Below are 144,179 nucleotides of genomic sequence, written 5' to 3'. Positions count from 1 at the left end.
AAACAATATATTACTGTACAATAAAACAAATATCTCTTCTATTATGAACATACAATAATTGTAGTTTCAACATGAAATGAGCTGTTAAATATATGTTTTCATTGTAAATATTAGTTAGATACAAAATAAAAACGTTTGTACTTTGATCTATTATACTGGATACTGAATGCAAAATATTAATGTAAGTAGAAAACATATCTATATATGTTGGAATAATAACCAACATTTTAGGAAATGAATTATACATGAAAGTCTGTTGATAAATTCTGTCTGTTTAAAAATGCTTTGACAGATTATACAGATAAGTCATCACAAAGTGAAACATCACAAATTTTTAACGAGTACATGTAACTGTTTATAAAAATATATCAATATTGAATTTAGTGTTAGAAGAATAATGATTATAAATTCTTGGTACTTTTGTTGATATCTTTTTTGGATTACACGTACTAAGTGCAATCTGATAATGGAATATACAAAAAAATGCAAAATCTGTCCTTTGAAAGACCTGGAACGGTAAGATCAACAGATCACAATATTTAAAACGTGTATCAAATGGAAACTGATCAGTTAAAAAATCTTATGTTAAATATATATATATATATATATATATATATATATATATATATATATATATATATATATATATATATAAATTTAACTATGAAAAACTTATTCAAAAACTTTGCAATTTTTGCTACATGTATTTGTTGACAAATAAATTTCACTTTATATATTTCAAAATGCCTTTCCTGAAAATGAAGTGTACATGGAAAACATGAGAACTTTGATTTGATGTTTTATCATTAGATGTTGAGTTTCAGCCAAAATAAACAAGGCATCATGGTAAAACAATGTTCAATTGCTACATGTAAAAATCAGGATCAGGTCTGTGGTGTCCTTTACATGGTAAGAGCTGATGAACAGTAAAACTTACACAAGAAATGAATCACAGTACAAACCATGCCACCACCCGCACTACTTGGAAAGAGAGTAGTTGTATCAAGTTTGAAAACATTTCTTCCATCATTAAGACATCGAATGATCAGCACCTGAGACGAGAATAAAACTGTATCATGTCCGATTTATACTACGTTATTCCTATGCACTGCATGCAGTAGAGTTGGTACCATAAGTACCATACCAATCCATAATCGATATGAACAGAGATCACTTCTTGTCGCCATATGTTCTCAACTTCTCAAAGAACAGTGGTTGGTTTGAAATAGTCCCCTAAGGTGTGGAAAGTGTCGAAGTAGCAAACTCTCAGTTGAAACGTCACGAAAAGGCTGGAAAATTCAACATGTCCACGGCCGGCCATACACTGTACATAACGGACATCCACTGATCGAAGTTTAACTTACATAAACTCTAAGTCTCTAACGCAGGCAACGTCCTTCAATCATTAAAATTGTTCTCCTAAACCTCTTCTGTGTTCCCTTCATCATCGACTGAGAGAAGTAATCGACGATTTCTCCCAAAAACCGTGGCTTAATGGAGTGAATGATTATCCAGACTCACATATTCCAACACTGGAATTCAAAATGGCAACCTTGGCAAAATTGGCCAATCAGAAGTCTTGTTTTACAACACGTGATGTTGTAAGGTCAAAGTTTGAATACATGATGATCTGTTTGACCTGTGACCTCCTGGCTGCTGCCGCTGCCTTTTCAAACATTAGTTTTGCGAGAATGGGAGAGTATATTACTTTTATGCCAACTTTTATACACTATAAATCAGTCAGTGTACCTCTATGGCCTTCCGACATGTATGATTATGCAAGTAACTATCGTGAGTAGTCAGATTTTAAGCCAATTACCTTTCTAAATGTGTTTGCATGTATCAACGTAGGACAGTAAAACTTTCTGATCGACACATGACTGAGGCAATGGCCTTATTTAGTGCTCGGTGCTATACGGCAACACAGAAATACCTTGAACAGGGCCCATGGGCTAATTTGCAGCTATTCAGTGGTATGACTTGTAAACCAAACAAAAAAATTGTAGTTTCTTTTCCTGAAATTCGTCACAGCTTTTTGAAACTTATCATTTAAAAACATTAATGTCCAGAGAAATAACCTTCATGCATTGATGTTTTTCAGTACATTTATTTCATATTCCAAGGTAATGGTTTGATAAATTTGTGCATTCCACAAATTCACCTATCTAATTTTTTTTTCAAAAAATAGTATTTCTCAAATCATTAATCCTTTGACTTTTCTTTTTTTTAAGGATTATGTGGTACTTACAGTACATACCACCTATAACTTACTTCGATTTTGTTTATTTATTGAGTGATTATGATATTTGGTATCCTGTTGTCTTCATCGTTGGACACTTGTTAAATTCTGCCTGAAAATATTCTTTATGATTTGTTGAAGAGAATTTTGCAATATTACAATTTAACCAAAATAAAAATTTAAAACATGGTCATCAAGAAAATTTGTCATTCTAGGACGATGGTCGCATTGATAACGATGGTCAGAAATATAATCAGTCATCAAATAACATGGTTGACCATGGTTGCCGACAATCATGAACAGATCAGCGATGATAGACCGTGGTCAACTGTGATAGACGAAGGTATTTGACTGCTTACTGTGGTCTCATATCATAGCCAACCAAGGTAGTTCATGGTCAAACATCAAAAACCATCAAATACCCTGTTGATCATGGTACATCACGGTTGACATTTCGCTGGGGGATTAAGCAACATCCTTAGGCGACTGCCACTACGTGTACTACAGAATAAACCACCGTTTAATTGTGAGTAGTTCATAGTTCATAGTCCACAGTTCGATGTTTAATCAAGTCACACGTACAGTTCCACATTTGTATGCCCAACTTTGCTAACATAGTCGCATGCAGAGTTTGTACTGTAGATCGAGCATCGGTAAAGTCCCAATAACTTGTAGGTGTTACTAACACCTCATGTGCTTGAGACTACTTCTTTGTAGCAAGCATGCGAGGCACAGAATCCAGCTTTCGCTGTCTTTATGTAGACCTGGTACGAGCCACTCCGCCATCGTCCTAGGGTCTTTATTAGCCAATCTGGTAGGCCAGCCTCAGCGGCAGTTGTGGCAGCACCACTTCTAAAGCTATGTGTGGTATATAGCTCCGCACTTTTAATCCCTGCATGCACGAGCAGCTTTCTCAGGTAGTGTGTCAGCCTTTGACGCGTGAGCCACGTGCCATCAGCAAATTGGAAGAACGGCACTTCTGTATTCGTAAGGCAATGTGATCGTCGATATTTTGCAAAGGCGTTGACCGCACAAACAGATGTCCCGGTTGGCGCAATGCGGAGTACGTACCCACGTCGATACGGGTCAGTCTTAGAGGATTTCAGTCTCATTTCTAGTACACTGCTCAACACTATGTCTTGAACAAGCAGCGTTGTTGCTGGGTCGAACTGCAGTGGCCCAGCAGCAGTGAATTCACTCACTCTCAAGAATCCGAAGAAGGCGAGGGTGAAGCTTGCCCATAACATGACCTTGTCGTGATCACACAGGCCTTCCCATGATCGTAGGCTCTCCTTTAGGTGGCGAAGTACGTTGATTGTGATTGGCAGACGCGGCCGGCGCACATCACCGATACTCCTTCGAATCCCTTCTAGCGTGCACTGCAGCAATGCATGGGTGGTGACATCGTCTTCATAGCCTAGCTCGACGTGCTTGCATGTGCATTGCCCCCGCAAGGTACACCTTGATAGTCTTATATGCGAAGCCCTGGTCTGCAAGATTGGTGACAAATAGGATTGCCACCCTAACCACGATGGGCGTTGCGCGTAGTCTGTATGATGAGCAGAAGTTGGCATAGTGTGTCTGGCCTACCTGGTATGTGCGTCACGTGTTTTCAGCAACACTATTGTAAATGTAGGCCGTGAGCAGCGTCATGAATTGCCACATATCAGATGCAAAGGTCGCAAGTGCTTGGCATGGGTTGTGCTTGTGCCTCGGGTGGTAGCGTTGTGAATCTCGGCATCTGTGAACGAGAAAGTGAGTCAGCAATTGAGTTATCAGTTCCGTTAATGTGGGCTATCAAGACATGGAAGTTACCTTTGGCTGCCTGATAAAAGATGCCTCTGACCAGGTGCATGCGTCAGATTCGGGCATCTGGCTGAGCCTTTTTTCCAAATATGCACTACTGTTTGGTTGTCACAGTGAAAGAGGATACGGCGGCTGTGCCACGAATGCCCCAAAATTGAACAGGCCACTAGTATTGGGTACATCTCTTTCCAGGCGATTGAGGCAGTGAGTGAGGTGGGCCAGGTGACGGTATAAACCAGTGGCCCTTATGGTAGCCACCACAGCCAATGGTACCGGAGGCATCGGTGAATAGATCCAGGTCGCGGGATAAGGTCCAGTTTGGCTCCAGGAATGAGACAGTACCATTCCACATTGGCAAGAAGTCGCACCACCACTTCGCGTCGAGGCGGAATTCACTGGACAAGGTGATGGTGGAATTGAGTGCTTGAACTGTCACACTGAGGTCTAATATACGACGGATGAATATGCGGCCAGCTGGAATGCATTTGCACGCGAAGCTGAGGGTGCCAATGAGGGAGAGTAGCTCTCGTTTTTGTGCATGTTTGCCGCTGTATAGCCAGGTCGGGAGAATATAGAGGAGGTCTTGTAATTTGTCATTGGGAAGCCGCAATGTCATGGAGATGGTGTCAATGATGATACCGAGGAAAGTTATTACCGGGGATGGCCCTTCAATCTTCTCTGGTGCGATGCGGATGGCTAGGTCATCACAGGTATTGAGCATTGTGTCCAGTAGATGATGGCATTGTCCGGAGTGTGGTGGGCCGGCCCCAAGGTAGTCATCCAAGTAGTGCAACAAGTCCTTCATCCCTGCCCTAGATTGAATGATCCAAAGCAGGGCTTCGGCAAAGCGGTTGAAGAGGAATGGAGCAGAGCGTAAGCTGAAGGGTAACTCATCATGTCATCTAGCAGCCAGGTGATATATTCCTAATCTGATTCCTAATCATGTGATGCACAGTGTTGTGTTAATTGATACATGTACAACAATCTAGCACTACCAGTCTGCCTTTATTGTGGCTTTGAATAATTTTAGATCGATTTGTCAGCTGTGAATTTGAGGACCCGGAGGTAAAAGTATAGATTAAAGTATCGAGACTTAGGTATGTTACACTTGTTTGTTGTTGTTTCAAAATATGTGCTCTAATTAATTATCACAATTGCTGGCTCAAAGCCAACAGGAATTGTGAATTCCTCTGGTCATTGAAACATTCAAGGGAAACATGCCCTGGCGAAATGTCAACTGTGGTGTACCATGGTCAACAAGGTATTTGATGGTTTTTGATGTTTGACCATGAACTACCATGGTCGGCTATGATATGAGACCACAGTAGGCATTCCAATACTATGGTCTACCACAGTTAACCACGGTCTATCATGTCTGACCTGTTTATGGATATCAGCTACCATGGTTGACCATGGTATTTGATGACTGATTGTATTTATGACCATGGTTATCGATGGTCAACTATGGTTGACCATGATATTTGATGACTCATGAGTTTAATATTGATGCCCAATTTTCTTGATGATCATATTGATAATAGGCTGTATGTATATACACTCCTATATTTACATAGTTGAGTCTCTTCACATCATTCACAGTTGTTAGAGAGAGTTAATGTCATTGCCCAGGAAGCTTAGACCAATTTGCTGTATTCTTGTTCATGTCAGAAGACTGTGGACAAATATCGAGCTGAATTTCTTGGAATTATTGACATGGAGGGCATGAAAACACTGCTACAATGGCAGGAAGTTAAGACTATCTCAGTCTCACTCAATGTTTACCTCAAAACATGATATCAACATAGGCAAGGTCATAGGTCCATTGTCATTTGACCTTTGACCCTTTACCATGCTGTCACATGTCATAAAGCAATGCATTTGATTGGCTCATTTGAAGCAGCCATCTTCAAAATTCACTGCAAACAGATTGTCTGTCCAGTGAACAACTGGAAAAGTAGCTGTGCTTTTAACATCAATTTTGGGAGAAATTTTGGGGTTTTTGCTCATCGAACATTCAGGGAAACACTCAGAAGATGTTGGAGGATGATCTTTGATAGAATCTGAAGGGCTTGGCTGTTATTGCAGTGGACACTATAATGGAGGCTAAGTTTGCTGATCCTTAAACGAGTCTGTCAAGTTATAATGACACCAGTCAGGGATCACTGGTGTTTTGCAGAGTTTTGGTGAGGTTTATACCAAGATTTTTTCCGCTCTGACAATTTTCCACCCAGGGTTTTATTTCAAAACCCATCTAATAGCATTGGTCGGTGATCATGGTTGACCAAGGTATATAACATGGTCAACCACGTTCGATGCCCATGGTCAACCATGGTTAACCATGGTTAACTACCTTGGTTTACCGTGGTTGACCGTGGTTGGTGACCATTGACAACCATGGTAATTTGTGCCATTTAACAAACATGGTCGACCATGAACTACCAAGGTTGAACATGGTCATATGACCATGAACTAACATGGTAGTCCATGTTAGACCACCGACACTTTTGTCTGATTTTACTGGAACATTTTCACTTACAATCATGATTGTGATTACCTCGTCAAAGAACAGAATCAAACTGAAGTAGGAAAGCAAATTATGATGTGACAAATATCAGCAATTTTCTCTCAGAGTAATGATGGCGAAGCTCAGGTGCAAAGGTCAGTGTGACCTAAAATGACCTCTCTGAAACAACAAGAACAGAAGAAAGAATTGGAAGTTGAAGTGGAAAGTGTCATAGACAAAATTGTTGATCCTTTTTGTCAGATGATTGCATTCATCATAATTCGATTCATAATAATGTGATTGACTCCTCTACACTCTGGTAGACATGCTTTGCAAAACTATGTGGATGGTCAATATGAAAGACATCTATGGTCAGAAATCATTAAGTTACAAACTTTTCTTGCTTTGATTTTGATACAACATACCTTGCAAAGATTAATTTCAATGACACTCCCATTGAACAGAATACACCACATATGTTACTTGTACTCTGGCCTGGTAAATATAAGCTGAGTATGGTCGAAAAGATGTCTTTCAATAAGCTTAAACTGACTAGACCCTAAAAATTTGAATGTTAAAGTTTTATTAACCTTTAAAATGATTTGAATAATGTAATCCCAGGAATCTATTGTTTAATCTCAAGTTGAAACCTGTTTATGGGTGATTTCAGTAGAATGTCAGTGGTTCCGTAAAAAATATTTTGACCTTAAGAGAAACTCACAGAAGTCATCCCAAGGAACACTAGGAACATGCAAAATATGAAGGCTACAGGCTTAAAGTGCTTACAATTAAGCAGATTTGGAAAGAAAATTAGATTTCTACAAATGAGAGAAAACATTCTAAAAACCTACAGAAAGCAAATTTTATGTCCATTTGATTTTCTCGCTCTGGATAAGGTGTACTAGCTATCTATTTGCCAAAATCAATATTATAGTTTTACAATTGTATCAATAACAGCATCCCCATAAACACAATTGAAACTCAACACTTTCGGGTTGAATAAACAATCTACTCATATCATTCTCAACGAAGTGAACTAAACTCAATTTAAAATCCCCATGAAATAAAAAATGCATGCTCTGTAGACCTTTACCAGCAAATCTAGTTTTTCAATGAAATTTTACATGTAAAATATCAAGTAAAAAAAGCAGATCAATAAGGAAGATGATTGCAGCCTGCAAGGCATGATGGGAGTTCATTTTAGTCTTAATATTAACATAAATTGACCAAATGTTATGATTCAATCAATAACTCCAGGGAAATGGTCAAGAAAAACCTAAAAATGGCAAGGTTACCCATTTTCACCTGGCTAAAATAATGGCTGTAACTTTAGAACTTCTATAACATGTTATATTTTAGCTTCCATTGCCATACCTACCGAACTAGATATATTATAGCTATCCAGCATATAGGTATCACTTATGAGTTGTACCAGGTGAATTATTACTCGGTAAATTTGTCACTTTTAGATAGTTTCTTTTTAACCTAAAAGTCATTGTAGATGACAGTCCCATTTGTTATTTGGCGCCTGATGCAATGAGAACGTACCGCTACCTATGTATGGTGTGCATATGGAATGGTGCGAGTCAAAGTGTAATGTTCTGTTAACTTAGCTGTGGCCCAGTAGAAGGATAGGCATTTGAGGTGGTTGAAATGGGACACGTTCAATGACATAACATGTGATAAACGTCTTTGTAAATTAAACTGTTAAAACAATGTGAAATCCACATCTGTACCAAACTTCATCCGTACAGTTTCATCAACTTTGCTTCAGTATTTCTCACCACATTACCTTAATTACAAAAATTCATACACTCTATGCAAATTAGCAATTAATTGGCACAGTATTGACATATGTTTTGTGTACTATTAGTCATTTGGTATATCAACATCTTCACCAAATTTCATCATTTTTGACTCGGTATTTCTTGATATATCACCTTAATTATGAAGGAGCAATTAATTGCTGTCATATTGTGTCTATGCAATATATAGTTAGCTTTATCAACATCTGTACCCAGTTTCTTCAACTTTGAGTCAGTATTTCTTGACATATCACCTTAATTATGAAAACTCATGTGCAAATGAATAATTAATTGGTACAATACTGCCATATTTATTTGTGCACCATTAGGCTTCTTTGTGACCAATATCTGTACATCTCTCTGGAAACAGAACTCTTTTTTCAAAAATCATAAATTATGCAAATGTGCACTTATTATGCCCCAAATGATGCACATGCATATGTATGTCATAGTGTATTATCCTTGTGAAAAGTTTGAAAGGAATAGGCTGAGGCATGTCTTACTGGTAGATATCTGCGTGAACGTGTGTGCATGCACGGATTGACACATGGACAAAACCAAACCATAGAAAGTAGAGAAACTAGTGTCTATGAACAAACCTATTAAAGTCCCCATGACTAACAAGCATGCATAACTTTGTAGTGACTGGGTAAAACGATTGGAATTTTATTCATTAATACTTCTAAATTATGTCAGATGATAAAAAAATTATCCAACAGGCAACGTTGTCTGAGTTGAATGTTTGGAATAAATTTTGAGTTAATTGTTAAGGAAACATTTTTTCCCATACGTTTGTATATGAGATTGCGCGATTTATATGTCACAAGTAGGTTACACAAATCCAACTTGACTGACAAAATGATCTCTGATGAAATTGGCGATGATTAGCTTGAAAATTAACACATCATTTCACTTCTGTTTCTCAATTGAGCTTTCTCATAAAAGAATGACCTGGATGGTCAGCAAACATAAAGAGCACCATGAGTCATTCATTTTACATGTCTATTTGCAAAGAGGAAGGCTTTGCAAATGATAGTAAATCATTGCCGTGATTGTTGAAGTCAACTGATAATAAAATTGTGAGAAGTAATGCTAGCTAAATAACAATATTTTATGACAACACTATATTCTTTACATGGCATTTGACCTCAGCACTCAAAAGGTCACAACTAGTGCTGTGTACCACATACATATTCCCTACATTTAAATGCCAGCTGTCATGTTGTTTACACTAATATACGCCTTATACTGGCAGAGGCTAAATGATTTTCTAACCACTTGAAGTGAACACAAAGTCCTAAGTGCAGGTTTTGGTTTCGCTGGTGACATGAATACATGGAACACGGCAACCAACACATTGTAAGAGATGTTTCTGGAAAAACGACAATGAAAATTAGCTGATATACCATCTGGTCTTCAATGATTTCATAGAACATTCTTAATGCTGACCATTTGGACCATTAATAATTTTTGCAATTTCATTTATAAATTGAAATTATCACTGAAAATATACCGGAAAAACAAATGGCTTAATTTTATCATCTTTTGCACTTAACTAACATTTTTATGACTGATTTGGTTATATCTGATGAGCAATTTTAGATAAGGATTTGTTTTGAATAAAATGAGAAATTATCCTCCAAAATGTGCGCAAAATAACCTGTCAGTGAATAAAGTAATCCCAAAGGCATCTGTAGCAAAGTCACATTTCAAACCTATATCAGACAAATAGTTTCAGACAATAGGTTGATGACCATAATGGAGGTGGAGTAAATTCTAAAACAAACACTACAAATATGGACTGTCTGGAGATGAAATAAGGGTTGCATATGTCTCATTACTGATAATGTGTAGTAGTCAGGTAATGGTTCTACTCCGGAATAAAAAGGATGCGATGCGTTCTACAGACTCAGTACGCCAAAATAATCACGTGATGCCGGTACAAACAAACCCACATGTGTACTAACGCGTATGGAAATACACGTACGTCTATGCGCGTTTGCGCACATGGCTTTGTTTGTACCGTGGTCGATTCGAATTCCGGGTTTGGCCTATTCACCTTTAGCAAAGTCACATTTCAAACGTATCAGACAAGTATTACTGACTGTAGTCCACTGTGATGACATGTTTCAGTTATTTTTTGTAAAATGTTGACCTTTTCTGTAAAGTCTTTACATTGTAAAATGTCAACCTTAGCAAAGTTAGGTGTGTAAAATTGCCTCCATAGACCAACCTATGCAATAACTGTTAGTTATCGCAAAGAAATGACATGGAGACAGGGCTTGGCCGAAACCCAGGGGCGATGGAACATCCGGGCGTCGTGGCGGCCTTTCCTGTGAAGCCAGTCGCAGATTTGAATGACCTCAAGGGAGGGCAACGTGTTACCCAGGATTCACCTACTGCCACAGCGAGGATGCACGGCGTCGTTGCGGCCTGGAAGATGACACGGAACCCTTGCGGGATCATGCCATGCATCGGGCAATGTGGTACCATGGTCTCTCCGGATCCACGACAGCAGCGCCATGGAACTTTATTGAAATTTGATCATCCAAATAACATCCAGATAGAAATTTGACAAACTGTAATATGTCTGTATGTGGGTTGCTAATGCCACAGCTTGCTTTCATTTTTTTTTGTGGTGGGTGGGAGGGGATTTGTGATGTGTAACGTTATCGTTGCAGGAGCTGAAGTGGTGGCAAATGGCTTTGGCCAAGGGGGTATGCATGGATAGCTGATGGTCAGTGATGCGAGCAGATAACGGGTTGGACGTCATGCAACTTATCATGCATGGCATTCATATTTGATAGTGAGGGTGGACAAGAAGCAGCTGTGATTCAAGAGGCAAGAGTTTATTGTGTGTTCAGCGAAAGTGCGAGGCGTGGTTGTAAGGCAAAGGTAAAATGGCCTGTGTCTCCCTGCCTTCCCCGCATTGATTATAGCAAGCCATACTCATCCAGCAACGCAAAGAAACGACACAGAGACAGGGCTAGGCCGAACCCCAGGGGCGATGGAACATCCGGGCGTTGTTGCAACCTTTCCCGTGAAGCCAGTTGCAGATTTGAATGACCTCAAGGGAGGGCAACGTGTTACCCAGGATTCACCTACTGCCACGGCGGGGATGCATGGCGTCATGGCGGCCTGGAAGATGACACAGACCCTTTCCGGGATCATGCCATGCATCGGGCAACGTGGTACCATGGTCCCTCCGGATCTGCGACAGCAGCCCCCAAATTAAAGCCAACCCTCAGATCTGGGAGTCGTACAACAGGTTAAGCAACATCCTAGATAGGCGACTGCCACTACCTGTCCTACAGAATAAACCACCGTTTGATTGTGAGTAGTTCATAGTTCATAGTCCACAGTTTGATGTTTAATCAAGTCACGCGTACAGTTCCACATATTGTATGCCCAACTATAGTCATGCAGAGTTTGTACTGTAGATCGAGCATCGGTAAAGTCCCAATAACTAGTAGGTGTTTCTAACACCTCATGTCCTAGAGACTTTTGATTCTGTTAGGAGAAAAGGAGTATTTCTTAAAATGCAGAGGTTGGGAATAACTGGTGGTTTCTATGATGTTGTAAAATCTATGTATGATAACACTCAGTACAAAATGAAACTACCAAGAGATATTTTTCTGATGGGTTTCTTCCTACGTGTGGTGTTAAACAAGGTTGTAACCTTTCACCAACTTTATTCAATATTTTTCTGAATGATCTCCAAGGTATTTTGGTGATATGTCTGATTAAGAAATTGGAGACCTGGAAATGAGTTGTATTTTGTATGCTGATGACTTAATACTTATGTCAAAATCTGCAGAAGGTTTACAGAATTGTCTGAATAAGTTACTTTCTTATAGTAAATTATGGGGTCTCACAGTTAATGTAGATAAGACAAAAACAATGGTATTTAACAAGAGTAATCGTTTCATAAACAATGTGCAATTTTATTTTGAAAACAATTTGATTGAAACAGTGTAACATTTTACATATGTTGGTGTTCTTATTACACCAAATGGAAAATTCAAACAAAACCAGAATAATCTTAAAAACAAAGCAATGAAAGCTTTATTCAGCATAAAAAGGTCAATTTTATGTGCAAGAATGTTAAATCCTAGACTTTGCTTAAAACTTTTTGACACATTGATTGTTCCAATTCTTTCATATGCTTCTGAAATTTGGGCAACAGAAATCACTAGTACTGATAATTGTCTTGAAAGTCTTTGTATGTCGTTTTAAAGATCTAGGAGTCAGTAAACGTACCCCTTCGGAAGGCATAAGAGCTGAGTTGGGTAGACTACCATTGAAGATCTCACTTTATATGTCTGTTATAAGATATTGGTGTAGACTGAACAGTTTGCCTTCAAATCACATTCTTAAAAAGGCACTCACAGAAAACAGAAAACTTCAATCTCCTTGGGTGAAATTTATTAATCGCAATTTGGGGGATTGTAATCATATGCATGTTTTCAGTTCATTGGGAGTGAAATCATATTGTCAACTGAAGAAGAAGATAAAATAAAATCTTACAAGTGAATATTTGGGTTCATGGAGGAGAAATCTGTTTGATATTGTAAGAAAAAATGGAAATGGTAACAAATTACATACATATAGAATTTTCAAAACTGAGTTTGTCTTCGAAAATTACTTAGATTACTTGTTTGACTTTACACTCCGTAAACATTTGTCCAAATTCAGATTGAGTGACCTTAACTTGGGTTTTGAAATGGGAAGAAAAAGTAAACCTAGATTACCTTTGAGTGAAAGAATCTGTCAGAGATGTGATTATAATGAAATTGATGATGAGTTTCATTTATTATTTTCATGTAAAAATCATATTTCAGAAAGAATTTTATTGGGACAAAGTAGTGGTACAGATTTTTGTAAATGTTATAGTCTCTTAGAAAAAGAAGAAGTTGTTAAAAAGTTAATGGAACAAAATGTTCTTGATCTAGCTGTATTTCTAAAGAATACAAATGTATGCTGAACCCTCCAGCAGCTCCGGGCTGAAAAATGTCCTGGTAACTTTTGTTCATTTGTTGTTCAGACTTTTACTGTTTGCTTAAAGAGCACATGTTTATACTGAGCTCAAGCAGCTCCAATGAATGTAATTATTGCATGTTTTTGTATTACAGAGATGAATGGTTGTTTTTTCTTTCTCTGTATTGTTCACTTACATTTGTAACACATCTTGATGTACCATACCATACTCTCTGTTAGTATGTGTTGAGTAAATAAAGATTGATTGATTGATTGATAGAGACTACTTCCTTGTAGCAAGCATGCGAGGCACAGAGTCCAGAGTCTCTTTCGCTGTCTTTATGTAGACCTGGTACGCGCCACTCCGCCATCATCCTAGGGTCTTTATTAGCCAATCTGGTAGGCCAGCCTCAGCGGCAGTTGTGGCAGCACCACTTCTAAAGCTATGTGTGGTATATAGCTCTGCACTTTTAATCCCTGAATGCACGAGCAGCTTTCTCAGGTAGTGTGTCAGCCTTTGACGTGTGAGCCACGTGCCATCAGCAAATTGGAAGAACGGCACTTCTGTATTCGTAAGGCAATGTGATCGTCGATATTTTGCAAAGGCGTTGACCGCACAAACAGATGTCCCGGTTGGCGCAATGCGGAGTATGTACCCACGTCGATACGGGTCAGTCTTAGAGGATTTCAGTCTCACTTCTAATACACTGCTCAACACTATGTCTTGAACAAGCAGCGTTGTTGCTGGGTCGAACTGCAGTGGCCAAACCGCAGTGAATTCACTCACTCTCAAGAATCCGAAGAAGGCGAGGGTGAAGCTTGCCCATAACATGACCTTGTCGTGATCACACAGGCCTTCCCACGATCGTAGGCTCTCCTTTAGGTGGCATAGTATGTTGATTGTGATTGGCAGACGCGGCCGGCGCACATCACTGATACTCCTCCAAATCCCTTCTAGCGTGCGCAGCAGCAATGCATGGGTGGTGACATTGTCTTCATAGCCTAGCTCGACATGCTTGTGCATTGCCCCCGCAAGGTACACCTTGATAGTCTTATATGCGAGGCCCGGTCTGCAAGATTGGTGACAAATAGGATTGCCACCCTAACCGTGATGGGCATTGCGCGTAGTCCGTATGATGAGCAGAAGTTGGCGTAGCATGTCTGGCCTACCTGGTATGTGCGTTGTCACGCCCCGGCGAAAGTGTCCGTGGTCTAACATGGACTACCGTGTTAGTTCATGGTCATATGACCATGGTCAACCTTGGTAGTTCATGGTCGACCATGTTTGTTAAATGGCACAAATTACCATGGTTGTCCAAGGTCACCAACCGTGGTCAACCACGGTAAACCAAGGTAGTTAAACATGGTTAACCATGGTTGACCATGGGCATCAAACGTGGTTGACCATGCTATTAATCTTGGTCAACCATGATTACCGTCAAATGGTAATGATGGTTTTTGAATCAAAAACTTGGGTCGAAAATTGTCAGAACTGAAAAAATCTTGGTATAAACCTCACCAAAACTCTGCAAAACACCAGTGATCCCTGACTGGTGTCATTATAACTTGACAGACTCGCTTAAGGATCAGCAAACTTAGCCTCCATTAGAGTGTCCACTGCAATAACAGGCAAGCCCTTCAGATTCTATCAAAGATCATCCTCAAACATCTTCTGAGTGTTTCCCTGAATGTTCGATGAGCAAACCCCGGCGAAAGTGTCAGTGGTCTAACATGGACTACCATGTCAATTCATGGTCATATGACCATGGTCAACCTTGGTAGTTCATGGTCGACCATGTTTGTTAAATGGCACAAATTACCATGGTTGTCCATGGCCACCAACCATGGTCAACCACGGTAAACCAAGGTAATTAACCATGGTTAACCATGATTGACCATGGCCATCAAACATGGTTGACCATGTTATTAACCTTGGTCAACCATGATCACCGACCAATGGTATTTGATGGTTTTTGAATCAAAACCTTGGGTTGAAAATTGTCAGAGCGGAAAAAATCTTGGTATAAACCTCACCAAAACTCTGCAAAACACCAGTGTTCCCTGACTGGTGTCATTATAACATGACAGACTCGCTTGAGGATCAGCAAACTTAGCCTCCATTATAGTGTCCACTGCAATAACAGCCAAGCCCTTCAGATTCTATCAAAGATCATCGTCCAACATCTTCTGAGTGTTTCCCTGAATGTTCGATGAGCAAAAATATCCAAAATTTCTCCCAAAATCGATGTAAAAAACACGGCCACTTTTCCAGTTGTTCACTGAACAGACAATCCATTTGAAGTGAATTTTTAAGATGGCTGCTTCAAATGAGCCAATCAAATGCATTGCTTTATGACATGTGACAGCATGGTAAAGGGTCAAAGGTCCAATGACAATGGACCTATGACCTTGCCTATGTTGATATCATGTTTCAAGGCAAACATTGAGTGAGTCTGGGAGAGTCTTAACTTATTGCCATTGCAGCAGTGCTTTCATGCCTTCCATGTCAATAATTCCTAGAAATTCAGCTCGATATTTGTCCACAGTCTTTTGACATGAACAAGAATACAGCAAATTGGTCTAAGCTTCCCGGGGTATGACATTAATTCTCTCTAACAACTGTGAATGATGTCAAGAGACTCAACTATGAAAATATAAGAGTGTATTACATACAGCCTATTATAAATGTGATCATCAAGAAAATTTGGCATCAAAATTAAACTACCATGAGTCATCAAATATCATGGTCAACCATAATTGACCATCGGTAACCACGGTCATAAATACAATCAGTCATCAAATACCATGGTCAACCATGGTAGCCAATATCCATAAACAGGTCAGCCATGATAGACCATGGTTAACGGTGGTAGACCATAGTATTGGAATGCTGACTGTGGTCTCATATCATGGCCAACCATGGTAGTTCATGGTCAAACATCAAAAACCATCAAATACCTTGTTGACCATGGTACACCACAGTTGACATTTCGCCGGCGAAATAGTCCAAACTTTCTCCCAAAATCGATGTTAAAAACACAGCTACTTTTCCAGTTGTTCACTGAACAGACAATCCATTTGAAGTGAATTTTTAAGATGGCTGCTTCAAATGAGCCAATCAAATGCATTGCTTTGTGACATGTGGCATCTTGGATAAGGGTCAAAGGTCCAATGATAATGGAGCTATGACCTTGCCTATGTTGATAATATGTTTCGAGGCAAACATTGAGTGAGACTGAGATAGTCTTAACTTCCTGCCATTGCAGCAGTGCTTTCATGCCCTCCATGTCAATAATTCCAAGAAATTCAGCTCGATATTTGTCCACAGTCTTCTGACATGAACAAGAATACAGCAAATTGGTCTAAGCTTCCTGGGCAACGACATTAATTCTCTCTTACAACTATGAATGATGTCAAGAGACTCAACTATGTAAATATAGGAGTGTATATACATACAGCCTATTATCAATATGATCATCAAGAAAATTGGGCATCAAAATTAAACTACCATGAGTCATCAAATATCATGGTCAACCATAGTTGACCATCGGTAATCACGGTCATAAATACAATCAGTCATCAAATACCATGGTCAACCATGGTAGCCAATATCCATAAACAGGTCAGCCATGATAGACCGTGGTTAACTGTGTCAGACCATAGTATTAGAATGCCTACTGTGGTCTCATATCATGGCCAACCATGGTAGTTCATGGTCAAACGTCAAAAACCATCAAATACCTTGTTGACCATGGTACACCACAGTTGACATTTCGCCGGGGTTTGTTTTAGCAACACTGTTGTAAATGTAGGCCGTGGCCAGCGTCATCAATTGCCGCATATCAGGTGCGATGGTTGAAGGTGCTGCGGTACCGGCGTTGCGCAAATGGGTTAACGTTATCATGAATATGCATTAGGGCTCATGAATATTAATAAAACAACATTGCCCACACATGAGATAACAACAGAAAATCTCTAAAATCATATCACAAAGTTCCTAACTTGAACATCATCGAGCCAACGAAGTGACAAAGGACACACTAGTGTTCACAACAAAAGATAGCCCATAAGCACTGTGTGGAACTTCGAACACATAGAATAGGCCGATCATCGCGTACAAACGAAATCCATACATCAGCCATCCTGAGGCCAAAGTCCACGGCATGAGGAACGGGGTGAAAAGGGTTAATGAACAGAGTCGGACACAAAACGATCCAAACATCAGTATTCTTGCTTCCCTGCAAGAAGAATGCAGAGATCAACAACATAGATACAATATAAAATTAAGGAAGAGATGTGCTTATGTCATGGAGATACATTTGGTACCTCCATGTTTATATAAGCCACTAAGGAACGAACTTGTAGGAAACGTGGGGGTCAAAAGGTCACGATGGTCTGAGACAAACTTCCACGTCTCACCTTGACTATAACAACCAATTTGTTAATTTTCTCACTAACAACCTTACCGGATACAGACAGAAAACACATAAAAGCACAAGAAAGACAAAAGGGATGATGTGTGCAGCCACTTTCAGCTTAAAATTACAAATGTTTCAGTAACAGGCGACGGGGTCATGACCTTTTGGATTGCTTGCGAGATGGCCCGATCGCGCACAAAGCGACCAGATTTCTTTCGAAAATTCCAACTTGTAGATCGCAATTTTTTCCTGAACTTTTGCTATCCCCAAACTAAGGCTTAAAATATCTTTACAACAATACCTTAAACATGTATGATTTGGTAGCGTTTCTTTAAAAAATCACCGAAACTCAACCAAGAATTGACTTTTCCTACAAATCGTACGTATTTGGCGCAAATTTGAGGCGATTAACTCAGCAATTTCTCTTTGTAAAGGATGTTGATCGATTGTCCTGAACCCATTCTATTATCATACGCCCAAAAAACATAGTTTAAATGTGGTTTACAAGTTGGAATATGCCGATAAATAATATACGCGATTTTGGCGCGAAAATGTCAATATAAAAATCACGTGACACCTTTTATGCAAATTTAAGTGACATAAACTGAAAGAGCTATCAAAACTACGTATGTGTACCAAATTTCATCAAAATATGACCAGTAGTTTTTGAGAAATAAAATTCAGCTCGAAATTCAGTCTGGACCCCTGCTGGACCCCTGCCTTAACTCACTTGCGTGGTTGTGCTTGTGCCTCGGGTAGTAGCATTGTGAATCTTAGCATCTGTGAACAAGAAAGTGAGTCAGCAATCGAGTTATCAGTTCCGTTAATGTGGGCTATCAAGACATGGAAGTTACCTTTGGCTGCCTGATAAAAGATGCCTCTGACCAGGTGCATGATCTTCGGGCATCTGGCTGAGCCTTTTTTTTCCAAATATGCACTACTGTTTGGTTGTGAAAGAGGATACGGTGGCCGTGCCACGAATGCCCCAAAATTGAACAGGCCACTAGTATTGGGTATATCTCTTTCCAGGCGATTGAGGCAGTGAGTGAGGTGGGCCAGGTGACGGTGAACCAGTGGCCCTTATGGTAGCCATCACAGCCAATGGTACCGGAGGCATCGGTGAATAGATCCAGGTCACAGGATAAGGTCCAGTTTGGCTCCAGGAATGAGGCAGTACCATTCAACGTTGGCAAGAAGTCGCACCACCACTTCGCGTCGAGGCAGAATTCACTGGACAAGGTGATGGTGGAATTGAGTGCTTGAGCTGTTACACTGAGGTCTAACATACGACGGAGGAATATGTGGCCAGCTGAAATGCATTTGCACGCGAAGCTGAGGGTGCCAATGAGGGAGAATAGCTCTCGTTTTTGTGCATGTTTGCCGCTGTAGCCAGGTCGGGAGAATATAGAGGAGGTCTTGTAATTTGTCATTGGGAAGCCGCAATGTCATGGAGATGGTGTCAATGATGATACCGAGGAAAGTTATTACCAGGGATGGCCCTTTTATCTTCCCTGGTGCGATGGGGATGGCTAGGTCATCACAGGTATTGAGCATTGTGTCCAGTAGATGATGGCATTGTCCAGAGTGTGATGGGCCGGCCCCAAGGTAGTCATCCAGGTAGTGCAACAAGTCCTTCGTCCCTGCCCTAGATTGAATGATCCAAAGAAGGTCTTCGGCAAAGCGGTTGAAGAGGAATGGAGCAGAGCGTAAGCCGAATGGTAACACGCGATCAAAGAAGTATAGTCCTTGCCATTTGAAACCAAGGAGGTGCCAGTCTACCTTTTGAACGGGGCATAGGCGAAATGCATTTTTAATGTCCACCTTGGTAAGCAAAGTGCCCTTGCTATGTGCACCATGGCGACTGCGTCGTCGACACGGGAGTAGGTGAGGGTGTAGTCATCCTTGTTTATGTTTTGGTTGACAGAGTCATTTCCCGGCCGTGATAGGTCCATGATGATTCAATGGCCCCCAGAATTTTTGGGGCGCAACCCGAGGGAGTTGATGATGAAGTTCGGTAGTGGTGGTGTGCGGAATGGGCCAATTGAGTGGCCTGATTGAATTTCCTTTCGTATGGCTTTGGTAACAACCTCAGGGTCTCTCATGGCCGAGTTTGCGTTGCAGGTGTAGCGTGGGCCATTGGTCCCGGTGAAGCCGACGTTGGCGCCGTAGGTGAGGTCATGGAGTAGGGTGGCAGAGTTCGGGTGGCCTTCAAGGTTGATTGGTGTTGTTGGCTGTAACGTTTCGAGTATCGCCGGACTGGCGATCGATTCCCTCAAAAGGGCTGGGGTGGCTGCTGACCTGTGACCAGGTTGTGTTGTTGAGCGTTGTGGTCAGATGAGGCGCACACTGTGCATTTGTGTATTCTCCCATAGGGACATGGGGTCTTGCAAGTCCCACGGTTGAAGGAACAACATACCTGTTGCTGTTGTTGTTGAGTGGATTCAGGCTGTTTCTTGGCATTGGTATTGTCCCAGTAGTAAGGGTTCGTGGTGCTGTTCAGACGTCTGTTGCACTCGGTCTTGACTTGAACTCGTTGCCCACATCCGAAGCATGTGGGGATCAGTAGATGTGGGTGTTGTTGGAAGTGGAAGAAGTGCAGCTCTGGATCCGGCTTGCCCCAGTTCACCTGGTCAGGGTAGCGTGCTGCATTCAGGCGGAATGCTTTGTCGTAGTTTAGCCAGGCCTCAGGTTTATATGCAGCTGCCTGTGCTGCTATGAAACGGTGGTAGTTAGCCAGGGGTATAGCTAGGTGCGGATAATAGAATGATCTATACATTAAAGGGCCATTATTTGTAACTTTTGACCATTTTTTACCTCGGAAAATTCCATGTTGGAGGCTCATATTTGTTGCAAAATGTTGTCTTACGAAGAAATAAACATGATTAGTGATGTTATAGCCACATAAAACTGCTAATTTTTGTTCAAACGTGTTGCCCTTCCGAGCTCGTTTGTTGACGTCTGGCATGCTCAGCGTGCTGGGGAGAACGCAGATAATATGTTGACGCCGCGATCACGCCAGATGTACAAGTTCACGTTTATTGTGGGATCAAAACAACATTGCGTCGTGGATTGCCAGACATCTGGCTACGCAACATGCTCAAACAATGGACTACGACGTAAGTACCGGGCATAAGCAATGAATATTTATTTTGAAATCGCTGTGAATGGCTCGCGCAGGTGCAGAAGAATGCCTACGTTGCAATCCGCGTGTCAACAGAGTTTGTATTTCTGTCCGGACAAAAATTGAAAATTTCGTTGTAAAATCACATGTTATTTAGTTGTAGGGCACGTAATGTTTCCGAATAATATGCGATTCTCTGTTATTTGACAGGCTATTCAACATGAGCCAGTGATCATTTCGATCAAAACTAACGGAAAAATTGCAAGAAGATACAACTAATGGAACTTTAAGAAGGTACTGTAACAGTGAGACCAGATCTCAAAGTTGTCAATGTTCTTTTGTTTGACTTCGGTGGTGAACGTAGCTATACCCGTGTTGTCAGGATCAAAGGCTATTTGTGTTTTTGTGGCCCTTGAGGCGCTTGGGGCAAGGGCATCGGGATATAGCTCACTGAGGTCGATGAACTTACCGATGTTCGCCAGATTGTTCAGAGTCGTTTGCTCAACGTATGGTAGAGGGAGGTCGGCTGGCGGTGTAGCTGCTGATGCGTTAGCCGGTGTTCCCGAATGAGGGGGTGGACGCCGCATTGTTTCTGTGGAACTAGGAAGCTGGGTCCGCTGCAACATGGGTGCAGCCATGTTGGCTGTTATGTTGTTATGAGGCGCGCCTCCTATGGTGGGTTGATCCAGGAAGCAATGTACGCCATCAGCGGTGACCAGGTCAGTTGTGTGGGTCGCTGTAATGGCTGGTTGTTGTTGTGTTACAGCATACACCTGCTGTTGGTGAGTCTGCGAGTGGGCCGGTCGGGCTGCCCGCTCCACACTTAGTCTTGATGATCGAAACAGGCAATAGAGGTCCAGTATCTGTGTGAGCGGAAGTGATAGGGTGGCTTGAAGGGTGATGCGCCGTCAGGCCAGCAGCACTGGTTGTTTGGACTTGCAGGTCACGTCGGATCGATTCGACGGCTGTGGCGATTCCGGCCTCAATGAGTTTGGAGATGTGGTCTGTCGCTCCCTGCATTGGTACTGTATTGGGGTTCGAAGTGGTAGGGCGCAGGTCATCGGTTTGAGCCTGTGTTCTCCGTACCAAGTAGGGATCAAGGTGCTTCGGAGTCCTCTTCGGTCACGATGAAGATCGGCGGGCAGCTTGCCCGGTCTTTTTCTTTGTTTTACCCATGGTCGGGATGCGGGAAGGATTTGTGATGTGTACGTTATCGTTGCAGGAGCTGAAGTGGCGGCAAATGGTTTTGGCGGAGGGGGGTATGCATGGATAGCTCATGGTCAGTGATGCGAGCAGATAACGAGTTGGCCGTCATCCAAGGCATGCATGGCATTCATATTTGATAGTGAGGGTGGACAAGAAGCAGCTGTGATTTGAGAGGCAAGGGTTCATTGTGTGTTAAGCGAAAGTGCGAGGCGTGGTTATGAGGCAAAGGTAGAATGGCCTGCGTCTCCGTGCCCTTCCCCGCGTTAACCATGATTATGGCAAGCCATAATCATCCAACTTATGTCCTGTAGGTTATGTGTCTGTACAATATTAGATTGTGTGATATTATACTGAAATGTGTTGTTTTACATTTGTTTACTATAAACTGAGGTGTAGAAAACATTACTGGCTTTAAAATGAAATCAAAACATTGTTCCTGAACTGCCAACTGTACAAACAATGATGCCAACATACCGTATTTTCTAACAATTTGTCATGAACTTTGAAGCTTATTGGCCAACTGTTACTGTAACAGAGAGTGACTTTAATGGGGATACTCAATACCATTCTGTAGTAACACACTTTGTCATTTTAAACATATTTTCAGGATAAGACGCATCACAATACAATCTGGAATATTACCAAGAGACAAAATGGACGAGTCTGCAGCACTGTTTGTAACATCATGGAAGAACAATTCATACAGCCCAGCAAATTGGAAACTAATTACAGACATCTGTGAAAACACACTGAAGAAGAAGTCTAAGTTGTCAACAATTCATTGCACTGTCCTTGATGTTGAACTGAGTGAAGAACAGAGGGAAGATGCAACACGATATGGAGTAACTTTGATTCCATCTACAAGGCCAAAATGGTCTAAGCCAGATGAAGATCCGCCTGTAATCAACTGGCTTCTCAACCACTATAACTACTATCCAGGACTTGCAAAGTTACAAGATATCACACATGTAGTCGGGATGTATGCAAAGACACACAATGCTGCATCTGCAATACATGAAAGTCTCTTCCAAAAAGCCAACCTTCATCTGGTGCCTTCTAAACCTGCAGCATTATTTGTTGGAGATTCCTGGAATGAAGATGAGTTTGGTCTGACAGGATTCCACAGAACTCTTGTCCAGGATTTCTGTGAAAGGAAGGCCAAGGCAGGAGAAGATCTGAAAGCCTACTCTACTGTACTTGATGTCAAAATCAGTGATGACCAGAATAAAGATGCTGAGAGTTGTGGTGTTACCTTGATTCCAGCACAGAGAAAAGAGAAAGCTGATCACAGAGATGATCCTCCAAAGTTAGAATGGTTGTTGAATCATGAAATCTACTACCCAGACCTGCAGAAATTAGAAAATGTCCAGTATGTTGTTGGTTATGCTCCAAAGACAGGACGTGCTGCTGCTGATATCAGGAGAAAACTCTTTCCAGGTGCAAAGCTAGTTTTCATCAATCATGCTTGCCCAGAACGTAACTATCTGCAAGCTGAAGAGTACAGTCTGTCTGAATTTGAAGAAAAGATGCTGCAAATGGCAAGTGAGGCAGATATACTGTTTTCCATAGGACCTTACATCTTTGATTATTTCCAGAATGCATACAGGGCAGAATTTGAGGGTAGAGACCTGTCCGACATTCCACATGAGGAGATTCTTCCAAAACCAAACAGGTGTTTCTTTGTGAAAGATCCAAAGTTAAGGCCAGTCACACGACACCACATACTCACATATGGTCAGATGGATACACAGATGGCCATAGAAGGGTGCAAGTCTATTGCAGCTTCCATTGGTACAGCGGCCAATCATCGAAAAGCACATTGCAGCAGCCACCCAGACTGGAAGATACAAGGAGTTTGTAAAAAAGCTGGCAGGACTGAACGGAAGATTTTAGCTGATGCATCAAAAAGTCCATATGTGTACCCGAAACTCCAGCCAGGGCACTCGGCAAAATCCCTACTAACATCTCTACAACAGTCTCATCTGTGTCTGCCTTCACCATGCTATTGGGATTACAGTTTTCATGGTTTGGAAGCGATGGCTTTTGGTTTGCCTACTTCAGTCGATGAGGATTCTCATTTAGGTCACTTTGTTATAAAACACTTAGAAATGCACATTGATTACTGTGTTGTCAGCACTGGTAAAGGAAAACTCTCAGAGAAAATATCACAACATCTACAAGAGACACCTCTCGCTTTCAAGAAGGCAAAGGCTCTGAAAACTGCTCTGACAAAGTGTGAAGCTATCACTGAAAATTTTGCCAAATTTGCGTCATTATTTAAAGGACCAATAAAGAAAGAAACTGAAGATGACGGTATGTATTTATGTTTCAAATTACAAATTGTCCAAACAGCTGCAAATCTAATACCATGCAGGAAAGCTGTTGCTATCATTACTAGTAACCCAGCTGATTGAGAGAAAGTTGTTTCAACCATTTTCTCCTCTACTATACCATGTCTTTGAAGAGCCACATATCATGTTCTTCACAAAGTATTGTCACTTGGAACGTCTTTATGGTTCAACTCTAGTTTTGAATAAAATACAGCAAATCAGCCGAACTTTATAATGTCAAACTAGCAACTTTTGGAAACCTGAGTGCATGATGAAATTCATTATCATATTACCCATGCCCATATTGCTACATCCTAGTGACGTTCAACGTAAAATATCAGCCGTGATATTTCACGGTAAACGTCGAGATATGCACGATGAACGTCATCAGTTTTAGAGTTTTCCCGAACTACATTAGCAGTTTGTTGGTAAACAACGTAAACAACAAAATGGCTGCCGCTCCCCGCCTGCGAAGCGATGTTGCCGACGTAAAAACTTGAAGGGCTTCAAGGAACACGGGTATTTCTGGTTGCAAAATACGGATATATCACGTTGAGTCGTGAAATGTTTTCCCATGGTATTTTTTTGGCCAAGTTCTAGCAAACATTCTGCCGTTCGCACGGCGCCGGCACTGTGCACGGTCTCCACCAAACAGTTAGTGAGCGCGTGGCGTGACACCGATGTCGCGCGTGCGACTACTGTTGACATGGCAACTCTCAGGGTAAACTAACAAGATGGCGTCCCCTCTCCGCGCGAGCTCCGTGCCGTACGACGATCGAAATCAGAATAGATTTAAAGCTGAGCAATTTTTGATCGGTTACAGTTGTAATAGCATATGCGCACCTTAAAATGTTCCTTCTGTATGACGATTTTTGTATCCCGGTGTCTTTCTTCTTGGGTTTCATTGAGATATGGACGACTTGCAGCGATGTTGGCCTGATGTTGACATTTTCGTCGTATACTTTATGAATGAAGCCTGTTCACATAAACATTCTGATATTTATGCGCAAGGCGTAGTAAAGTAAAGCCTCAAAATTAAAGGTTTTTCGTTCTATTAGTAAAAATTCCCTAAAATTATGGGCATGGGTATATGATAAATCGGTTATTACCCAATATCGCCTGTTCCTTGTGTCGTATCAGCATTCGTGTCATTTGTGCTGCATCAGACACTCGACTTCGTCTCCTGTCTGACGCAGCACAAATGACACTCATGCTGATACGACACAGGAACAGGCGATATTGGGTAATAACCTCTAAATATCACATTGATGTCACAAGTAAAAGTAACCACAACATATCAATTTTGCGGTTTATGGGATATCTACCACTTATGAAAATGACAAAGCTATGGTGAAAAGTCAGGTAAACCATGAAGGACAATATGGGACAGACATAAATTTTGACTGTGCTTGTGAATGAATTTAATAAAATAAGCAGTTGAAAATGATATGATAGAGTTTGCATTAATGTAAAGCATAATTAGAGTACTGTATTGTTGACATTTTCCCTTGTTTAATCTTATACTTCATCAGCTGATGTAAGTTACAATGGAAAATCAAGCATGCAATCAACAAAGCAAGTTCCGGAATCATTGAATGGTACAATGTCAACATTAGCTGTGACTGCAGATGACAGTATTGGAAGCCAAGGGATCGAAGAAACACATGGTGATGTGAAGGATGAGGAAGATACAGAGTCTGGCCAAGTAAAGACCACGCCGCCTGAGAAGGAAAATGAAAAACCAAATACTAAAGAGGCAAAGGTCGGAAATTGTAACAAGGAACATCAAGGTAATTTTATGGGCACATCCAAGATAATACCCAATAGTAGCTGAGCATTGCTGTGCAAACAGGAGAGACTGTTAATCACACAATGCCGTAATTTATAATGAGTACTGTAGTTGCAGCTTTAGCCTAGGGGACCCTGAAATCTGGTCGTTCTTGTTGCTGTTTGTATTGTTGTTTATGTTTATATAAGTGTTGCTGTTGTTGATGTTGTTGACCAATAAATTCAACGAACAGAACTCTTGTTGTTGTTTCAAAAGTAATGTAGATGTTATAGGAAGCACTTCTACACGGACATTATTGTTATTTGACCCAACACAACTCTCTCATAATGTATACTCGATATGAAGGTGTACGTTGGCAGACTTACATCGAATCAAGTAATGATAGTGTCCTTTTAACGTTTCCTATAACATCTACGTTAGGTTTGAAACAACAATAACACAATAGTTATGTTTGTTGAATTTTATTGGTCAACAACAACAACAACATGACTAATATAAACATAAACAACCATACAAACAGCAACAACAACAACCAGATTTCCAGGACCCGTATGGCTTTAGTAAACCTAAATAACATTCTCCCTATTGTCACACCTACATGAGATGTGAAATACAGAGGTACATGTACATTTTTAGGTAATTTCAGTTGTGAGTTCTATTCATTTATTGTAGTAGTAATCATAAATTATAGATTAATAAAGTTCCAGGCACACTTGATCCAGTGATTACCTTTTAATGTTGTACAAATTCTACAATTTTATGACAGTGAACACATACCAGTATGGTAGCATTGCAATTTTCTTAACAGATTTGCACCAGTGGATCGATATTGATGTTAGTACATGTAATTCAATGTGTACCTTGATTTCTGGCACTCTACATGACCACGAAATGAACACCCAAAGTCAATGATTAGAGGTATGATGTCAATCATGGACATGTTTTGCAGACTGTTTCCATAACATCACATCTTTTGTCCATTACAAATGCTTCAGATAAGAAAAAATCAAAACATAAATTATCATCCCATAACATTGAAGATTCAGTTATACATCTTTAAGACGACTAGCAGCAGTTAAAATTGAGGAATTCCTGGCATTGGTCATCAGTAAAAATTATTCACATTGAACCTTTAATTCAAGACACAAATGACAAATAATTTATCATGTTCATTTATCAACAACACTGTTTTTTCTGATTATTTCCGCTATCTTTACATCAGATTTCCAAGTTAAAGTAGCCTTAGATGAGGAGATGCTTCAAAAACGTCTCAGACAATCAGAAGAACAAACCCAAGCCGTCTCTGTACAACCACAACAGAATGGTCATGAGGTGAAGACTGCATGGAGAGAATGTGAACAAGGACTGAAACGCAGAGTGCAAGCTGTGCTGGCAGATGAAGACAGCTGCAATGAAGTAAAGAAAGTCTGCAAGGAGAAAGTTGGTCTGGACCCAAATACTCTAACAGCAGAATCCCTGGGAATCTTGCTGAAGATTTTAACACTTTATTATCTCTACAGAGTAAAGCAGACTTGTAGATCTAGGAATCTGGCCAAAGCACTGGAACCACTGCTGATTACAGATGAAATGAGAAAGATTGCTGACACAGTTGGTATAACACTGCAGTTGAAAGCTATGTATGACATGGCAAAGTTTGAAGAAATTGAACTTTTCTTCATCAACCGTAAGTTCAATTCAGAATTTTGCTCATGAATCATCACACACAGTGTTTGCTTGGCAACATGTGCCAGTTTATGTTTAATGTTTTTAACACTACTGGTAGTGTACGTTTGTAAAAGTACCATGGACCAAAACAGGTCTCTTGTTCACTGCCTGTGACTAAATTTTCTTCCTTTCAGGTGATGGTGGAGGAGTTCAACCAGTTACATTCCATGATGACACAGAAGACAATGGTGGGCATTGTAACTTCGATTCAGAGGTAAAAGAAAGAATATCATGTCTTAGAACTTAAATGAACTGTATACAAATAAAATATTGTGCTTTTATCCTGACCTGTTGAAACAATTGCAGTGTTAAGCTAAATTACTGTATAAGATTTGGCAGCTGTATATAAGCATCATTTCAATTGTCATGGCTGAGTGTTCATCTTAACAATACAGGGTTTAAAGCCTTCAATGTTCATTCAATGACTCTTGCTGAAGGTGCTCATACTAAGTCAAAGCCACTTCAAAAGATCAGAAACACACATTCATAATAAAATAGAAATACACCTTCTAGTGGTCAGTACAGCACATTGGTACACAAGATGTGTATAAATTCTCTCCAATTTCTCTCACTGTAGCTAAAGCTCGTCTGGTGACAGTGCAGTACTGTGACATTTCTTCTTCAAGGCACCCAAATCAATTATAATTAACTACAATTGATTAAATTATTTATTTATTCAGCTTTGACATGAATTTAAGTCAGGATGAGTCGCACAGGTGACTGACATCTATAAAAAAGCAACTCTCCACAAAAGAACAAATTTTACAAGTTACACATACAAAAATAAAAACAGAAAAGACAAATGATTTAAGATAAATTCAAAAATATAACAATTTCAAAACTATACAAAAAAATTCAAAAAAAACCCCAAGACAGAGAAATTAACAGAGACTACAACTTTTTCAGTGGCACTTTCCCACCCAAGTACAAGTGTTATCAGGATAAAATTTATTGTTTAACAGACCTGTGTTATGTTTTAATAATATAGACTTGTATGACCTAACACTTGTTGAAGATTTGCCATGAAAGGGCATTACACCACATGAGTAAACAGCTCTATTAAAAAACGAATGACAAAAACATTCAGTTTTAAGAGCTGGCATCTTCATGGAAATATCATCAGGGGATTTGAATGTGACAAACTGGCTTAAACTTAAATCATACATACCAATAAAAAATTTAGCTTAAAAGACACAGTCATTTAATTCTCTCAAGTAGCTCAACAGCAGCAAATTCAATTTAATCAATGAGCTTTTAATATCCAGTTGTAAAATACATTTTGATGTACATGCTAATGTGAAGGCTCTTGAAGCAACAAGAACATAATCACAGCTGCCTTCATATTACTGTTTCATTGATTAAATTTTTCTTAAGCACCCAGTCACAATATATATCAGCAGTATTGATATTTAGTATATATTGCAACATTGTATTATGCTATTAAAACGTAAATAGCAAAATTTTAGAGTGATTCATAGGACATTGTCCAAAGATTATTATGGCAAACTTAATCAGACTGAGTGTGGACTTAGCTTTTTGCATTAACTTTCTCTGATTTGTTTGTCAGGGTGAAAAACCTAGTTTGTCACAGCAAGAGAGTGATCCAATTGTTGAACCATCCCAGACCAACCTTGAACAAAGTGAGTATTCAAAATTGCCTTAACCTAAACATTATACAAGAGTTCAAACCTTTGACATAGCTAGCTCCTAAAAACTCAAATCACTTTGCACAAGATAATGTATACTTTTGATATCAACTCAAATTGTCATACAAACTATTAAACATCCTAACATCAGGACTTTCATACTAGTATAGTTTGGACTAGCCATGAATACTAGTATGCAGCATTACAGAGGTGGACTCATTTGAGGAAACAGGTCATACCCCTGCAGACCAATGATGGCCTGTCTAATCCTGCATACTCATATGAACTTCATGAAAAATATCTAGTATCTTACAACACTTGGTTTGTTTTACAGGAGAATCATATAGGCTAAGTAAGAGTATAATTAACAGAAAAAGTTGTTGCTGTTTGAGGTTGATTCCAAACTTGAAACCAATTCATCCACTGAGACTGGTGTACATTAAAGCCAGTGGTGGTACCTGCAGCTAGTAGCAGATCATCATGAATTAATCACCAATCCATCATCACAAAATTGTTTTACTCTTGAATCTTGTGTAGTATGTGCTGTTATGAACCCAGGCACAATATTTCTATCTGTGTTCTCTGAACTCTCTTCAGATTAACTGGATATAGAAATCCTATATATACAGTCTAGGTGAAATAGACAGTTCATTAGTTTTCCAAGCTGATGTAATGGAAAAGAAGTTTTTATATACTACCAACAGTATATCTTGTATTACAGGTTTAGAAGAAACGCTCACACAACATGGTGATCCAACTCTGTCCATCACAGCAGCCTATTCATCACTAAGTTTACAGGCTAGAAGTTTACTGCCAATAAAACAAAGCAAATATCAACTCACAGATTCTGACATCAGATATTTGGCACTGGCAAAGTCCAAAGTTCAGTCTTTACAAAGCCAGCTTGACAAGGCTTTCACAGATAAGTCAATACTGGAAGGCAGGTTAACTGATGCACTAAATGAAAAATCACAATTCAAAATGCAATATGATAAATATCTGCAGAAATATCAAAATGCTGAAAAAGTAGTCTCTACACAGCTCAGTGAAATCAACACACTAACAGCTCAGCTCAAACAAAAAGACAATGTAATAACTGGACTGAGGACACAACTAGAACAAGTATCTGGTGCACAATCTGATATTGAACTGCTGAAGAAACTTGCTGAAGAGAGACAACTTGGTGAAACAATTGTCATCTCTGAAATGGATGACATCGGTGAGTTAAACTACCTGAATCAGAACAAATAAATGTTTGTTTGTTTGTTTGTTTGTTTGTTTGTTTGTTTGTTTGTTTGTTGGTTTTGTGGTTTATTTATGTATATGTAAGAAGTGCAGTCGTAAATACAATCAGAATGGACAATTCAGGAGATTTTAATTCTGAAAATTAAAAATCAGTATTGCCATTTCATCCTTCTCTCAAGTTTCATGTCAATCAGGAGTTTCTTGACATTTCCATGACTAAATTATGTCCTTTTACCTATAAATGCAATATTTAAACTTTTCTTGAATAAAAGAGAATATTTTTTCCTCAGTCGAGTGTCAAATTGGCTTGAAGATCACACTGATTATCATTCAAATACTTATTGTCATTGAGTGCAGCTAAGAGCCAGTCATGGCATTAAGCAAGATTGGAACGGATGGTTACTCATTCTTGTATTCACTAATTGCCACTGAAATTTAATCAACCCCACTTTAGACCCTGGTTTACAGTAAAAATTAATACCCCTATTTAAACCAAATGGCTGTAAACCCACTCTATTGAGCAGCACATATACATACAGTATCGGCAAGAAATTAAATGTATGTGCCCGGCTAACACTGATTCGCGGAACGGAATGAGCGGAACGGAACGGAACGGAATAGCCACACCAAAAAGAAAAATAGTTTCTCTTAATTAGAGTCCTTTTTTCGGAGCGGAACAGCATGGAATTTCGGATCTAAAACAGAAATTTGGATTTAAACAAAATATCATTTTTCAACCCTTAAAGTAATGCATCTGTTTTTCGAAATTTCTCTTGCCGTGATGAAAATCGTGAATAAGACTACTAATGAGAACTTCATTCCATAGAAACACACTTCGGGAAGTGTGGTAGAGCAAGTACAATAAATCAAACATCACACATATAATCAGGCAAGACTGCTTCCGCGACTGCTGCTGGGAATGAATAAGACTACTGGACTGAAGCTATAATTCAAATCTGAAACTACACCTGAATCCAAACCTCACCCTGGATATCGCATCTGCTGGAGGATGCTATGGCTACCAGGAGGTGGCGGTCTCGGTATGAAATATCCACCTCGATGGCATGGCGCCAGATTACATTTGGCACGGAGGTGAAAAACAAGGGAGGTGGTGACGGTCTAACTTCTAAAATTGATACATAGTAACTGCATTGCTGACTGTGTGTTCATTGGCGCTGATGCAACCCCTGACTAGCGTGATGGGAGTCTCACAAACAGCAAGGCAGGGCGCGGAGTGGCAGGGCCAGGTACACCTGCAGCAATTTATAAGTTTTACTGACAGTGCGTCAAGGTGAGTTCCTGGATTAATTTATCTAAACTGTCCAAACTTACGAAAGTTGTAAAGACATTCAGATCCTGTACTCTAAATCTGCTTGCTTTTCGAAAAAATATACAGATGCTCGTGTGGCGGTGACAGCTTAAAACATTGCGATCGTACGTAACAAAACAGAGTGCACAATTACATGTTGGCCATAGACATGCCCTCTTTTGGGTTGACCACCCCTCCATACTATGGTAGTGCCCTCTATAAGGTGTGATTCTCGGGGTTAGATTTAAATTTAGATGTAGCTTCAAATTGAAGTTACAGCCTCGTTTCCTGTGGCATTTGACATAATTTTCATTTTGAAAACTTTAAAAATTAAGTTGCCTTACTTGAAGAGTTGAATAAATGATATATTTTCTTTAAATCAAAATATCTGTCTTAATTCCATTCTTTCCGCTCAAAAATCCAGTGGGCGAAAAAAATGGACTCTAATTAAGAGAAGCTAATTTTTTATTTGGTGTGGCCATTCCGTTCCGCTCTTTCCGTTCCGCAAAATAGTGTAAGCCTATGTGCCCCCCTTCTCCCTTGGTCCTACCCAGTGCAATCATAGACAGTAGAGGGGCTTCTTCCTCTACTGTCTATACTCAGTGCAATTTGGACCAGTGTTCTCCCCAGTGCAATTAAACATAGTGGGATGAGTTTAACATAATAATTCAATTGTTAATGCAAATTATTTTTTAGCTCTTATGTTCTCAGAAATCCTGGGGAGAACTCTGTATGCACTTTTTAATGTATCTGTACATGTATGTTACTAAAAAATTAAATCTCATTGTCTTTCTTCAAATTCATAATAAATTTCTGTCAATCCCTTCAAAATATTCATTAAATTCAGAGTGACTTTGAAAACAGTTTAATTTGTATTTCATAATGGATTGTTTTGCCAAGAAACACCCTTTCAGTGTGCACAGGTGACAGCTAACACAGCACATCAATTTTCATGAGGACATAATTGCATTGACATCATCTTAAAGAATAGAAAGGATTTCCAGTCTTCATAGAGATGAATGGGCCAATTATCACTTTTCACAAAAGCTATCATGAGTTTTTCATTTATTTTTGTCTGTGATGAAATCAAAGTTTTCACTTGACACTCATGCAGTTTTGTGCTTTGACTTGTTCAGGTTGTTTAAGTAATGCAAATGTAAGCATGACAGCTAACATGTCAGAATGGAAGGTACCTGCTATCAAGACTAATCAGATGCAAAAACAATCCTATGATGAATTATATCTCACACTGCTTGGGGCTTGAAATTTTAATTTTAGAATGGTTGTCCATATAGATGAACAAAATATATTTTGGTGGACCACATTGGTCAGTTCAAAATGTATTTCCAGGTTACAAAATTCTAAACAGCCAGCCCTTTAAAGCTTGTGAACGTTGTAGCGTACTGAGTTATTACACTTTTGATAATATTTGTTGTCAACAAAGAGTAATTTTGCTTGATGCTGGACACTTTAAGTTGTCACGGTGAGGATAATATGAGTCCAAAATGATTTGAACAGATAATCGACTGGCAAAAAATTGATGTCTGAGAAAAATAATCGCAATCATACCAATCTTTAATCCAATGACAGTAGGTCAGAATTCGTAAGACAATAGTTGTAAACATAGACACAAAACAGCACAGAACATACAGTAAATAGACGGTACACTAACAAAGTCATATTCATGAAAGAAAGATATATGGACCTCTGGCCAGAAGACCAAGAAGTGATGTCAGGTGTTTCAAAAATAGTAAGCGCACCCTGTCCCACATGTGGCACCCGCCATATATCAATCTATAAGTCAGATAGGTAGTGGTCACTAACTAAGGCCCAATGTCACCGATGCCATCAGTGATCATTTGTCGAAGAGAGATATTGTATTTATCCACCAGCTTGCGATACCTGCCAAAAAAGCGTTTAAATGTAGAGACAAGTCTTGCTCTGGTGTAACCTTGATTTAACAGTGTAAGAGAGATGGCCATGTCTCTCTACAAACTCACCATATGAACTGCATGCTCTAGCATATCGAATAAGCTGGGAAATGTATACCCCATAAGCTGGTGAGAGTGGAATATTACTTATGAGGTGTGGAAAATTGATGATACTAACGTTGAAATCATCTCTCTTGTCATATAGCCTAGTAGAAAGGTGACCATTAGAGTCAAATTCAAGTAAAATGTCCAGATATGAAGCAGAAAAGGCCGTTTCTGTAGTTTCTTTACTCTCCAATTCTGGAGGATAAATCATAGCGAGATATTTACTGAATTCAGAGTTATTAATTGAAATAACATCGTCTATGTATCTATATGTTAGATTGAAAGTTCGAGCTACATAGACCTTTTTCTGTTTGATTAGGTTCTGGATAAATTGTGCCTCGTATGAGAACAGAAATAAGTCTGCAAGCAAGGGAGCACAGTTAGTGCCCATAGGAATTCCTATACACTGTTGGAAAATGTGTCCTCCAAATTCTACAAATATCACAATAAAAATTACCCAGTTCAATAACAGTGATAAAGAGACTTAATATTTTGATATTTTTGAAAGATATGTAATATTTCTGTGATGGTTTCCAACTCTCACACAGTTAACAACAGTGGTTTAGGGTGGGCCATTGTGTTTTCATTTGGTAAACCAAAATGTCCAGTGACAACTGTGACATTTAAAAGATTACATTAACTCTCTACTATTGATAGAATTATATCGTTTATAATATTTAGAAGTGACTGATATTTCAGCAGATAATGAGTACACCAAACCTAAAATCACTGAGATTGAGAAAGAAGAAGCATCGCAACCTAAGATGACTGGTACGGAGGGAAGAGGGATGGAGTCGACAGCCACATCAACACAACCTGAGATGACTGGCAGTGATGGAAGTGAGATGGAGACAGCCACATCAACACAACCTGAGATGACTGGCAGTGATGGAAGTGAGATGGAGACAGCCACATCAACACAACCTATTAAGATGAAAGGCAAGGATGGAAGTGAGATGGAGACAGCCACATCAACACAACCTGAAATGACTGGCATGGTGGGACGTGGAATAATGACAGAAGCTGTCACCACAGTAACAGAGCATCAGACAGGTAACAAAAGTTTACCGCTACTTTATATGATGTTTGCAATGTACAGATTGGCATATCAATAAGGATAGAGAAAATATTGTAGTCGCAACTTCCCATGATAATAAACATTGTTGTGCAAGTTAATTTTTAACCTTGATTTAGCAAAGCACAATGTAAGCAACTTAATTTTTGACTGATATAGTCATGAACACTGTCTTTATGGTACATGGGAGGAAATATTTCTGAGAATTTATTTTAAAGGAATTAATTATGATAATAGATCATAGTTGGATTGAGGAAGGAAAATAGATCATTCATCCATATCATGGGTCCTAAGTAGAATGGACAAGGGATTTTTCGGTGGCAGAACACAAGAGAAAGCACTAGAGTGTAGGATGTTCTCACACTCCCTCCTATGGAATGAATGAACATACAGGGTATACATTCATGGAATGAGAGCTCATTGGTCATTACTTGTCTTCATGCTTGTGGCATTCATATTAATTGATGAATAGGATGTCACAATCAGACAAGTTATTTCAAAATGAGTTTTTATGAATTCTTCACGAATGAAATATATATTGAAGTAAACCAACAGACTTATGTTAATATGGTTATTTTAATATTTATTATTATTATGTTATAAATGGCACAACTGTGAGAATAAAACTTACACTTTTGATGTGGATGACTTTAAACTACATTTTTCGACAGGTAATGATAAAACCAGAATTTTGCAAGTATTGGAGGAACATAAGAAAACTATTTGTACACACAAATCAGATGAGATTGAATGCTTTGTACTGTGCTGGGAACTTCTGTCTGATATATGAGCTAGACAGATGTTGAAAAATCTTGTGAAACACGAAAATCTCAACTCATTGTGGTGGGATTCTAGTAGTCCAAAAAAAGTTTACTCATCACTGGTAGTTTTTTTTGTCCATCCCCAGGGAAGAGAGATTCCAGTGGTATTTTTGGCAAGTTCTTCAAACGTCTTACTGGTCGCAAGGACAAAACTGATGGTAGTAAAGTGATGTCCATTGGTAAAAAGGAACTGAGTGGTTCAGTTACTGCTGGTAGTAAAGAGTTGTTTAGTAGTAGTGGTCCAGTGTTGTCTGTGATGTCTGGTGGTACATCGACATGGCCTGGTAGTAAAGAGGAACAAAGTGGGTCATATAGTGATGGCAGTGGCAAGGGAAGTGATTCAGAGTCCATGGAGAGGATGGTTGGTGGTGGAGCACTTTCTAGTACAGAGGCACTATGTGGATCAGATGTTGACAGGGATGATGAGACCAGTAATTCGGAGTCCATGGAGGAGATGGTTGGTGGTAGAGCAACTACAAGTTCAGCTGGTCAGTATATTACCATAGAGTGGTATAATTGAGCAATAGAGCACACCCAGCGACGGTATACCATGAGAATTTGACCAGTTCATGACATAAAATGCACGAGCGATAGCCAGTGCATATATGAATTGAACTGGTCAAAATAGAGTGGTATACCGTTGCTGGGTGTTATTTATTGCTATTTTATCATAACAGTATATTGAAATTCTGGCGTGGAATGTCAAAAACGAAATTTTGCTTATAAAGCTGGGAGCTTGCGCATATGCCAGCCGTGGTATATTGCCAATATACATGTACCATAGTTCTTTTCGCGTCTCGACCAATCAGATCACTGTATTTGCTCCATCAATATACTGGTATGATATAATTACAAATACGTGCACCATTTTTGGCTTAAGAAGCAATATCTTGATCAGATCTAAAACAATATTTTTTCAGACCGTAAGATAAAGATACAGTATCTTGTACACAGGATTTGCTTAATTTAATGGCATAGAATTATAATTGTCCATGGCTGGGCACATGAGTCTAACAAAACCTACCATGACTTCTTTATTCATTTATATTGCAAGGCAGTAGGTTGTTTCAAGTTACATGTACACACAAATGAAAATTACAAAGCAGTTTCCAAAATCCTGCAAGACTGACATGTAGCATATCTTTAAAGGGACAAAATCGGCCAATTTCTACACATTTATCGACGGCAATAATTCGCAGTCAAATCAATAGCCAACCCAAATAGTGACCATAGATGGCTTCAAGGAGATATAAAACTGCCCGCTTGCTCTTTATGGCAATGTTCAATGTTTGTTTCGGTGTCCACGTGATTGGAATTACTAACCGCCATTTTTTAACCTCATCACATAAGAATTACTGTGCATGCACACTACTTCACATCATCAGTTGGAAGAGTGCGTGTTAATGGCCTGTAACCTTCATACAAACTTTAGCACAATGCATAACGATGAGCACACGCAAAAACAAATTACAGTTAAATAGTGAAAATTAAAAGGGCATTTTCTTGATACTTTAACTATCAAATGACAGGGACTGTGAAACAGAAATAAAACCATAGACCCAATCCCCGGCGAAATGTCAACTGTGGTGTACCATGGTAAACAAGGTATTTGATGGTTTTTGATGTTTGACCATGAACTACCATGGTCGACTATGATATGAGACCACAGTAGGCATTTCAATACTATGGTCTACCACAGTTAACCACGGTCTATCATGGCTGACCTGTTTATGGATATCAGCTACCATGGTTGACCATGGTATTTGATGACTGATTGTATTTATGACCATGGTTATCGATGGTCAACTATGGTTGACCATGATATTTGATGACTCATGAGTTTAATATTGATGCCCAATTTTCTTGATGATCATATTGATAATAGGCTGTATGTATATACACTCCTATAATTTACATAGTTGAGTCTCTTGACATCATTCACAGTTATTAGAGAGAATTAATGTCATTGCCCGGGAAGCTTAGACCAATTTGCTGTATTCTTGTTCATGTCAGAAGACTGTGGACAAATATCCAGGTGAATTTCTTGGAATTATTGACATGGAGGGCATGAGAGCATTGCTACAATGGCAGGAAGTTAAGACTATCTGAGTCTCACTCAATGTTTGCCTCGAAACATGATATCAACATAGGCAAGGTCATAGGTCCATTGTCATTGGACCTTTGACCCTTTACCATGCTGTCACATGTCATAAAGCAATGCATTTGATTGGCTCATTTGAAGCAGCCATCTTCAAAATTCACTTCAAACAGATTGTCTGTTCAGTGAACAACTGGAAAAGTAGCTGTGCTTTTCACATCGATTTTGGGAGAAATTTTGGGGTTTTTTGCTCATTGAACATTCAGGGAAACACTCAGAAGATGTTGGAGGATGATCTTTGATAAAATCTGAAGGGCTTGGCTGTTATTGCAGTGGACTCTATAATGGAGGCTAAGTTTGCTGATCCTTAAGCGAGTCTGTCAAGTTATATTGACACCAATCAGGGATCACTGTTGTTTTGCAGAGTTAAGGTGAGGTTTATACAAAGATTTATTCTGTTCTGACAATTTTCCACCCTGGGTTTTGTTTCAAAAACCATCAAATACCATTGGTCGGTGATCATGGTTGACCAAGATTAATAACATGGTCAACCACGTTTGATACCCATGGTCAACCATGGTTAACCATGGTTAACTACCTTGGTTTACCGTGGTTGACCATGGTTGGTGACCATGGACAACCATGGTAATTTGTGCCATTTAACAAACATGGTCGACCATGAACTACCAAGGTTGAACATGGTCATATGACCATGAACTAACATGGTAGTCCATGTTAGACCACCGACACTTTCGCCGGGGATGGTTCTATGATAAAACTAAAACCATGTAAGATTGCTATGGTGACACTGATAGTGAAACAGTTACAGAGTCATACATTTTCTTTGCATTTTATGGTGAGCAAATCGTGATAAACCTACGTCTCCGCAGATTTTTATTTTGGGCATTTTTCTGCCATAGTGTTTTTTTTTCCAAACATGACATGATCCAGATGATCACTTGTTGAACTTTGAAACATCGCAACCAGAGATGTGACATCGCCGAGTACTATTGATCGATACTGCTCATAATTGTTTGTTAGGGGAGAACCATTTGATTTTTTGGGGGGGTATGGAGGAAATGGGTATGGGAGCAAATTTTTTTTTCCTGTCACAGTGACAGCAATTTTTTTTTCTACTGTCAGAGCTGCATCAATTTTTTTTTTCAAATGGAGTAGCAATGCAAATTTTTTTTTCTTTGTCATCAAGTTTGTGATGCGTTGTATATAAGGGAGCCGTCGTTATTTACGGCCTGAAACTCAGAAATTTCAAGTGACACCCCCCCCCCCCCGTCAACCATGATGAATTTGAGTAACTCCCCTCTCTAACTCTGAAATTTTGACTGATCCCCCCACTTAGAAAAGTTAAATACAAATACATGTATTTGTAAAATTTACAAAATACAGCAATTTAACAGTAAAGACCTTTGAAATCCTGATGTACTCTGCTAGACTATTATCAGTTATCTCATGATGGTTCAAAAAAGGTGAACCCATCAAAATGAAATTGCAAGTCACAATAAAATAAAGATATAAAAGCTCACGCAGTATCTAACCATATAGTATATTGTTTAATTTGGATGGGTATTATGACAAGGTTTTCACTAGGATATCTGACCGGGCAGAATTTGAAAGTACAGGGGGAGAACACGTGAGAGGCTTAGGGGGAAAGTGTCACAGGGGCTTTCCCCTATCTTGCATGGAAAGTTTAAGATATTGATGTGTGCAATGGTGCAGTCTGGTGCGATCTGAGAGGTGTTTTTTAATTTTTTTTACTAAGTGAAACTGTTAGAACACCCCAAGGGGGAGAGCACGAGAGGGGGTTTCCCCCTCTCGTATTGGAAATTTTGGGAAATTGATGTGTTTAATGGTGCAATCTGAGAGGAGTTTCAGGTTATTTTGCATTTGGTAAAACTGTTTGAAAATGACATTGAACACTGCAATATTTTTTTACATTTTATGCATGATCAGTGTTTGTGTCACAATATTCAACAACCAAACAATGACAATACAATTTGTGAAAAACAGTTCTGTTTGCCAGAGACTGAAGACAAATGAATATACAGGAACGGAAAATTTGTGACCTTCTTGTGTCATTTCTCCAGCTGCCAGCTTCTAATGAAAAGCATGAATATGGTATGTTTAACTGTCAAAATGGTCATTGAACTGAGGTAAATGAAAACATGTCTCTGTGATAATAAAGGATGAATTCACAACAGTTCAGTTTTGTCCTAGATCCTGTGAAAATTTTGAGAAATTGATGTGCGCCACGGTGCAGTGTAGTGCAATCCGATAGGTATTTTAAATTTGTCTTTTACCAGTAACACTGTTAGAAGAGCCGGGGGGGGGGAGAGCACGAGAGGGGGTACCCCCCTCTCGCATTGAAAATTTTGAGAAATGGATGTGTGCAATGGTGCAATCTGAGATGTGTTTCAATTTATTTCGCCAAAATATATTGAGTAACCCGTCCCCCTTCTTCCTCTCCACATTTTGAGTAACGCCCCCTTAAGTTTTCAATTTTTTTAGTGACCCTCTCCCTTGTATTTCATTTCATTTGTTGTTCCTCAATTTTTCATTGTCAACTTGTACATCTTCCTAATATATTTATATTGAGAGAATACTATTGATTTTAACACTAGTTTATTGACTCCTGTCTTCTGTTTTAAAATTTTCACAATTTACAGAAGTCAAAAAGTCCCCTTTAGATAGTGCCTATGCCATTGAGATATTGCAACAGAAATCCTGAAATATGATTTCTTGGGTCAGGAAAGGGAAGGAAAACATTGAGTGCACTGAGGTGTAAGTAGACCTATGTAGTCCATGCTCATATCATAAGTGCTGGGAAAAAAACATAAGAATTGCTTGTGGTAAAAACATTTGCGCCGCCTATGGCGGCGCGCCGGCAAAGAATACATGAGAATAGGGTTTCCAAATTTTGCTAATTTCTGGTGCATTGTGACAATTTTTTTTTTCACTTCTGTCAGTTATGACAATTTTTTTTTTCTCAGGCCATGGCAGGATCAATTTTTTTTTTCTTCTATCTCACCTGGCGACAATTTTTTTTTTCTCAAAATCCTCCATACCCCCCCCCAGAAATCAAATGGTTCTCCCCTTACTTCTTGACACACAAAATCTCTGAGAATGTTATTGAACGGGGTATTTCTCTGTGCCTCACTACTGTTGTTACAGTTGATCGGTATTTGGAACCACAAGTGAGTACAAGGATGGCATGATGGTGACTTCAAATGACAGCAGTCACCCTTGTCTTCCGTTGGCAGTCACTTGCATCACATGGCAGTCACTTGCATCACATGGCAGTCATTGCAGCGTTTGCTGGGTATCTGCTAAAGTGCGGGCTGCGGGTTGCGGGCTGCGGGTTGCGGGCTGCGGGCTGCGGGTTTTTAGAATTATGGCTAGATTTCTAATATATGTAATATGGCATTTAGTATATAAGAAATAAAACCTTTAGAAGGTGTCTATTATCAATAATCATGATCAGGTCTATCGTACAGTATCCCTTTTCCTGCCAAGTCCATATTTTCAACATCAGGTCAAGATGGTTAAAATTAATGAAACACAACATATTCCATATTGTGTATTTTAACATAATACTGTACATTTGAAGGCTGTTGAAAACAATATGCTGTAAAATTGATTTTTGGACTAAAGATGCTATAACAGACCATACCAAGTGGGTGAAAATACGTCATGTTTCTGAAAAAAAATCAAAATCTGCTAAACTAAAAGCGGCGATTCCGAGGACCAATTTATTTGTTCCGAGCTGCCTGGCCATCACAAATAATTTGGGATCTGAAATCACTTTTCTTTCTTGCCATGGATGTGAGTGAGAAATAATACCAGACTGACAAAAAAACTTCGCGCCTCGGAAATGTCGCCACTTATCGCGGAATGAAAATTGTTACATTTCTAGTATCAGGCCATAGGAAGTAAATTCTTTGTAATGCATCTATTCACAATTCGGTTCTAGGGCAGCACATACAGAAAATTAAACAATGCCTACTTAAATGCAATGTGTAAGGAAAGATTTGACTTCAAAAAGCGTAGAAGTGTTGTGTATATAAATTCCGTGTATTTTTCATGAAATCTTTAAAAAGAAAAAGACGTACGACAATGGACTTAGCTTACTTTGCCGTTTCGGTTCAACCGAGGTCACGACCACAGAGAACGACATTCCGCTAACATTTTACGCGAGAATTTCAGCGGGAAAAACACGTCGGTGCGTTGACTTATTTTCAGGAATCGATCTAATAGGAATATTTTTGGATGAGTTTGTGTTCTGCAGCTCTCAATAATTGTGTATCTCCTAATATCATGAACATATTCTATGACTTGCACCTGCAGCATGATAGTCGCTCCATATGCATTTGATCCAGCGTGACTATGAAAAGTTTCCTAGGACTATTATCGTGTTCACCACAATAAAATAATTTTAAACGGCATTGAAAACGATTCTGAAAATTGTGCTTTTATCGGCGGTTGAACTAATCTGAAGTGTGAGAAGGCATGGCATTCTATGAAAAAGTAACAAATTATTAGGCGTGTCGAGTTTCAACGAACCGAAGTTCATCTCCCAGTTCATCTGTGCTGTCAACGATCCGAAACTTACTTTTAAACTATCCGTCCCAATCATTACATAAAAAGTTAATATAGCGAGTTGTTGTGAAATCTGTCTTAAAGCTTGTGTTCATATTATTACTCATCCGTGTTCAGTCATATCATTTCGAAAGCTTCGATCGGCAGTGCGCTGTGCAACGGCGAATGTTGGATGGGAAATGGACTATTCTGACGTTGGTGGTGCTTTACCAGATGTAAGCTAAAATAACGGCATTATTCAAGAAGTTCACGGCTTTTATTCCATAAACAAATACATCTAGATACTATTTTAGCATTTATTCTATCTACTAGCGAAAATGATACCAAAAATCACACATTTTTTCATGCCCGCAACCCGCAGCCCGCAACCCGCAGCCCGCAACCCGCAAAATAGCGCATCCGCGTTTGCTGCACTGACTGATAGTGGTTTGCCCGAAGTCGAAGACCGCCAAACAAACACAAACAGCCACTTACAGGAAATTGGCCTTAATTGCTGTGAATACAGTAAAATTAATGCTACGAACACAAATTTACATATTGTTTGGACCTTTATCTGTACAATTTTGTGTTCACTGGTACAGCTGAAAACAGAAGACTGATTCCCCTAGACATGCACCCAACTAAGCTACTGGAAGCCTATAGCTGGTAATACACAGCCCTGCCATGCAGAGCTTAGTAACTACTGCAAAACAATTTTGTATGGACGAAGCCCAGGATGAAACATATACCCGGAAGTGAATCAGATTTCTTGTGGGCAAAGCTCTTTTTCTCACCGGTTTCATTTAGATGTGATAGGAAAATGGCAAAATGATAGATTCAGCGATTGTGAATGGTAGGGGGCTAGACTCGATTGGTATGATACTATTTTCTAGTCCCTACCCAATTTACTAATGCTTAATGTGTCTGTATTTTTCTTTTTCTTTTCTGTTCTATTGGGAAATAAAATATCCTCAAAATAGTAGAAGTACATGTACATGTACCGGTATGTCTTGCCATATTGAAACAGTATCGTACTGCGTATTCAAGCACTCATGGGGCATAGACAGCATTCAGTACTGGCGTTCACTCCAAGATGTACGCATCAGTCGCCAAAGTATATCGATTCAATCTTACGATCACCGGGACAGCCTGCTGAAGTTTATTCTAGACTTTCAATTTACTCTGTTTTGATATTCCTATACCCGCAGTCCATGGGCAAGCCTAGAGGTACATGTACAAACAAAATGAAAACAAATCCACCATTTAGGCAATAGGTCACAGTGAGAGAGACTGAGAATAGGTACTGTCGTTGCAGCTTGCAGGCATTTGAAATGCCTTTTTGAAAAATGTTCTCTTTTGCAGCAAAGAACAGTATATTGAAGAACAGGATTGGTTGTCAAGTTCTGTACATGCAAAGCTGACTGTCAAAATGATGTAACTTAATTCAGCTTACAGCATCGATGGTAGGGGAATCCCGAACACAGTGTTATCCATCTGGAGCCATATGATTATATGCATCATGTGCACTGTGTGTGTTTTTTCACACGCGGATGCTCATAGCGGTGAACAGCCAAATTGATGGTCATGACCATTTATTATTTCTTGTGATGGTTTTATTTATCGTGTTTAAAACCGGGGTCGAATATATGCATGGTCATCCATTCATTTACTATCTACATGTCAAACACTACACATAGAGTCTCGTATCGAACAAAAGTCATGAAAAATGGCCGACTTTGTCCCCTTAAGTACTGATCTAGCTGCTACGAATTAATCATATGCAGAGGTTGTCGTGTGATTTTCTTAAGTCTGTTTTTGTGTTTCCCCCAAAAAGTGTGTAAAACTCCTTTATCAAGGCATCAAGTAAAAATTTGACAAAATGCCTTGGATTTAAAGTAATATTCACACGTCTTCTTCTATTTTACTAGATAGCTATAGATATACACACCACTGACAAAATCCAAGTTATATCAAGCATTACAAGAATATGATGAAAAGGATATCAATGTTTGTTTACAGCAGATAATAATTAATATTGACAAGAAATAAGTTCACATGACCAATTCCAGTTTGAGAAGACACTGATCTCAAGTGCATCACTGCATAAAATGAGAAATTCTTCTTCTGCAAGCTATATATTGTCAGTCTGTTGAAAATAAAATTTGCATTTTCATAAGGTAATTCAGCCATTCCGCATAATATCCAGCTTCAAATATGCAGTCTGACACCATCACATTACTTGAAACTGTTCTGTAACAAGGAAAACAGGAATCATTGATGATAAATAATAATCTTTGCGGCCCTGATACGGCTTTTGCGGCCCGAGGTCGTACGGCGGAAGGGGCCGAGCGTGCGAGGGCCCGTACACCGTACGACCAAGGGCCGCAAAAGCCGTATCAGGGCCGTAAAGGTTTTATCATATACCTTATGGAATGATTAATATGTAGTTTGCATAATATTCAACATTGTTTAGGAGATAAAAATGCGTGCGATATCAGAAATTCATCGCAATTTGTGTCAGTTTTTCATAAATACGATGGCCGCTTCCCGTCGCGGATTGACATACATAATGACGTCATTTGTTTACCTGCAGAATTCTAGGACGCGCAAAGCAATATGCGTACTATTACGTGACCAACAGAGAGCAAGGCTGAAATCGAGGTGTAAAATGGACAAAAGCGTGTTGTCAGTTTCTTGTAATTTACACTGAACAGGCACGCACTTAGTATACACAGGATTTCACTAGAATTTAGAAATAAAAGCCGATGTCACCGGCGCGGCTCCGCTGTCGCCACGCGCAACTACGATCTCAGCGAGCAGACGTTTTCCACATCTCGCGCTGGCTTTGTGTACGAATGGAACGTTTGCGGATAGCAACGTGCGTAGTAACCAGAAACGAGATAGTTCAGAAATGCACGCGATTGCCCATATTTGGGCACCGGGCCGGGGCGTGATACGTAAAAAAAATGCACGGATCTGAGGGCGCTTTCTCCCATAGCTTTACACAGGCAAGTGAATGTAGGTATATGATAAGTTTAATATTTACATTTTAAAGCAACAGTTATCTGCTAAAATAAATCATTTCAAGGTAACTGGCAACACTGGTACCAGTAGGTATTACTCCTGCTGTAGTTGAAAACAGCAAATACAACTGTCATTCAAAAGGAAGGAATTTGAATCAGACTGTAGAAATATGAATTTATTTATTCTTCAACAATATGTATTATTAATGCAAGACATTTTTCTATGATTACTGGTCAAGAGCATTTGGATAAATTTGTTGATGGCATTACGTACAGTCTGACAGTACGAAATGAGTACACAATATCGGTATATAGAAACAATATTACTAACTTTTTGGAATTATAGAATTTATAGTCTTAAGGTTCTGTTTTGAAGACTAGCATTGCATAATTGTAGCAATATATTTTTAATAACAAACATAACTGTATTTTGTTATTTCATGTAACCATCAATCAATTTGCTGATGAAAGAATGTACTTGCTGATAAACGTGTATCTTTCACTCAGATTTCACTCAGAGTGAACCAATGAAGATATAAGAACAAATAAGAATTTTTAAACTAATATCTACAAACGTGCTGCTATGGCAACAAACCTTTTTCCCATCAAACAATTCAGGACATTTCCCCAACCGTTCAAAACATGACATGATATAAAAAAATAAAATTAATAGAGCACAAAAAACTGTGGTGTGACTGAAATCTTTAGAATGAACTATTATAAGTGGGCAATTGTTTAGTCACCATGGCGATAGGCATTAGAATTAATCTAAAATCAATCATAAATACATTACACATTTCGGTCACAAGTTTTACTTTTTGATACAATGTGTCAATAACTGTTCTCAGTTTCAAGGTACAGGAAATACTGCAGGTTTTCATTCTTTATACTTATCCTGCCTTCATCTATGACCTTTGACCTTTCAGGGCATTGGTCAAAGAATATACTAGTATGATGAACTAATGTTGCAAAAGGTATTGCCATGGCAACATGAAGTTCTTAAATAAAAAGATAACAGAATGGCAAAAAACTACAGTGGAATGAGAACGTTATAAGTATTTCATAAAAGTAATCGTAAATGCCAGTAATATTATTCTTAAATTTATTATGAGAACGGGATTGACTTTTAATGTCAATGGCATAATAGCAGAAACATAATTTTTCACCAAAGATTATTTTTCCATTATTTGTCATTGGTAGAATCAGTAATTTAGCTTGTGGAACAATGGGCTTGCATTATCTTAAATGAATTTTGAAAGAATTTTTGATGTAGCTGAACAAACAGAACAGATATACACAGATGAGAATTTTTGAACCAAATTCTACAAATGTGTTGCTATGCTAACATGACTTTCACTAAATTAACCATATTGAGAAAGTAGTATATAGTGATACAACAATAGCAAGTGTAAATAACAACACACCTAAAAGCTGGGATGTTTAAAACATTGGAAAGTTCTAGTTATGACAAAAATTTGTATTTATTGTGTTGCCATGGTAAAAAGGCATTAAAACTAAAAACTCTTATGATAGTTACATCTAAAAGCTTGGCTGTATAATTATCGTGATAATGCAATTTAATTTGTGTCAATATTTGTTCAAAGTTTTAAGGTATTTGAATTACTGTACAGTCAGATTGTCAACACAGATCTGTTGCTTGTTCTGTTTATCTTGCTTTGACCTTTGACCTTTCAGGACAAAACACAGAAGATCTAGTGACAATTTTTGAACCAAAATTTATAAAAAGTGTTGTATGGCAGCATGATGGTTATAAAATCAAGTACACCAGACAATTCCACTTCATTACAACAATACGTTAATAATCAAATATGATCAATAAACTACATATCAAACGTTGTGTTGTTGATTAAATTTGCAAATGACTACCTTTGACAGAACATTAACTTATTTTGTTGCCATAGTAAAATAATATACACACTAATAAAATGAGGATAATAAATAAACTAAAACGTTTGGGTGAATGATTGACTTTGTACCTTAGTTTAATGTGAATCCATATATGCTTTCAGCTTTAGGATATATCTATCAACTCTAGTGCAGCCTATTGTCACTGAAATTCTATTTCAGCTCTAGTTATCCTGACTTGACCTTTGACCTTTCAGGACATTGGTCAAGAAGAACTCTGAAGGGTCATCAACGACAGATGTTCCAAAGTGTGAGAGGTCTGGCATTCCACAATGATAAACTTTTGGTGTGTGACAGAGACAACAATATTGTACACATACTGAACCAAGATTACACGTGTGAAAAGCAGTTGGGCAGTTTCGGTGGTCACTTTGCAAAGCCATTCAAGCCATGGACCATAGCTGTCTCTCAGGACAACCTCTACTTCATCCTTGATTACAGTAATGTGCAAATAGTTGTTTGTGATCAAAGTAATAAGGTTATCAGAATAATTACCTTACCCACAGACTCAAGTCCCTTGTGCATAGCTCTTGTGAAGGGGTTTGTTATTGTTACAGATATCAAAGGTCACCGTGTCCTGAAGTACAGCCAGGATGGACACTACATTTCAGAGTTTGGTGGTGGAGGTAATCACCAGACACGATTTAACTGGCCTGGCTTTGTTGCTGTCAACAGTGGGGATGTCATAATGGTGTCTGACAATGAAAATCATTGCATCAAGTGTTTTGACACTGACTTGAATTACTTGTACAAATACAGTCACCGCGGTAAAGGCGATGGTGCGCTGTGTTCCCCATACAGCATTGCCGTTGATAGTGCTGATCATGTTTATGTTTGTGATCACGGCAATGCTAGGATTTCAATGTGGAGTGGAGATGGAACCTGGAGATGTCATCTATTCCAAGGTGAAGTGAGCTACCCCTGGTTCATGGCAGTGACCGCTGACGGTGATAGAATTGCTGTTAGAGGATGGAAGAACGATGAAATTATAGTATTTTCTAAGTAGACAGAAATACCAAGATGATGTGTAAAGTCTAAATTTCATCAAAATATTGAAATTTGTTCAGTTTTGATACGCTAATTTAATCATCACTCGAGCGTCACGAAAAGATCAATTGGCACTGTTTACATCACCCTCCAAACTAATAATCAGTTATTTCTTGCATTTAGAACCAATAATTTTGGGACAAAATATTTGAAGTTGTGGCAACTTCTCTAGAGTTTGAACATGATGAAATTTAATAATTTCAGAAGCATTTTAAGCGAAAAAATCGAGGAACTTTGGTGAGAAGTGTATGACAATCGATGGTGATTTGTCAACATCACAACACATGAGTCATGTCAACAAATCAATATAGGGGTTATTTTCTGCATTTCCAAACAGAATTTTACACTGAAATATTTAACATAGCTGTCACTTCATGTCTTTGATACAAATATACCAAAAGTGAGTTGTTTACGAGAATTTGTGATGAAATATTTGAGTCAATTTGTCAATAGGTGCGTTAATCTGCAATGCAAGCTTACTGCTTACAAAACTGATCCCTTCACATCTTCACTCATAGAGAATGGTGAATCAACAGTTGTGTGTGTGCAATAATGTTTTAAAAAATTACCTGCACATCTTCTGTTATCGCTTGTTATGTATGGTTTCAAGTTTACCAATTGATGAACTAAAACAAGTCATCGTTGATGACACAGTCCCCACTTGTTAATGGGTACTTTTATCACAAGTCCTCGGAGAAGATAAGGTCCTCTTCATTAATTAGGTCTGTGATTAAAAATACTGCGATACAGATGAGGCTTAATGGCCCAGAATGAGTTCCATGGTGGTGAAACATATAGCAATGTAAGCCACCATCCTAATTACAAAAGCTCATTAAATGAGTCAATTAGTAACTAATTGACTGGATGTTGTCAAACATCGTTGCATCCTATCACAAAACTGACAGATTATCACTGTACCATATTTTATAAAGTTTGATGCAGTTCTTCTGTTCACTCTCCCTATAAACAAAAATTCATCATGTAAATGCAATTAGGGAGTGTTCAGAATTTAATTCCAGGGGGAGCCTGGAGGACTTTCTATTTTCCTTGTGATTTTTTTCCATGCCCCCCCCCCCCCCCCGTTAAATTATGGTGAAAATCCATGGCCCCCTCATATTTCCCGGTTTTTTCCATGCCCCCCAATATTACACACACACACACCCACACACACACACACACACACACACATATATATATTATATATCAGAGTTCGCGTTTACGAAAAAACAGTGCGTATTTACGCATTGAAATTGACTTTCTACGCATTTTTTTATTGTTATGCGTTTTCTATACGCAAAGGAAAACAGTAAAAATGTTCTCGAAAGCACTCCCTGCGACTAAGCTTAGGCGACAACCAGACGAGATGAGTGCCCGTTTGACATTAAATTTGTTGCAACATTTCTGTCAATGACTCATTTTGTGTGGAAAGTTTCAGATTCTCTGGGCGTGGTCTGAAAAATCGGCATCATAGCAGGTGCAGCCAACGGAATTATTCATTGAAAAAGCTATTCAAGGAGCAATTTTTGAGGGCAGGGGAAATTTTAATTTTGCTTTGGCAGGGGACATATTTTTAGGTGTCAGGGGAACAAATTTTAGGTTTTTTGTCGGGCAGGGCAGATATCGGTTGATTGTCCCGGGGACAGGGCTTGGCGAAAAACGAGGAGAGAGGGGAAGCTACTTTTAAAATGGGGACAGGGGAAGTTTAGCCGTGGTGTTTCTGGTAGAAGGCCATTGCAGTATGTGTCTGTATGGGAATGTTCATTTTCAGGGGAATTTTTTTAAAAGGGCAGGGGGAAATCGACAGGTTTTTCATCTCAGGGTAGGGTAGCTTCATGTGTGCAGGAGAAATGGAATGACAAATTTTTATATTAATATTAAGAGGAATTTTTTCGAGGGCAGGGGAAATCGTTAATTTTTTTCGCAACAGGGCAGGGGAGCTTCAAAAATTGACAGTGGGGAGGGGAAACAGGCAAAAATAAGTGGGGAGTGGGTAAAAAGTAAGTTTGAGTGCGGGCGGGTAAGTCGAAAAATTTCCAGTGGGAAGGCAAATTATGAACAGCTTATTAATTACCCTCATGACTTAAAATTAGTCAGTTCACATTACTCGTCATGCACAATATATCTTGTCGTAGTAAAGACCCCTTTAAAAGTGCATTGTTCGTTGGCTGCACCTGTCATAGCTCAAAGGCACGTTATTATGTCAGCTGTGCCTATGAATTACGTTGCTAATTTCCAGGCGTGCGATAGTTTCTGAAACTTATAACACAAAGTGAGTGATTGACAGAAATGTTGCAACAAATTAAATGCCAACTGTGCACTCTCATCAAGTCTCACTGTTCCCAAATTTGATCAAAGCACACATGCAGCATGGCGTCAAAGCAAACAACTCTATTTTCTTTCAACTTTACTCCATGAGTCAGTGAAAAAAATGATTCAGAGGGTCAATCGAAAGACACTACCGGGCAACCCAACATGGAGAACAGGTAGAAGCGCTGTGAAATTGAACCCATGTCGGAATCCACGGCGTATTGTCCTGTTATGGCCAATACAACAACAGGGGATCTGTGCCACAGTGAAACCGTTTGCCGTAATGATGATGCACCAGTTACCAAAAATCCCGTCCACAACCACACGCAGGCTACCAAGAGCAGTGGAAGACTGAATATCCATGGTTACGTTTTGATTTAATCAACAACAAGACACTGCTGTACTGCCAATTATGTGAAAAAAATGAAAAGCGGAATGCATTTACCCGTGGTTCGGCCGATGTACAGAAATCCGCTGTTAAAAGGCATATCAAGGCTGGATAAGCTGCAATAACTCTAACTTTGGGTTGCTCGATATGTTTTGACGGTCGCATATATACCTTCGCTGTTACATTTCAGCATGTTTGAAACACAGCCGGGTTGTTCAAGTTGTTCGTTAAACTGTTTCCATTAAAATAATCTTACATCGTTCAATCCGAATATGTAGTAGGTTTATTGAATGGCACATTGTATTTTGCAGTCAGTTTTGTCATCAATCGAGTGCGGAAGTGAAATTACGCAAGCAAATACAGCCATTACGCAATTTTAGTAGACTAATGCATATGCTGTTCGCGAGGAGAAAAAAATTTCCGCGAACACTAATATATATAATAATCGCAATCATACCAATCCATACTCCGAAAACATTGGGTCAGAATTCTTAAGACAATAGCTGTAAACATAGACACAAAACAGCACAAAACAGACAGTAAATAGACGGTACACAAACAAAGTTATATTCATGAAAGAAAGATATATGGACCTCTGGCCAGAAGACCAAGAAGTGATATATATATATATATATATATATATATATATATATATATATATATATATATATATATATATATATATATATATATATATATGGACTGTAAGTGGCACATTATAGGGAAGGCTAGTAATGAACAAATCAGGTTGTAAATTTCTGGAGAAAAGTTAATTATGAAACATGAATACTTCTTTCGTTTTGTCCACTATAAATGATCCGTTTTATAGACCTTTCCTTGATTATTTTGACGATAACTTTGTCCCAGGTGTTGTTATATCAGTGGACTATATAAAACATGTTGGTTGTAAATGTTGCTAATTTGTTTTTAACATTACATACTCGTAGCAAGTACTCGGAGGAAGAAATTATATACTAATGATATACAAAGAAGGGTGTGTTCACTGACTAGACAAGTTGTCTCACTGTTTTCAGAAGTACTCTCCCATTGGAAAAGAATTTAAAAACTTAGAAAATGTTTGACTGTGGCAGGTACAGACTTTTAAGGTGGGGGACTACCCAATACCAAGAATATTGTCATATTCTAGAAATCACTTATGTTGTAGCCCAATCTACTTTTTGAGATAGTTTACATTCAATTATTCATTATCCCGTGATTTTGAGTTCTACACATGACTTTATTGCAAATTTGACCTGTTCAAAGAAAACAATAGCCGTGGTGGATAAAAATATTGTTATTTCATTACAATCTTGATTTTTAAGTATCGTCTACATGTAGCATTTCCGATATAAACATCATGTATGAAGTTACTCATCCAATAACAAAGATGCTGCCTTATTTAATGTAATAAAACTTGTAATAAAATGCTGAGTCAACACTTTTGCATCGGTGATTTTTTAAAGAAAAACAAAATTATGATTTTCTTTAAAAATCAAGCACAGTGACATGGTATTTTATATATACTTTTCAATAAAGCACCTTTCAGTGGATCATTTGTGAAAGTTTTATGAAATTGACAATATTCGTAGTATGTTTTCTGACATTTCTACATGCATGCAATCCTATGAAATGACTCATTTTGCATAGCCCTGGGATAGTCTTCTACCTTATGCCAAGAAAATCACTATTTGCATCAAACCTATAATTATTTATCTTATTGCAAGGCAAAACCAATCATTTTATACTTTCATTCTGGGGTACTATGGTTGCCAAAAAACAAAGTGGCTGACAATGAAAGCAACAATCCTAAGGAATATTTCAGAACCTTTGTTGAACAGAACATCTTATTCATAACATGAATTCATATAATGTCTATGTTATATTTCTGCTAGTTCAATTCAGAATTCAATGTTCATAAATGCAGATAACTCTGGATACATCAAAGTTTACATTGGCAGCAGTACATTTTTATCAGAGTTGACAGAGCAAGCATATTTCACATTTTTTTACAAACTTTAAAATAGTCATGATGTACATGTTTGAAAATGATTGAAACAAAACATGTTAATTCGTTTTTTGGCCTTTTCTGCCAGCCGTCACTGAGAAATCCTTGATCATACAAATCACAACGTATGTGAGTCTAAAGTACTAGTATCATTACGCAATTTGTGAGCCTTAGATTCTAAAAGGCAATTCGATTCATACACAGTTAAATCACTTCTTGACTATAGCAAATTTCTTGTGTACACAGGATGCAATGACCAATATTTCAACAATCTGGCACCATAATGTTGATGCACATGATCTTCTGGATGCACATACAGAATTATTGGAAAATCACTACCTTGATGTTCAGGCTTCTTCACGTTCCTTCTGCCATGATTTGCCTGATTGCCTACACACGTGATCACATAACAAGTGGGATCATTGCGCACCCTGTCTTCAACTGGTGACGTTCTGATTCTGAGATCGAAGTTTTTAAGTTCAAGATTCAAGATAGAAATAAAATAATTTCTAAAGCCTTTTAAAATCTAAATTATATTCTATTTATCAGTATATTACATCAATCTTTGAAAGTTGTGAAATTTGAATTCCGAATCTGCGTCTGAAGTTATAGGATCTGAGATCTGAGATCTGAATCTGAAGATCTGAGGATCTGAATCTGGGGATCTGGAAAGTCGATTCTACCGTTGATACATGTATGAGTTATGGCTCTGAACATGAAAACATTGTAACTAAATGGTCGCCAAGCAGCTAAATTGAATGGTATCATGAAATAAATCCACGTACATATGTGGTAGGTCAATGTCCTTGTACTGACTTTGAATAAAATCGGTCAAGACGTGCCTGAGTTATGGCCCAGGGCATGAAAAATTGTAACAATATGGCCACCATGTGGCCATATTGTATCATATCATGAAACAAATCGACATACATCTGTATGACATAAGTCAATGTCCTTGTCCGAACTTTGAAAAAAATCGGTTGATACAAGTCTTAGTTATGTTCTGGACATGAAAAAATCGTAACAAAATGGCTGCCAAGCAGCCATATTGAATTATATCGTGAAATAAATCCACGTACATATATATTACATAGGTCAATGTCCTTGTACCAACTTTGAATGACATGCCTTAGTTATAGATCAGGACATGAAAAATTGTAACGAAATGGCCACCATGTGGCCATATTTCATCATATCGCGAAACAAATTGATGTGCATATGTAATGACATAGGTCCTTGTACCAACTTACAATAAAATCAGTTAAGATTTGCGTGAGTTATGGCTGCGTACATGAAAAAATCGTAAAAAATGGCTACCGTGCGACCATATTGGCTGGTATAACAAATCAAATGGATGTGCATATGTATGACATAAGGAGTAATCCTTGTACAAAGTTTGAATGAAATCACTCTAGGCATCTCTGAGATATCTGCATGAGCAGACGCACCAACGCATGCACACACGCATGCACGGACATGACCAAACCTATAAGTCCCCGGACAGTGTCTCTTGGGACTAATTAAGCCTACTTTAGTCATTATATCCAATGCCCCTACAGACAGGATGACCCGACGCCATCGCGATGAACTGTGACAGTGGTTTTGTGGAGGGCGCTATCACACAGCTGCATGCACCTGAGATATGATGAGTGTACATGGACTCTCGTAATGAGAAATAAGGACGCTTTTGATGTCAGCTTCCCACGGTTGTTTAATTCATATGTTGATATTTGTAGTGACAAGGACATTTTTTCTGTATCATTTATCGTTTTTGTGTTTTCAACATTTATCATGCTAATAAATTCCGGTACAGGAACCATAAAAAGTCAACTCAAAAACATTGTTTTCTGTGACGTGACACCAAGAGGGTCTGTCGAGATCTTCACTTCATATTTTTCCCTGACTGCTTTTTGTCATTAAAAGAGGAGGGCAAAATTTGGTTAATGTACAAAGTAGTTCTAAAAGTTAACCTGTGACGAAATGTTCAGGCTAGGGTAGTTCAGAATACATACATCTACTATGCATTAAATTTAATTTTCTCTGTAAAATGTAAAATTACTTTTGAGATACGCAGGTCAGTATCGTAGGTGTATATAGATTTCATTTGTGACAATAAACGAAGATCATTCTAATTTTTATTTTTTGTCTAACTCTCAAGTCTTTGTATAGGCTTCAAGCACTGAGTAGTTACGTGTTAGGTGGATCATGAGAGTGCGCGTATAGAGAACGCCCTCAGACATAGCTTTGATATCGCAGTGGCGGCTATCGAACGCGATCGGGTCAAGGGTCACCGCCAGTACTGTGATGGTGACCCTTGACCCGAGCGCATTCGATAGCCACCATTTGCCCCGCTGTGATATCACAGATACCTCAGACACAGTCCTTCTACTTTGATTAGAGGGAAATGCCCAGTAGCTGGGGAATTCAGTGCCTGCGCAGTTATTGTACAATAAATTTCTGGATATTTAGTTTTCATTTTGGTTTTGTACTTATGACATAAACCCCAAGGAAAAAATATATTAGCATAGAAATCAACCATGCCAAAAGCTTCCGAATGGTTGACGAATGGTTACTGATCTTCTGCTGCGCCAAACATTTCTCTGTTCCGTACAGTCCTTTTTACCACTCTTACAGCGTAACGTTGTTTTAAACTTCAGTAAAGATTTCCTCATTGGCGTCCTGTTTGATCAAATTTGATACTGACCCGTGTAATATTTTTACATTTTCTAATAAAGTGATGTATATGGAAAATTTCCTCGTCTTGTTTTGTTATTAAATTTGAGATGATCTGGACAGTGGAGAGATCGTAAAAGGCATTGATGTTAATATTACAGTAAGGAACAATGTATTCATGCTGTGTTTTTTCATAAACCTTTGGACAAGACTTGAATCAAGCAATAAATTGTTCTAATAGTCAATTTTGAGGATGAAACCCGACCTTTAAAACAATGTCTGGACTTTTAACATCTGCTTGAGCTGTTTTGTCCTTTTGACCTCACACAAAATTGCTGCAACATTTTGAGTGAGTGCTTTGAAACTCCAGGTTCTGCAAGAGTCTACCACATAGAGCAGACACTAATATAGAATACAACACTGATGAATTACGCACCAGAGATCGTAGAGTCTAGAATGGTGGGGGACCTGACAAATTATAAACTCTGTGGCCTGATGTTTGTTTTGTACATAATCAGATACAACTCATTCACATATGTGTTCACTTTGATTGTTTATCGGCACCTGCAGCCACAAAACTGTACCTTTTGATTTGCTGCAGAATTAATGTTTGAAGGTGATAATTTATAATTAAGAATGTCTATTAGATCAAGATCTTATCAGATTTAGGTTTGCATCTCGATCGTTGATCAGAAACATTGATGTTATTTGTGGTTCGAGGAGATATCGCAGTTCAATCACATGACTAAATAGTGTACTAAAGAATGTGTATGCATACAATAACATGTTCACATGATCATTCTATAACAATTTACCTGGTTGCACAAACAACACTACAAATATTGTCAAATTTTTATGTGTGAAGGAGCTGTAATTATGTAATAACAACAATAAAAAACTGAATTAAAATACTTTATTTATTTCTCATTTTAAAAATAAAGGAAAAAAATAATGATGTATTATTTTAGAATGAAAATAATTTTCTTCAAATATAAGTTCCTGAATAAAACCATGATTGAATCTGAAAATGTTGAACTGATGAACAGATAACATTGAAATAATGCAATGGATTAAAATGAAACAGGAATTCATATTAACAAGTTTTAAGTCACCTCAGAGTATAACTAAAGTCCGTTGCTTTTCATTGTCCGTATTTGCCAGCCATCTAAAGAGGACATATAAAATTTCTCCAAAGACTAAATGTGAGCAAAGAAACATAAATATCCACATCTGTTTGATGTGGATATAATATATATAAAGTCAGTGCTTGTAAGTTGTATAAGGTATGACTACAGGAAGGTAGCTCATCGAATTTGTACATGTATCCAGGATAGGTGGCTAAACTTGCTGCTTTCATTATCTGGTCTAAATTCAAACTGTTTCTGTGATGGTATGCCAGACACGTTAAAACACAGTACATGAACGGTGTGCCTCAGTGAGTGACTTTGATTTCTGTGACAGCTCTGTAGTTACAACGTTCTTAGATTGACCCATGGTGACCAGACTCCACCATGGAATTTTTTGGATCTGCTCTGGGATCATCAGGTGGAAACCATGGCAACTCAGCTGTAGGATTGTACTCATCAAATCTTGTTAGTAATTCTTTCAAAATATCTGGAAACAGGAAAGATAAGATGAACGAAAGCACTTCATTACCGAATGTTCCTGACGGATAAAGAAATTCTAACTGGTATAATAAATTACCCATGAATCATTTTCTTGATTAAAGGGATGGTGTCATCGAACTCTGCTCAAAGGTTGCCAGGAACCCCTATGACCAATATAAACACTGCATCTAGGCATAGACCCTCGAGAAAAGAGGAGGGTCTATGATCTATATGGTACGCTGTGATCGATGAAAGTTAAAATGTGTTTGTTAACAATGAATATTGTAAAATTTAAATGTTTCAGCTAGATTTCATGCATAAAATACATAGTTTGTAAACAAGAAAGTAACACACGCACAATTCCGATGACACCCTTCCTTTAAAGTTACACTGTAAATGTACTGATCTCCCATCACTTAATAAAGACAAAAGATATGTTCATCTTTTGTAAAGTAGAGTTTCTTTGTTCTACTCCAAATCCACAGTGGATAAAGGGACTGTGCCCAATCATATTTAACAAACTTATATTTTCAAATTGTCAACACGGGTTGTAATTTTACAATGTCTGATGTTTATGATGAACATTAAATTCTACGTACTACTAGAACTCATCTGTCAAACAAGCGACCTAGCAGCCGATATAGCTCCACTGTGTTATGTAGAGAACAACTATTTTGACACGTGTAGATGAAGAAGGTGGAAATCTTTGATAGCTTATTTCTGTGGCCGGACGAAAAATGGCACAAATAGCTGCAAAAATTTACAATTGAAGATTTCATCATAATTTGAACAAATCCACAGTGGATAAAGGGACTGTGCCCAATCATATTTAACAAACTTATATTTTCAAATTGTCAACACGGGTTGTAATTTTACAATGTCTGATGTTTATGATGAACATTAAATTCTACGTACTACTAGAACTCATCTGTCAAACAAGCGACCTAGCAGCCGATATAGCTCCACTGTGTTATGTAGAGAACAACTATTTTGACACGTGTAGATGAAGAAGGTGGAAATCTTTGATAGCTTATTTCTGTGGCCGGACGAAAAATGGCACAAATAGCTGCAAAAATTTACAATTGAAGATTTCATCATAATTTGAACAAATCCACAGTGGATAAAGGGACTGTGCCCAATCATATTTAACAAACTTATATTTTCAAATTGTCAACACGGGTTGTAATTTTACAATGTCTGATGTTTATGATGAACATTAAATTCTACGTACTACTAGAACTCATCTGTCAAACAAGCGACCTAGCAGCCGATATAGCTCCACTGTGTTATGTAGAGAACAACTATTTTGACACGTGTAGATGAAGAAGGTGGAAATCTTTGATAGCTTATTTCTGTGGCCGGACGAAAAATGGCACAAATAGCTGCAAAAATTAACAATTGAAGATTTCATCATAATTTGAACCTATCACATTACGATCATTTCTAAGAACATGTCAACCAAGCCATCTGACAAGTTTTTTTGAGAATCAAATTTTCTGACCAAATATGGCAAAAATTGCCCCGAAAAAATAGAATTGCAGATTTCATCATAATTTCAATAAATCATATTTCAGGTATCTGAGAGGTCGGAAATCGACAATCTGTGCCCCCAATCTGCGCTAACGCATTTCAATCTACACTGTTGATCTGCGCTCCCATTCTGCGCTATCAATCTGCGCTCCCATTCTGCACTCTCGATCCATGAATGTTTTGATTTTAGTCATTATGGTGGCATTTATGACACTGCCGAGATATAGCTGCCCGCCAGATAATAAGACATGGCATGGTTAAGTGTTGAAATAAATTGTATTTTTTACAGCATACCGACACTTGTACACCATATACCGAGTGTAAGGAAGACTGGTTATTGCGTAACTTACGATCGAATGCATTTCCGAATCAAGCGTAACATACAGTGATAGTTTTAATGGATCCTAGGGCTATGAAGAAGACATTCGATGAATTTTCTTCCTCATACAAAAAGGTTGACAAATGATCAAGTAAATGTAGTAACCGCAATGTCAAGTACGCTTACAATTATGGTAGACCTTGCTATAAGTCGACGACGACCTATGACGACAGCCCAACAATGCACAGCACAGGAAGAGGCAGGGCTTGCTACCGGCACTGCAGCAACCTTGCGACACTGACTGAAGCAGTTTGTAGGATGGCATACGGAATCGCTAGTGGATACAAACTTTTGGTTTGGGGTACCGTCACCATTTACAGATATTGAGCATTTCTGTTCATGTTCAGAGAAACGTTTTAGCCCGATAATTCTGATGTTAGCCTGTCCGCAATGTCCTTGATGATGATTGGCAAGTTACGTCCAGTGACGTGAAGCTAGCTGAATACACGCGTGTGCGGCCGATGACCTGTCGATGATGTGACACAATGGCTGTCTATGTACTAATCAGGGAGGTAGGTTGGGAGTAAACTTGGCAAAGTAATTCACAGTAACTGTACACAAAATCGCGAAAATCGTAAAGGGAAATGTAAATCATGTCTTTCTGTTTCACATACAATGCAATACAATACAATACCTGGCCTGTCACTATGAATATTGTTTCTCTGACCGAGTGCTGACGTTGTGAGTTTGACTCCGATTGAGGATTTAATGAATTTCTCAAATAAAGATGACATCACTGATCTGAGAGATGTGATGTCAAAGAAACTGATACTATGACGGTGACGATTAAGTAAGCTAATGCCATAACACATCACAGAAGACAAGTAAAAACAATGATAAATTTTCTCGAGATGTTTTCGATTTTTCAAGATTTGCATTTGATAACAGGAAGGCGATTTAGTCCTATCATGCAAGAAGTGAATGCCCTTGAACTTGGAATACTCTGATTTGTACCAGTTATTTCAACTTCAGTGGTTGGTTCGAGCTGTAAATATTTTTTTCAATTGTCCACAAGGACAACCCATGACTAAAACTGCATAACTTTTGTGGCACTTTCAATGCTGCTCCCTTGTTTTCATGTATGATTGTAGATGGCATTGATCAACAAATTATGACAACTGTTCTAGCTTTATGCGAGGAGGTTAGAAACGACAATGTACTCCCTTGTCACCGCGTCAACCTGTCCTGATATAATCAAGGCGAGGTGGGGTTATCATCGGTTATGTCTGCAAAGATACAGTGCGTTTCACCTAGGTACCGCAACTCAGCGTATGAGACGGACACAATCCACGTACAAAACAAACGATTAGCCTAGGTATTACGACACATTTGAAAGCCACCGACTCATTGATTAATTACAGTAAACCAGCATGGGACCGCCTCTCTGTCTGGACTGAGAGATACACTTGATCTACAATGTGTGGCTTTTTAGTCAGTTTCTGTTGTAAAAACCTTCACTTCTTGAACTCTTAGCTGAAATTGTAAAAGAAACAGTTACATAATCGCAATCATACCAATCCATAATCGAATAACACTAGGTCAAAATTTGTAAGACAATAGTTGTAAACATAGACACAAAACATTGTAGATCAAGACTAGTCAACTGTTTATCTCTCAGTCCAGACAGCGGCAGCCCCATGCTGGTTTACTGTAATTAATCAACGAGTCGGTGGCTTCCAAATATGTACGCGATACCCAAGCTAATCGTGTGTCTTGTACGTGGATATATTACATATAAATGGACAATATGTGGAACTCGCGGTAGAGAAAGTCATGACCACAGTGCACACGACGTAACGAGGCAACCATACAAGGACGCCGTGTAATTTGTCTTCGCTACCGCTGGTAGTACGGCGAGAGTGCCCAGTAAAATCTTTTACACCCTTGGTGTTTTAATTTTCAAATTGAGCCCGTTTGCGAAGTGAAACGTACATACAAGAAAAGAGATAATAGTCTTTGTCAAGAAGGATTTTATAAAAGAGAGATTCGTATATCTGATCCCCTTTTTCAATAGTACTAGCAATGGAGCAAAATAGTCAGTTACTACATGTATTAGAAACCCGATGGGAAAATCGGGCAACAGCCCAGACGTCGCATGGTCACTATGGGTTCTACTCAGAACAGAAGGTACAGCAGGCGATGTTTCACCATCTCTACAAAATGGAATCATTTATGTAATGCTTAACTTTGACCTGCAAAACCTCGAATAGCTACATTTTACCAACCACGAAACTAGTTCAGTCACGTAAATTTGTATATTTCGATACATATATGAATGCTTTCACAAGGCAACTCATCAAAAATAAAGGTCGCGGTTCTGGTTAAAGGATGTTCACGAGAAGACTACGTCGACTAACGTCTATCCCAACATTTTTTGACGTTTTTATTTGGCTAGGAACGCTTGTTGCTCTGAAGATCAGTAGCCTAAAACTGATAGAGATAGTCCCTAATTTAGTTCTTTAGCTTGCTGGGTCTGTAAAAGCATCTGGTCATCATTGCACATCGCATTGACATCAGCGTGCGAAATTAACGCTGGTCCGCTGGTCCGAGACCAACAGAATTCCCGACGGACCAGCAGTTTTTCCAGACCACTGGTCCTTCGGACCGGCGCAAAATTCTCATAATTTTGAAAACCGAATTTGTTTGCCTATGTATCCAACTATTTGTCGGTCCGAACCCCTTTTGCATCTGTGTTTTTCCAAGTTTTGCTACTGCAATACGCAACAAATTACAAACTCTTCGGACAGACAACGACAGCCGCGACAGCTTAAAGCTTTTTTAAATAACGCACGTAATTGGCCGATTTCAAGGGAAGGCTGTTATTTTGACCAATCACAATTCTTGATACTGTCAAAGTTTGTTAGAAAGGTCATAGGTCTTGCAAGTCTGCTGTCACACGTGCGCAACCTGACTACAGTGACTACGCTGTTGCGGATCGCCCTACCTATATGTGGCAACTTTTTTAAAGATGTGAGCCCCAAAGAAGAATACAAAATCAAACGACAAGGAGAAGCTACAGGCACGAAGGAAATATGAGGCCAAAGAAAAAAATTGTGCTGTTCCGATTACCCGACCTACCCTATTTTTTGCCTGTCGACCCTAAAAATTTTAGAGCTACGTAAACACGGAAGCAAAAATGAGAAAGAAAAAACCCGTAAAATAACGTGTTCGTTACGTGGCATTTGAGTTTTTCTTGAACGAGGATTTCTCTTATGTTTTTATTCCTTTTATATGTATTATACGTTTTTCTGGAAATGTTGTGGCCAGTGTTTGATCGCCCCGAACGCCTGAAAATTGCATATTTGAAAATAAAAAATGTTTTGGAAAAAAAATCCCTGCCGTCCTACCTACCCTATTTTTGAAAACCATTTTATCGGAACAGCAGAATTACTTTTTTTGCCTCATCAGAAAGACGAAAACCGCGATCTTTTCACCATGCATGGCAGAATGAGTTCGGCGACTGGTTGTTATTTGATAGAGTCAAAGATGCATGCCATTCCGACGAGAATACGGCGATCTCTCTACCCATAAGGTAGCCGCATATCTTGTAAGTCTGCTTGCTCAACTTATTCTAAGGGTCTGTTTGTGGTTGGCACTAACAACGTTAGACACTCGAATTTAGCCTCACACAGTCAGTCAGAGGTTTATAAAATCGCCGTGGAACACGCTAAGAACCGCAATGCGCCAAAGCTGAGGTAAAACTGCAAAAAATGGACAGTGCGGTCTTCACAAGACTCTGCTATCTCAGTATCTGTTCCGTAATGCCTATGTCATATGTATGAATGACCGTCCATGAAAAGACTGCCTAGATGGCTTCACTCGCCGATAAAAGAGGAGTTGCTGACAGATGCTGTGACAGTCACTGCATCTACATCTAATCAGGAACAGAAAACTTTGCAAATGGAGGCAGGTGCTGCAAATGCAGTTGCTACTGAGTGTGCTGATCAGGACACTGATGTAGAATTAGAATATGAATCTGACTTTGAATTTAAAGACTAGCTACTCTGAGAATGATGATGCCCGTGATCTGTTTGAAATTATGGTGTAAATGAAAACTGAAGACTTGTTCCCATGTAGAAGAGATATGAGATGAAAACTGAAAGACTTTTACACTGTTACGCTAAGAACTTTTACACTTTGTATCACGGTCCCTCTGTCATAACTTTTGACACTGTCCCTCCACAAACTGTGGAAAGACGATGCTTCGTAGTACCATGGAGCTAAAAAAGAAGAGGTATACTTCATGGTAATTTAGAATTGTCGTATTTCGTCATGTTTCCTTGTCAAACAAAGCCGCATATGCAGCAGTATATGCTTAATCCACCGAAACCTAGAACCATATCTTACACCACCACGACGTCATGCTCAGCGGCATAGACAGTAGAAAATAGGATATAGCGACATTGCACTTTTATGTGATATCGGATATTTTCAGGAAATTAGGATTGTTAAGTCAGATATGAGAAGAGGAGAAATCACCGATATATCGGATCTTTACCCGTGATTTGACAAGTCTTTAGTATTGTCTAGTATTGTAAATAAAATCAGACTGACGACTGATTCTCGCCAATGAACGGCGAGTCTTGATGATTCTCGCCAGTGAATTTCAATTCTCACTGTACTTGGTGAGAATTTCCATTCTCACCGGTGAGAATTTGTTCTTACACTTGATTCTCGCCGAGGAGTGCATTTCTCACCAATCTCCAGTGGAGATTAAAATTTTCTCACCGACAGCGGTGAGAATAAGAACAGATTCTCACTGATTGCGAGAAAGCGTCATTTTCTCGCTCTAGTCTCGCAATTTTTCCCTATAGTGTTTGTCCAAAGAAAACTGTGTTCTTTTATGAAAACTGTCAGCAACTTAACAATTGAAAATAACCTGAATGTTTTGCCGAAATTGGTCAAAACCAACAACCATGTGCACCTGCCATGACATCCATAACAATATTTAAGCCAAACAAACTTGTAAGTTTATTGACCCCGGCTGTACACACCTCAATAATAACACTGTTTGATTTTGAATGTTGCTCTAGTGAGCCGTCATTATTCCGAGGGTCGGGGGAGGGGTCGAAGGAATCTGAGGGAGATCACTAAAAAAATTGAAAGCTACAAGGGCAGTTGCTCAAAATGTGGAGCGAAAGTGAAATAAACTGAAAGACCCCACAGACTCGACCATCATTGCCCACATCAGTTTTTCGACATTTCGATACCAGAGGGGGGACACCCCTTCTGTGCTCTCCCCCTTTGGGTGTTCGAACAGTTTTACTTAGTAAAAAAAAATCGTAAAAACACCTCTCAGATTGCACCAGACTGCACTATTGCACACATCACTTTCTCAACATTTTCCATGCGCGAGTAGGGACATGCCCCTCTCACATTCTGTAGTTGTGACTTTGAAATTCATTTTGTTGGTTTCACTTTTTTCAACCAACATGAGATAACCGATAATAATCTAGCAGGGCACATTAGCATTTTAAAGGTCTTTAATATTGCTGAATTTTTGTAAATTTTACAAATACATGAACATGTATTGATATTTAACTTTTCTAAGTGTGTGTGTTGGGGGGTCAGTAAAGCTTTCTGTGTTAGAAAGGGAGGTTACTCGAATTCATCATGGTTTGCGGGGCGGGGTGTACTCGAAATTTTGGAGTTTCCGATGAATCAATGACAGCTCCCTCAAAATACCCTTTCTTTGAAGAGTTAAGCTATGAGTACGATTTCGACTAGAAATTCCTTATAATTGGTTAGTTTTGTTACGGTTACTCTACCGTGTGATTGTTGTATAAATGGCTGGATATTTTCAACCTTTGCGGCATATTCCCGTCATTGCGGAAAGACTTTCAGTATCCTCTCTCTCCCGAGGTTCAAAATTTGCTTATAGGCGCGATGTTTGCAACGATAAGACAATTGTTTGTTTGATTGTTTTTTATCACGTTTTCGTACTCGAACTTTGTTAATTTGTTCAATATCATTCTATGTGCTTCCCTTACCCAGGAAGATAGTCCGTATAAAAAAGGATCACTTACTCTGGAGTTTTCAGACCTGCAGCCTTGCTTGTGAGCGTCAGTTGAAAATTGTCAAAGAGTTGTAGGCAAATCATTCAATGCTCCAATCGAAGTGCACAGTGAGGCGATGGGAGACCATCCAAGGAGGCAGTCATCGGAACTACGCTCAAAGGTCGCTCGGGACCCCTAGGACTGATGTCAATACTTTTGATGAAAGTTAAAATATGTTTGTCATGATGTACATCGTAAATGTTTCAGCTGTGTTGACATGATGCATCAATATATAGTGCATGAAATACATTGTTTGTAAACAAGAAAGTCGCACATGCGCAGTTCCAGCGACCGCCTCCCTTCAAGGAACGAAATCGATCTTTGGCTAATATGGTGGCTTGCTAACAGACAGTAATGAAAGCTCCAGGTGTGTTCTCTGGTCAGCACAAGGAAGATCTGCAAACTGATCTTAGGAAGATAAAGTTTCAGACAATGTTTTAAGGTGTGGCGTTTAAAAGAGGTGTTTGTCATTGTTCATCAGTTAAACCACTTTTCTTAAGTACCTTGTGTTTTCGAAAGTCGCTCACAAGCATCAACAATTGAAACGCCTTCAGGAATTCTGCCAAGTTTAACGAATGTATGTCACGAATTTCTTTAGGACCAGAAAAGAAGTATGTTATTAAAGTTGAGAAAGGTAGTTTATAGGAATGACACATGTTGTAGCTGTAATGAGAGCGTTGATATGCCGATGATTTCGCGTTTTCTCAATTGTGGGAACAGTTTGGATGATAATACAGCAAATGCTATTTTAGCAATATTTGAGAGATTATTGTTGCACTTTTGAACGTGGACAAAAAGGGGACAACGTTTGTAACAAATCACAGTCTATCTTTTGTGGGTGGTTTATAGGGGGTAGTTCATTCCTCCATATATTAAATTCAATATCTTATTACATAAAAGTTCACACATCTAACGGATCTTGCCACCGATAATATCAAAAAAATGAAACACCAATTATTTAGTTGTAATGTTATTTTATCGAGTTTTACGAGCTTGTTTTGTTGTTTAGGTCTTTACCACAATATACAGCTTGTTAACGATCTGATAAATAGCTTTATTTTCTTTAATGTGATATTAATGTAGGATGTTGCATAACAATTAGGTTAAGATAGTATAAAGTAGAGATTTTACTCTAAAAGTCCAACAACTTTAGTTCAACCATCAGCGGGCATTTCTGCAGGATGGAGCGTTGTCAGAGACATAACGATGAATTCTATACTAGTCTATACTTTGGATTATCTCGGGTACCCGACTACAACGGACGGTGCAGTAACACCTTACTGTTTGTCTGCCCATCCAATATTAAGCTTGTTTCTTGGCTTCAGTTCTCGTAAAGCACCCTTCCCTGGCGCTCAATAATTCGACCTCACGTTTTCACTGGCTCTCGTTCTATTTTTACGAAGCGTGACCCAATCACCTTTACGAAGCACTCGGCTTTTAAAATTGAACAAAGATATTCTTCATGCCTAACTTTCGATTAAAATTAAAAAGTCGGGTTTCTGCCGTTCGCTTCATGTTATACAGGTGGCATTTTACGGAAAGTTGGTGTATTTTCATGATATGTTTGGCAACGACACTTTGTTTGGTTTGCAGTATCAGCTTTCTATTTGTGCGGTGGTGGCAACTTAAGGCCGGCTGGGTACCACGTACCTGTACCACAAGTGTCAAAACACCTTTTATAACAGAAGTTTGGGAGAAACATAGACCAAAATGCACCCCTTAATTTAATAGAAGGAGAGATAATATCAGTATACAGTTACTAGCCATGTCAATGTTGTGTAGAGCAATGGCGGTTTTCTAACATATCAGTGTACTGTAGTCTATATGGTTGTTGGCCGTACCAGCTTACCTTCATTACAGTCTGAAGCAACATGATTACTTTTAGAGCTCGGGACGAGTATGCGTGGTGAGGTCATTATTTGATTAAATATAATTTTCACATTAGCACGTGCATGGATGTACATCTAAGACAATAATTTACCAAATTTCAAAGGGGTATTCAAATCCTTTCACGAACAAACTTTTTAAAAATGTAACTTCTGTTGATGTCCGTGCTGTTACAGAAAAACCATCCCCGTTTTCAAGGTTTTTGGAACACGCATAGGTACTCATTTTTCTTGAGAGAGTGCCATCACTGGGCAATTTCGGATGTAAACGGTGAAGTGTAGTGTCTGATAAACATTTTAGACACTACACGTTTTGAGTTGCAGTGTCCGAAAACAATTTTCAAATAATATGAGTAGACTCTTGATGAATGTTTCATACATAAACTTCTTGGAATACACGCAAGCCAATCAAATCAGTTGACTCATATTCATGACAAAGGCCTATTATAACACGTCTACGAACATAAGTGCAGATTTAGTCTGCTGTGTGTCAGATGATAAACAGTGCCCTCAGTGAAGAAAACGAAAGGCAGTGCAATCCATTACACAAAAATATCTTTCTCTGGTAAAGTTGACTGGTCTGTGCCATGTGCCACTTGCTTGTTTACAAACAATGTATTTCTTCAACAACGTTTTGTGTATCCCAGCAGTATATCATGTATGTTCAATTTAGCGTGAAACCAATTTCTTGCTTGCTATCGTCTCCAACATAGAGTTGTTGGCTGTATAGGACATTACCAGTATTTGAGCCCTGAGTGGAGAGCTTATGACTTTGGCCCCATAATATTCACAATAAATGTAATGGAGCCAAGGTATAAAAATGCATCAGCTCTTGATTTTCTGTAAACTAAAGTTGGACTAAACGGTTACGTTTCTTCAAGCACTCTTAAAGCAGTTTCCAAAATTTGAACAATAACTATTTTCTCAAATGATAAAAAATTGACAAAAGTGTCCACAAAGTGTGAATTTGTTGCAAATTAAGTTCTATCATTCTTTCTCGGTCAAACGGTCGACGTCTCCGCTCCTCCAGTTATACTAGTAGTGTATTGCATACACTTCCAAATCGCGACATTTTCATGTCACATGACATATTAATGCATGAAGATGACCACATTTTTCACTCACGGATATATATCAACGGAATGATAGTAAATCCATTTCTAGGTTACACCCGGGGATTAATCCGTTTCTAGGTAACATCCGGGGCTTAACGCTGTCAATCATTTAGGTTTTGATAACCTATTTCTCCACAAGTCACGACAGCTCGACAGTCAGCGTTAGCAAGAATGATGGCGTATCTAGAACAGGGGCATGAGGTACTGCAAAGTGGGTAGGCAGTCATTTCCCAGGATACAACAAGACGTGATTAAGCCGATCACAAAGAATCCAACATTGGCCTCTTACAACTAGGCTTTGAAACTGTCTCGAGGGGTAACGTCTTTTCCCAGCATTTTCCATTTCTTTCTTTCCCTAAACCCGGCCCACTTTCTTCTTCGAAAATGCGTTCATTAAAGCCCCAGTATTTGTAACTTTTGACCTTTTTTTATGTTCGAAATTACATGTTATTCTCTTACATCCATCGTGAAATGTTGTTCAGTAAAGAAATAAGCCAAATCTGTGCTCCTGTAGTGACATACAAACGCTAAATATTACCCGATCGAGTTGGATTGCCGCGCGAGTTTGTTGACAACTTGTAGGCTGTGCACGTGACCGAGAACGCCGATACTGATGACATCATCGAGCCTACAACATTGCTGGGGCCTTGCCATGCCACGTACGCCACACTCACACTGCATGGGCAATCGCCCATGGTCGCCGGCTGAATGGCCTGCGAATGATTTTATTTCGTTCTTCTCTGTTCAAATACGTACTGCTACTGTGTTTCAGAGGATACAGAACTTTGGCAGAGGAGGCTGACATTCTATTCTGGTACCGTGTGCGTTATATACGGATTATTCAAACTGCAGTCGGCAGTGCACCGATGAACACCCTGCAGTTGGTCACTCAGAACTCCGGGTACCGATGTAAAATCAAGACGACACTATATACACTTTGCTCACCTCTGCAGGCAAATAGCTATCAAAGTTGAGTAACTTGAAGTAATAAATTTCAGCTGATTCATGCTTTAGCGGCAAGGTGATTGCGAAATCGAAGCAACACAGTTTTGATGTATGGTAGGCTGTCGAATGCAGTGAACGCGATGGCCTTTGGCAGCAAGTAAGGGAACGGTCAGTATTTACGACCTGGGGGTCAAAGTTATAAGGGGGTGCTCAAAATGTTTTTCTTTGTCTTACTCTGTTCTCAATGGCATAATGATGAGTTGACAATATGTTTTACTCTGATACATATTAAATAAAAAGAAAGTAAATACTTTCCCAGAACAAATAAATATCAACTAGATGAAGCAAGGCAAAAAACTACAAGTACCTGCTACTAGTAGCAATACTTATTAAGAAAGAGAAGATATTGACGATGAGAATGATATCGTTGTTCATGTACTCAATGGCACCAGCGACAGTAAAGATGAGGATCGACAGTGGTGATGATCATGTCACACAGTAGTTTTCTGCAGTCGCTACCAGAGGTGGAAGGAGAGGCCGGTGATGGAGAAATGTTCTCGACAGATATCACTATAAGTGCACAGGATCTAGGGCAAAACTGAACTGTTGTGAATCCATCCTTTATATTATCATAGGAATGTATATTTCAATTGACTTGAGTTCAACAACCATTTGGACATTTAACCATACCATAATGACATGCTACCCATCCAAATTTAACAATACTATATGGTCGGAGACTACTTATTGGGTGAGCTTTTATATCTACATATTGTTACATGGGCTCAGGTAAGCAAAAATTTCTGTTAGAGAGGGGGTTACTCAAAGTCATCATGGTTGGCTGGGGTGTGACTCAAAATTTCAAAGTTTCTAATGTAATTCCTCCGACCCCCAGGTCGTAAATAATGACGGCTCCCTAAACAGCTGTGAACGCCTGAGTGAGAACGATCGGGACCAGTATACGCATGGCTGTAAAAAACAATGGAGCAACTGCTAAGAAATTTACAGACTCTTAGCTCTTGATGCATCAGTTTCTCAGCTTTTATACTGGTAAAAAGGCATTCTGAATACAGCGGTAAATTTCCTCCCAAACGCGAAAGGATAACACGCGGGCATTCTGCAATGGACGCTGTCAACTTTACCTTGCTGCAGGCCCCACACCAATCTCGGCCCGGCCCCGCTGCACTTGTACAGTCTACTACCTCCATGTAGTACAGTCTTACAGGACTAGTAGCCGGCCAAACACAAACAAAAAACAACGCCGCAGTGTAAAGTCCGTAGGTCAGAACCATTGATCATAAATTTTCAGAACCAGTGATGTTTAAAAGTTTTGTATTGATCACTTCATGTAGGTTTATGTGAATGACTTTCTCATCGAGCTGCGTCTAATATAATTGTCCCGGGCATTGTCCATGCAAATTTGGGGCCTGCCTTAGCTCCCTCCGATCGTCTGTAGACTACAGCCAAAATCACAGTCCTAAGCAAATTGTACAGTTGTGAAAGTCAGATATATGTACCATGAATTTTATACAAAAATATGTAAACAACAGAATCGAACCAAGCGGTTAGTTTGCTGTCGGGCCGGGTGGGCAGGGGACGACTTTGCAGTGAGGCCGGGATCTCTCTCGTGTTCGAATTTCTACCATGCCTTGAGCTGAATCGCATCGCAGCTAGCCGATAATTGTACTACTGCAGTCCTTGTGAGGATTAGATACCCGTTACGATCGATATCATTTGGAAATACTTTTAAATTTAATAAGTAAGACTTTTGTACTGCATTCAAGATAAAATTTTTCCTTTCTGAGCGTTTTCAATTACGCCGTACGGCAACGATATGCGAAGTTGATAGGCTGTGTTGCCTGCAGCTTAGCCGGCCTGGCCGTACACAAAACTTCGTTTGAGTAGACGGAGCAGAATCAGTCCCGTCATTTATTTTCAACGAAATTTTTATTATACTCCATACTGAAGAAACGACTAGTTCAATGATTACGATGGTGAAGTGTTGAATTTTTATTCATATATGTTTTTCTCTCTCAATTCATTCAGCAAACTTGATCTCCGTACTGTCGGTCACAACGTGCAGTGCCTTGCATGAAGCTTACAATCGACTGCCTCCGCGCTCCGTCGTTAGTTTAGCTGTTCAAGACGTTTGTTTGCATGGGTCATTATAGACGGAACAATCTGTAAACACTTACATATTTATATCTTTCCGGTATTTCACCCAACTTTCGCGCGTTTTTAGCTGAGTCTCCAGTTTCGATGGACCAGACCTTTTCGAAGAGCGTGTAGTACGTTTCTACGGACGCCACTGTAAACTTGCGTAGATGTGGTTGAGCATGCGCGTGGTGTGATTACGTTTCGTTTCGTGTGTCAACAAAGCTGACTTCTGGTCCGGACAAGAAGTCATTTTTCACTCCTTTTACTGTTAATCGTGAGGCGGGCTGGGCATGCAAACCATGCGAGTCAGTATTAATTATGGTCTACTTTCACATACTGAGGATGTCATTTTAATCAAAAATATGAAAAAATTGTTAAAAGTTACAAATACTGGGGCTATCACGATATTAATGGGGTGCGTAATGTGCTGGGCAAACGAGCTGCAAACGCGTCAAATTCTCTTCCACAAACAATCAAACGTCTGGTCATAAAAACTTCACTGAACAGTGACTATCATCTGTATGTCACGACACAAGTTTTATTGCAAAAGTCACTGTGACGATTTTATGACGAAATCAAGTGCGTTATTTACACATGTCAGTAAGAAGACTAATGCTAAATAACGCCAGGCAAACAGACGTTTTGGCCGACCTATATTAAGTCAGGACCTATGGCTGTCCAGCAGAGAAAGTCCAATTTTCTACTGAGTTTAAAATTATCTTGAATTTTATCATCTTCAGTACATGTACACATGTGAAAAGTTCAAAAGGAAAATTGAAAATTAACTTGATCAGCTGGAAAAGGAAAATGACTGCTTAATTCCTGTATTTGATTTCCTGGACCAGTCTGTCTTCAAATACACCCATTACCCATCTCGTGAATGCGTTGTACGATTACTTCACAATGTAACTACTCCTGATTACAGAAATACTGTACAGCAATGGTTATAGTAACTTGTACAGCCCTGATATTACCTGGTTTAATGCTGTAACATTTCTTGTATGTCCCAGTCACCGGGCCAGTAAGAGTGAACGCTATTTTCTGAGCCAGCCACTGAGAGAGAGAGAGAGAGAGAGAGAGAGAGAGAGAGAGAGAGAGAGAGAGAGAGAGAGAGAGAGAGAGAGAGAGAGAGAGAGAGAGAGAGAGAGAGAGACAGACAGACAGACAGACAGACAGACAGACAGACAGACAGAGACAGAGACAGACAGACAGACAGACAGACAGACAGAGCCAGACATACAAACACAGAGACAAACAGACAGAGACACAGAGACAGACAGAGACATAGGCAGAGAAACCGAAAGAGACAACCGGATAGACAGGCAGAAGAAACAGACATTAAGCACACAGAAGAATAGAGAAATAGGCCGGGTAAACTCGCATATAGACGGATAGTATAGACCAGAAGACAAACAGTCCAAGTGCATATAGATAGTGTAAGACAAATAAGCCATTATCTCGGGTACCCCACAGGGTGTTGTCTAAATGTCCGTCCCCAGGGGTGGGTAGGTGTTTCGTTGTATTGCTAAGAAAGATATATTCTACCAACCTTTGGTGTTTTGGTCTTAAACTTAGCACTGCCCTTGACAATCTTGCGTTAACGTTTTATCAACATGCTGTATCTATTATCTGATGAGTTTGAGTGCCTAATTGGCCAAAGTAAGCAAGGGTAAATTACTAAGCTGTGGACGCTGTCACCAGATTATCACCGGATTAAATTTGACAAAGTCAACAACGAACGCGCCAGTAAGGTATAACTGTTATACCTTACTGGCGCGTTCGTTGTTGACTTTGTCAAATTTAATCCGGTGATAATCTGGTGACAGCGTCCACAGCTTAGTAATTTACCCTTGCTTACTTTGGCCAATTAGGCATTCAAACTCATCAGATAATAGATACAGCATGTTGATAAAACGTTAACGCAAGATTGTCAAGGGCAGTGCTAAGTTTAAGACCAAAACACCAAAGGTTGGTAGAATATATCTTTATTAGCAATACAACGAAACACCTACCCACCCCTGGGGACGGACATTTAGACAACACCCTGTGGGTACCCGAGATATATACTTACATACATGAGCACAGGCGAACAATACCCTTAGAGAGATCTACAAATGTTCAATTGAAATTTGTAGATAGATTCCAAACACAAGTCGTCGACATAATTAATAAATCCATAAAATTACTTCAGACACTTTCGAGAGGTAGACTGAATCAAACTAACAACGTTTTCGTGAACTGTACCCTACCTACATTATCTGGAAGGACATGTATTAGGCCTGTTAAGAAACCGGGAGAATTATTAGTTAAACGCTATTGATAGACACAAGGTCCCTCCGAAGGCCATATTACGACAATAGTGATAAAAACGTGCGAATTCTGGGATTACCCGTCCTTGACAGTTTGTCAAGTATCTTTCAACATGTCAAACAATATAAGTATTATCTCATATCAAAAATGGCTGATTTTGTCCCTTTAAGCTAGCTAGCCACTGCTTGATTGCTTCAGACGTAAGCTTAAACATATTCACAAGTAAATCGATCGAAATTTTGAGAGATGTATGATATAGGCCCTAACGATGCATGTACTTGTGTTTGTAACTTGTTTACGCTCGGTCTTACAGTCTATCTTTCACACGATTTATTATACAAGATCAAACCACAGACAAGCTTTCTCCTTGCCTGTGATCTAGCCTAATGCTTTCCTTTTCTTTCTCAGAATGTAAAGTCGACAACTGTGCAAAATGCTTTGGTCGGACTTTCTGCACTCGGTGTCAATCTCCATACTACCTCTCAGAAGGCGATTGTGTTGAAACCTGCCCGGATGATATGTACCCAGATGAAAAAACAAGCGAATGCAAACGTACAGGTAACCCTTATGCCAGCATTGGCAATTTTAATGACTTGTTTGGTTTGATTCCGCATCTTTAATGCAGGACATCCATGCATTATCGTTTTCTCTGACACTCGCATCCTTCGCTTTCTTGTAATCTGCTTTACGCCATATGAAAGTTCATCTTTTAAATTTGAAATAAAAGAACAAATTATATTTTTCTGCAAATCGGAACTTGCATACAAAAGAGCTCAGGGATCTCAAATTAATGACTTGATTTGTTAAGGTAGAATGCGCCTCGAAAACAGATATCGGGACTCTCTAACTTTTACAATTCTCTTCCGATCTACCACTTGTTGGGGTTCATTTTATAGCTTTTTGTGTAAGAAATATTTTCAACGTCTTAGTTTTTTCGAAAGTCGAAAATTTTATTTTTCTCCATAGAGTTAACATAGGGATGGCGTCAATTTTAAATTTCAAAAATATAGGTAAATCTTTGGTAATCTGTTTCCCCAGTACCAAAATGTGCACGGTGACACCCGATTTTTATCCTTGATTTTGAAAGATAATGGTTGAAGTATTCCTATAGGAAAGTTTGAGCAAAATTTTCAGTCTTTCCCTGTTCGAGGTGCATACTACCTTAAACTTTTATTGTAAATCTTTGTGTCGTCTGCAAAATTAAGCTTACAGTCTACATGCAATGAGTATCTTGACACGTTGTATTGTTGACTATGATGTTTGATCTTGCCCGACTTTTAAAATTCCAGGCAGAAATAAAGATCGATACTTTTTGAAAGTTATGGCTCGCTCGCATTCTTTTAAAGGCTCGCCACAAATTTTAGAGTAAGATAATATAATGTGTCGAATAACGAACCTGGAGCTGCTATCTATTTGAACGTTCCCTAGATTATTGTGACATTCAAGCAGAAATTTTCGGCCAGTATACCGCACTCCCAATCCACGGTGTCAATTCAATTCAATTCAAATTACTTTATTGTCCATTAATGAAAACACGCACATCCACAAATGGAAAATTTTCTTGCGACACCACAAATCTCCTGACTTACAATAAAAGCACACACACATATATACACAGTCTTGGGGAAAAAACAATAAATTACGTATAAAATTCTGAGTTTAAAACTGCCACAGCTGAAAGTATAAAAGACTTTTTAATTTTGTACAAGTTTTTACGCGCAAAAGGTACCTTAAGTCGTCGACCTGACGGGAGGATTTTAAATTCAGTGCTGAGTGGGTGTGTTTGATCCTGATGGATCTGAATGGCTTTCCTCTCGAGTCAAAGATTGGTAATATATTACTGAAAGTTGCCGTTGTTTTATACCAACAATCTTTCCTGCCAGATTGACAACTTGTGTTAATCTCATTTTGTCCTTAACTGAGAGGTTCCCGTACCAGGATACAATATTAAACGTTAAAATGCTCTCAACAAGCGAACGATACACAGTTACTAAAATATTCTTGCTGACATTAAAGCCTCTCAGTTTCCTGAGGAGGAATAAGCGCTGCTGTGCTTTTTTACAAATAAATTCAATGTCAACCACGTATTTCGCTCCGAAGCACGTTTAATCAATAGTGCCTGTCACTCAACTACGTAGATACTTTATTTTTATTTATTTATTTATTTATTTCGAGAGCAGCTCATCCACCAAAAATGTACAGAAAAAAGGGGGCACAAACTTTAAAAAAACTAATACAAATGGAAATGAAAATATCAGACAGAGAAAACTTAAAGATACCATACGATTTGTGATGAATCCGTTCTGCTGTACTCTGTACGGTAATACACTGAAAATTTCGCGCTTAGCTCTCAGAGTGAACCTGTGTGAAAGCATCAAATTTTGAGAACTCTTTAACTTTCTCATTACCAACGCTTGGTTTGGATGTTCACCCTCCTACACTGAAATTTTTACCATACTTATACCTATAAGACATGTTGAAACGACATATCAACGCTTCCACAGTACAGTAGAATGTCTTTATTTTTTAACGTTTTGAAATTTTACCATCGTTTTCCGGTAACCTCAGACAACTACGTAGTTGTCTGAGAGGTAAGAAGATCACTAAAGTGGACAATAACTTTATTGTTTGACTTATAATATGTACAATGATGAAGAACCAGTTCGATTCCCAAATTCAAAGACTAGTAGTCCAGTAGCCAATCTCGCCATCCCTTAGTATTTCCCGTTACTCTCGATAATCCAGCGAGATCAGGAAACAAATCAGGCGAGAGTATATAATGACATCATTAAATCCAAACACGTTACCTCCACCAGACAAAAAATGTAAATACTAAATTTATATTCTTGTGCCGAATCTAAATGCTGCCGATGGTCCCATACTACCTCACGGTCGTAATTTAGAAAAATACATTCTTAACAGAGGTTTGACTACTCTCTTTCAAAATGAAATGAAATGGCATCTTGCGGCAAAATATTTCTACACTAGGTGTTCCCGAAATGGTCCACATTATATTGACCGATAGCTTGTTGAAAAGGTCCGAAACAATTGGTCCCAGAAAGATTAGAGGTTGATCGAGACTCTGCGTTAGCAAATTATGATTTACTTATTTCTTATTTGAATTTCAGATTAACGTTTGAGATTTCAAAAAATGCAAAAAGTAACCCCGAATACTCCAAGTTACATTTGTGGTCCGGAGTTGAAATACGTTCATTCTTCACGTCAAGGAAACAAAAATTCTAAAACCATAGAATGTGTCCGTACACATGTATCTATTTTCAAAACAATTGGCTGATGATTTTCTAAAAAGTTTTTTTTTAAGTTTCCATGGAAATCTTACTATGAAAATTTAAATTATCACAATTTAATTCCTCTTCACTGATAATTGATACTTGCGTGAATTGAAATCTCTGATTTTGTCAACAAAAATACTTTCAAATTGTCAAACATACCATGTGATACTACCCACCGACCAAATTGTCTTAATTTCGCATATTTTACGGTTAAAATATGGGATTATCAGCCTATTGACGGAGTTATACACATATAATTAAATCTTTATCAATTTCTAAACAGAACAATTTTACTGAGGAGAAATCATTGTGCATTGCGTAATTCTGTTAAATTAATTATGAACTATTCAAATTTGAGGACGTCTTCTAATGACATTCAGGATTTCGCTCTCACCGCCAGCGTAGCCAAGTTACAGTTGACGAGCAGGTCGTAGAGTGCGTTCCGCTGTTGCCATGCTCGATGACGTAGCTAGTGACTCGACCACCCTTAACTGAGTGCTCTCTGATCTTTCAGCTCTCATCTTTGCAATTGATCATTTTCTAATGATTCACGATATCGCAGGACTTTGGTATTAAGTCTATCGCTGTTTGCTCCACTCTCCTCCACCTCTCATCGTCCAAATGTGCAAGACTTGAGGTGATTTTCCACTTTTTCGTAAATTTATGACAAAGTCACTGAGAAGATGCAAAAAAATTAACGTTTGTGATGACTGCGCATGCATACGACATCAAAGAATGTAATGCAAAGCAATATGTGCTTGCAAAATTTATATCGTGCTTCGGCTTAAATTTGAGGACGTCAGATTTTTATTGCGGATAAATCTCAAATGTTAGACCTCCTTGGTGACAGGAGATGGATGTACCTATGTTAGGTACTCTTTTCTCACAAATTTTCTCTTTTTTCGTCTCAATCTTAAATCAGTAGCCGGGTTATGCGTTATTGGAGTAACAGACAGCTGAAAAAAATGACCGAAAGACAATAATTGAATTTTAAGCTGATCTGACCTGACCTCTTCGTGCTGAGCTATTATCGGCAGTAGTGTACATGTGTTTTATGTCATAGATTGCGGACATTGACCCTGAGGTTAGGGTCTATGGCAACGCCAAGTCACTTCTGATAGTCTTTAAGTTATAAAGTCCAGATGCAACAAACTGGTCGGCTTGGTCAATTTTACAAAATCATCCTAAAACATGTTTCTTTAGCTGATATAATCATTTTACATATTTTTCACCTTGACCTGAATAATAATGCCCACTGCCCCCCCCCCCGTATCAATTTTTTTGTCCCTTTTCCCCATAACAGTCACGGTTCAACTTCCCCGCTGCATGCCCTCGCAAACAGTGACAGCTCCCCTCTACCTATTAGATGTACATACGTGTATCATTTAAACCTTGCAACATTGCTCCCCTCTTATCCACAATCCCTTCCCATGAAGTTCTATGAACCACAGCATTCCCCTCCCCCTCCCTATTTTCTGGTACCAACAACCAGGAACTTTCTCCCTCCCCACGGTTAAATTGACCTTGTCGCCCTTCATACTGAAATTTGCCCACCCGCTGAAAAACTGGGAAAGGACATCTTTCAGCACGAACAACTTCGTTGGCGGCACCTGTAGAGTTGTCATCGCTTGGAGTGGGCATTTGCCCACCACGTATAACAAGTCAGATATGTCTACTACGTATGACAGGGCAGATGTCGCATCGTTTCCAGAATAGAACTTAATACCCACAGCTTTATTTAATTAACGACGCGACATTTAGCCTCTGGCAGAAGTAAATTTCGTGTTGACTGCGCCAACCAGTCAAAATCCCTCAAAGCCTCGAACCGCACGAAAATTGTCCACTGTTGCGGGATGTGGCATGTTTTCAGATACACGTAGTGTTGGCGCTACACCATGCCCCGTTTTGGAAGCACACATATCTAACGTAACGCATAAATCTTTGTCTTTCCCTATAAAATCAAAGAATAATGCAAACGGATGTTTTAGCTTGGTTTATCATGACTCGGTAAAAATTGTGGACCTAATTTTCCTGCCATGAAAGTATCTCATTCTGGTAAGAATCGATAATATTACGTGCCTTTGAAATTAGTGAAACGTCATTATTTACGGCCTGGGGGAGGTCGGAGGAATTTCATCGGAAACTCCGAAATTTCGAGTAACCCCCATGCCAACCATGATGAATTTCAGTCACCCCCCCCCCTCTCTAACCGAGAAATTTTGACTGCCTCCTCAGAAAAGTGAAACACCAATACACGTATTTGTAAAATTTACATAAATACAGAAATAGTAAAGACCTTTTAAATCCTGATGTACCCTGCTAAATTATCTTCGGTTATCTCATGACGGTTGAAAAAGGTGAAACCAAGAAAATGAACTTCAAAGTGACAACAAAAAGACAGATATAAAAGCTCACGCTATAACCGGTATCCAACCATATAGTATTGTTTAATTTAGATGGGTACAATGACAGAGTTCTTAACTAGGATATCTGACTAGGCAGAATTTGAAAGTACGGGGGACACGCCAGAGGCTGAGGGGAAAGCCTCAGAGGGGCTGTCCCCTTTTTTCATGGAATCTTTGAAGAAATTGATATGTGCAATGGTGCAGTCTGATACAATCTTAGGGGTGTTTTTTAGTTTATTTATACTAAGGAAAACCGTTAGAACACCTGAAGGGGAGAGCACGAGAAGTGTCCCCCTTTCGCATCGAAAATTTTGAGAAATTGGTGTGTGAATGGTGTAATCTGCGAGGTGTTACAATTTATATCGCACGAAAAATTTAATAACCCCCTGCTTCCTCTCCACATTTTGAGCATCCCCCTTGAAGTTTTCAGTATTTTGAGTGACCCCCCTCATATTCCTCTAGCCCCCAGAGCGTAAATAATGACGGCTCCCTTATCTGTTGCAGGGGTGTGAATACTATATGGTTTGGTTAACTGCCCCATTTCTGCCGCTGGCTGCGCTGTACTCCAAGAAATGGGCCCAGTATGCGACAGTCATTTTTATCAATATTCTGGTTTATCACTGACTATTGAATCATTTAGCAATGTTGCACATGCGTTCCGAGGACTTTCGCATGAGATCGTCATAGCACAAGGCTATTCTTTTCCCCTGCCCTAGTTCTGGACACAGTTTGCCCCTTCGAATACACACGAGAGCGTATTTTATACGTAGAGCAAGCTGACATCATTAATGAACCCTGGCGAAAGAAACAACTCACCAACCAGATTGCTCGATAAAGCTGGTTAATGACAATCATGGAAAGAACAGCACACACCAGATCCCTTTCATGAGCACTGCGCAGCAAACGACAGAAATGGGACACGGGAAATATGAGGGCCACGTCTGCTTTGAGTGTGATTCATGCGTGGAGCGAAAATAATTTGTAGGCACCGGTGGGGGCCGTTGAAACTCCTGTATGAGAGCAATTAGGAAACCCAAAACCTTTGCGAAGATAAGTTAATGTGAAACTTTCTGGTTTTATTTGCAGTCGACTGCGAGGTTTCCACGTGGAGCGCTTGGGGGATTTGTTTGCAAATGGATAAAGCATGTGGCTTTAAACGGGGACTAGAAACCCGCACAAGAGAAGTTATCGTAAAGCCCTCGTCACAGGGCAGATCTTGTCCGACGATAAGAGAGTCCAAGCCTTGCAAGATGAAGCCCAGACACTGTCCAGGTGAGAATCACGCTCCAAGCAGAGGGGCCGGGCGCTGTATGGAATGCTTGCATCATTTCCAAAATTTGGTGGTGATTTGCCAGGTTTTTATATAAAAAAAGATTAACGGGGTACTATATCGTAGCGTACAAGATATTTGTGCTTGTATCAAATATCATAATTTTGTAAGGAAAACAATCGACCTAAGTTTCCCACATGACAGAGTGGAATGAGGAGGGAAGTATTCATACTCGTTTGTTATATCTTACCTCACCTGTGGCAGTATTTGTGATGTTAGATTTCATAAGACCCATACTCCCAACGATTGCGGCTATAAATTTGTTAATAAAAGTGAGAAATTGATGTCCTTCACTAACATCATTTAGCGTGTGTGATTCATTGAAAAACGCGCTCAGTTAGAGAGGCACCATTGCAAACACTTCGATTGAAGTTCTTATCAGACCGAGATCGTTGTAAGGGCCTGGTCAGATTTCATAGGAGGGGTGGCTGGTGCGATGGGAAGAGTTACCATTCATGCAGCACTTTGAGGCTGGCCATTTCATTTCGTGCACGAATAGGCAGCGGCTCTGCAATTTTAGTGCATGGACATAGGGAAAGATCAAGTGATACTTTTACAACACTGTGGAAAGCAAGGCCTAGGAATTTTCAGTATATGGGGAAATCATGAAATATGCTGAACTGAAGATTGTAAAGACAGATCACTCTAGTTTTGACTGTACTTGTACTGTCAAATACGTCCTCTCTATAGCTGATAAAACGCACATACGACATTGTCATTACTTTAACACTTTGTACAAAATCTATCTTCACACATAGAAACATCAAAATATGTAAAAGAAAATTACAAACTTTGTTTTATACCAATAAAAGAACTTTTCGTGAAGCTCATATTGCACCGAACACATCTTTTGTTAAAACATACCATATGGAAAACGTGAAGAGGACATATTTTCATATTTTAATGAACCAAAAAGCCAAGAAAGTATTAAATCAGTCTCTTCCATTGCTATGGTGCGTCATAAATTTTTTTCAATATTTCTGTCACAAATTTGCCACTTCTTTTTTTCTCTTGAAATGTTGCGGTGTCTATTGGATTGTAAACCCATCATGAGTAAAGTCAGAAATATTATTGCTGACACTCAAATTGCTTATGTAAATTACTTTGTCGACAATATGCTGACAGACTACCTTTATATTGGCATTTCTATCTGGAATGTGAAAAGACTACCAGGAAAAGGTCCTTGTTTTTGATCAAGGAGAGTGGGAAAGGTCAGCATTTGTGTGCAAGCAATCAGAGGAGGGCCAGTACTAAGTTTGAAAAGCACCAGCCCTTCCCATATTAATTTTGTCCTGGCCCTAACTTGTATAAATGTACTGTGGATAGTATCGAAAGTTACGACAAAGTATTCCTAGTTAGGCATTTTGACGTTTTGATAGTAAGGCTGTTTGATTTTCTTCAACCAAGTAAAGATATAATTCTTTTTAAACCAGCAGCAAGTCACGCATGCGCAGGGTGTAATTCACGTCGGCTCTGCTCGGCACCACCCGGAGGAAAAAACGTCCCCATACATATTTACACCTCTTTCCCCTGTTAATTGTTATATCCCTTTACTCTCACAGACCATCTCAACAGTTCAGAACCGAAACCTGCTGAAGAAAGGGGTAAGAATAATAAAGAAAAGAACACGGAAAGGGGCAATAGAGACAAAAGGAGACGGAAAAAGAACAAGTCCAGACGGAGAAAAAGGGTTCGGGAAGAGCGAAAACGGCGACGTAAAAATAACAGGCGGTCCCAGAAAAAGCGAGAAAAGATGCAAAAGCAGACACTGACAGCGTGATCTCATCAGAACAAAGGGTTTAAAACAGACACTGCCTGTTAGATGTAGCTGGCCAAACCAGAAGTCAATATTTCCCAAGATCACATGCTTGAGCCTGACACTTCATCGGTGTAACTGGATACTCCAACGTAAATTAATTACGGACCGGAACATCTTGTTTCATGTATATTGGAATATGACAACAAAACGGTGACCGAATTCGACTGTGAAGACATGGTGGGCGAACATTTCTAGTTTGTTAAATGGACTAATAAGACATGCTTGCAACAGTCTTCGTGTTCGATACCACAGAAACAGTCTTTATGTTCGATACCATAGAGACAATCTGCGTGTTCTGTGCCATAGAAACAATCTCCATGGATTGTAACCGACTTAAAACTCGCTACATTATCCAGGAGTAAGTTTACTTTGATATTATCTAACGAACTGAAGGCGGTGCAAAATTGATTTGGGAAGGCTACCTCACGCGCCAACGACCAATAAATGGACGTTCACAAGGTTATTATTGTTACCATGTCAACAGCTAATGAGCTAATGGTTCATACTCCCAATGTAAATACATCTGCGTTTCCTTGGAGACTAACTCAAACTCGACCTCGACTGGTTTATTTTTCGTTGGTCTTTTTTTTAAGGAATGTCAGTAGTGTATGCAAAGATGCATATGGTGCTTTCTACAAGGGGCACTTCCAAAACTTACTTAACTCATGGTACAACTCCGGACAGGTTCAGCAAAAGCGGAACCAGTCATATTTCATCGTCTGTTGTTGTTCGTGTTCAGAAGATGTGTATTTTAGAAATCGTTTACTTCACTGTTACTGTATTGTATCAAAAGTTTGAAACTCACCAGAAAACAATGGTTTCCGCTTGATAATAATGGGGACATGAACAGCCAACTGCCTAACATATATACTTGCAATGATATATCATTAATATTTTCGGAAAAAATCTTAATTTTAAGACAACTATTGTGCTGATTTTCGACTCAAAACTTTAAACGAGGCATTATTTGACTTTAAATGACTTCAAATCCATTCTGAATAATATTAAGACATCATACATATGCAGTGTTGAAAATCGTTTATGAGCAGTCACGTTTTTATACCTTAAAAGTGTTTGTAAATTTATTTTTTATTAAGAGCATTGCGTGCTCGTTGTAAATTATTTTGGACGTACGTCATCATGTCGTACAGCTGTCTTTATCAAAAGGCATTGTCACCGAAGCATTGAGTTTACTGTGCCATTAAGGTAGCTCGCACCACGAAAGTGATATTAAACTTCTGCGCAAGCTTTCATCAATGAAAATATTCAACCATTTTCTTTCAAAATCAAAAATAAAAGTCAAGGGTCAACGTGCAAATTTGAGTAACAGAGAAACAAACAACCTTAAATTTACCGATATTTGATATTCAAAATGGAAAAATATTAAATTTTCTTATTTGACAAAAATAAGCCGGTGAAAAGTTTACTTACTACAGGTTCTGTAAAATGACACCACTCCAGTTGTAGACAAGAAAATATAGTAAAATTTTGAGAGTACGAATATATGTCCCCGAGGCACATTCTACCGTATGGTCAGGCGTTACTCACTGAGGGCGCTATCTTTCCCAGGACCGACAAGGAGATACAATTTTTGTATTTACATAAGGATTTCTTTATAAAAGGTAGATGAGAATGTAAATAGTGATGTAGCAATCTTATTTAAAACTATAACGATATTATGTGATCGTACACGTAACTTGAATTTTGAATTCTGCTAGAAGACGTGTTTGTACAACTTTTATTCTGGCAGTTTGTAGATTTCAGCTAAAGTGAGAATAAATCACCATTTAAATAATGATCGACATTTGACTGTACGACTGCCTTTTAATGGTGTACGTTTTCATACTTGTATATGACTGTGTGTCTGTGTCTATGTATGTATGTATGTATGTATGTATGTATGTATGTATGTATGTATGTATGTATGTATGTATGTATGTATGTATGTATGTATATATGCGGTGTGTCTGTGTGTGTGCATCTACTTACCACAAAATCTACATTTTTCACCTTAGTATTTAGTGTGATAATTGATTCGTCATAGGTTCAAGACTGGTCTTTGTTCAAGTGACATTATTCCTGAAATATACAAATCAGTTTTAAAATGCTCAAATAGTCAAAAATCAAAACAAGGATGTACTTATCCAATTGCTTTAGCCTAATATTTATAAGGTCTACTAAATTTGGAACAATATTTGCAAATATAAATCACTAGGTTTTTTTCATTACAATACACTAAAACAACTTCAATCTGTTGTAAAACTATCCTTATCACTTATTAAATTTGATATGTTGGATTTCAGAAACGCATTCTCGGATTCGTCCAAATACTATAAAATTTTCATATTATGATTTCACATATTTGACTAAACAACTTTTAACAAAAGGTACCACAGTGATAATTATGAATATTTTGACTTCGATTCCTAGAGATGACATTAGAAAATGTTTACTACAGATGTTCAAATTTACATAAATATGTTTTTATTGCAAAGTTTCTCATTCAGCCACAACAATTGTGTTCCTCATATCACTTGGCTGATGACTTTTCAAATTACTGCTCCCTATTAATGACGTCATTCATGATACCAGCTTTTTGCAAAAGAACTGAACCTGAAGGGTGGATAAGTTTCGATTTTGACAAGTGAAATGTTCATCACTGTTGATCAAATGGGAGGATTTTTTGTTTTATCAAATTGTATTTGCATCGTGCTTCATCTTGAAACATGCTGAAACCTTGGTCAGCAAACTTTATCTTAAGCTACCTCGTCTGGCTATCCCTGACGCTAATTTATGACCAATGATACAGCAATGACATGATTTCTGGTAATTTTTGGTTTCAGTCAGAAATACAGATTATGATAACATAACGACTTTTAAAGTACTTCCCGTTGATACTGTGTTGCAACTCCCACAGGAAGTTGTAGAGGTATGTGACATCAGAATGGACTACTTTTCCCATGGCAAAAATCAACAACAACAAAACTAAGCATAGGTCAAATTTTTATCAAAAAAACCCTAAATATGTGTTGATAACATGAGAAATATCCCTGGGCTGTAGACAAAACTCTACAATGCTATATAATATAATAAAATATTCCTGAAATTTGTGAAGATCCCCTGCTGGCCTTGATATACATGACGCGTAATCAACTCTGGTGAACTCGTCTGTTTACTGATCCGGGATTACTCCGGGTCATGAAACGCTTTATTCAGTTTTTGTTTTCATGATGTTTGTTAGATGAAGTCCCTGATAAAGATCTGATTTTGACCTTTTATAACTGAGTGGGTTAATTTTATCAGTCTGCAGGGTAGGTAGCAGCCTTACCAAATTGGCTGGATTTGGTGGGGGGGGCCAAAATTAATGCAATCTTGCATTTAAAATTGGGGAAAGCAGTCAATTTGCATAACTTTTGTAATTTACATTATATCCATTTTGGCATGCGCAATTTTGGATAACAATAAATATGGTATCTTTTAATGGTAGCTGATGAAAATATGTTACATCCACAGTGAAACAATTAAGCCTCAGTAAAAGTACGGTAAATCAAGTCTTGTTAGCTAGCATCCTTTTAAAGCTAATTTAGCCAATTGTTTAAAATCGCTAATTTAAAATGCCGCTAATTTAAACTTTCCCCCATATTGGCTATGGTCAAGATGTCTTTTCATCTAATTAAAAACCCGCTGATTGCCATGAAAATCCAAAATTGCTAAAGTAGCATGCAGCTAATTCAAAGCGCTTTACAGTAGTTGATAAAATGTACGTGCTTTCTCAAATACTTTTAGAACAGCATAACGCTCTTTCTCTCCCTAACTATTTGCCTTACACTTTGTGCAAGTAAAACTAGTACTTTGGACAGGTATTTCCTGCCAGTTTTGAAAACAATTACATGTTTGTTCCCACTATTTGTCGGACTCGAAGATTCTCGTTGTCTTTGTCGTTACAATGAAAATTGAATTTTTAACTTCGATCCAATGTACAACTTGTTCCTCATACTAAAACATTAACTGGCAGATTCCCAGACTTTATTTGGATTAGTCGGTAGCCCTTAAAAGCGAAGTTTGCGAATTATCACAATATCACTCTGAATCATCAGCAGCATTATCAGAGCTTGGTGTTTCATCAGATGCGTTTAGTTTGGTAGGACAAACTTGAAATTTTGCTGCATTTTAAACCTCGTTTCTGTCAATGCGGAAATTGTACCCTCAATATCCTTGAAGACAATACCAAGCTCTACGTTTTTACTGGGCACGAGACTGTTCGGCGTGAATGTTGTCCAGAATTTAAGTTCTGGCGATGTGTTCCAATTTACGGAGGATCTCACAAATGGCTCCCTATTAATGAAGACATAAAGGTTAACGTGCTGCCAATTTATTAAAGGGAGAGGGCGCATATTGAATATTAGGGTACGAGCACAGTTAAAGGCGTGGTGGGATGGGAGGGGGGGGGAGAGAGAGAAAATGTTTTGTCATTTTTCACAGCGCCCCCTTTCAACATTAGGGACAATTTTGAGAGCCCCTTCCATTGGCAAGGAAATTTTACGAGGGCCAAACCCGTAAATATTAAGCTGTAGAGCCGACCATAAGCTCCGAATGTCACTGTGTGTAGATCTATCTCAGGGAGTGTTCTCCGACTTGAAATTCTTGTATATGTCATTGTTTCCAAATTAATCTATACAGCCTAGGGTATCTGTTCAAAACTACCCGTCATATCACGATCAATGAAACCATCGCGAAAATGAATTAATGGTCATGACCATTAATTCATTTTCGCGATGGTTTCATATATCGTGTCTAAAGCTGGGGTCGAATGTATGTATGGTCACCCATTCATTCAGTATCTTTCAACATGCCAAACAATATAAGCTTAAGTAGTATCTCTCATAAAAAAAATCGTGAAAAATGGCCCACTTTGTCCCTTTGGCAATTTGTAATTTCTGTAGCACAAAAATTTACACGGTAACCCCGAAATTTTTGTTTTTGATTTTGAAAGGGTATGGTTGAAATACTGCTGACGAAAAGTTTGAGCAAAAGTTTTAAGCCTTTCATTTAGGCGCATACTACCTTAAAGTTTACCTGCCTCTGGAGTAGCAATTTGAATAAACTTTGGGCCATTACTATTGTAAAAAAATTGCAAGGTGACTCTCAATTCTTGTTCTTGATTTTGAAAGAGCATAGTTAGGCACAAACAACCTTAATGTTTACCTTGCGCAGGTGCTGCACATTGAATTGAAAACAACGGTAAAACTTGGCCAATTTGTAATTTCTCTAGTAAGCAAAATATTGCACAGTGACCCCTAATTTTATTTCTTGATTTCGAAAGAGCACCAATGAAATATTTCTTACGAAAAGTTTTGAGCCTTTAATTGAGACACATAAAAAAACTTAACGTTTACCAGCCTCTGAGGCTCCTCTTTGAACAGAAAATATAAGCAAATCTTGGATAATTTGTAATTTCTCTAGCACAAAAATTTGTACGGTGATCCCTAATTTTTATTCTTGATTTTCAAAGAGTATGGTTGAAAAATTGCTTGAGAAAAGCTTAAGCAAAAGTTTAAGTCTTTCTTTGAGACGCATACTACCTTAAAGATTATCTGCCTGTGGAGGCGTTTTACCCAATAATTGACCTGCTGGGCGGCTGTATGTTTGGAAAAGGTCAATAACATGCTTGAGTTACAACTTGAACTTCGAAAAGAGTTTATTTATTTCAATGTCAAGAGAACACACAGCAAAATTCTGCAGATTTTGCAAACTTTTGACCTCTCCATCGGACGCTTTTTTTCAGTGGGGAGGGGGGGGGGTCGTGGTGCCTCAAACGCCCCACACGGCCGAGTACTCCACTCTGATTCCTTGAGGGGACAGCATTTACTGAATCTATCTTCTCACCATAATTTACATATCCCTAGGAGTAAAAATCTGTTTTGTCACGTAACTTTCACATTTTAATCTAAAGTTCAACGGCTTCATGTAGGAAACATCAAATTCAGGTACTACTTTCATCACGGACTATCTTTGTGGGTAACCCATGTTATTTAGCCCTGACAGTGAACTAATCTTCAAAAGGTTTCAACTGACTTTAAAAGGACGGTTAGTCATCGTAGAAACAAAAGAAATCAAAACAACCAATAAATAAACAACTGTCTGTACTTGGACTTGACATTGACTTGACAAGTTCACTGGAGTAAAACAGGATATGCTTTGCTGGTTTGGGGAAATATCGAAAAGATGCCCGACAGTTTCGCAACTAAACGTCTTCTACAAAGCAAGTAACACTCTTAGATTTTTGATTGGATTAAGGTAGAATTCGCATTGAGGACAGTTATTCGGACTCTCAAAGTTTTTCTTATTCTTTTCTTATCTACCACTTGTGGGCTTATTTTAAAGCTCTTGGTGTACTAAAACTTTCTACTGTCTTTGGTTTTCTAAAATCAAACATTTTATATTCCTACATGGAGTTATCTCAGAGTTGGCCGCCAGTTTGAATTAAAACTATCGGTAAACGTACAGTGATCAGAAATTCAGTTTTTCTGGTTTTTGAATTTAAGGAGAAATTATGGGAGACTTTGAAATTGAATGATGGCCTAGTGTGAAGAGTTAAACGTATTGGGAACTCTGTTTATCTGAACCAAGTAATACTGATTCTACTACAGCAACTGCAACCACACAGTACAGCCTGCACCACAGCATAAATTTCTCCGCTTGTATTATTGGACTCCAAAGTCTTGTAGGGGATTGTTCCTTAATTAATCTTGTTATGTAGGTCATTCCCCACACTCATCATGACCTGAGTTCAATTAGTCTAGAACATTCTCAAGGTCACTGCCCTTAATGACCTCACAACCTTGAATTCAATTAGTCATGTTTGGAATGTTCTGGAAAGTTGATTAGTTGTGTAAGAGAGATAATTTTAGAACAGTAATTAGCATGTCAATAAAAGTTCTAGATTGTTCTTATATGCCTTTAAAAAGGGACGTGCTCAGCTTCCAGTCAGACTTTTGGGATCGTGTCTCTTGTGTGTTACTACATGTATTTGGAAACCCAGCAGTAGTCATTCTCAAGACTTTTCAAGACCTTCACTGCCAACGCTGGATTTACTCTGTGGACTTTGTGCAACTTCAAGCCTGCAAGCCAAAGGACTGTTCATTCATCCGACAGACTGTTACAACTCTGAGACTGGAGCTTTGCCGTCCCAGCTGAGATAAGTAGTCTGTACACTTTTAAAGCTTGTACTCTATCCCTGACTTAGCAATTAGTTTTTTATTTTTGTAATAAATTTTGTTTAAACGTTAACTGCTGAGTTCACCCTTTTGTTCGTATCCTCTGCACGTAACAAAATTGGGGGCTCGTCCGGGATACGAATATTTTGAGCCGTTTGACAACATTTTGTCTGCCTTTTCAAAACTACTGTATACTGTGAACTCAGCAAAATTCAATCATGGCGGAATTCAAACCAGACGAATTTATGGATGACCTTGATCAGGACACATTTGATTCCCTCAAAAAAGACAACCTCATTGCACTGGCCAATTTCCTTAAAGTAGATGTCAAAAGATCTATGCGCAAGCGGGAAATACAGTACCACATTGCAAAACATTTAGTTAATTTAGGCCAATTTGAGGAATCCACCTTGAAAGATTATGAGCCCGAGTCTACCTTTGAACTAAGAAAATTAGAATTAGAAATTCAGGCAGATTTGGAGCTTAAAAAAATGGCATTAGAAAAAGAAAAAATACAAATGCAATTACAAGAAAGACAGAGAGAGAAAGATAGGCAGGAAAGATTAGAAATGGAAGAAAGACAGAAAGAGAGGGAATTGGAAATGAAAGAAAAAGAATTGCAAATGGAAGAAAGACAAAGGGAGAAAGAAAGAGAGGAAAAAGAAAAGGAAAGAGAATTAGCAGAACACCGACTGCAGTTAGAAATGAGACGTTTAGAGCTTAGAAAGTCAGGAAAATTCTTCCCTTCAGACAATTTTGACATCACTAAGCATTTCAGGTTAGTTCCCCCTTTCCAAGAAAAGGATGTTGATAAATATTTCCTTCATTTTGAGAAAATTGCTCAGAGTCTGGATTGGCCTAAGGAGTCCTGGTCTATGCTTTTGCAGAGTGCTTTGGTGGGTAAAGCCAGAGAAATTTACATTCAGTTGTCAGTAGAGCAGGCTTCAAATTATGATTCTGTGAAGGAATTAATTCTCAAGGGCTATGAGTTGGTGCCTGAAGCTTACCGTCAGAAATTTAGGGATTGTGAGAAGGTGAAGGATCAAACTTATGTTGAATTTGCTCGAACAAAAGAACAACTGTTGATCGTTGGTGTTCTTCTGAAAAGGTCAGTCAGAATTATGACAAATTACGAATGACAAATTACGACAACTTGTTTTGATTGAGGAATTTAAAAGGTGCATCCGGAGTGACATCAAGACGTTTATCAATGAACAAAAGGCAGATACATTGAGATTGCTGCACGTTTGGCCGATGATTATTCATTGACCCACAAATCTTCATTTCTCAGCAAACCATCCCAGTCCTTTTCCTACAGAAACAATGCAGGTAAATTTAACTCCTCCTTTTCATCCAAGAATTTTTCAAAGGACAGTAGAAAATCAAATGACAACAGTTCACAGAGTTCAAGTAACACTCCCACATCATCAGATCCCAAGTCTCAATCTCCTTCTGACAAACAGTTCGGTACACTTTCTTGTAATTATTGTAAGAAAGACGGCCATTTGATGTCAGATTGTTTCAAATTGAAAAGAAAACGTGAAGGTCAAAGTGGTCAAAGTGGATCTAAGCCCACCGGCTTTATTTCTTCATCAACTCAATTAGAGTCGAATAATGTGTGCAACACATTTTCTGAGGTTAAACCCCTCTCATCCCCAATTAATGAGGTCAAGGTCAATTCTTCTCAAGATAGCATTATGGGTATTTTCGAACCATTTATTCATGATGGTTTTATATCACTTTCTAGTGATTTTTCTTCCGCTACCTCTGTCAAAATTTTAAGAGATACCGGGGCTTCCCAGTCTCTTTTGTTGGCAGATACCCTGCCGTTTTCTGAAAAGTCATTTTCAGGTTCTAAAGTTCTTATTAAGGGGGTAGATTGCAATGACTTTATTCCTGTTCCTCTCCATAATGTCTATTTGTCTTCGGACTTTGTTTCTGGACCTGTGACTTTAGGTATTAGGCCTTTTTTGCCTTTTGAAGGGATTCACCTTCTTCTTGGAAACGACCTTGCCGGGGACAAGGTCATTACTAATCCACTTGTGACTGATAATCCTAGTTTAGATCAGGATCCAGAGCCAATTGAACAAGAGATACCCGATTTATTTCCTTCATGTGCCATTACTCGAGCCATGTCAAAGAAAACTTCCGAGAATCAAAATACTCTCAAAAATAATGTCACAGATGTTGACTTAAATGACACCTTTCTCAGTCAGGTGTTTGACACGGATCATTCCGTTATCCCTCGTGGATTTGAAACTTCCAGTAAACTTCTGCTGACCAAAGTCAGACATTTTCTAGATCAAATCTCATTGCAGAACAACACAAAGACCCAGATATTTTGTCTTTGTTTGACAGGGTAGATGATGAAGATAAAACTTCAGATAGCTCTGTTTCCTATTATACAAAGTCTGGTATTCTCATGCGTAATTGGAGACCTCCAGACGTTTTGGTTGATGACGATTGGGCTATAAAACATCAAATTGTGGTTCCAAAGCCCTATCGTGCTGAAATATTGCGCCTGGCCCATGAAACCCCTGGGCTGGTCACTTAGGAGTCAGGAAAACTTATCATAAAATTCTCAGTCACTTTTATTGGCCTAATCTCAGGCAGGATGTAGCACATTTCTGTAAAACTTGTCACACATGTCAAATGGTAGGAAAGCCAATCAGACCATTCCAAAGGCCCCTTTACAGCCAATTCCTGCATTTCAAGAACCATTTAGTAGGATACTAATAGACTGTGTTGGGCCCCTACCAAAAACAAGATCAGGAAATGAGTACATGCTGACAATAATGTGTACATCAACTCGGTTCCCAGAAGCCATACCACTGAGAAATATAAAGACAAAGACTATAGTGAAAGCTTTAGTCAAATTTTTCACTTTATTTGGCCTCCCTAAATGTGTCCAGTCCGATCAAGGCTCCAACTTTATGTCTGGAATTTTTCAACAAGTAATGGATCAGCTAGGCATTAAACAGTATAGGTCATCCGCCTATCATCCAGAAAGTCAGGGTGCTCTTGAGCGATTTCATCAAACTTTGAAAAACATGATTAGGACCTACTGTTTTGACACAGAGAAGCAGTGGGATGAAGGAATTCATTTTCTGCTCTTTGCTGTTAGAGAGTCAATTCAAGAGTCTCTTGGTTTTAGCCCATTTGAGCTTGTATTTGGACATACAGTCCGTGGCCCACTTAAGCTCGTTAAAGAGAAATTCCTATCAGACGATGATGATTGTCTGAATATTTTGCAATATGTGTCAGATTTTCGTACAAAACTCTCTAAAGCATGTGAATTAGCCAGAGAAATCTTGAGTCATCTCAGCAGTCAATGAAAACCAAATATGATAAAAGCACCTCAAAACGGAAGTTTGAACCAGGTCAAAAAGTTCTTGTTCTACTTCCAATTCCTGGCAAACCACTCCATGCTCGTTACTTTGGGCCATATCTAATTGATAAGAAATTGAGTGATTTAAATTACATCATAATAACACCTGACAGGCGAAAACAAAAACAGCTACGTCACATAAATATGCTTAAGCCATATTTGGATAGGGATAATCCTACTATAACTCAGCCTGTCAGTACAGTCAGTTCAAACCATTATGAAGATAGTGATACTGAAACTGACTTGAGTGAAAATACTCTAAACTCAAAGCTGGGCTCGGTCAAGCTTCAGAACTCAGAAATCCTGGAGAAGCTGGAGTCTACAAAGTTGGCACACCTCCAGCCAGAACAACAACAACAGGTGAAAGAACTGCTCCATGAATATAAACACCTGTTTCAAGATGTTCCAACGAGGACAAACGTCATCTATCACGACGTTGATGTTGGGGACAGTAAGCCTGTAAAACAACATCCATACAGACTGAATCCAACAAAAGCAAAATATCTCCAGGAAGAAGTCAAATACCTGCTGGACAATGACTTTATTGAACCCAGTAAAAGTAACTGGAGTTCGCCATGCATACTTGTTCCCAAATCAGATCACAGTTATCGTATGTGCACGGACTTTAGGAAGGTCAACACTTTAACAAAGACAGACACTTTCCCAATCCCGAGGATTGATGACTGCATCGACCGAGTGGGAAAAGCCAAGTATGTGACAAAATTTGACCTACTGAAGGGATTTTGGCAAGTCCCTCTGACGGATCGTGCTCGTGAAATATCCGCCTTTGTTACACCAGACGGATTGTTCCAGTACAAGGTGATGCCATTCGGAATGAAGAACTCTCCGGCAACGTTCCAACGGATGATCAACGACGTCATATCCGGGCTAGACGGGTGTGCAGCCTACGTTGACGACGTCGTCCTGTATAGTGACACCTGGGAGGAACACATCAAGCTCATGCGGAAGTTCTTTGAGAGACTGAGTAAAGCAATGTTGACTGTCAACCTTGCCAAATCTGAGTTTGCTTGGGCGAGGGTAACTTACCTCGGACATACTGTAGGACAGGGTGAGGTAAAACCTGTTGATGCCAAAATCAGTGCCATTTCAAGTTTTCCCATACCAAACTGCAAACGACAACTGATGCGCTTTCTTGGTATGGCTGGTTACTACAGAAAATTCTGTCCAAATTTCTCCACAATTACTGAGCCTTTGACTAACTTACTTAAAAAGAAAGTAAAGTTTGTTTGGTCAGAGCAATGCCAACAGGCATTTGATACACTTAAAGCCATACTGCAAAGTGCCTCAGTGTTGTCTGCACCAGATTTCACTTTGCCATCAAATTAGCTGTGGATGCTAGTGATACGGCTGCTGGTGCTGTTTTATTGCAAGAGGATAGTCATGGTGTAGATCATCCTGTTTGCTATTTTTCACGCAAATTTAACAAATCCAGAGAAACTACTCTACAATTAAAAAAGAGTGTTTATCTTTGATATTAGCTTTACAGCATTTTGAAGTTTATGTTACTTCTTCAAATCAGCCAATAGTGGTTTATATTGATCACAACCCTCTTGTTTCTGCAGAAATTTAAAGGCAAAAATCAGAGATTGCTAAGATGGAGTTTAATGTTACAGGAGTTTAATCTTGATATTAGACATATCAAAGGCAGAGACAATTTAATTGCAGACTGTCTCTCTCGTATTTAGAGTTTATTGTTGTTCACTTTCAAGAAATTTTACTTTAGAGTAAAAAAAAAAAAAAAATTTGAGTACTTAAATCTTTTCAAGATTACATTGCAAAAGAAAGATTTTTCTTTGAAAAATTTTCTTTTTTTTGAAGAAGGGGTGTGTTATGTAGGTCATTTCCCCCACACTCATCATGACCTGAGTTCAATTAGTCTAGAACATTCTCAGGTCACTGCCCTTGATGACCTCACAACCTTGAATTCAATTAGTCATGTTTGGAATGTTCTGGAAAGTTGATTAGTTGTGTAAGAGAGATAATTTTAGAACAGTAATTAGCATGTCAATAAAAGTTCTAGATTGTTCTTATATGCCTTTATAAAAGGGACGTGCTCAGCTTCCAGTCAGACTTTTGGGATCGTGTCTCTTGTGTGTTACTACATGTATTTGGAAACCCAGCAGTAGTCATTCTCAAGACTTTTCAAGACCTTCACTGCCAACGCTGGATTTACTCTGTGGACTTTGTGCAACTTCAAGCCTGCAAGCCAAAGGACTGTTCATTCATCCGACAGACTGTTACAACTCTGAGACTGGAGCTTTGCCGTCCCAGCTGAGATAAGTAGTCTGTACACTTTAAAGCTTGTACTCTATCCCTGACTTAGCAATTAGTTTTATTTTTGTAATAAATTTTGTTTAAACGTTAACTGCTGAGTTCACCCTTTTGTTCGTATCCTCTGCACGTAACAATCTATACACCCTTGGGCATCTGCTCAATCGATCCGTCATATGTAGGTCCGCGACTTGAACTGATTGTACAATTTTGAGGTGTGACTCCGGTACGTTCAAGTTAAAAGTGATCCGGTGTGACAGCGAGGTAAATCCGCAAGATATGAGTTAGAAGGGCACTAAATAACAGGAGACAGTCTTGAAAAAAGTATTTTCTGCCGTTAAGACTGATTTCGATGTGATTTGCATCTTAGCAATTTTGCAATACATTGAGGAGCGGTAAGTGAATGGAAAGCCCAAGGTCACGTGACCATTGCAACGTATCCCTGCTCTTCATAACTTAGTTTAGGGTTTTGCCTCACCTAAAAGCTGTCTTACGCTTTGGCTTATAATGCTCAATTTGGAGCATTCACCACCGCTAAAACACACACATGGATTGCTCCATTTAGAAAAGACGTCGGATATTATCGCTCGTCATTTTGTGTCAATTTTAGGGTATTAAAACCTTATAAAGCTATACTGCTAATTACTTAGTCACTTTATTTTAATATAACGGTGCTACTATCATGGTCGACAGTCGCAGCTGAACGTCTCCATTAACACGCGCCTTGATGTAACGGATGGATGTTGGCACTTTTTGCAGGTGTTCGATTACTAAAATTGGGGTCGATATAGCAACGGTTAGCTGCTTGAACTCTATGACGTACGCGGTCTGCTGCCGTCAAATACAAAGCTCTTAGTAAACCATGAATTTAATACAAATATAATGGTAATAAAAATCATTATTTTTGTAGGACAACGCGGACGGTAGATGGTAGCTTTTCTGCAAAACACAACAGGTTTGATTTCGGCGACCTAATAATTTCAGCTTTGTGAAGTCTTTTATTAAGGCTCATACTAACTTAAAGTTTACCTGCATTTGGAGCTGCACTTTGAATTGAAAACATCGGCAAATCTTGGGCAATTTATACTATGGGTTTGTCAAGCAGAAAACTCTTTCCACGGTGACATCTGATATTTATTCTTGATTTTAGAAAGAGTATGTTAAATTTAAAATATTGCTCGAGACGCATACAACTTTAAAATTTACCTGCCTCTGGATCTCCACTTTGAATTGAAAAGAAGGGTAAAGCGTGGATTATTTAAAATTTCTACTGACATAAAAAAATGCAAGGTGACCCCCATTTTCTTTCCTGATTTTGAAAGAGCATGGTTGAAACATTGTTGAAGAAAAGTTTTAGCAAAAATTTAAACCTTGGATTGAGGCGCATACAACCTTAAAGTTTTCCCTGCCTGGAGGTGCACTTTGAATTGAAAATATCTGTATAAATCTTGGGCAAGTTTTTATTTCTCTAGCAGAAATATTTGCACGGCTGACCCCAATTTTAATTCTGATTTTGAAAGAGTGTGGTTGAAATATTGCTCGAAAAGTGCTTGAGCGAAAGCCTAAGCCTTAGAATGTAACCGCTCTCCCACAACATATCCTTGGCTGGTGTAGGTTATTTAAGGTCACAGACTGAGAATATTACCTAAATTATACAAATATGGGAGTTTCCTTGAGCAGAAGATTTATCTAACTAATAACATCCTTCAGAATTTTTATATCAAATTAGAAAGTTATCGGACAAGTAGTTTTTGAGAACAAATTTTCTTGACCAAAAATGATAAACTTGTCTTAAAATACGTTTTCTTGAACGAAAATGACAAAATTGTCTTAAAAATACAAATTTGCATATTTCAGGACAATTTCCACATATCCAACTATTGTCATCCCTGGGCATCTGTATGCCAAATATGAACGCTTTCTGTCCAGCAGTTTTAAAGACAAAAGATTTTTTACGTTTTTTTTATCAAAAATAACAAAAATTGCCCCAAAACGGTAATTTTGCCAATTTTGTCATAATTTCAACAATTTAGAAGGGTAATACCATTGCAAATATTCAACCCAATTTGAGAGCCATTGGACAGGCGGTTTAAGAGAAGGATAATTTTTACTTAAAATGAGGAAACTAACAAAAAATTTCAGCAAAAGTACAAAACTCAAGATATATTCACGATATACATAAAACTCTATAAGGTCTACATAAGGTACTTGCACACTAATTTTCAAAGCAATTAAAACAGCGGTTCTCGAGTTACTTATTTTTTACCATTTTCACATTTTTTATAGCTCATTTGCATAATTTGGGCAATGCAAAATTCATTTGAAAGAAAATCTGATCAATAGCCCAGGATGCATCCACACACCAAATACCAAGCTAAAACGTGCAGCGGTTCATGTGTTTTTTATGTTGACGGACATACTGTACGTACATACATACATACATACATACATACATACATACACACATACATACATACATACATACATACATACATAAAGACGCAACCGACTTCAGCTTATACGATAACCTCACATTGGTATATGAAAAGTGAGCTAAAAAACTGTTTTTATCTTATCCTTCACATCTTAATCTAAAGTTAAACAATCATGGCTGCATACGGACTTGCATTCACCTGATTTATATGAAAAAAAAATTGGCAAAGAAGAAGATAATTTACTTGTTTTACAACCTACAAAGTCATTGAAATAACGTTGGGCCAGCCTCTCTCTGTAAAGGACTAAAAGTTTGGCGAAGTTGAGAACTGGATGACCCGGGTTGAACCAAGGTCATCAACCATTTTGTACTATTTGTTTCTCGAGACATCTATAATGATTTTGACCTGAAATTCCCAATAGTTGGTAAAAGCATTGGGTAATAAATATCTTTAATTTGTGTCCTACTAAACCATGTGAAAATCTTCGAGGTATAACAACCATCCCCCTCCACCCCCACCCAACCTTACAATTTGTTGAGCCTGACATTTGCAATTTAAAACAGCAGACTGGCATTTCAGTCGGAAAGAGAAACCTGTCTGAGTTAAAATCACATGAAAAATACAAAGATAGTGCCAAAAAAAAGTTTGATTTTGGAGTTTTGTTAATGTTGACCGTTTTCAAGTATGAAAAATACCGCAATTATACAGTGTTGCTCTTAAATATTTAAACCAGAAAAACAAGAATGACAAAAGTAAATAAGGTCTGAAACTTTAGGAACTGGAGGTCAACGTTAGCAACATGCATAGCAGAGAATGTTGCAACACAGCTACAGTAATCCCTCTTAGTTTGAGCAGGTCTGTTAATATGTAACAGTTCATAAACAATGACAGGAAATGACTCAAGGTCCGTGGAGTAGCCTGTTTCAGTCATTGGCATGCCAGCACTCCTGCACATTTGCAGGATTTCCCCTTTTTCTTACCTCATTTGCATATTTTTGACACTGACATGTTCATTTGAACAACGTCACATCTCAACCCCTGCATCTACCTGTACACCAAATACTGAGATGGTAGCTTTGGCGGTATGGGAGCCTTTGCATGTGACGGACATACATCCGCACATACATACACACATACATACATACATACATACATACAGACGCCACCGACTCACCATATAAGCTCTTTTTGGTATTTATATACATACCAAATATGAGCTAAAAATGAAAGCCCACTTTAATCGATCTTAGTCTGAGGACAGCGGAGACAGCAAGGCAGTAGTTTTCTGAAATAGATAGTCCTCAGGAATTTAAAAGCTCCTTGCATCGAATGCCCGACACTTTCCAACTAAATTTTCACTAGAAAACATGTAACACTCTTACTTTTTATTGGATTAGGGTAGAATGTGCCTCAGCTCAGTTAATCTGACTCTAAACTTTTTTCAATTCTTTTCTGATGTACCACTAATCAGGGTTCATTTAAACCTCTTGAACGCATGATATCAAAATTATCAGGAGTTGTTTTGATGGTGGACTCCATATTGTGACAAACACTTTATTGAAAGTGAACCATTGAAAAAAAAATCGGGAGAGATACGAGTTCGATCTTGAGGTAAATGACACACGAAAGTTTTGTAAAAGTTGAGTTTCTGCAGTTGAGTTTCTCTAGATATAATATTTATCTAGGCAGTTTGTGATGTGTACTGTCAAGTGAATGGAAAGCCTGAGGTCACGTGACCAATGCCATAAATGTCCGCTGTTCATAACTTAGTCAACAATTAGTTTGATTTTCATAAATCGTGGTAAATGTGATGCTCAACAACAAATACAACAAAACCTATATACACAATATTATTGCAATCATTATAATATTTTATTGCATGGATCAATCATTCATATTCCACAAGCTACAAGTAAGTATTGCATATACATGGATACATTTCCAGTTTGGTAAATAATTTGATTTAAGGTCAGGTAAACATTTTCTTTGAATATTCTGCTTTGACAGATGGGTTAGCCAATGTAAAACATGTTTCATCTGAAATACTTATATTGTTTTCCATGAACAGAATTATTTTTTGAATCATACGACATGTTATGTACCTGGTAGTCACAAAAATGAATAAATAAACTAATCTATCAAGGTGTTATGCAGGAAGATTTCAATGGTACATTATATCTGTAAGGCTTAAATTTTGCAGTTGAAGTGATCATATCTAGTTGGTTGGAACTGTTTGACCATGTTGACACAGAAGAGATCTAGTTACTTGCACACGTCACTAGCTGCCCATATGACAATAAGAAATAAATTATAAAGAATTTGATTAAACTTCTTACTTGTTATAAATAGGTAAGTAAACTTTTTACATTAGTTACATCTAATTAAAAGCAAATTTGTATATGATTCTAAAAACATACATTTTTTAAAAATCTTACAGTGGTTTTCATTTGGAACAGGTATACAGTCTAAATAAATTTCTTAAGTGTATTTATTGATGACAGATTAAATGTTTGATTTATGAATTGTAAGCATAGCAATAATCTTACTTGTGTATCTCTATTTTATAAAAAAAAAACCCCAAAAACACAACACTTTGATTTCAGAGTTCATAAATGGTTTCACAGAATATCAATTATTGATCACTACCGGATATAACAACATACTTTCCATGATGAATTTGTGTAACTCATGAAGGACCCAGGATTCACTTTGCTATTCTCTGCTTGAACTGCCCTATACTCAGTCATATTTCTTCATTCTGTGATCTTTCAACATTACTATCTGCAGCAAATCTACAAAGAGAAGATGATTCTGTCAGTGTTATATATATTTGCAAAATGTAGTGGGAAAATGTATTGCACACAAAGAGTGCAATGTCACAGCTACTATGAATGTCATTAGATATTAAAATGTTAATCTATCTGGCACTGGCAGTCATGTCAAATCTCTAACACTGTCTGGGACTGCATGTATTGATCATCAATTATTATGACAGTATAAGTGTCAGTAACAACGGCATTTGCAATATCAACAGTACTGTCTATGTCACTATAGACATGCCAATGTCAGTGGTACTGTCAATATCACTAGAAATGCCATGTCAGGGGTACTGTCAATATCACTAGACATGCCAATATCAGTGGTACTGTCTATGTCACCAGACATGCCAATGTCAGTGGTACTGTCAATATCACTAGACATGCCAATGTCAGTGGTACTGTCAATATCACTAGACATGCCAATGTCAGTGGTAATTTCAATATCACTAGATATGCCAATGCCAGTGGTACTGTCAATATCACTAGACATGCCTATGTTGGTGGTAATGTCAATATCACTAGATTTAATGCTAATGTCAGTGGTACTGTCAATATCACTAGAAATGCTAATGTCAGTGGTACTGTCAATATCACTAGGCATGCCGGAATGTCAGTAGTAATGTCAATATCACTGGACATGCCAATGTCAGTGAAACTCTCAATATCACTAGACATGCCTATGTTGGTGGTACTGTCAATATCACTAGACATGCCAATGTCAGTGGTACTGTCAATATCACTAGACATGCCTATGTTGGTGGTACTGTCAATATCACTAGACATGCCAATGTCAGTGGTACTGTCAATATCACTAGACATGACAATGTCGGTGGTTCTGTCAATATCAGTAGACATACCAATATCAGTGGTACTGTCAATATCACTAGACATGCCAATGTCAGTGGTACTGTCAATGAAAACAAATTTAACAAACAATTATGAAGTCTTTTGGAAAAATTTGATCACTGAATAGATGAAAATAATAAACTAAGAATGTAGCCAAAATAAAACATAATTTTAGATTAGAACCCTACTAACACAGTTGCAAGGTGAGAAAAGAAAATTGCTCACCAAACTTCGCATTAGCAATCATGAGCTAGCAATTGAAAAAGGGAGACACTCTGTTCCAAAAACCTAATTACTGAAAGATACTGCAATCAGTGTAACACCAACAGTATTGAAGATGAAACACACTTTTTATTATATAGTATGTCAGAAATACAAAGTCCAAAGAAAGAACTTTTTCAGTAAAATCAATTTCCCAAATGATACAACTGAAAACAGCAAATCAGCATATTTCTCTACTCACAAAACAAGAGTTATCTTTAAATGAACAACTTGCAGATTATATTTTTACTTTATATAAACAAAGAAATACCTAGTAGTTATGTTTTATTATTAGCTACTATTATTATACTGTATTACTTTATCTTTTTGGAGAATATTGAACTTATTTTGTATCACACTTTAATTGCCACAAATGCGATGTAAATCCTATATTTACAAGCAAGCAATAAAATATTATTATTATTATTATTATTATTATTATATCACTAGACATGCTAATATCAGTGCTACTGTCAATATCACTAGACATGCCAATGCCAGTGGTACTGTCAATATCACTAGACATGAAAATATCAGTGGTACTGTCAATATCACTAGACATGCCAATGTCAGTGGTACTGTCAATATCACTAGACATGCCAATGTCAGTGGTACTGTCAATATCACTAGACATGCCAAGGTCAGCGGTACTGTCAATATCACTAGATATGCCAATGTCAGCGGTACTGTCACGAGATACATGTATGCCAAGGTATTGGGATATCATAAAACAATGTTGTGATCATCGCGGTCCAGCTGTTATGAGTAAGCATGTGTACTTGGCTGGGCCGATCAAGTTTCTGCAAAAAATCAATTCACCGTCATGGACAAGCTAAAGTGACGTCTTTCATAATGTCCATTCAATATCCTAAGAAAATCAAGGCTATCAATGACAGGAAGAAAGTTTGTTTGGAATTATATTTTCTTTGTAAACCACAGTTCTTTGATGCAGTGCGGTAGTCTGGTAATATCATAGCAGATGTAGTGTATGCAACACACAGTCCACACCCCAGTCATGCAAGCATGTTTTTCTGTTATAATTCAATCGGGTTAATATTGTAGCAAGGAACATACAAACATTGCAGATCAATCAATTTGGATGATCTATGTTGATCTATGCAAATTCCAAGTTTAGTGGACATCTGAAAATTATGCTTTTTGCCTTCGTGTACGAGATGGCACGTTTACCAAGCTAGACGCTCACTGTTAAAAAAACAAAAGGTTTTATTAGTTTCACATTTCAACCCTTTCTAAATTGCATCTTTCTCAGCAATATTCCCAAAACCTCTCTCCTTGCATCCCTGCAGCTAAATGCACTGAGGAGCAACAGACTGTCATCATTAACACTTTTTTTTGCCTTGTTTTCATTTCTGCATAACTTCGAATGGCAATGATATGGTAGTACAGCAATTAATAGTTTCTGTTGTAAGTATATAAACCTATTCCTTAATTACATTGATATTAAAGATTGATATTTCATATCATTTACAACAGCTTTACATGTATGTTGACACAAAATCATTAAGTCAAATGATCATTTGATATTTTTGACCAAAGACAATAGCAGGAAAATTACCAAGTCAATCAACAACATTGCTGGTAACAACTCATGACAGCGCCCTCTAGTGAGAGTCATGATTGAACTTTGGCCTCAGCATGTCATTGTGTTACCAGGTAATATATTCCTGATGCCAAATCACGTGAGCTTTAATGGCTGGTTGTTGTTGATACATGTACAGCAAACGTCTGTGACCAGTTTAACTTCCTTGTGAATTACTAGTTTCAAATCAATTATCCGTGTGAATCTACGGACCTTGTGTGGTGACATTCAGAGACTTGGGTATGTTACACTCTTGACATTTCAGAGTTTGTGCTCAGACTATCATATATGGCAAATTGCCACTCAAACTTTTACGAAAAAACATAGTCTTGTTTAACTTCATATTTACATATCACTATGATGATTTTGATTATTCTGTCAAAGAATATGTCAGAATGTTAATATGAAGACGAGATAATTATAATGCATTGAATTTTCAGCAATTTTCTGTTTAACAGAGTAAATGGTGAAGCTTCAGTACAATGGCCATTTGATTATTTGGCCTATTTTTTGACCTTAAATGACCTTTCTGAAACAACTAGAAAAGTAGAAAATGAAAGTGGTGGTGAGGACCTTGTATTGAATTTGTATTAACCCCTTTCCTCCTATGTATTCATCATTAACTAAATTCTTTATGTGATCTTTCTATTTCACTCTGGTAGTCATTATTTGTAAAACTTGGAGGGGTAAAATGAAAGAAATTGTACTAAGTCACAAACTTTGCTTCTTTATTTTCTAGAGCATACCTTGCAAAAACAGAGTCAATAACATTTCTATTTGAACAGAACACAGGATGTGTGTGAATTATACTGACAAATGTACAGTTGTCTGCCGAGTGTAAATTTCTTGAACTGACTGTGATGAAAACATCTTTTCCATAAATTATTTTACAAATTTATTTAGGATTATGTGATTCATATACCGGGTATGTCACATGCAGGAACAATTCCAACTTGACTGCAGATAAAAACACCTTACCAAGATAAATCTTGGTGAAAATTCAGATGAGGATAAATCAATAACATAGCATTCCAGTATTGTACCTTAGGCCAGAGACAAAATATACTTCCCTGGATTTTTTGGCAAAGCTACAGAGGTAGCATTCCAGTATTGTTCCTTACGCCAGAGACAAAATATACTTCCCTGGATTTTTGGCAAAGCTACAGAGATAGCATTCCAGTATTGACCCTTAGGCCAGATACAAAATATTCCTCCTTGGATATTTTTGGCAAAGCTAGAGAGGTGGCAAGCTAGCTGTAATTATTACTAATTTCTAAATGCAACTCTATACATTTCTTAAATAACATGTGATCTTGAGCATTCAAAAAGCACAGCTTCCCTGGATTGAAAACTTTCTGATTTTCCGTTTATTAACCACACATGCCATACATTTGAATGCTACTATGCAGTCTTTATAGGCCGATTATAATCATGTCAGATTTACTGGTTGATTTACTGGTCATTTAAAGTGAACACAAAGTCCTGAGTGCAGGTTTCAGCCATGCCATGGTTCATGACCTGCTCATCAGCTGCTATTAAAGCCCCATTAGCTTTAACTCTTGAAATTTGTTTACCTCAAAATATCTGCCTATTCTCTCCTGGTTTTCTCTGAATTCTACTCTCAGAAGGGATATGGACTTTGACTGCATTAGGAACCAGTCCTTTGTAAAACATTTGACAAGTACGGTAAATTCAAATTTTAATGGTCATTTTGATTTCTGACCATTTTAAAAACTTGATAATATTACAAAGAAAGCAGAACATACAATGTCACAGTTGAAAACATTCACCCGTATGTACCCTGGACCCAGTATAACTCTGTGCAGTTAATGTGAATATCAGTATCCATGGTTTTTGCTTTTTTGCAAGTGGTTGTGATGTAATGAGTGGGCACACATTTAATCAGTGTAATCTTTACCTTGTTCAATATTGCACATACAGTCCCAGTGGATAGTAAATAATAAGTCTATACACACTCCTACATTAGTAGATTCTCACAAACTTATTTTAGTTTAGAATTAAAATCATAAAATAATGCTGAAAGATATAGCCTAGATTCCTTTTCCGTCCGCTTGCCTCCGTACCTCCGCCCCACTACCGTCTAGCCTCGTGAGCATATTTCGAGCTAGAGTTGTAAAAACTACTCATTTGAATGTCAATGGTCACCAACTGAGACCATGACGTCACTAGCGTCCCTTTCAAAGTCAATCACTGAAAATGACCCTCTCATGATTGGCCTATGACTTGGTTAGACAGAGCTAATTAATATGACATCAAATATGTTAATTGTGTTGACACTGCAGCTCTGCCCAACCAAGTCATAGGCCAATCATGAGAGGGTCATTTTCAGTGATTGACTTTGAAAGGGACGCTAGTGACATCATAGTCTCAGTTGGTGACATTGACATTCAAATGAGCAGTTTTTACAACTCTAGCTCGAAATACTGCTCACGAGGCTAGACGGTAGTGGGGACGGAGGTACGGAGGCAAGCGGACGGAAAAGGAATCTAGGCTAGAAAGATACAGCTACTGGGGATTTAACTGTTGACATGAGTACACATAACATGGCGACAATACATTGTGAGAGATGTTTTTGGAAAACAACGATAAAAATTAGCTAATGCAATCAGATCTTCAATAATTTCATAGAACATTCTTAATGCTGACCATTTGGATTTATTGTTATTTTTTGGAATTTCAGTTATAAATTAACTTGAACAATCACTGATGGCCTTTGTCTAGAAATGCAAGCATATTTGATCATTATGTGCACTTAGAAATCATCTACACTTTTATCTTTATGAATGATTTGGTTATTTTATTTACACTTTTATTGACCGGCTGAGTTACATGTACTTTACAGTCATTTTCATGGGGGCTCATTCATAAAAAAAATTGAAATAACTACAGATAACAGAAATACGTTCGAGAAGAGAGAAACTACAGGGAAACATATTCCTTCTGAAATAGTCTTCCAAGTTACATTTGAAGGTTTGATATCTGTATATAGGTACATGTACTTAGCATTCCATACGTTAGATCCTCAAAAGTGAAACCTACATTGACCAGCTTTTGAAATGCACCTTGATACGTAACAATCCTGGCATACGCAGACCGTGTATTCTGGTCATGAACATTGCAGTTTAGAGTAAATAAGCTGGATAAATATTGTGGACAAATTTCATTTATTCATTTAAACATTAAACATTAAATTAAAATTTCCGAAAAGTAAAAAGTACGTACGCTGTCTAATTGACATAACATTAAGAGATGAGAATTAATGAGAATTAATCTTGTGATTGATAATCAAAGGAAGTTCAAAAAGTACACTTAATGCTCAGATGAGCAAGTTTAGAAAAGAATTTTTTTTTGAAAAAATATGTGCAAAATAACCTGAATATGATAAACCCAAGGCATCTGTAGCAAAGTCCCATTTCAAACCTATCAGACAAGCGGTTTCAGACAATAGGTTGATGACCATAATGGAGAAGTACATTCTGAAACAAATGCTACAAATATTGGGGTAATTAGCCTAATTCAAGATTCAAGATCCATGTTCTGCAGTTTAAGCTAGAAACAGATGCATTTTCACCGAAATTTATTTTATTGATTCATGTACACTAATAACTCATCATTATAAGGGCTTCAACGATGCCTTCTATTCACATGAAGTACCGTAGTAGTCTGTGATCATTATGTGTGTTGACTCATTCTACATATAGGGGTCCAGGTTATTAAAGTAGGGGACTGGATAGAAATTGCAGGAGGGAGGGCAAGTGTTTTACAAAATAACCGCGCCTTCTACCGGTATGTATGAAGTGGTTACCTGCAATACTTGTGTTTATGAATTCTTCATGTAGGGCTTAGTTCATTATAGTAAGGGACTGGAAAGAAACTAGAAAGCATTTGCAAGCAAAGCGAAGTTCCAGAGACCAGAGCAGCGGAAGAAACAAGAGAATGTGTGACAAGGATAGGCGCAGAATGAAAGAGTGCTTTGGATTTTAATATTCAAGCACGTACATAGTTAGGGCTGCTAGCAGTAAACACCATATACAACTAAAAGCAAGGCGGTCCACAGATTACAAATGCCTACATGTACGGTAAAAACGCAACAGATACATACGGGGCGACAACGCACGGAAATGTATATCAGACGACATTCTCGTGAGCCAGAGCAATAATTTTCGCTTCGCTGACCTACGCAAAAATCAATCGCTTGACGGGTAGCGCTGAGTTGTTGCCGTAAAGAGGCGCGTAGTTTACGACGATGATCACACGAGAGGAAACATCGGACCTAGGCCGTTGAAATTGAAAACCGAGGCCACATGCATTTTCATTTGATTAAAAGCACAGACTAAAACAATTTTCATTGCAATGTCGCTGTTTTCACGAGATACTGACCGTTTGATCTTGGAAAGTTGAGCTGCTTTAACGTGCAGCCAACGCATGCCGGCGCAGGTGCCGTGCCGATTTTATCCCTTGCCGATTTCGTCCCCCGCGCATGCGCTGACTATCCAACAGGGCTTCACTGGGATAAGATCGGCAGCTATAGCTGCCGATTTCGGTTCTGTTGCCGATTTCGACCCTAGACGCAAAATTAAAGTTCACGCTAAAGTTCTCTCGTATAATCTACCCGTTGGTCACTTTTGAGTGTCTCAATTATGTGAAAATGTATTATATGTTTGGGCAAGTGCATCAATCGGTGTAATTTACTTGGAACATAGAACTGCTATAGCTGCTGATTTCGGTTCTGCAGTTGCCGATTTCGACCCTCGACTCAAAATCCAACTTCACGCTAAAATTTCTTTCGTGCAATCTTTCCGGTGGTCACTTTTATGTGTCTAAATTAGTTAAAAATGTATTATACCTAAGTTTGGGGAAGTGCATCAATCGCTGTAATTTACTTGGAGTATAGAACTGCTATAGCTGCCGATTTCGGTTCTGCACAGTTGCCGACCCTCGACTCAAAATCCAAGTTCAAGCGGCGCTAAAATTTCTTTCGTACAATCTATCCGGTGGTCACTTTTATGTGTCTAAATTAGTTGAAAATGTATTATAAGTTTTGGGGAAGTGTATCAATCGTTGTAATTTACTTTGCGTATTGAAATGCTATAGCTGCCGATTTCGGCTCTGCAGTTGCCGATTTCGACCCTCGACTCAAAATCCAAGTTCACGCTAAAATTTCTTTCGTACAATCTCGGATGCGTACGCGATCTTGCCAGTTTGCGCCCCATTATCGACCAATACTGTTTCATCTGCAGGAATTTCGGTACAAGTATACGATTTGACAGGCTATGATAAGAATGCTTCTCAACAAAAAGTCGAAACGGCTGACATATGATAGAAGAAAGTGGCTTCAGATTTGGGGCTACTTGTCTGCATGCATGGGGCCGTTTTATGAATAGAAACCATGTTGGATAGTTTGCGCATGTGCGGGGATGAAATCGGCAAGGGATAAAATCGGCACGGCACCGGTGCGGTGACAGGGCTGTGTGTTATCGGCGTTAAACGGCCTCGCAGACTGATATAGGACAAGTCATCGTTGATGACCCAGTCCCCGCTTGCTAATGGGTACTTTGATTACAGGTTCTGTGATAAAAATACTTTGATACAGATGGCACTCAATGGCCAAGAATGATTCAATGGTGATGAAAAACATAAAACCAATGTAGGCCACTATCCTAAAGGTCATTAAATGAGTCAACTGGGAATTAGTTGACAGGATGTTGCAAAACATTTTTTCATTCTATCCTAACACTAATAGATAACCGGTACCATATTTCATAAAGTTTAATGTAGTATTTACAACACTATGAGATCAACATCTGTATCAAGTTTCATCAAATTTGACGTTGTATTTGTGGATATATCACTCTAATTAGGAAAGTTCATTACATATGCAATTACAAATTAATTAAAATGACACTGATAAATGTCTTTTTCACTGTTAGAGCAATGTGAGCTTAACATCTGTACAAAGTTTCATGAAATTTGATGCAGTATTTCTGACATATCAACCTAATTATGAAACTTCAATAATTGACATGATACTGCTACATGATGTGAAACAACTGACGAGCATGTATGAAATAGGTCAATGTCCTTGTACCAACTTTGAATGATACTGGTGGAAATACCGGTATGTCTGAGTTATGGCTCAGTACATGAGAAAATCGTAACAAATTTGTCACCACGCAGCGATATTTGATCTTACTGTTTAAAAAATCAACACGTATATGTATTACATAAGTCAATGTCCAGGTACAAACTTTGAATAAAATCAGTTGAGACTTGCTAGAGTTATGGCTCTCGACATGAAAAAAACCATAACAAAATTGCTACCATGTGGCCATATCAGACCATATCGAGAAACAAATCAATGTACTTATGTATACTATAAGTCAATGTCCTTGTACCAACTGAATAAATTTGCTTGATACATGTCTGAGTTACTATTGTTCAGGACATGGAAAGTCGTAAAAAATGGCCACAAGGTGGCCATATTGGATCGTATCACAAAACAATTCAATGTGCATAAGTATAACATAGGTCAATGTCCTTGTACCAACTTTGAATAAAATCAGTTGAGATATGCCTGAATTATGGCTTTGTACACGAAAAATCATAACAAAATGGCCGCCTGGCGGCCATATTGGATCATATCACAAAACAAATCCACATGCATATACATGTATATGACATTGGTCAATGTCCTTGTACCAACTTTGAATAAAATATGTTGAAACATGTCTGAGTTATGGCGCTGTACATGAAAATATCGTAATAAAATGGCCGCCTGGTGGCCATATTGGATCGTATCACAAAACAAATCGACATGCATATATATGACATAGGTCAATGTCCTTGTACCAACTTTGAATAAAATCGGTTGAGATATGCCTGAGTTATGGCTCTGTACATGAAAAAATCGAAACAAATGGCCGCCTGGTGGCCATATTGGATCGTATCACAAAACAAATCGACATGCATATGTATGACATTGGTCATTGTCCTTGTACCAACTTTGAATAAAATCAGTTGAACATGCCTGAGTTATGGCTCTGTACATGAAAAAATCGTAATAAAATGGCCGCCTGGCGGCCATATTGGATCATGTCACAAAACAAATTGACATGCATATCTATGACATTGGTCAATGTCCTTGTACCAACTTTGAATAAAATCGGTTGAAACATGTCTGAGTTATGGCTCCGTACATGAAAAAATTGTAATAAAATGGCCGCCTGGCGGCCATATTGGATCGTATCGCAAAATAAATCGATGTGCATCTGTAGGTCATAGTGCTATGCCTTTGTGCCAAGTTTGAACAAAATTGGTTTGGCAGTGTCTGAGAAACTGTTGATGACGGACGGACGGACGGACGGACGGACGGACACACGGACGGGACCCAATCTATAAGTCCCCGCCGGACTTCGTCCGCGGGGACTAAAAAACCGCTGGTGGCTCCTCAGAAATACGGCGGGCAGTTTCTCCGCCAAAACAGCCGATTTTGAATCCAAATTTTGCATTGACCTTCGTTTTCGAGCACACCCACCTCGCAAAGGTACATGATGTACCCAGCCGCGCTTGTAAACTTAGGGAAAGCCTAATTTTTTGTCTCTATGCGAGCGAAGCCATCTTATGCGCCGCCATTGTTACATTCGGGCGAAACAGTATAGTGCCACGTACGGCGGGTATTTAGAGAAAAATAAAATCAAAAGCAACAAAAAACAAAGCGAAAGAAAGCTAGAATTATTAATAGCTGAACGCAATATGATAGTCGAGCAATGCAGAATAAAAAATAAATAAATAAGCACACAAGAAATGCCCGTAAAACCCGTCCGAGCTGAGCGATGACGTCATAAGCGTGTTGCAATGCATTCTGGGTAATTAAGGTAAAATTTGTGTATAGCATGTTCTATGATAGTAATACCGGAAATAGAGAAAGAAAGAAAGAAAGAAAGAAAGTAATACCGGAAATAGAGAAAGAAAGAAAGAAAGAAAGAAAGAAAGAAGGAAAGTGAGCAAAAACTAACAGTTCCAGAGCTGGTCTCTGGAACTAATTACAGGGAGGGACGGCAGGTGTTTTTACCAGTGTCCCTTCAAAAGTGTTCACAGTAAAAAAGTGACCTCGCAAAATTAACAAAAGTAACAGTTGGCCAATAAGCTTCAAAGTTCAAGGAAAAAAGATCTTTAGAAATATCATTGTTTGTAGAGTTGAAAGTTCAGGAACAATGTTTTCATTTTATGTTACAGCCAGTTGTTTTCTCTTAAATATGAGAAGACAAAGCCAATTATGTCAGATATATCTTGATGTCTGTAAATTGAAAGTCTGTTTTGCAAAGTGTACTGATCATTATGAAATCTGCAATTCATATGACAGCATGACAAGTTCCTGATACTTTTCTGTTTCCTCTCTGAGAATTCAGTATAAGAAAGCAATATGCACTAATATTTCACAATCACATTTTTCTTACAATAAATAGCTCTGGACATCTGCTTGTGCATAAGCCATAAGCCAGACCAAAGAAATTGACCAGTCCCTAACAGAGAGTGACTTCGATGAAGATACATGTATTCTATTGTACAGCACTTTGTCATTTTAAACATATTTTCAGGGTAAGAAGCTCACAATAGAATCTGGAATTTTACCAAGAGACAAAATGGCAAAATCTGCAGCACTCTTTTTAACACATGGAAGAACAATTCATATTGCCCAGCAAATTGGAAACTGATTACAGATGTCTGTGAAAAGACAATGGAGAAGAAGTCTAAGTTGTCAGCAATTTACTGCACTGTCCTTGATGTTGAACTGAGTGAAGAACAGAGGGAAGATGCAACACGGTATGGAGTTACTTTGATTACAGCAATACGGCACAAATGGTCTAAGCCAGATGAAGATCCACCTGCAATCACATGGCTTCTAAATCACAATAATTACTATCCAGGACTTGCAAAGTTAGAAGATATCACACATGTGGTCGGGATGTATGCAAAGACACACAATGCTGCATCTGCAATACATGAAAGTCTCTTCCCTCAAGCCAAACTTCATCTGGTGCCTTCTAAACCTGCAGCATTGTTTGTTGGAAATTCCTGGAGCAAAGATGAGCTGGGTCTGACAGGATTTCACAGAACTCTTATCCAAGATTTCTGTGAAAGGAAGGCCCAGGCAGGAGAAGATCTGAATGCCTACTCTACTGTACTTGATGTCAAAATCAGTGATGACCAGAAGGAAGATGCTGAGAACTGTGGTGTTACCTTGATTCCAGCACAGAGAAGTCTAGGCATTGAACCAAAATCTGATCCACCGAAAACAGAGTGGCTGTTGAACCATGAAAGTTACTTTCCTGACCTAGGAAAGATAGAGGATATTGAATATGTGGTAGGTTATGCTCCAAAGACTGGACATGCAGCAGCAAATATCCGAGCAAAACTGTTCCCAAAGGCAAAGCTGGTTCTCATCAACCATGCCTGTCCAGAATCTGACTGCCTGGAAGCTGAAGAGTACGGTGTGTTGGAATTTGAAGAGAAGATGCTGCAAATGGCAAGTCTGGCAGACTTACTGTTCTCCATTGGTCCTGTCATCTACGAATATTTCCAGAATGCCTACAGGGCAGAGTTTCATGGTAAAGAGTTGTCAGAAATTCCACATGAGGAAATCCTTCCAATACCACCAGCATGTTTCAGAGGGAAAGATCCAGTACTGAGAGAGACCACCATACAATGTATTCTGACATGTGGTCAGTTGGACACACAGAAAGCCATAGAAAGATGTGAATCAATGGCAGCTTCAATTGGTACTGCAGCTAATCATCTATCAGAGAGTCAATCACCGATTAATCCTCCCTCATGGAAGATCCAAGGAGTATCTCAACAAGCAGACCAGACTGTGGTGAAGTTTCTCTCTGATAAGATGCAGTGTCGTCAAATAAAGCCAACGCTTCATCCGAGGCATTCAGCAAAGTCTCTGCACAGATCTCTGCAACAATCACATCTCTGCCTGCCTGCACCGTGCTATGTGGATTACAGCTTGTATGGCTTAGAAGCAATGGTATCTGGTTTACCGACAGCTACCTACAATCACACTCATCTGGCTTGCTTCATTAAGAAGTACTTGAAAGAACATGCAGACCATTGTGTTGTAGACGATACAGGGACAAAGCTGTCAGATAGAATATTAAAAGACCTTCAAGATATACCCTTGGCTTTCCAGAAGGCAAAGGCCCTGAAAACAGACTTACTGCAGAGTGAAGTCATATCAGCAAGCTGTGCAAGGTTTGCATCACTTTTAACAAAAGATGTCAAGCAACAAACTGGAACTTATCAAAAGGATCATGGAGTCAAGAAGGATGAGAAAGGTATTGCATAGAATTTTAATGCTTTCTAAGCAATTAATTACTGATAGTATTATGCATTACATAGATAAAACCTACTAAATTCCTCAAAAATGTACCATTTGGAAGTATGAATGCTATTAAAAGACATTCTATGGGTATAGGTATGAGTAGGTTTAAGTATATTAGATTCACTTTTAGTTTTGTAACACGACAAACAAATAAGAATTTCCATTTAACACTTTCTGTGGATTTCTAGAGGGTGTTTACTTTCTACCTGTTACTTGTTATTTCACTTTGCAATGGACATTTTCTTTCTCTGTGTTAGATGAATCGAAGACTAGTGATGCACCAGAGAAGTCTGATGAAATGTCAATAAAACAGCAGCAAACTGTGTCTGAAAACAAAGGAACTGGTAATGAGACATCTGAACCAAACACTGCAGTGTTGAATGGGAAAGGAAATGAAACTGATAAGTCTGAAGTAATATTACCAGGTACACAGTTTATACACTTTCAGTTGCTAGGATAGCTGCAGCATTTAGAGACAAAGTATTCATTTTACACCTGAAATTGAGAGACCATTTTACGCTCCCATATGTGCATATGTATATATGCAAATGGCAGGTGTTCGTATAAGGTGGCAAAATGGCGTCTGAGTGTATGTATGTATGTAAGTATGTATGTATGTCTGTTAGTCCGTCCACATCAAAAACTCCTAAACCGTAGCACCTACTGTCTTGGTATTTGGTGTACAAGGTGCACCTAGGGGTGGAGATGTGAATTTGTTCAAATGAAGATGTCAGTGCCAAAAATATGCAAATGAGGGGAAAAAGGGAAAATATCTTGCAAATGGCTAAAACTCAGTAAGCATTGGTCAGATTTGGTTGAGACTTAGTGTGCAGATTCCTTTAGGTATTCTAAATTATGTGCGCAAAAATTGGTGTGAAATTTGCATGTTTGTATTTTTAGGGTATTTTTTTCCGTTTGTAGTCAAAAAATCTTGTTCTCTTAAATCGCTTGTCTGATTGCTATTCTTGTTCCTCAGGATGACCTCAGTCATGCTTGTACAAATTGTATTGATATTGTCATATTTGTAATTTGGGGCAATTTTCCCAATTTTTGATAAAAAATTTTTAATCCAAAAACTACTGATTTGATAGCTTTGATATTTGGTATACAGGTATCTAAGATTAATCTCGAGCTCAATATAATGTATTGAAGGTATGTTGAAAGTGGCAATTTCTTTATTTTTGGGGCAATTTTTGCCTTTTTTGGTCAAAAATTTTTCTCCTAAAACTTCTGATCTGGTAGCTTTGATATCTAGTGTACAGGTTCCTAGGGTTTATGTTAATTAGATATATTTAAAATTAGGGTGAAATCTGCAATTTTGTATTTTGGGGGCCAATTTTTCTCATTTTTGGTCAAAAAATTTGTTTCTCAAAATTTACCAGTCTGATTGCTTTGATATTTAGTAAACCGGTTCTTAGGGTTTTTGTTAATAATTTTTAGATATATTGAAATAAAGTTGAAATCCGGAATTTTGAATTTTTGGGGCAACTTTGTAAAACTTTCAGTTTTACTGGAATATCTTTCATTTTGTATTTTTAAGATTTTTTTGGTAATTTTATACCTACTGGAACTACGAGTATATAATGTTGTGATTTAGTAAGCATGTGATATGGTAAACTGTATTTGGTGTTGAAATGCGGTAAAAAAATCCTGGCAGATTTTGAAAAAATTCCAAACAAATGCCAATAAAAAATTCAGCAGAGAAGGTTTGACAAAAAAGACAAGTCATCGTTGATGACACAGTCCCACTTGTAATGGGTACTTTGATTACAGGTCCTCAGAGAGGATAGAGTCCTCTTCATTAGGTCTGTGATAAAAATACTTTTGAATAAATTCGCTTGATACATGTCTGAGTTGTAGTTCAAGACATGAAAAAATCGTAATAAAATTGCCACACGGTGGCCATATTGGATCGTATCCAAACAAATCAATGTGCATATGTATGACATAGGTGAATGTCCTTGTACCAACTTGGATTAAAATCGGTTGAGATATGCCTGAGTTATGGCTTTGTACATGAAAAAATCATAACAAAATGGCCGCACAGCAGCCATATTGGATTGTATCACAAAACAAATTAAGGTGCATATATATGACATTGGTCAATGTCCTTGTACCAACTTTGAATAAATTCGCTTGATACATGTCTGAGTTATGGTTCTGGACATGAAAAAATCGTAACAAAATGGCCGCACAGCAGCCATATTGGATGTATCACAAAACAAATTAAGGTGCATATATATGACATTGGTCAATGTCCTTGTACCAACTTTGAATAAATTCGCTTGATACATGTCTGAGTTATGGTTCTGGACATGAAAAAACGTAATAAAATGGCCACACAGCGGCCATATTGGATCGTATCACAAAACAAATCAATGTGCATAGCTATGACATTGGTCAATGTCCTTGTACCAACTTTGAATAAAATCTGTTGAAACATGCCTGAGTAATGATTCTGTACATGAAAAAATCATAATAAAATGGCTGCCTGGCGGCCATATTGGATTGTATCACAAAACAAATTGACGTGCATATGTATGACATAGGTCAATGTCCTTGTACCCAGTTTGAATAAAATCGGTTGTGATATGCCTGAGTTATGGCTCTGTACATGAAAAAATCGTAATAAAATGGCCGCCTGGCAGCCATATTGGATCGTACCACAAAACAAATCGACGTGCATCTGTATGACATATGAAGTAATCCTTGTACCAAGTATGAATGAAATCGCTCCAGGCATCTCTGAGATATCTGCGTGAACGGACGGACGACACGCACGCACGCACGCACGCACGCACGCACGCACGCACCACGCACGGACATGACCAAACCTATAAGTCCCCCGGACGGTGTCCGTGGGGACTAAAAAGGTGGGAGAGTGGGGAAAAAAGAATGTACAATGGATCGGACAAAAAGATAATGTGCCTCATCGATCTTCCAGACACCATCCCTTATCAAATGGTTCACCCCGATGTATTTTTGTGCACAATTAACCATGCAGTGTATTTTAGTTTACCTGGTACATAAACTGCCTTGCAGATTGATTGTCTTCAAGATTATCACAGAAGTAGAAAAGGAAAAGAAACTATCAAATTGCTGTAACATATTCACTCTCAGTGCCTGTATAGGCCTATACCTAACTATTTTATCATTACATTCCGCTGTTTTGTTATATCTTTATCACTCTCCATGGGCCAAGGCACACTTGGGGTCAATGTCATCACTCTGTGCCAGTCTGTTTATGTCAGTCTGTCTGTATATGTATGCAGGCCTCGAAGTTTACGCCGGCCCAGCGGCCCAGGGCCGGTAAAAATCGCGCTGGGCAGGTGTATTTTATTGTCATCGGCCCAGCTGGGCCGGTGAATTTGTCAGACTAATACTGCTTATTTCAGGAAATTCATGTTTTCGCTGACAAAAATGTCCATATTCAGGAAATAAAACAATAACAATGCCCTTGCCCAAAGTTTACAGCACGGACCTTTTAAAAGTAAAACGATGTTTGACGCGATCGCGTTGTCATCAAGCGACTTCCGCATTGAGGGCAGTACATATTTGGTGTTGCGACCTGACCTCTCCCACGTACACAGCGTACGTGGTCTAAATATAGCTACATAAATTTGCATACATCGTCACTGGGACATGTGACTTATTCATTCCTCCGTACGTGCCTGGCTTCACCTCATAGAATAAACATGAGTCTTTTCAACTTTGGCTTTACAAAAAGTTCGAAGGGAGTTTGTACTGCTCAAGAAAATCAAAGTGAGAAAAGAAAAGGCAATGACAAAGAAGGAGACAGTACAGCAACGGCCGATACAACAAATGTGGAGCCATGTGGTGAATCGACGTCTCTATTTTTTACATCCATGGTAGCTGTAGCGAGCACGTCAACAGAAAGTGAAAAGTCTGTGACAGTGAAGAGCGATGGCAGTGCACAGTCGACTTCATATTAGAAGGAGTATGTGAGCGAAAATGGAAGCAGGGATACAGGGATGAATGGTTCGAATGGCTAAAGTGAGATGAGAAAGACGAGCAGGCAGTCATGTATTGCTAATATATTGCTAATAGTTTCCTCGCACTGGCCAACAAGTCATCAGCTTTCTTTGTATAGGTACGACACGATACAGAAGACAGGCTTTGACACACGTAAAAGACGACCTGAACTAAAAGATTTGTGAAATTGGCTTGGGCAGGTAAATATTTGTTGGGCTGGTAATTTTCAGAGTACCTGCCCAGTGGGCAGGTAAGCAAAAAAATAAACTTCGAGGCCTGTATGTCCATGTTTCATACAATTGTTGACTTGTTTGATAACTATATGGGAGCGAACAGTGATGTGTTCACTATTTTTAGGTAATGGAGCAAATATCAAATGAGACAAACAAAACATCTGAATAATGCAGAAATACAAAAAAGCTGCAATATATTATTTGTGAATTGAACTTACAAAATACTGTATAGTATGGCTGCTATGACAGTTGTTTAATTTTAGTAGATGTGACACTATATAGTATGTGAGACAGAAAGGTTAGCTGGGGAACTAAGCACAGATGACAAACTAGTAGCTTATTGCATGATGAGCACAATGATAAAACTGCCCTTTTGATCAACTCCTTCTCTCATGTCCTTGTAAATGTACAGAAGTGCAAGTCTGTAATTGTAAACAATTATCATAGCAGTCACCACAAGTGTGACATTTAAGTTGCTCATTTAATGTATTGCAATGACAAATTACACAATGCCAGGAAACTTCACACTTTTGACAAACTTTTAAATCTTGTTCTTAAAGTTGACTCCTTCTATACTGGGTGCAAAATTTCTGATTTTTGCTTTTCTATTTCAACAGCTGCAGACTTTCTAACTGTACAAATAGGATTGGATGAAAATGTTCAGCAACAAGACCTCAGAGAACTAGAAGAAGAAGTTAAAGCCCTTCCAGCACATGTGAGACAGGAACTGATGGAGGAAGTGATGACTACACTCAGAGCTGCACTGAAACGTAGAGTAGAAGATGTACTGGGTGATCAAGACAGCTGTCTGGAAATAAAGAATGCATGCAAGCAGAAGCTTGGTGATGTGGATCCATCCAGTTTGACAGCAAAGTCCTTAGCAATCTTGCTGAGGTTTCTTACTCTTTATAATCTCTACAGGTTAAAGCAGACTTGTAGATCTGGAAGTCTAGCCAGAGCATTTGAACCACTACTGATAACAGATGAAATGAGAGAGATTGCTGCCAAAGTTGGTATAACATTGAGACTGAGAGCAACATATGATGAGAAGAGGTTCAAAGATGTTGAACTTTTCTTCATTAATCGTAAGTGTTGCTTAGGATTGTCTCTGAATCTGATCACTTGAATGATTAGAATGTAAATGTTCAACAGACTCATACTAGTATTTCAAAGGCTTGTTGTGATTCGATCTCACATTGCATTGATTTGAATAAGAACATCCAGGGAGTTAGCTGGCTGTGTGAATGATGTACAGACCAATTTCCATAGTTACACAGTCCAGTGAAGCCCTTGGACTTTTTTTTTTAATTAGTCCATCATCCAACGGGCGCTAGCCATTTACAGGAGTAGGTACCCATAACCCACTACCCCAATGGAGCACTTAGGAGTAAAGTGCCTTGCAATGTATGACAGACTGCAATGACTGTTGAGAAGTCAACAGTCAATGTATGACAGACTGCAATGACTGTTGAGAAGTCAACAGCAATTGTATGACAGACTGCAATGGCTGTTGAGAAGTCAACAGCCAATGTATGACAGACTGCAATTAATGGCTGTTGAGAAGTCAACAGTCAATGTATGACAGACTGCAATGACTGTGTGAGAAGTCAACAGCCATTGTATGACAGACTGCAATGACTGTTGAGAAGTCAACAGCCATTGTATGACAGACCGCAATGACTGTTGAGAAGTCAACAGTCAATGTATGACAGACTGCAATGACTGTTGAGAAGTCAACAGTCAATGTATGACAGACTGCAATAACTGTTGAGAAGTCAACAGCCATTGTATGACAGACTGCAATGACCGTTGAGAAGTCAACAGCCAATGTATGACAGACTGCAATGACTGTTGAGAAGTCAACAGCCATTGTATGACAGACTGCAATGACTGTTGAGAAGTCAACAGCCAATGTATGGCAGACTGCAATGACTGTTGAGAAGTCAACAGTCAATGTATGACAGACTGCAATTACTGTTGAGAAGTCAACAGCAATGTATGACAGACTGCAATAACTGTTGAGAAGTCAACAGCCAATGTATGACAGACTGCAATGACTGTTGAGAAGTCAACAGTCAATGTATGACAGACTGCAATGACTGTTGAGAAGTCAACAAAAAATGTATGACAGACTGCAATGACTGTTGAAAAGTCAACAGCCAATGTATGACATACTGCAATGACTGTAGAGAAGTCAACAGTCAATGTATGACAGACTGCAATTGCTGTTGAGAAGTCAACAGCAAATGTATGACAGACTGCAATGACTGTTGAGACGTCAACAGTCAATGTATGACAGACTGCAATGACTGTTGAGAAGTCAACAGCCAATGTATGACAGACTGCAATGGCTGTTGAGAAGTCAACAGTCAATGTATAAGAGACTGCAATGACTGTTGAGAAGTCAACAGTCAATGTATGACAGACTGCAATGACGTTGAGAAGTCAACAGCCAATGTATCACAGACTGCAATGACTGTTGAGAAGTCAACAGTCAATCTATGACAGACTGCAATGACTGTTGAGAAGTCAACAGCAATGTATGACAGACTGCAATGACTGTTGAGAAGTCAACAGCAATTGTATCGACAGACTGCAATGCTGTTGAGAAGTCAACAGCCAATGTATGACAGACTGCAATGACTGTTGAGAAGTCAACAGCCAATGTATGACTGTTGAGAAGTCAACAGCCAATGTATGACAGACTGCAATGACTGTTGAGAAGTCAACAGCCAATGTATGACAGACTGCAATGGCTGTTGAGAAGTCAACAGTCAATGTATGACAGACTGCAATGACTGTTGAGAAGTCAACAGTCAATGTATGACAGACTGCAATGACTGTTGAGAAGTCAACAGCCAATATATCACAGACTGCAATGGCTGTTGAGAAGTCAAAAGCCAATGTATGACAGACTGCAATGGCTGTTGAGAAGTCAACAGTCAATGTATGACAGACTGCAATGGCTGTTGAGAAGTCAACAGTCAATGTATGACAGACTGCAATGGCTGTTGAGAAGTCAACAGTCAATGTATGACAGGCTGCAATGACTGTTGAGAAGTCAACAGCCATTGTATGACAGACTTGAATGACTGTTGAGAAGTCAACAGCCAATGTATGACAGACTGCAATGGCTGTTGAGAAGTCAACAGTCAATGTATGACAGACTGCAATGACTGTTGAGAAGTCAACAGCCAATGTATGACAGACTGCAATGACTGTTGAGAAGTCAACAGCCAATGTATGACAGACTGCAATGACTGTTGAGAAGTCAACAGTCAATGTATGACAGACTGCAATGACTGTTGAGAAGTCAACAGTCAATGTATGACAGACTGCAATGACTGTTGAGAAGTCAACAGTCAATGTATGACAGACTGCAATTACTGTTGAGAAGTCAACAGCCAATGTATGACAGACTGCAATGACTGTTGAGAAGTCAACATTCAATGTTCACAGACTGCAATGACTGTTGAGAAGTCAACAGTCAATGTATGACAGACTGCAATGACTGGTTGAGAAGTCAACAGTCAATGTATGACAGACTGCAATGACTGTTGAGAAGTCAACAGCCAATGTATGACAGACTGCAATGACTGTTGAGAAGTCAACAGTCAATGTATGACAGACTGCAATGACTGTTGAGAAGTCAACAAACAATGTATGACAGACTGCAATGACTGTTGAGAAGTCAACAGCCAATGTATGACAGACTGCAATGACTGTTGAGAAGTCAACAGTCAATGTAAGACAGACTGCAATGACTGTTGAGAAGTCAACAGCAAATGTATGACAGACTGCAATGACTGTGAGAAGTCAACAGCAAATGTATGACAGACTGCAATGACTGTTGAGAAGTCAACAGCCAATGTATGACAGACTGCAATGACTGTTGAGAAGTCAACAGTCAATGTATGACAGACTGCAATGACTGTTGAGAAGTCAACAGCCATTGTATGACAGACTGCAATGACTGTTGAGAAGTCAACAGCCAATGTATGACAGACTGGCAATGACTGTTGAGAAGTCAACAGCAATGTATGACAGACTGCAATGACTGTTGAGAAGTCAACAGTCAATGTATGACAGACTGCAATGACTGTTGAGAAGTCAACAGCAAATTTATGACAGACTGCAATGGCTGTTGAGAAGTCAACAGCCAATGTATACAGACTGCAATGACTGTTGAGAAGTCAACAGCCAATGTATGACAGACTGCAATGACTGTTGAGAAGTCAACAGCCAATGTATGACAGACTGCAATGACTGTTGAGAAGTCAACAGCCAATGTATGACAGACTGCAATGGCTGTTGAGAAGTCAACAGTCAATGTATGACAGACTGCAATGACTGTTGAGAAGTCAACAGCCAATGTATGACAGACTGCAATGGCTGTTGAGAAGTCAACAGCCAATGTATGACAGACTGCAATGGCTGTTGAGAAGTCAACAGTCAATGTATGACAGACTGCAATGGCTGTTGAGAAGTCAACAGTCAGACTGCAATGACTGTTGAGAAGTCAACAGCCAATGTATGACAGACTGCAATGACTGTTGAGAAGTCAACAGCCAATGTATGACAGACTGCAATGACTGTTGAGAAGTCAACAGCCAATGTATGACAGACTGCAATGACTGTTGAGAAGTCAACAGTCAATGTATGACAGACTGCAATGGCTGTTGAGAAGTCAACAGTCAATGTATGACAGACTGCAATGACTGTTGAGAAGTCAACAGCCAATGTATGACAGACTGCAATGACTGTTGAGAAGTCAACAGCCAATGTATGACAGACTGCAATGGCTGTTGAGAAGTCAACAGTCAATGTATGACAGACTGCAATGACTGTTGAGAAGTCAACAGTCAATGTATGACAGACTGCAATGACTGTTGAGAAGTCAATAGTCAATGTATGACAGACTGCAATTACTGTTGAGAAGTCAACAGCCAATGTATGACAGACTGCAATGGCTGTTGAGAAGTCAACATTCAATGTTTGACAGACAGCAATGACTGTTGAGAAGTCAACAGTCAATGTATGACAGACTGCAATGACTGTTGAGAAGTCAACAGTCAATGTATGACAGACTGCAATGACTGTTGAGAAGTCAACAGCCAATGTATGACAGACTGCAATGACTGTTGAGAAGTCAACAGTCAATGTATGACAGACTGCAATGACTGTTGAGAAGTTAACAGCAAATGTCAGGGTTTTCAGTAGAAATTTGCCCAGGCGGAGAAATGTAAATTATAGGTGGAGAAGGAAGCCGAGGTTGGGTGGGGACGTCGTGTCGCGGCGGCGGCAGCATAACATTGGCAAGGTATTTTGAACAGCAATTTATCCAGTTTTGTTGAATGTCAGTGTAAAAAGTCTGTATTTTAAAAACAAAAACTGTTTGTGGTTTTTTGTGTTAAGTAGAAACAATGTACCATCTTACTCATATCATTTTGGTGTTTGTCCTTTCTTCACTGTGTCACTGTCTGATGACATTTTCCATGAGAACACAAACAGTTACAGAGATGGTCAGTGACCTAAGTTATCATCCTATGTGTTGATATTACAGTGTACTAGAATCAACAGGGAAGCAACAGTAACTTTTGTTATATTCAATAAAGAGTGCTACAACTACTGGCAGATATTCCATGAATTTGGCGAAAAACTTTTTTTGTGATTAATGCCAAACTGAATGTAGTATCGAATTTACATTTCAATTAAAGGAATATGTTGTTCATATTAAAACATGTCACACTAAAATTATACAGGAGTCATTAGAAAATCCCAGGTAAGCAGTTCCTTTTTCTCTTTCAGTTTAAAGGGACAAAGTCAGTTTTGACTTTTTTTGATATCAAGAATACAGGGAATACTTGCATAATAATAACACTCAGTATGCACAATGATGTCAATGTAGAAACTCAAAGTGATGAAACAACCCCTTTATTTACCAATTCAATGGAACAAAAAAGTTGGCTGCTCTAGCAGTAAAACAACTTGACGTAGAGCCTCAGGGTTGGCATTGGAGTTTGTTTTTTATTTTTCACCTGCAGTTCACAAAAGGCCTCTAAAAAGTTTGTGAATACACATTTCAGTTAGATGCAACAAAATGACAATAGAAAAGTGTTTGCAGTATCAGTAAAAACTATAATGGGCTTCCTACCTCTATGACTGACCTTTTAAGCGCAGTACACTGAAACTTGTGAAAGAAAAATATTGTCTCTTTTTTCCATTAGCATATGCTGTATCAAAGAAAATACACAAGTCCTGAAAATATTGTGTTGCTTTCTTTTCCCCCAGCAGTCACGCACTAGTACATGTATCAATAGCAAAAAAGAAAACATTGCATCGCCACCAAAAAAATGAGGGGAAGTCTCCAGCTGGCTGTGATGTATCTAATGAACTACGTGAATAATATTTACATAAATTATAAATTTGCCTACCGTCTGCAAATGCTACAAAATTGGATATTTTTACCGAGAAAATTAACAGAGTTCACGCGGGGCAAAACACGTTATTTATTACTAGATTAAAAACTTAGTCGATAAAATTGAGACACTTTTTCCAACATTGAAAGGTTTCATGATCGGGCCATTTACCTACAAATGTACATGAAAGCATGGATCGCGTGCTAAATTTAGAGCAGGCGGCAGATACGGTAGAGCATGCCCATTCCACTTTCCTTTGAGTTGAAATCACAAGAAATATACGTGAAAAGCCAGCCCTGAGACGTACAATATTTCTCAAAATTTTGTACACCGCCAAATCATCGTTTTCGGGGGTAAAATATCGAATTGCAACCACAACCGCGAGTTTATAACTGACCACTTTCAGGATTTTAGCATTTTGACGTAGATGGTTGATCACGTAATTCTGCTTTCTAGAACAGTTCTATAAACAAATCCCTTGCTCTGGCGTCATAGTCGCGTACGCGTACTTACTATTAGCGCACGTAATACAACATGTTGGCGATGCATGACTTTGATTTAGCTCTCTGAAGAACACCTCACCAAAATACTAAAAAATTATATTGATACATTCATGGGATGGCTGCACTCGGCTCATTACCACATCAAAACGTGATCGCTGACAGCTACACGCTTTCCTGTGGCCGGTCGCCATTGTTTTGACTCGTAGCAGAATATTAATGAGGTCAGGGAAATATACCTAATGATATTGCCGCTTACAGAGGACAGGCGTACTTTCACCCAATGATATAAGATATTAGAACAGTACACTGACCTAGTCTGACCTCGCATAAAAAGACGTTGTATGTATACGGTACATAGCCCAAGTTGTACACTATGCGTACGGAGCCTGACCTACTATGCGTGTGCACGTTCGTGCTTTTTTGGCTCGTTTGTCGCGCCAAGCCCAAACGTCGTGTACTTTTGTCATTCAGTCGATGGTCTTAATTTGTGAAGTATTAATCAAAGTTTGTGCCATTTTATAATATTTTCCCCCAAATTACAGCCGGCGAAAGTGCTGTCACAGACGTACAATTTCGTCGGCTGCCGGCTTCTAATGAAAACACTGAATGTATGACAGACTGCAATGACTGTTGAGAAGTCAACAGTCAATGTATGACAGACTGCAATGACTGTTGAGAAGTCAACAGCCAATGTATGACAGACTGCAATGGCTGTTGAGAAGTCAACAGTCAATGTATAACAGACTGCAATGGCTTTTGAGAAGTGAACAGTCATTGTATGACAGACTGCAATGACTGTTGAGAAGTCAACAGCCAATGTATGACAGACTGCAATGACTGTTGAGAAGTCAACAGTCAATGTATGACAGACTGCAATGACTGTTGAGAAGTCAACAGCCAATGTATGACAGACTGCAATGACTGTTGAGAAGTCAACAGCCAATGTATGACAGACTGCAATGGCTGTTGAGAAGTCAACAGCCAATGTATGGCAGACTGCAATGGCTGTTGAGAAGTCAACAGCCAATGTATGACAGACTGCAATGACTGTTGAGAAGTCAACAGCCAATGTATGACAGACTGCAATGACTGTTGAGAAGTCAACAGCCAATGTATGACAGACTGCAATGACTGTTGAGAAGTCAACAGTCAATGTAAAACACACTGCAATGACTGTTGAGAAGTCAATAGTCAATGTATGACAGACTGCAATTACTGTTGAGAAGTCAACAGCCAATGTATGACAGACTGCAATGACTGTTGTGAAGTCAACAGCCAATGTATGACAGACTGCAATTACTGTTGAGAAGTCAACAGCCAATGTATGACAGACTGCAATGACTGTTGAGAAGTCAACAGTCCAATGTATGACAGACTGCAATGACTGTTGAGAAGTCAACAGCTCAATGTATGACAGACTGCAATGACTGTTGAGAAGTCAACAGCCAATGTATGACAGACTGCAATGACTGTTGAGAAGTCAACAGTCAATGTATGACAGACTGCAATGACTGTTGAGAAGTCAACAAAAAATGTATGACAGACTGCAATGACTGTTGAGAAGTCAACAGCCAATGTATGACATACTGCAATGACTGTTGAGAAGTCAACAGTCAATGTATGACAGACTGCAATGACTGTTGAGAAGTCAACAGCCAATGTATGACAGACTGCAATGGCTGTTGAGAAGTCAACAGTCAATGTATGACAGACTGCATGACTGTTGAGAAGTCAACAGTCAATGTATGACAGACTGCAATGACTGTTGAGAAGTCAAAAGCCAATGTTTGGCAGACTGCAATGGCTGTTGAGAAGTCAACAGCCAATGTATAACAGACTGCAATGACTGTTGAGAAGTCAACAGTCATTGTATGACAGACTGCAATGACTGTTGAGAAGTCAACAGCCAATGTATGACAGACTGCAATGACTGTTGAGAAGTCAACAGTCAATCTATGACAGACTGCAATGACTGTTGAGAAGTCAACAGCCAATGTATGACAGACTGCAATGACTGTTGAGAAGTCAACAGCAAATTTATCACAGACTGCAATGGCTGTTGAGAAGTCAACAGCCAATGTATGACAGACTGCAATGACTGTTGAGAAGTCAACAGCCAATGTATGACAGACTGCAATGACTGTTGAGAAGTCAACAGCCAATGTATGACAGACTGCAATGGCTGTTGAGAAGTCAACAGTCAATGTATGACAGACTGCAATGACTGTTGAGAAGTCAACAGTCAATGTATGACAGACTGCAATGACTGTTGAGAAGTCAACAGCCAATATATCACAGACTGCAATGGCTGTTGAGAAGTCAAAAGCCAATGTATGACAGACTGCAATGACTGTTGAGAAGTCAACAGTCAATGTATGACAGACTGCAATGGCTGTTGAGAAGTCAACAGTCAATGTATGACAGACTGCAATGGCTTTTGAGAAGTCAACAGCCAATGTATGACAGACTGCAATGACTGTTGAGAAGTCAACAGCCAAATGTATGACAGACTGCAATGACTGTTGAGAAGTCAACAGCCAATGTATGACAGACTGCAATGACTGTTGAGAAGTCAACAGTCAATGTATGACAGACTGCAATGACTGTTGAGAAGTCAACAGCCAATGTATGACAGACTGCAATGACTGTTGAGAAGTCAACAGTCAATGTATGACAGACTGCAATTACTGTTGAGAAGTCAACAGCCAATGTATGACAGACTGCAATGGCTGTTGAGAAGTCAACATTCAATGTTTGACAGACAGCAATGACTGTTGAGAAGTCAACAGTCAATGTATGACAGACTGCAATGACTGTTGAGAAGTCAACAGTCAATGTATGACAGACTGCAATGACTGTTGAGAAGTCAACAGCCAATGTATGACAGACTGCAATGACTGTTGAGAAGTCAACAGTCAATGTATGACAGACTGCAATGACTGTTGAGAAGTTAACAGCAAATGTCAGGGTTTTCAGTAGAAATTTGCCCAGGCGGAGAAATGTAAATTATAGGTGGAGAAGGAAGCCGAGGTTGGGGTGGGGACGTCGTGTCGCGGCGGCGGCAGCATAACATTGGCAAGGTATTTTGAACAGCAATTTATCCAGTTTTGTTGAATGTCAGTGTAAAAAAGTCTGTATTTTAAAAACAAAAACTGTTTGTGGTTTTTTGTGTTAAGTACTAGAAACAATGTACCATCTTACTCATATCATTTGGGTGTTTGTCCTTTCTTCACTGTGTCACTGTCTGATGACATTTTCCATGAGAACACAAACAGTTACAGAGATGGTCAGTGACCTAAGTTATCATCCTATGTGTTGATATTACAGTGTACTAGAATCAACAGGGAAGCAACAGTAACTTTTGTTATATTCAATAAAGAGTACTACAACTACTGGCAGATATTCCATGAATTTGGCGAAAAACTTTTTTTTGTGATTAATGCCAAACTGAATGTAGTATCGAATTTACATTTCAATTAAAGGAATATGTTGTTCATATTAAAACATGTCACACTAAAATTATACAGGAGTCATTAGAAAATCCCAGGTAAGCAGTTCCTTTTCTCTTTCAGTTTAAAGGGACAAAGTCAGTTTTGACTTTTTTTGATATCAAGAATACAGGGAATACTTGCATAATAATAACACTCAGTATGCACAATGATGTCAATGCAGAAACTCAAAGTGATGAAAAGTGTGAGATACAACCCCTTTATTTACCAATTCAATGGAACAAAAAAGTTGCTGCTCTAGCAGTAAAACAACTTGACGTAGAGCCTCAGGGTTGGCATTGGAGTTTGTTTTTTATTTTTCACCTGCAGTTCACAAAAGGCCTCTAAAAAGTTTGTGAATACACATTTCAGTTAGATGCAACAAAATGACAATAGAAAAGTGTTTGCAGTATCAGTAAAAACTATAATGGGCTTCCTACCTCTATGACTGACCTTTTAAGCGCAGTACACTGAAACTTGTGAAAGAAAAATATTGTCTCTTTTTTCCATTTAGCATATGCTGTATCAAAGAAAATACACAAGTCCTGAAAAATATTGTGTTGCTTTCTTTTCCCCCAGCAGTCACGTACTAGTACATGTATCAATAGCAAAAAAGAAAACACTGCATCGCCACCAAAAAATGAGGGGAAGTCTCCAGCTGGCTGTGATGTATCTAATGAACTACGTGAATAATATTTACATAAATTATAAATTTGCCTACCGTCTGCAAATGCTACAAAATTGGATATTTTTACCGAGAAAATTAACAGAGTTCACGCGGGGCAAAACACGTTATTTATTACTAGATTAAAAACTTAGTCGATAAAATTGAGACACTTTTTCCAACATTGAAAGGTTTCATGATCGGGCCATTTACCTACAAATGTACATGAAAGCATGGATCGCGTGCTAAATTTAGAGCAGGCGGCAGATACGGTAGAGCATGCCCATTCCACTTTCCTTTGAGTTGAAATCACAAGAAATATACGTGAAAAGCCAGCCCTGAGACGTACAATATTTCTCAAAATTTTGTACACCGCCAAATCATCGTTTTCGGGGGTAAAATATCGAATTGCAACCACAACCGCGAGTTTATAACTGACCACTTTCAGGATTTTAGCATTTTGACGTAGATGGTTGATCACGTAATTCTGCTTTCTAGAACAGTTCTATAAACAAATCCCTTGCTCTGGCGTCATAGTCGCGTACGCGTACTTACTATTAGCGCACGTAATACAACATGTTGGCGATGCATGACTTTGATTTAGCTCTCTGAAGAACACCTCACCAAAATACTAAAAAAATTATATTGATACATTCATGGGATGGCTGCACTCGGCTCATTACCACATCAAAACGTGATCGCTGACAGCTACACGCTTTCCTGTGGCCGGTCGCCATTGTTTTGACTCGTAGCAGAATATTAATGAGGTCAGGGAAATATACCTAATGATATTGCCGCTTACAGAGGACAGGCGTACTTTCACCCAATGATATAAGATATTAGAACAGTACACTGACCTAGTCTGACCTCGCATAAAAAGACGTTGTATGTATAACGGTACATAGCCCAAGTTGTACACTATGCGTACGGAGCCTGACCTACTATGCGTGTGCACGTTCGTGCTTTTTTGGCTCGTTTGTCGCGCCAAGCCCAAACGTCGTGTACTTTTGTCATTCAGTCGATGGTCTTAATTTGTGAAGTATTAACCAAAGTTTGTGCCATTTTATAATATTTTCCCCCAAATTACAGCCGGCGAAAGTGCTGTCACAGACGTACAATTTCATCGGCTGCCGGCTTCTAATGAAAACACTGAATGTATGACAGACTGCAATGACTGTTGAGAAGTCAACAGTCAATGTATGACAGACTGCAATGACTGTTGAGAAGTCAACAGCCAATGTATGACAGACTGCAATGGCTGTTGAGAAGTCAACAGTCAATGTATAACAGACTGCAATGGCTTTTGAGAAGTGAACAGTCATGTATGACAGACTGCAATGACTGTTGAGAAGTCAACAGCCAATGTATCACAGACTGCAATGACTGTTGAGAAGTCAACAGTCAATGTATGACAGACTGCAAAGAATGTTGAGAAGTCAACAGCCAATGTATGACAGACTGCAATGACTGTTGAGAAGTCAACAGCCAATGTATGACAGACTGCAATGGCTGTTGAGAAGTCAACAGCCATGTATGACAGACTGCAATGACTGTTGAGAAGTCAACAGTCAATGTATGACAGACTGCAATGGCTGTGAGAAGTCAACAGCCAATGTATGACAGACTGCAATGACTGTTGAGAAGTCAACAGCCAATGTATGACAGACTGCAATGGCTGTTGAGAAGTCAACAGTCAATGTATGACAGACTGCAATGACTGTTGAGAAGTCAACAGTCAATGTATAACAGACTGCAATGACTGTTGAGAAGTCAATAGTCAATGTATGACAGACTGCAATTACTGTTGAGAAGTCAACAGCCAATGTATGACAGACTGCAATGGCTGTTGAGAAGTCAACAGCCAATGTTTGACAGACAGCAATGACTGTTGAGAAGTCAACAGTCAATGTAGACAGACTGCAATGGCTGTTGAGAAGTCAACAGCAATGTATGACAGACTGCAATGACTGTTGAGAAGTCAACAGCCAATGTATGACAGACTGCAATGACTGTTGAGAAGTCAACAGTCAATGTATGACAGACTGCAATGACTGTTGAGAAGTCAACAGCCAATGTATGACAGACGTACTGCAATGACTGTTGAGAAGTCAACAGTCAATTATGACAGACTGCAATGACTGTTGAGAAGTCAACATTCAATGTTTGACAGACTGCAATGACTGTTGAGAAGTCAACAGTCAATGTATGACAGACTGCAATGACTGTTGAGAAGTCATTAGCCATGTATGACAGACTGCAATGGCTGTTGAGAAGTCAACAGTCAATGTATGACAGACTGCAATGGCTGTTGAGAAGTCAACAGCCAATGTATGACAGACTGCGCATGGCTGTTGAGAAGTCAACAGCCAATGTATGACAGACTGCAATGACTGTTGAGAAGTCAACAGTCAATGTATGACAGACTGCAATGGCTGTTGAGAAGTCAACAGCCAATGTATGACAGACTGCAATGACTGTTGAGAAGTCAACAGTCAATGTATGACAGACTGCAATGACTGTTGAGAAGTCAACAGCCAATGTATGACAGACTGCAATTACTGTTGAGAAGTCAACAGCCAATTAATGTATGACAGACTGCAATGACTGTTGAGAAGTCAACAGTCATTGTATGACAGACTGCAATGACTGTTGAGAAGTCAACAGTCAGTGTATGACAGACTGCAATGACTGTTGAGAAGTCAACAGCCAATGTATGACAGACTGCAATGACTGCTGAGAAGTCAACAGCAAATGTATGACAGACTGCAATTACTGTTGAGAAGTCAACAGTCAATGTATGACAGACTGCAATGGCTGTTGAGAAGTCAACAGTCAATGTATGACAGACTGCAATGACTGTTGAGAAGTCAACAGCCAATGTATGACAGACTGCAATGGCTGTTGAGAAGTCAACAGTCAATGTATGACAGACTGCAATGGCTGTTGAGAAGTCAACAGCCAATGTATGACAGAATTCAATGGCTGTTGAGAAGTCAACAGTCAATGTATGACAGACTGCAATGACTGTTGAGAAGTCAACAGTCAATGTATGACAGACTGCAATGGCTGTTGAGAAGTCAACAGCCAATGTATGACAGACTGCAATGACTGTTGAGAAGTCAACAGCCATTGTATGACAGACTGCAATGACTGTTGAGAAGTCAACAGTCAATGTATGACAGACTGCAATGACTGTTGAGAAGTCAACAGTCAATGTATGACAGACTGCAATGACTGTTGAGAAGTCAACAACCAATGTATGACAGACTGCAATGACTGTTGAGAAGTCAACAGCTATTGCAGTCTGTCATAAAGTTATCAGAATTACATACAACAACATCAACAGCTATTGCAGTCTGTCATAAAGTTATCAGAATTACATATCCAGCTATATAGAAATATGTGAAGCATTCAGTGTAGCTCCACATTTTGGTGAAATCAGTCAATGTTGATATATTGCCACACATTTTATTGCAGGAGATGGAGGTGGAATTAAACCAATGATGACCTATGATGATGTACCAGCAGTAGACACAGATCCATTACAGTTAATACTCCTTAAGCTTGATCCTGTTCATGAAATCCACCAATCCACTGAGACTAATGTCTGTTCATTGTTCAAAGCTGAGGAGTATATCAGACAGAAAGGAAGTCAGTTTGATATAATCCAAGTAGTGATTACAATGACAGACAGCATTCAACATATCCTATCCTCCAGACAGGAAATCCTGTCATTACTCAGTGTTACAAGGTATCTGGTGACTGATGTCAATTTTGAAGATTTAACATTCCCTGGTAAGTAACCAACACACTGACTTGACATGAAAATACTGTATGGACATGAAAATGGACCTTAAATTTTGACCACAACACACGAACAAAATGTACAATTTCATTTTCTCAACATTCATCCAATGCATAAGTATTAAGATTAAATGTAGCAAACATCATCTGTCATCTCCTGCTTTGAAGCCATTTTGTTTTTAAACAATTTTTTTTCTCATTATATTTCTGCAAACATTTTAAAGAATTTTTTTCTCAATTAAAATTTTATCAGAAATATTACAATGAAGTCTGGTGTAGCAATTCTTAACTGAGAAAATCAATTGATAGAAATGTGTTCTTTGATTACAGAATTTGATGAACAGCTCACCCAGCATGGCACACTAACTCCTCCCATCACAGTGATCAATGAAACTCTAAGTTTACAAGCCAGAAGTTTACTCCCACTCCAAACCAGTGAACAACAACAACTCACAGATTCTGACATCAGATACTTGGCATTAGCACAGTCCACAGTTCAGTCTTTACAAAGTCAACTTGATATTGCCTTGAAAGAAAAGTCTAAATCCAAGCAGCTTTAACAGAAAAGATAATTCTGGAAAGCCAGTTAGCTGAAGCACTGAAAAAAGAGTCACAATTAGAAAAGCAGTGTCAGGAGTACAAGCAGCAGTATCAGAATGCTGAAAAAGTAGTCACTACACAGCTCAGTGAAATTCACAATCTGAGAGAGAAACTGAAAACTGAGCTGGAAAAAAAAGAGAAAGTTATAAATGAACTGAGGACAAAACTAGAACAAGTATCTGATGAACAAGCAGGTACAGAACTGCAGAAGAAAGCTGCAGAAAGTCCTAAACTCGGTGAAAAAATTCTCTCTCAAACGGAACAGGAAGGTGAGTAACAATTAAACAACTTGAATGATAATTCAGCAGCATTAAAGCTCCAAATGGCAATATGTACCGGTATATTTGATATGGCTGCAGAGGAAGCTGTTGGGTTTGTTTGTGTCTGTCATCTGTATGTATGTATCTATCGACTCTACAAACTTTAAATTCAACCATGCATGTGACTATACATGTATTACTTTCCTATGTGGTGTAAAAATACATCATGGTTTGAAATTGGGATTTAATGAAATACGAATGCAACGCATATTCCAAGCCAGGTCATTTTCTTGAAGTTTATAGTCATTTTTTTAGCTCCCATAGCCATATGTATATATGGCAATGGAAGCTATTCTTATAGCTAGGGAAATGTCTGTATGTCTGTATGTCTGTCCGTCAACATCAAAACTCAAAAACCGCTGTACATTTCATCTTGATATTTGGTGTGTACATGGATGATGGGCTGTAGATGAGATTTTGTTCAAATGAAGTTGTCATTGCCAAAAATATGCAAATTAAGTGAAAAAATGTAAAAACGGTCAAAATTGAAAAAACTCAATAACCACTGAGCAGATTACATGAAAAATTAGCATGTAAGTACTTTGGGCTGACATGAAATGATTGTGCACATCCTGGGTCAGTATCTTGGACTTGCTATTTTCATGAATTTTTTTGTAATTTTCTCCCATTTTTGGTCAAAAAAATCTCCTGCTCTGAAACCACAAGTCCGATTGATTTGAAACTTGGTATGGAAGTGCATAGGAGTGACCTTTCCCAAATTAGGGCAAATCGTGGTGAAATTTGCATATTTTTAGTTTACACGTTCATAGACTCCCATGTATAAGGCAGATCTCCATAGACTCCCATGTATAAGGCCACAAAAAATAAAAATTAGTTTCTCATCGTATTCATATTGCAAAAAGGATGCAGTGACACAATTTTTAGTCCCCACGGATGAAGTCCAGTGAGCTTATAGATTGGGTCATGTCCGTCTGTTCGTCCATCCGTGAGTCCATCCGTTCACGCAGATATCTCGGATATTTTGACAAAATGTCATGTGACCTTGATGACCTTTGATCTCAAATATACATATTTGTCCATAACTCAGTAACCACAAGTGCTACAGCCTTCATATATGGTATGATGGGACAGCTTATGACGCCACATATTGTACCTCATTAATTATGCACATATCTAATTTTGAGCGAGCCAATAGAGCTAGAGGTCTGATTTTTGGTATATAGGGATAACTTAGCAAACAATTTTTTTGACAAAATGTCACGTGACCTCGGTGACCTTGACCTCAAATATACATATTTGTCCATAACTCAGTAACCACAAGTGCTACAGCCTTCATGTATGGTATGATGGGACACCTTATGACGCCACATATTGTACCTCATTAATTATGCGCATATCTAATTTTGAGCGAGCCAATAGAGCTAGAGGTCTGATTTTTGGTATATAGGGATAACTTAGCAATACAATTTTTTTGACAAAATGTCACGTGACCTCGGTGACCTTTGACCTCAATATACATATTTGTCCATAACTCGGTAGCCACAAGTGCTACAGCCTTCATGTATGGTATGATGGGACACCTTATGACACCACATACTGTACCTCAATAATTATGCGCATATCTAATTTGAGCAAGCCAATAGAGCTAGAGGTCTGATTTTTGGTATATAGGGATAACTTAGCAATTTTTTTGACAAAATGTCACGTGACCTCGGTGACCTTTGACCTCAAATATACATATTTGTCCATAACTCAGTAACCACAAGTGCTACCCAGTGAGATTCCATTGAAGGAACTACCATCTAGATTCCTGAGCTATTTCAACTCCAAAGTTGCCAAACTTCGTGAAGGCCTCATTAGTTACAGTACCGACACCGGCAACACCTTACCATCTCATAATTTACCAACTTTCAATGAGGTGTCCGTGCATCAGGTCCGTACTCTTATTGAGCGGGCAGCTCCAAAATCATGTGATCTGGATATCCTCCCGACAAACTATATCAAGAAATTCGCCTCTGTTCTTGCACCGTTCATTACGCATCTCTTTAATGCATCACTATCATCTGGTGTCGTTCCCAGTCATTTTAAATCTGCGATCATTCGACCATTGCTGAAAAACCCGGACCTTGATCCAAACAGTCTGAGGAACTACCGACCTGTGTCAAATCTGCCATTTCTATCGAAATTACTTGAACGGGTTGTTGCTTCACAATTGAACATTCACCTGGCTAACCATTCACTGTTAACCAAGTTCCAAAGTGCGTATCGCGCTCACCACAGCACAGAGACTGCCCTTCTGCGTGTGCATAATGACATCATGCTCGCTCTCAACGAAAAGAAAGATGTTCTCCTTATCATGTTGGACTTGTCTGCTGCCTTCGATACGGTTGACCATGATGTACTCCTTCACAGACTTCAATTTCGTTTTGGCATCACGGTAAAGCTCTATCATGGTTCGAATCCTATCTCAACGATCGTAATCAGCGTGTAAAGATAGATTCATTTACATCACCCAGCACAAATATGACATATGGCGTCCCCCAAGGTTCTGTTTTGGGACCAATTCTCTTTACACTGTATACAGCGCCACTTGAAGACATCATTGTCAAGCATGACTTCAACTATATGTTGTATGCGGATGACTCGCAGATTTATGTTGTGTGCAAGAGACCTGATGAAGTGCAAGTTTCTCTTGAGATATGCGTAGATGAAATTCGCAGGTGGATGAGATGCAATATGCTGATTCTCAACGACAATAAGACTGAGGTGATTCAGTTTTCGTCACGCCTGAGATCAGATGCGGTGAAAATTTCAAGCCTTAGGATAGGCGAGTTTGATATCGCCCCGTCCACTTCAGTTCGCAATATTGGTGTTAAACTCAACAACGACGGTTCTGCTTCTGATCATATTAGCCACGTCTGCAGGAAAGGTTTCTACGCACTATCTAGAATTGGCAAGATCCGCCCATTATTGGACAAACCTACAACGGAAAGATGGTTCATGCATTCATTACGTCTCAGCTTGATTATTGTAATAGTCTCCTGTATGGTGTTAATAAGACTCAGCTGGATCGCCTACAATCACTTCAAAATGCTGCGGCTCGTCTCGTCTCCCGGACTCCGAAATTCGATCACATCACACCTGTTCTCATTGATCTTCATTGGCTGCCAGTTGGTGCTCGCATCAAATTCAAATTTTGTTAATCACCTATAAAACCATTCATCGCTTCGCACCACTGTATTTAATCGATTTGCTTGAAATTTACACCCAGTGAGAGATCTCAGATCAGCTGACTCTTTGCGGTTGGTGCCACCTCATGGAAACTTTAATAAGACATATGGGCAGAGAGCATTCTCAGTTTGTGCACCTGCTCTGTGGAATTCGCTGCCGCCAGTGATTCGCAACGCCAGATCTGTGGACTGTTTTAAACGTCTTTTAAAAACTCATCTGTTTAATCAGTGCTATTTGTGATTGAGTTTTTAGGATCATCATCTTCTGTATGGTTTTTTTAACTGGGACTTTTTAACTGGGATTTTTTAACTGGGATTTTCAATTTATTCTGCTGCTTTCGTAATGATTTTTTATCACAGTCTTTTGTTTTATTTTATTTTTATCAATTAATTTTTTACATTTTTATCACCGTCTTTTGTTATTGAAAGAGAATGGTACAGGTGTTGATAGATTTTGATATTGTTTGTCTTCCTTTTCTTCATTGCTGTTGCTGGTTTTAGTATTTGTTTGTTTCTTTTTTATAATATGTAAATCGCACTGAGACGTATGTGTAGTGCGTGTAAGAAATAAATATTATTATTATTATTATGTATGGTATGATGGGACACCTTATGACGCCACATATTGTACCTCATTAATATGTGCATATCTAATTTTGAGCAAGCCAATAGAGCTAGAGGTCTGATTTTTGGTATATAGGGATAACTTAGCAATACAATTTTTTTGACAAAATGTCACGTGACCTCAGTGACCTTTGACCTCAAATATACATATTTTCCATAACTCGGTAACCACAAGTGCTACCCTTCATATTTGGTATGATTGGACACCTTATGACACCACATACTGTACCTCAATAATTATGCACATATCTCATTCTGAGCAAGCCAATAGAGCTGGATGTCTGATAGGGATAACTATAGGAGAGAAATTTTTTGACCAAATGTCATGTGACCTTGATGACCTTTTACCTAGAATATATGTTTATGTCAATAAATAAGTAACCACAAGTGCTATGTCCTTTGTATTTAGTAGGATGGGAGACCTTATGACAACACACGCTTTACCTCATTAATTATGTACACATCTAATTCTGGGCAAGCGAATAGAGCTAGAGATCTGATTTTTTGGCATATAGGGATTAATTAGCAATATAATTTTTTTTTCAAAATGTCATGTGACCTCAATGACCTTTGACCTTGTTATACATATATATGCATATTTCAGTAACCACAAGTTCTATACCCTCCAATTTTGATAGGATATTAGACCTTAAGATGTCACATCTTGTACCTCATTTATAATGCGCATATGTATTTCTTGGCTGGCCAATACTGCTAGAGGTCTGATCTTTTTTTCCCGATTTAGAACCATAACTTAGACATGCCTCATGTGTTTCAAATTGGGAACAACGACATAGACTATGTGCCCATAGATCTCAACATATACACTCCAGTGATACTTCTTAATGACCACATTTTCCTGCCCCATCAAGACTAATACTCCTATTACAAGTGGGGACTATGTCATTGTAAATGACTTGTTGAGTTAATGGTTGTATCACAGTATTCGATATATCTAATTCTGTATTTTTTCCATTTTATATTCTGAATAATTACATTAACATATTTCACTGTCTCCAGTACATTTCATTTAAGTATTTTCACTTCATGCACTTATCCCTTTCACACATGTTCAAATATCTGACCAGAGAACAAACACTAAATAGTCCAGGATGGGAGCTACAGTGTCATTGACGCTATTTTTCCAAATCTGACTTTACAGCTCAGATTACTTTTGAAAATATAATAATTACTACGGTATAGAGCAGGTGATTCTTATCCTATTTGTTAGAATAACTTGAAAGAGTTTCTGACTTTTTGCACTTTATTTCAATGTACATACATGTAGTAAATGCAGACTTGTTACATGAAGGGGTTTGCATCACTTGCAAAACTATAAGTACCTATCAGAGCTTGTTGACAGACAACTACTCCTAATACTACTCCTAATAACAGTTCGTCTTCTCTCTTAATTTAGAGATGTATTATGCGCACTCGCAGTAACGTTTGACCCGTTGACCCTTTGTTGCGCGTGCGTAGAGCAGGAAGTTGATCGTACCTAAATGTCAGAGGTCAGAGCTGGCTCCGATCGCGCGGATCGCGCTAAGTTTTCTGCCTGACTGTCTACACCGTGTGTACTCCTTCGGAAGCTTCTGCTGTATACGGTAAACTTGCCGAATCAGGTCCACAGTTACAATAGATCAGGAATCAACGGTAAATATACCTCTTTACAGTGATCCCATGATAAATTTGTGGAACCAGCGCTTCATTTTTAACTTTCCTGGGAGCACGATGCAAGGCCTGCGTGGCAGGGCTGTGTGTGTTACCGGCGTTGAGGCCAAATAACGCCGGTACCCTGCGACGCAGAGCCCGCTGCCCGGACTTGTATTTCATGTTTGCATGCACGGCAGTGTTGTATTTCTTTTGGTGTTAAAATTCGCCATTGTACCGTCGACTGTTTGTCCCTCCCTGCCTGTCGACGTTGATCATTCGAATATATTGCCATGGGGCTGTGTATGGCTTATAATAAATATGATGCTGCATGGAGGTAGAGCGCCACGGTGAACGTACGTTGATGCTCCGATGGACGACTGCACTCTAGTCTGCAGAGGTACATCACAGGTGATCGTCAAAACCTAAGCTTCCGCAATGACCCTCGGGGGCTAGGTTTCCATAACTGACGTAGGTTTCTAAACTACCGGTATATTAATTTCCCTTCCTCTCAATCTTTTGCTACACGCCAACGACGCCAAAGGAGTCTCGCCATGAAGCGGTTGGGAGATCTGGGAAGCGGTTGGGAGGATCTGGACTAATGAAAGGAAACCAATTGAAGGGGAATTTTAGTCAGACGTACGACACCAGGATGATAAAATTTGCCTATATAGTAAATAAAATTTGCTTCATGTGCATTGTAACGTTTGTCTAGTCAAGCATATAGGCTGATTTTCAGGTTGTTTTGATTTTGCTCTTGTTTTTGGGAAAAACAATTCCTCCAACAACCTAGTTTGAGGGTTTTCTTTCGGTTTTGTTCTTATTTTTTTATCATCATTATATTTTTTGCACAGTGCAATGAAAGCATTTGTTCTTATTAGGTTAATATAAAAGACATATGTCAGCAGCATATCACTCATAGTTACTCAACAGGACTGTCCATGCAGCACTATAAAGTACTACAAAAACAAGACAAAGAAACATTTATTTACTGCAAGAGTATTTATTTGAAAATTATAATACTTATATTGTTATACATATTCATGGTGTTGTGAAATATAATAAAGATACTGCAATATGACTTAGTAGTGTCTTTTTAGTGTCTTTTTTAATTCAGATCCTCAGTCATGAAAAGCAATACAAAATTACTGGAATAACAATACTGACTAAGTTCAAGGTATCTCTTGTAGAAATACCCAAACTGCAGACCTTCAAGATGCATCACCAAATTGACTAATCACAGGGCCAGGTTACTTATCCATGTGACCCGATACATATATCATGTCAAAAACAAAAACTTTGCTTGGCAACCCTAACATCAAAATTTTTTGACTCTCCAGAAGACAATTTGTTATTGTACTCTACAATATCTGATAAATGCAACCACCGTCCCTCCACCCACGGTGGAGGGACGGTGGGTGGAGGGACGGTGATGCAACGTTTATTTTCAAACGGGATCAAAATCCTAAATATTTATAATGGTGTATTTCCCTCTTATCACTTAACATCGAACTCAGTTTAAGTTTGAACCCATCTAAAGTGCGGTACGTACCCAGTGACTTGATTCAATTCGTATAAGACGTAGCCGGCCCTGCGTACAACGCTGTATGTTCCTGGCGTTACACGGATGGGAGGCCGTATAGCGCCGGGAACACACACCATCGTACGCAGGGCTACCACTTGACGCAGCTGAACACTTGGATGAAACTATGGACAATTGAAGGCTGTATTTTTTTCCCTAAAGAATTCCTTCACGGGCTGTTCTATAAGTCGCCATGCATAAGATTGATATTCTTGGTACGTATACAAAGCTAAAACATCGGAATTTCCCAAATAGAAGTAGGACGCGATGCATGTAAGAAATGCCGAGTGTCCCCCGATGTCCCCCATGGTGCAACGGTCATAAAATGCTAGCCTTTGTGTCCACCAATTGTTCAACGACAGTGTTGTTCACGTGGGATGAAAAAATCGGCCAAAAAAGACACTGTCCGATGGATTTGAATATATAGCTGAATGAAATCATGATATTCTGACAGAAACAACATGGCGGAAACCCTGAGAGGACCGCTGAAAGTATTGCATAAAATCTACCGGAAATCCGAACTTTCCACCCTCGCTGGTAGCCATGACGTTAACTGAAAGTCCAAACTGTTTCTGCTTCCAAGCTTGACCCGAATATATCTCTCCATCGCCTTTACACAAGAGCCGAAAGCACCCGGTGCGGTGCGCGTGCCCTGAGAAAAATCCATTTTCGTGTTGAACGGGTCGCTTATGCAAATGTAAATCTGCGCATGCGCAGTGCTCCAAAATACATCTCTAAATTAAGAGAGAACACGAACTGAATAAGACTTACCAACCTATTTACAGTCTGCTAAACTGTGTCATTTCAGATCAAATGGTAGCTGGTTGCCACTGACACTATGTACTGATACTTATATACCGGTATATACATTTAATAATGTTTTTATTCCCATATAAAAGTTTTGACTGATTAGAAAGTGAGTACAAAAGTAACAAAGTGTGCTCTGTGATTACCAAAAGAGTAGATATGGGACAGTAATCTAACCTAGTCTAGCACAACATTTTCATATAACGAAGGAATTAATGTAATGCAATAGTATGCTACATTTGAAAAGGTTCAAAGGCTCAAATAACCCTAACGAGGCAAAATTACCAGAGAGCATGTGACCATTTGTCCAATGTAAGGAGGGCAAGTGGTCACATGCTTCTTGGGCACATAGTCCCTTGTTGGAGTCTAAATGTTTTTTATAATCTCAAACGTCATTTCAACACCAAATTTTTTCATTGACCAGCAATTTAAATTCATATGCTTGATTACCACAACAGACAAAAATCTGTGATCAATGATTTTCTTCACTGAATGTTTGAATTACTATAGAAATAACGGGCGACGCGCTGACCATTAACGTTTATTTGTGGGCAAGGGCGAGAGGAAAGCAAAAATTAACGGGCGAGGCTTGCCGAGCCCGTTAATTTGGCTTTCCTCGAGCCCGCGCCCACAAATAAACGTTAATGGTCAGAGCGGAGTCTGTTATTTCCATTATATTATCAGCGAACCCAAGAAAACCGTCAAAATTTCCGAAAATTTCAGGAGCGAACGACAACTGGGCCCTAGAAACTGAGCAATACGCGACGCACTGTCACGCGCGCTGTAAAAAATTGGCAAATCTGGAGATGTTTTCAGAAAAAAAGTATCTCAACTTGACCTACAAGTGCTCCATTTTATTTTGTGATTGATCATGATTTACGTTTGAGCTGTAAAGTTACGATACTTTGAGTTGCTAATCTTATTATTCATATTCACGGGCCTGTAAACAAACCATTACTGTGTATTTGTGGTCAGTCACGTGGTTCAGCTCGACCAATCAAAATGCGACGGGCAGGGCATGGTAATATAATGTAACTGTTCTGTGTACAGTAAGTTTTTTAAAACATACCCGGTATTTTTAACGTGGCATTCTTTATGTCATGTACGGTACAGTGATATTAAGGCATGCGCAGTGGTTATCTTTCAAGAAAAGTTGTGAAATTTGGATCATTTTAATGTCAAGGAGATTCGTCAATAGAAAATAGTTTCAGATCACTTTTGGTAGCGCATCATGACCATGAGGCCCACTACATCACCAACTTAACAATTTAATGCTTATGGGCAAGAGAGTACAAAATACTGGACGATTCACAGACATTATAGTGACATAGACCTTTCTTTGTACTACAAAAGGCATCTAATATCCCAAAAATTAATATTAAAAAGAAGACTCCATTTAGTTCCTTGTGGTAACACCTTTGAAGCATCTTTCTTGACTTATTAAAATAGACATACATTCTTCAGAGTTTATCAAGTCAGTTACTGGCTAAGGCTTTATTAGCATATCATATACAAGATTTTATTTGAAAAGGATAGACAAAACATTAATATACCCTGGTAGCCTGTCCTGTGACAGTCAATTGGACTGCAAACACAGGTCTTACCCACACATCATCTCGGGAAAATCTTATAGACTTTTGAATTGTTGCACACACAATTTGTGACAGTTGGTACCAGTATACCAGTATATGAATTTCAATTGTCCTTAATATCTGACATTTCCTCGGACACATATCATTTGTCTAACCCTTTGAGCGCCAAAGTCAACTTTTGTCACATTTATAAAATATACCCCAGTCAATTTTTTCAAATTCTTTCCAAAATTTTGATGACAACCTGTGTAGCCGATGAAATTTGATGTCCGTTTGGTCCAAAATAATCAAAAAAATTATAGAAAAATTCATAAAAATTGTTGAAATGTTGCACTAAAATTTTGATGAGAAAAATTACAGCACTCAAAGGGTTAATTTTATGTGATAGTAAACATGTCGGACACCTACTGAATCTAGATATGTTGCAAATAATTATAGATTTTACTACATACAAATATACATGGTCTAAAACTGAAAACTAAGTTTAAAAGAAAATTATGTTG

At 38.7% G+C, this 144,179-nt stretch overlaps 6 protein-coding genes and 1 long non-coding RNA gene across 11 annotated transcripts in view; 3 read left to right on the top strand and 4 right to left on the bottom strand.

Moving 5' to 3' along the window:
- LOC139134100 (uncharacterized) overlaps positions 1 to 49,790 on the top strand; it is a 56,064-nt gene extending 6,274 nt beyond the window's left edge. The window contains exons 1-10 of one of the 5 annotated variants that reach the window (XM_070701008.1): positions 19,468 to 21,163; positions 22,683 to 24,388; positions 25,938 to 26,195; positions 27,417 to 27,878; positions 28,054 to 28,133; positions 29,487 to 29,559; positions 30,287 to 30,784; positions 34,837 to 35,208; positions 36,138 to 36,539; positions 47,886 to 49,790. In XM_070701008.1, the coding sequence (XP_070557109.1) occupies positions 22,729 to 24,388; positions 25,938 to 26,195; positions 27,417 to 27,878; positions 28,054 to 28,133; positions 29,487 to 29,559; positions 30,287 to 30,784; positions 34,837 to 35,208; positions 36,138 to 36,539; positions 47,886 to 48,694 (4,614 nt within the window). In that variant the 5' untranslated portion in view covers positions 19,468 to 21,163; positions 22,683 to 22,728 and the 3' untranslated portion in view covers positions 48,695 to 49,790. Of the gene's footprint in view, positions 1 to 19,467; positions 21,164 to 22,682; positions 24,389 to 25,937; positions 26,196 to 27,416; positions 27,879 to 28,053; positions 28,134 to 29,486; positions 29,560 to 30,286; positions 30,785 to 34,836; positions 35,209 to 36,137; positions 36,540 to 47,885 lie in introns of those variants that run through there. The other 4 variants (XM_070701011.1, XM_070701010.1, XM_070701007.1 and 1 more) reach the window with 4 other exon arrangements.
- On the bottom strand, positions 2,929 to 3,813 carry LOC139133765 (uncharacterized). The gene has a single exon (XM_070700534.1). The coding sequence runs from the start codon at positions 3,811 to 3,813 to the stop codon at positions 2,929 to 2,931; it is 885 nt and encodes a 294-aa protein (XP_070556635.1).
- LOC139133764 (uncharacterized) lies at positions 4,212 to 4,850 on the bottom strand. The gene has a single exon (XM_070700532.1). It carries the CDS (start codon positions 4,848 to 4,850, stop codon positions 4,212 to 4,214), a length of 639 nt encoding a protein of 212 aa, XP_070556633.1.
- On the bottom strand, positions 13,701 to 14,354 carry LOC139133763 (uncharacterized). The gene has a single exon (XM_070700531.1). The coding sequence runs from the start codon at positions 14,352 to 14,354 to the stop codon at positions 13,701 to 13,703; it is 654 nt and encodes a 217-aa protein (XP_070556632.1).
- A 20,615-nt stretch (positions 49,791 to 70,405) lies between the features above and the next one.
- On the top strand, positions 70,406 to 84,742 carry LOC139133762 (R-spondin-2-like). The gene is made up of 4 exons (XM_070700530.1): positions 70,406 to 70,415; positions 74,502 to 74,651; positions 80,878 to 81,063; positions 82,684 to 84,742. The coding sequence occupies exons 1-4, from the start codon at positions 70,406 to 70,408 to the stop codon at positions 82,899 to 82,901; spliced, it is 564 nt and encodes a 187-aa protein (XP_070556631.1). The 3' UTR covers positions 82,902 to 84,742.
- A 15,380-nt stretch (positions 84,743 to 100,122) lies between these two features.
- LOC139134099 (uncharacterized) lies at positions 100,123 to 103,570 on the bottom strand. Its single transcript, XR_011552716.1, has 2 exons — positions 103,273 to 103,570; positions 100,123 to 101,064 (listed from the first exon to the last, which is right to left on the bottom strand). It is a non-coding gene; the product is annotated as an uncharacterized lncRNA (long non-coding RNA).
- An 8,689-nt stretch (positions 103,571 to 112,259) lies between these two features.
- LOC139133761 (uncharacterized) lies at positions 112,260 to 136,682 on the top strand. Its single transcript, XM_070700529.1, has 6 exons — positions 112,260 to 114,159; positions 114,464 to 114,631; positions 119,050 to 119,517; positions 132,984 to 133,301; positions 133,865 to 134,179; positions 136,024 to 136,682. The coding sequence occupies exons 1-6, from the start codon at positions 112,557 to 112,559 to the stop codon at positions 136,680 to 136,682; spliced, it is 3,531 nt and encodes a 1,176-aa protein (XP_070556630.1). The 5' UTR covers positions 112,260 to 112,556.
- Positions 136,683 to 144,179: the final 7,497 nt, after the last annotated feature.

This window comes from Ptychodera flava, chromosome 5, assembly GCF_041260155.1.
Source record: "Ptychodera flava strain L36383 chromosome 5, AS_Pfla_20210202, whole genome shotgun sequence".
Taxonomy (NCBI): Eukaryota; Metazoa; Hemichordata; class Enteropneusta; family Ptychoderidae; genus Ptychodera; species Ptychodera flava.
This window is presented reverse-complemented; position numbering and strand designations above follow the sequence as displayed.

Coding starts and splice junctions, on each gene's coding strand:
- LOC139133765 (XM_070700534.1), bottom strand. CDS start 3,813: ATGCCAACTTCTGCTCATCATACAGACTACGCGCAACGCCCATCGTGG.
- LOC139133764 (XM_070700532.1), bottom strand. CDS start 4,850: ATGAAGGACTTGTTGCACTACTTGGATGACTACCTTGGGGCCGGCCCA.
- LOC139133763 (XM_070700531.1), bottom strand. CDS start 14,354: ATGCACAAGCATGTCGAGCTAGGCTATGAAGACAATGTCACCACCCAT.
- LOC139133762 (XM_070700530.1), top strand. Junction 74,652..80,877: donor AAGCGAATGCAAACGTACAG/GTAACCCTTATG, acceptor TTTTATTTGCAG/TCGACTGCGAGGTTTCCACG. Junction 81,064..82,683: donor GAAGCCCAGACACTGTCCAG/GTGAGAATCACG, acceptor TTACTCTCACAG/ACCATCTCAACAGTTCAGAA.
- LOC139133761 (XM_070700529.1), top strand. CDS start 112,557: ATGGAGAAGAAGTCTAAGTTGTCAGCAATTTACTGCACTGTCCTTGAT. Junction 114,632..119,049: donor GTCTGAAGTAATATTACCAG/GTACACAGTTTA, acceptor CTATTTCAACAG/CTGCAGACTTTCTAACTGTA. Junction 134,180..136,023: donor CTCTCAAACGGAACAGGAAG/GTGAGTAACAAT, acceptor TCAACTCCAAAG/TTGCCAAACTTCGTGAAGGC.